Source organism: Rana temporaria, chromosome 3, assembly GCF_905171775.1.
Source record: "Rana temporaria chromosome 3, aRanTem1.1, whole genome shotgun sequence".
Lineage (NCBI taxonomy): Eukaryota > Metazoa > Chordata > Amphibia > Anura > Ranidae > Rana > Rana temporaria.
In genome coordinates this window covers 459,646,608-459,790,786 of record NC_053491.1, presented here as the reverse complement: position 1 = coordinate 459,790,786, position 144,179 = coordinate 459,646,608, and the positions used below count along the sequence as shown (strand labels likewise).

Genomic DNA, 144,179 nt, shown 5'->3' with positions numbered 1-144,179 from the left:
AGTGAATGTGTGGGGAAAGTCACATTCACTATTTCATAAGAATATCCTCGGTCTGGCTTTTTTTGTCTTTTTTATATATTTTTTCCAGTTAAGCAGGAACGGCTGGCTGTTGTTGCAAAACACTTTACCAACATCTGCCATTTTTCTAGTTGCTGACGTATTTTGGATGTGAAATATTTAATCCGCCTCTAAATTCAGGATTGCATTACTCTAATTGCAAGGGATGTATTAATACCAATGGCATCAGTTTGTGTCAGATGCTAGTTTCTGTTAATTGACAGCAGAACAGCTGCATGAGGGATCTAAACCCAGGAACAACAATGTAATGTATATTGCAGCTCACAGTGGGTGCGTTTCAGCAACAGAGGCAGTGGGCCAGATTCAGAAAGAATGGCGTAACTTTCGGCGGGCGTAGCGCATCTCATATACGCTACGCCGCCGTAACTTAGAGAGGCAAGTACCGTATTCAGAAAGAACTTGCGCCCTAAGTTACGGCGGCGTAGCGTAAATGGGCCGGCGTAAGCCCGCCTAATTCAAATTATCAAGGCAGTGGGCGTGTTGTAATACAATGAGCCTTGACCCCATGTAAATGAGGGGCCGAACGAACGGCGCATGCGCCGTCCGTGGACGTATCCCAGTGCACATGCTCAAAATCACGTCGGCTAGAATGCCTAAGATACGTCGAACACTGCCTACGACGTAAACGTAACTTACGCACAGCCCTATTCACGTACGACTTACGTAAACGTAAATTTTGACGGTCGTTCCGACGTCCATACCTTAACATGACTTACCCCTGCTTTATGAGGGGTAAAGTTACGCCGGTCGTACGCCTTATGTAAACAGCGTATCTTAATACGCCGGGCGCAAGTACGTTCGTGAATCGGCGTATCTAGGTCATTTGCATATTTATAATGGCGAACGCCAAATGCGTCCAGCGTAACTATGCACCTACGATACGCCGGCGTAGGCAAGTTACGTCGGACGGCTGAAGCCATGTTTTTGGACGTATGTCACTTTGTAAATCGGCGTAAAGATGCAACGGCGCACATTTGAAATTACGGCGGCGTATCTGGAGATACGCCAACGTAAATGCTTTCTGAATCTGGCCCAGTCCTGTCAGTCAAGAAAACAGAGGGTAGGGCCAGGTGCTGATTGACTTAAACCCCTTTCACACTGGGGCATTTTTCAGGCACTTTAGCGTTAAAAAAAGAGCCTGTAAAGCGCCTGAAAGAAGCTGCATTTGCTATCCCAATGTGAAAGCCCCGAGTGCTTTCACACTGTGGCGCTGCGCTGGCAGGGCATCAAAAAAAGTCCTTCAAGCAGCTTCTTTGCACGCTTTAGAAGCGTTGAATACACTGCTCCTAAAGCCCCCTTCCCACTGAGGGAGCTTTTTTCAATGCCAAAGCGCCTGAAAACCGCCCCAGTGTGAAAGGGGTCTTAGCGGGGCTTTACCAGCGTTTTTCAGGCGCTGGCAGTGTGAAAGGGCTCTGATGGCACTCAGGGTTTCACATTGGGATTGCAGATGAGGCTTCTTTCAGGCACTTTACAGGCTTTTTTTTACCGCCAAAGCGCTTGAAAAACGCCCCAGTGTAAAATGGGTCTTAGCGGCGCTTTTACCAGCGTTTTTCGGGTGCTGGCAGTGTGAAAGGGCTCTGAAAGCACTCAGGGTTTCACATTGGGATTGCAGATGAGGCTTCTTTCAGGCGCTTTTAAAGACTTTTTTTTAACGCCAAAGCGCTTGAAAAACACCCCAGTGTGAAAGGGGTCTTAAAGCGGAGGTCCCACAGAAAAAAAAACGATTAAAAGCCAGCACCTACAAATACTGCAGCTTAATAAATGGATACTTACCTGTCCAGCGCGCCCGCGATGTCGGCGGTTGGAGACAAGCAATCGCTTGTCTCTCTGCTACCCACACCACCATCCTCTGTGAGTGAATCAGTAAGTGAAGCCTTGCGGCTTCACTGCCCGGTTCCCTACTGCGCATGCGCGAGTAGCGCAGCGATTTCCCAGTGGTCCCCGCTATCTCCTGGGACCAGTGTGTTTCCCAGAAGGCAGCGGAGGGGACGGGAAGTGGAGTGACTCCCATGGGAGTCTCTCCCTGGAAGTGGGTACAAATACCTGGATTATACAGGTATCTGCACCCCCCCCCCTCCCACCTGAAAGGTGCCAAATGTGACACCGGAAGGGGGAGGGTTTCCGAAAAGCGGAAGTTCCATTTTTGGGTGGAACTCCACTTTTAAGCATAAATGAGGTCGGCAACACTGCTCTGAATTCAGGAAGAGTGCATCATTGTTGTCACCCCACCACTGGAAGCTGCACTAGGTGGACTGGCAGGCAGTGTTGCCAACTACCCATAAATTTACAGACAGTCCGTAAATTTAACCCCATTTTTGGGCTGCCTGTAAATATTCGTTATGGGCAACAGTGCCTGTAAAAAACATGGCCGCAAGCTGACCATACAACTGCGCATGCGCTGTTTCAAAGCCGGGCTTGGGAAAACTCATACACGCTCGGCCGGGCGGCGCAGTGGCGCCGCCTGGTGCCATTTTTGAATAGAAGCCAGTGAGTCCACTCGTTCTTGGTGGTGCCACTGTGTGTGGGGAGAAGCCTTGGCGTGCAGGGGACAGAGAAGGACACTGATGTGTTGCCCTGTGCTGTGGAGAGGTGAAAGGGGCACAGGACAAGAACACACTGATGTGGAGAGGTAATATGATGGTGGACAGAGGAGGAAGGATACTACCATGTCCACAGCCTCTGTCCACCTCCTGTATCATGTCCGCATCCTTTGTCCACCTCCTGTAGTATGTCCGCAGCCTCTGTCTACCTCCTGTATCATGTCCGCAGCCTCTGTCTACCTCCTGTATCATGTCCACAGCCTCTGTCTACCTCCTGTATCATGTCCACAGCCTCTGTCTACCTCCTGTAGTATGTCCACAGCCTCTGTCTACCTCCTGTATCATGTCTGCAGCCTCTGTCCACCTCCTGTATCATGTCCACAGCCTCTGTCTACCTCCTGTATCATGTCTGCAGCCTCTGTCTACCTCCTGTATCATGTCCGCAGCCTTTGTCCACCTCCTGTATCATGTCTGCAGCCTCTGTCCACCTCCTGTATCATGTCCGTAGCCTCTGTCTACCTCCTGTATCATGTCCACAGCCTCTGTCTACCTCCTGTATCATGTCCGCAGCCCCTGTCCACTTCCTGTAGTATGTTCGCAGCCTTTGTCCACTTCCTGTAGTATGTCCACAGCCCGTGTCCACCTCCGGTAGTATGTCCGCAGCCTCTGTCTACCTCCTGTTTCATGTCTGCAGCCTCTGTCCACCTCCTGTAGTCTGTCCGCAGCCTCTGTTCACCTCCTGTAGTATGTCCGCAGCCCCTGTCCACCTCCTGTAGTATGTCCGCAGACTCTGTTCACCTCCTGTAGTATGTCCACAGACTCTGTTCACCTGCTGTAGTATGTCCGCAGCCCCTGTCCACCTCCTGTAGTATGTCCGCAGCCCCTGTCCACCTCCTGTAGTATGTCCGCAGTCTCTGTCTACCTCATGTATAATGTCTGCAGCCTTTGTCCACCTCCTGTAGTCTGTCCGCAGCCTCTGTCCACCTCCTGTAGTATGTCCACAGACTCTGTTCACCTGCTGTAGTATGTCTGCAGCCCCTGTCCACCTCCTGTAGTATGTCCGCAGCCCCTGTCCACCTCCTGTAGTATGTCCGCAGCCTCTGTCTACCTCCTGTATCATGTCTGCAGCCTCTGTCTACCTCCTGTATCATGTCCACAGCCTCTGTCCACCTCCTGTAGTATGTCCACAGACTCTGTTCACCTCCTGTAGTATGTCCACAGACTCTGTCCACCTCCTGTAGTATGTCCACAGACTCTGTTCACCTCCTGTAGTATGTCCACAGACTCTGTCCACCTCCTGTAGTATGTCCGCAGCCTCTGTCCACCTCCTGTAGTATGTCCACAGACTCTGTTCACCTCCTGTAGTATGTCCACAGACTCTGTTCACCTCCTGTAGTATGTCCGCAGCCCCTGTCCACCTCCTGTAGTATGTCCGCAGCCCCTGTCCACCTCCTGTAGTATGTCCGCAGCCTCTGTCTACCTCCTGTATCATGTCTGCAGCCTCTGTCCACCTCCTGTAGTATGTCCGCAGCCTCTGTCCACCTCCTGTAGTATGTCCACAGACTCTGTTCACCTCCTGTAGTATGTCCGCAGCCTCTGTCCACCTCCTGTAGTATGTCCGCAGCCTCTGTCCACCTCCTGTAGTATGTCCGCAGCCTCTGTCCACCTCCTGTAGTATGTCCGCAGCCTCTGTCCACCTCCTGTAGTATGTCCGCAGCCTCTGTCCACCTCCTGTAGTATGTCCACAGACTCTGATTACCTGCTGTAGTATGTCCACAGTCACTGACTTTCTCTTGTCTTTCATCATGTCTGCAGTCTCTGAGGGGATCCTAGAAAGGAGTGGGAGATCCGCTGGGATGGGGGTCATGGGAGGAGACAGACATTTGTAGACTGTGGAGAGGAGACTATAGAACCAAACCAGAACCACCGAGCTGGAGTCGTCTGACTGTGCCCTGCACGATGCACCTGAGAGGAGGTCAGTGACAGTGCCACCAGGCCAGTCTGAAGGGTGGGGGGGGTTGCTGATGCAAGGGGGAAGTGAATACAATAATGTAAGGGGGCACTGATATAAAGTTTCCCCCCTATATTAGTAACCCCCCCCCCACCTTATGTATTCACTAAGTCACCACATCAGAGTTCCCCCTTAGATCACGATCTGCAGCTTTACCCTTTTATATGAGAAGTTCCCTTTCACTGTAAGGGGGAATCATGCAGACCCTGATGCAAGGAAGAACTCTGTGCTGAAAACTGTAATTTTAGGTACTTTTTTTGCAGTGTCAGTAAGAAATGTGGCTCTGTCAGTAAATGTCATGATTTCTGCCAGTACAAAATTGGCGCTGTTTGTAAATTTTCGCATCCTGACAGTAAATTTCAGTTTTTGGAGGGGGGGGGGGGGGGGTCGGCAACACTGCTGACAAGATCAACAGATATTTAGAACTTTGCAAAAAAACAAAAACTGGTAGTTCAGGGGCATTTACTGATGCAGCACATATTGGGGAGGCCATTGTTCTACTTGAATTAATGAACAATGCAGCAGATAGGAGTTGGAGGGAGTGGTATCAAGTAGAACAGGGATCTTGCCTCTTAGGGCTTTTTCACAGGGGCGGTCCGCCCGATGGACTCTGCTTTGCTTAGCGGGGGATCGATTCACTGATCCCCGCTGAGCAGGCAGATGACAGGTCCAACTCCGCTCATTGTGCTGAGACGAACCTGTCAGAGCCACGATCCGATCCTCCAGACAGATGGAAAATGGGGTCACCATCTGTCTGGATTTCACAGACAGGATCGGATACCAGCGGGTGTCAGGGGACATGTCACCACTGACATCTGCTGCCCCGTAGAGGTGAATGGAGTGTCCAATCAGGTCCGCCTGAAAAACTGACAGTCGCACCTGATCGGGCCTTAACCACTTGACGACTACCTAACGTAAATATATGTCAGCAGAATGGCACGGGCAGGCAAAGCAACGTACAGGTAACATACAGGTATGTTGCTTTGAATCTTTACAGGTACGTTACAGGGTTTACAGGTAGGTTACATGGTTTATAGGTACGTTGCTTTGAATCTGCCGCCTAGCAGGTGCGTGTGCGCCCCCCACCACAAGCTCCGTGACTGTGCCCACGGGACCCACAGACTCGAAGTCCGCCGGTGTCCAGCGATCGTGTCACGGAGTAGCAAAATGGGGGGGATTCCTTTGTAAACAAGGCATTTCCCTGTTCTGCCTAGTGACAGGACACTGATCTACTACTCCCTGTCGTTGGGAGCAGTGATCACTGTGGTGTCACTTGTAGCCCATCCCCCCACAGTTAGAATCACTCCCTAGGACACACTTAATCCCTTGATCGCCCCCTAGTGTTTAACTCCTTCCCTGCCAGTGTCATTTACATTTACAGTAATCAGTGCATTTTTATAGCACTGTTCGCTGTATAAATGACAATGGTTCCAAAATAACGTCAAAAGTGTCCGATCTGTCCGCCATATTATCGCACTCACCGCCATTACTAGTAAAAAAAATTATAATAAAAATGCCATAAAACTATCCCCTATTTTGTCTAAAACTTTTTCTCAAACCAATCAATATATGCGTATTGTGTTTTATTTTTATTTTTTACCAATAATATGTAGAAGACTACATATCGGCCTAAACTGAGGAAAATTATTTTTTTTACATGTTGTTTGGGGATATTTATTATAGCAAAAAGTAAAAAACATTGCTTTTTTTTTTTCAAAATTGTTGCTCTATTTTTGTTTATAGCACCAAAAATAAAAACCGTAGAGGTGATCAAATACCACCAAAAGGAAGCTCTATTTGTGGGGGAAAAAAGGACACCAATTTCGTTTGCAAGCCATGTCGCACGACCGCACAATTGTCAGTTAAAGCAAAGCAGTGCCAAATTGCAAAAAATATCTCGGTCATTGGGCAGCCAATTCTTCTGGGGCTGAAGTGGGTAAAGTAAAAAGGCATTGAGGGATTCGGCCAGTAGAATGGCCATTGCCATCCTTGTATGTGTCGCTGTGGCTTGAGCACACGATAAGACAAAAAAGACTTAATAGACTGAAAATTACACAATTGGCACAAACTGGCACTTTGTACGGCACCTTATACAAACTCCCAGTATGGCTGATCATGGCTCTCGATAGTCAGACTCCGTGCATTATGTAACCTCCTAGAGAGGCTGTGCATTATGTAACCTCCTAGAGAGGCTGTGCATTGACTTTGCTCAGATTTCTAACCGCTTAGTCTATTTCAATAAATGCTGTTCCCTAAATCCCAGATACTTTAAATGATAATAATTAAAAATGAATAAGTAAATTGCAACAGTTAATGGCTTTTGTGGTCAGTTGGTTACTTACATTCCAGACTGTGAGGTTCCACAATGAGACACAGCCAGTGTAGATTGTCAATTAAACGGCTAATGTTTTGCAAAGGCAATGAGACTGCTGGGTGACACTGAGACCTCTGACACTGAGATCACTGTGTGACACTGAGACCTCTGACATCAATATTACTGTGTGACACTGAGATGTCTGACACTGAGATCACTGTGTGACACTGAGACTTCTGACTCTGAGACTGCTGACACTGATACTTCTGACACCAAGATCACTGTGACACCAAGATCACTGTGTGACACTTAGTCGTCTGACACCAAGATCACTGTGTGACACTGAGACGTCTGACACTGAGATCACTGTGTGACACTGAGAGGTCTGACACTGAGACTTCTGACACTGAGACTTCTGACACTGAGATCACTGTGTGACACTGAGACTTCTGACTCTGAGACTGCTGTGTGACACTGAGACTGCTGACACTGAGACTGCTGACACTGAGACTGCTGAGACTTCTGACACTGAAATAACTGTGTGACACTGAGATCACTGTGTGACACTGAGACTTCTGACTCTGAGACTGCTGACACTGAGACTGCTGACACTGAGACTTCTGACACTGAGATCACTGTGTGACACTGAGACTGCTGTGAGACACTGAGACTTCAGACACTGAGACTGCTGTGAGACACTGAGATTTCAGACACTGAGACTGCTGTGGGAAAAGGAGACTTCTGACACTGAGACTTCTGACACTGAGACTGCTGTGGGAAAAGGAGACTTCTGACACTGAGACCACTGACACTGAGACCTCTGACACTGAGACCACTGACACTGAGACCACTGACACTGACACTTCTGACACTGAGACCACTGACACTTCTGACACTGAGACCACTGACACTTCTGACACTGAGACCACTGACACTTCTGACACTGAGACCACTGACACTGAGACCACTGAGACTTCTGACACTGAGGCCACTGACACTTCTGACACTGAGACCACTGACACTGAGACCACTGACACTTCTGACACTGAGACCACTGACACTTCTGACACTGAGACCACTGACACTTCTGACACTGAGACCACTGACACTTCTGACACTGAGACCACTGACACTGAGACCACTGAGACTTCTGACACTGAGGCCACTGACACTTCTGACACTGAGACCACTGAGACCACTGACACTGAGACCACTGACACTTCTGACACTGAGACCACTGACACTGAGACCACTGACACTTCTGACACTGAGACCACTGACACTGAGACCACTGACACTGAGACCACTGAGACTTCTGACACTGAGGCCACTGACACTGAGACTTCTGACACTGAGGCCACTGACACTGAGACCACTGAGACTTCTGACATTGAGACTGCTGTGGGACACTGAGACTGCTGACACAGACTTCTGACTCTGAGACCCCAGACACTGAGACCGCTGACATTGAGACTTCTCCCATTCAGAGTTGTCAGGCTGCAAGTGCACAAGAGCCCCAGAAGGTCAGAGGTAATTAATCAGCTGGGACTGGCGGGGAGTGTGTGCCTGGCACCTGCTGTCATCCCTAATGTCACTTAAACTGCAATTCACACATAACCCCCCCCCCCCCAGGGGAGAGTGACAGATGGGACCACCGAGAGAGAGGAGGAGGTGTACATCTATCCATCCATCCATCTATCTATTGCATGGCACTCTTTCTTCTATACCTCTCAGGCCTCGTACACAGGACCGAGAAACTCATCGTAAAAGAAACTGTCAAGACAAAATCTCATTGTCCTCAAACGCGGTGACGTACAACACGTACGACGGCACTATAAAGGGAAGTTCCATTCCACTGGCACAACCCTTGGGGCTGCTTTTACTAATCTCATGTTACTGCGTGTTAGTAAAAGTTTGGTGAGAGATGATTTGCGCTTTTCAGTCTGTTACAGCGTGACAAATGTTCTATCTCCATTACGAACCCTCGTTTTACCGAAGGTGCGCTCCGTCTCATACTTTATTCTGAGAATGCGCAGGTTTCTAAACATACACACGAGCGTGTTTCTCGTCGTAAACCAGCCCGACGAGGAACACGACAAGGAAATTGAGACTCCCGACGAGAAAAAAGAGAACTTGTTTTCTTTTTTTCTCGTCGAGTTCCACAACAGTTTTCCACAACATCTATCCAAAATCTCTCTCTCTCTCTCTCTCTCGTATCATCTATCCAAAATCTCTCTCTCTATCTCTCTCTCTCTTTCTCTCTCTCGTATCATCTATCCAAAATCTCTCTCTCTCTCTCTCTCTCTCTCTCTCTCTCGTATCATCTATCCAAAATCTCTCTCTCTCTCTCTCTCTCTCTCTCTCTCTCTCTCTCTCTCGTATCATCTATCCAAAATCTCTCTCTCTCTTTCTCTCTCTCGTATCATCTATCCAAAATCTCTATCTCTCTCTCTCTCTCTCTCTCTCGTATCATCTATCCAAAATCTCTCTCTCTCTCTCTCTCTCTCTCTCTCTCTCTCTCTCTCTCTCTCTCGCTCGCTCTCTCGCTCGCTCTCTCTCCATCTATCCAAAATCTATCTCTCTTCCCTTTCATATCTATCTAACCTTACTGAATTTCTCTGTCTCTATCTATATAACATTCTTTCTTGCATACCTATCTATTGTTCTCTCTAGCTCTCTCTGATTGATATGTTTCTCCCTCTCTCGAGCCTGTCTTCTCTCACATTCTATCATGTTATGGATCCCTTCTATTTCATATCTATATCCCTACCAATTTTCTCTTTTCTTTTTCTTTCTTTCTCTCTTTCTTTTTTCTCTCCATTCTATTCTTTTTTCCTTTCTCTCTCTCTCTCTCTCTCTCTCTCTCTCTCTGTCTGTCTGTCTGTTTGTGTGTGTGTCTCTCTCTCTCGTTCTTTCTTTCATTTCTCTCTCTCTCTCTCTCATTCTTTCTTTCCTTTCTCTCTCTGTCTGTGTGTCTCTCTCTCTTGTTCTTTCTTTCCTTTCTCTCTCTCTATCTCTCATTCTTTCTTTCCTTTCTCTCTCTCGTTCTCTTTCTTTCCTTCCTTCCTTTCTCTCTCTCTCTTTCTTTCCTTCCTTTCTCTCTCTCTCTCTCTCTCTCTCTCTCTCTCTGTGTGTGTCTCTCTCTCTCTCGTTCTTTCTTTCCTTTCTCTATCTCTCATTCTTTCTTTCTTTCCTTTCTCTCTCTCGTTCTCTTTCTTAACTTCCTTTCTCTCTCTCTCTCTCTCTCTCTCTCTCTCTCTCTCTCTCTCTCTCTCATTCTTTCTTTCCTTTCTCTCTCTCTCTCATTATTTCTTTCCTTTCTCTCTCTCTCTCTCTCTCTCTCTCTCTCTCTCTCTCTCTCATTATTTCTTTCCTTTCTCTCTCTCTCTCATTATTTCTTTCCTTTCTCTCTCTCTCTCTCTCTCTCTCTCTCTCTCTCTCTCTCTCTCTCATTCTTTCTTTCCTTTCTCTCTCTCTCTCTCATTATTTCTTTCCTTTCTCTCTCTCTCTCTCTCTCTCTCTCTCTCTCTCTCATTATTTCTTTCCTTTCTCTCTCTCTCATTATTTCTTTCCTTTCTCTCTCTCTCTCTCTCTCTCTCTCTCTCTCTCTCTCTCATTCTTTCTTTCCTTTCTCTCTCTCTCATTCTTTCTTTCCTTTCTCTCTCTCTCATTATTTCTTTCCTTTATCTCTCTCTCTCATTATTTCTTTCCTTTCTCTCTTTCATTCTTTCTTTCTTTTCTCTCTCTCTCTCTAATTTTTTCTTTCTCTTTCTTTCTTTCTTTTCTTTCTCTGTCTCATTGTTTCTTTCTTTCTTTCGCTCTCTCTTTTCTACTCTTTCTCTCCCTCAATTTTTTTCCTCTCTCACCTACCCTATCTCCTCTATAGTAATTTGCCATGTATCATTTTGCATTGTATGTGACCTATGTTTATTCTTTCACTCTATTTCCCTGTCTTTGTCTTAGGAAGATATGTGGAGAGTGAATAATCTCTCTTTCTGACATGTGGGTGGGATATCTTCTCTCCCTCTCTCCCCTGCACACGCCCTGCCAGCAATGAAGGGAGCATTACCAGCTTAGAGCCGGCGGCACTAGGACCGGGGGGCTGCTCAGCCAATCTTCTTTGTCCTCCAGCTGATCCAGCGCCGGCTCTGCTCCAGCTGCTGCTCCTCTGTATGTATCCCTGCGTCCACCAATATCCATGTATGTCTGTATGTATCCCTGCGTCCACCAATATCCATGTATGTCTGTATGTATCCCTGCGTTCACTAATATCCATGTATGTCTGTATGTATCCCTGCGTCCACTAATATCCATGTATGTCTGTATGTATCCCTGCGTTCACTAATATCCATGTATGTCTGTATGTATCCCTGCGTTCACTAATATCCATGTATGTCTGTATGTATCCCTGCGTTCACTAATATCCATGTATGTCTGTATGTATCCCTGCGTTCACTAATATCCATGTATGTCTGTATGTATCCCTGCGTCCACCAATATGCATGTATGTCTGTATGTATCCCTGGTCCACCAATATCCATGTATGTCTGTATGTATCCCTGCGTTCACTAATATCCATGTATGTCTGTATGTATGCCTGCGTCCACTAATATCCATGTATGTATCCCTGCGTCCACTAATATCCATGTATGTCTGTATGTATCCCTGCGTCCACTAATATCCATGTATGTCTGTATGTATCCCTGCGTTCACTAATATCCATGTATGTCTGTATGTATTCCTGCATTCACTAATATCCATGTATGTCTGTATGTAATGTATCCCTGCGTTCACTAATATCCATGTATGTCTGTATGTATCCCTGCGTTCACTAATATCCATGTATGTATGTATGTATCCCTGCGTTCACTAATATCCATGTATGTCTATATGTATCCCTGCGTCCACTAATATCCATGTATGTCTATATGTATCCCTGCGTCCACTAATATCCATGTATGTCTGTATGTATCCCTGCGTTCACTAATATCCATGTATGTCTGTATGTATCCCTGCGTCCACTAATATCCATGTATGTATGTATCCCTGCGTCCACTAATATCCATGTATGTATGTATCCCTGCGTCCACTAATATCCATGTATGTCTGTATGTATCCCTGCGTTCACTAATATCCATGTATGTCTGTATGTATCCCTGCGTACATAAATATCCATGAATGTCTGTATGTATCCCTGCGTCCACTAATATCCATGTATGTCTGTATGTATCCCTGCGTCCACCAATATCCATGTATGTCTGTATGTATTCCTGCATTCACTAATATCCATGTATGTCTGTATGTAATGTATCCCTGCGTTCACTAATATCCATGTATGTCTGTATGTATCCCTGCGTTCACTAATATCCATGTATGTATGTATGTATCCCTGCGTTCACTAATATCCATGTATGTCTATATGTATCCCTGCGTCCACTAATATCCATGTATGTCTATATGTATCCCTGCGTCCACTAATATCCATGTATGTCTGTATGTATCCCTGCGTCCACTAATATCCATGTATGTCTGTATGTATCCCTGCGTTCACTAATATCCATGTATGTCTGTATGTATCCCTGCGTCCACTAATATCCATGTATGTATGTATCCCTGCGTCCACTAATATCCATGTATGTATGTATCCCTGCGTCCACTAATATCCATGTATGTCTGTATGTATCCCTGCGTTCACTAATATCCATGTATGTCTGTATGTATCCCTGCGTACATAAATATCCATGAATGTCTGTATGTATCCCTGCGTCCACTAATATCCATGTATGTCTGTATGTATCCCTGCGTCCACCAATATCCATGTATGTCTGTATGTATTCCTGCATTCACTAATATCCATGTATGTCTGTATGTAATGTATCCCTGCGTTCACTAATATCCATGTATGTCTGTATGTATCCCTGCGTTCACTAATATCCATGTATGTATGTATGTATCCCTGCGTTCACTAATATCCATGTATGTCTATATGTATCCCTGCGTCCACTAATATCCATGTATGTCTATATGTATCCCTGCGTCCACTAATATCCATGTATGTCTGTATGTATCCCTGCGTCCACTAATATCCATGTATGTCTGTATGTATCCCTGCGTTCACTAATATCCATGTATGTCTGTATGTATCCCTGCGTCCACTAATATCCATGTATGTATGTATCCCTGCGTCCACTAATATCCATGTATGTATGTATCCCTGCGTCCACTAATATCCATGTATGTCTGTATGTATCCCTGCGTTCACTAATATCCATGTATGTCTGTATGTATCCCTGCGTACATAAATATCCATGAATGTCTGTATGTATCCCTGCGTCCACTAATATCCATGTATGTCTGTATGTATCCCTGCGTCCACCAATATCCATGTATGTCTGTATGTATTCCTGCATTCACTAATATCCATGTATGTCTGTATGTATTCCTGCATTCACTAATATCCATGTATGTCTGTATGTATCCCTGCGTCCACCAATATCCATGTATGTCTGTATGTATCCCTGCGTCCACTAATATCCATGTATGTCTGTATGTATCCCTGCGTCCACCAATATCCATGTATGTCTGTATGTATTCCTGCATTCACTAATATCCATGTATGTCTATATGTATCCCTGCGTCCACTAATATCCATGTATGTCTGTATGTATCCCTGCGTCCACCAATATCCATGTATGTCTGTATGTATCCCTGCATTCACTAATATCCATGTATGTCTGTATGTATCCCTGCGTCCACTAATATCCATGTATGTCTGTATGTATCCCTGCGTTCACTAATATCCATGTATGTCTGTATGTATGTATAACTGCGTCCACCAATATCCATGTATGTCTGTATGTATCCCTGCGTTCATTATTATCCATGTATGTCTATATGTATCCCTGCGTCCACTAATATCCATGTATGTCTGTATGTATCCCTGCGTTCACTAATATCCATGTATGTCTGTATGTATCCCTGCATTCACTAATATCCATGTATGTCTGTATGTATTCCTGCATTCACTAATATCCATGTATGTCTGTATGTATCCCTGCGTCCACTAATATCCATGTATGTATGTATCCCTGCGTCCACCAATATCCATGTATGTCTGTATGTATCCCTGCGTCCACCAATATCCATGTATGTCTGTATGTATGACTGCGTTCACTAATATCCATGTATGTCTGTATCCCTGTGTTCACTAATATCCATGTATGTCTGTATGTATCCCTGTGTTCACTAATATCCATGTATGTCTGTATGTATCCCTGTGTTCACTAATATCCATGTATGTCTGTATGTATGCCTGCGTCCACCAATATCCATGTATGTATGTATCCCTGCGTTCACTAATATCCATGTATGTCTGTATGTATGACTGCGTTCACTAATATCCATGTATGTCTGTATGTATCCCTGCGTCCACCAATATCCATGTATGTCTGTATGTATTCCTGCGTTCACCGTTATCCATATGTGTCTGTATGTATTCCTGCATTCACTAATATCCATGTATGTCTGTATGTATCCCTGCGTTCACTAATATCCATGTATCGCTGCGTTCACTAATATCTATGTATGTCTGTATCCCTGTGTCCATTAATATGTATGTATGATTGCATTCACTATTATCTATGTATGTCTGTATGTATCATTGAGTTCACTAGTATCTGTATCACTGTATAAATGCTCTGTATGTATTATGTGTTATGTTTGTGTATGTATCATTACATACATTATCTATCTACATTTGTACTTTTGAATGTATTGCTTTCTGTGTCGGTTCAGTTTTGGCCATTTTGTACTTTTCTATTACAACTGCCTGTCTGCGCTTTTCCTATTTATAGAATTGTCCGGTGTACAAAGTGTTTTTATTTCTTCTATTCAGAGATATCTAAGGATGTCTGGTCACAGCTGTTTATTATCTATCTATCTATCTATCTTATACTGTATTATTATATATACACTGTACAATATGTATTTGTATTAACCACTTGACCACCAGGCACGTAAACCCACTTAATAACCAGACCAATTTTCAGCTTTCGGTGCTCTCACAATTTGAATGACAATTACTCAGTCATACAACATTGTACCCAAATGAAATTTTCGTCCTTTTTTTCACTCAAATAGAGCTTTCTTTTGGTGGTATTTAATCACCGTTGGGTTTTTTATTTTTTGCGCTATAAGGCCTCGTACACACTCCGCCGGACCGTTTTCAGCGGACATGTCCGCTGCGTCTGCTGCCGGATTTCTGTCTGATGGTTGTACACACCATCAGACAGAAATCCGCGCGGACACGATACGCTGTGACGTGGCCGTCGCCGCGACGTGCGCGGCCCTGGAAGGTCAATGCTTCCAGGCATGCTTCGAATCACTTCGACGCATGCGAGGGCTTTCGGCCGATCGGACATTTCCGGTGAGTCTGTACAGACCACCGAACATGTCCGACGGACAGGCTTCCAGCGGAAATGTTTCTTAGCATGCTAAGAAACATTTGTCCGCTGGAAACTGTCCGATCCGCCGGACAATTGTCCGGTCGGCTGTACACACGACCGAACATGTCTGCTGAAACTGGTCCGTCGGACCAGTTTCAGCGGACATGTTCGGTCGTGTGTACGGGGCCTAAGGGAAAAAAGAATGAAAATTTTGTAAAAAAAAATGAAATTTTCTTTGTTTCTGTTATAAAATTTAGCAAATTTGTATTTTTTCTTCATTCTTTTGCATAATGTGAAAGATGAAGTTACGCTGAGTAAATAGATACCCAACATGTCACCTTAAAAAATTGTACACACTCGTGGAATGGCGCCAAACTTCGCTACTTAAAAATCCCCATAGGCGACGTTTTAAATATTTTTACTGGTTATATGTTTTTAGTTACAGAGGAAGTCTAGGGCCAAAATGATTGCTCTCGCTCCAACGTTTGCAGCGATACCTCACATGTGTGGCTTGAACACCGTTTTCATATGTGGGCGGGACTTACGTGTGCATTCGCTTCTGCATGCGAGGACAGGGGCGCTTTAAAAAATATATATATTTTATTGTTCACTTTACTTTATTTTAGTTTGACACATTTTCCTGCAAAAAATAAAATTAAAATTTGTTATCACTTTTATTCCTATTACAGGGAATGTAAATATCCCTTGTATTAGGAATATGGCATGACAGGTCCTCTTTACAGTGAGATATGGGGGTCAATAAGACCCCATGGGGGTTATTTATGAAAGGAAAATCCACTTTGCACTACAAGTGCAAATTACAAGTGCAAAGTGCACTTGAAATTGCACTGAACGTGCACTTGGAAGTGCAGTTGCTAAAGATCCAAGGGGGACATGCAAGGAAAATAAAAAACAGCATTTTAGCTTGCACATGATTGGATAATGAAATCAGCAGAGCTTCCCCTTGTTTCAGATCTAACCCTCAGATTTACAGCAACTGCACTTCCAAGTGCACTTTCAGTGCAATTTTAAGTGCACTTTGCCCTTGAGGTTTGCATTTGTAGTGCAAAGTGGGTTTGCCTTTTGTAAATAACCCCCATATCTCACTTCTAGGCTGGCAAGCAGAGTATTGCGGGGTATTGCAGAGTATTGCGGGCATTGCAGGGTATTGCAGAGTATTGCGGGGTATTGCAGAGTATTGCGGGGCATTGCAGGGTATTGCAGGGTATTGCAGAGTATTGCGGGGTATTGCAGAGTATTGCGGGGCATTGCAGGGTATTGCAGGGTATTGCAGAGTATTGCGGGGCATTGCAGAGTATTGCGGGGTATTGCAGAGTATTGCGGGGTATTGCAGAGTATTGCAGGGTATTGCGGGGCATTGCAGGGTATTGCGGGTATTGTGGGGTATTTCAGAGCATTGTGGGGTATTGCAGAGGATTGTGGGGTATTTCAGAGTAGTGTGGGGTATTGCAGAGTAGTGTGGGGTATTGCAGAGTATTGCGGGGTATTGCAGAGTATTGCGGGGCATTGCAGGGTATTGCAGAGTATTGCGGGGTATTGCAGAGTATTGCGGAGTATTGCGGGGCATTGCAGGGTATTGCAGAGTATTGCGGGACATTGCAGAGTATTGCGGGGTATTGCAGAGTATTGCGGGGTATTGCAGAGTATTGCAGGGTATTGCGGGGTATTGCGGGTATTGTGGGGTATTTCAGAGCATTGTGGGGTATTGCAGAGGATTGTGGGGTATTGCAGAGTAGTGTGGGGTATTGCAGAGTAGTGTGGGGTATTGCAGAGTAGTGTGGGGTATTGCAGAGTATTGTGGGGTATTGCAGAGTAGTGTGGGATATTGCAGAGTAGTGTGGGGTATTGCAGAGTAGTGTGGGGTATTGCAGAGTAGTGTGGGGTATTGCAGAGTAGTGTGGGGTATTGCAGAGTATTGCACAGTATGGGTATGGAGCAGAGTATTGTTAGTATGGGGCAGGGATGGATGGCTGGATCTGTGACTGCATTTGTCACAGATCCAGCCCACAGCACTCGTGCCGCATCCGCTCTCTCCCCTCTCCTCTCACACTGTACCGTCCAGGACAGAGAGGGGAGGGAGGAACCGGCGTCATCACATGACGCCGGTTTGTTTACAAGTGATCGCTCCGTCATTGGACGGAGCGATTACGTGGTAAACCGCCGCTATCAGCGGCGATTTACCATGATGCGCCAGGCCCGGAGGACCCGGCGGTCACGGACATTCCCGAGTGGGCACCCTAGGGGGCGCGTGGGAGCGTGATTCTGGGAGGACGTCCTCCCAGAGTTAAGGAACCGCCTTGTTAGACGTCTTTCGTCTATAAGGCGGTGATTAAGTGGTTAATACAGGATTTATGTAGTTTCAACAGAGTTTTACAATATAAAGAGAGACAACAGATTTACAATACAATTCAATACGAGTTAGGAGGGCCCTGCTTGTAAAAACGTATAATCTAATACAAGGGTCTCTAAACTGCGGCCCGAGGGTCAGATGTGGCTCTTGGCTAGCCTTTATCTGGCCCTTGGGGCTCTATTCCTCCCACTGATATGGGGCTCTATTCCTCCCACTGACACCAACAAGGGGGCACTAATTCTTCCACTGACACCAACAAGGGGGCACTAATTCTTCCACTGACACCAACAAGGGGGCACTAATTCTTCCACTGACACCAACAAGGGGGCACTAATTCTTCCACTGACACCAACAAGGGGGCACTAATTCTTCCACTGACACCAACAAGGGGGCACTAATTCTTCCACTGATACCAATGATGGGATACTATTACTCTTACTAATAGGGGCACTACTATTCCCCCTCTTACCGAGTACAAACTTTTAAGCCATATTTCTTCTCACTGATGTCTGGCCCGGGACATTTTCTGCCCTCGCTGGGCACAATCCGGCCCTCCTAAAGCCTGAAGGACAATAAACTGGCCCTTTGTTTAAAATGTTTGTAGACCCGTGTTCTAATATGATGGAATTGTCACTTGCCTGTATATTCAGTTGTGGTCATAAGTTTACATACCCTGGCAGAATTTATGATTTCTTGGACATTTTTCAGAGAATATGAATGATAACACAAAATCTTTTCTTTCACTCATGGTTAGTGTTTGGCTGAATCCATTTATTATCAATCAACTGTGTTTACTCTTTTTATATCATAATGGCAACATAAACTATCCAAGTGACCCTGATCAAAAATGTACATACCCCAGTTCTTAATATTTTTTATTTCCCCCTTTAACATCAATGACAGCTTGAAGTCTTTTGTGGTATTTGTGGATGAGGCTCTTTATCTTCTCAGATGGTAAAGCTGCCCATTCCTCTTGGCAAAAAGCCTCCAGTTCCTGTAAATTATTGGGCTGTCTTCCATGAACGGCACGTTTGAGATCTCCCCAGAGGGGCTCAATGATATTGAGGTCAGGAGACTGAGATGGACGCTCCAGAACCTTCACTTTATTCTGCTGTAGCCAATGACAGGTGGACTCTGCCTTGTGTTTTGGATCATTGTCATGTTGGAATGTCCAAGTACGTCCCATGCACAGCTTCCTGGCTGATGAATACAAATGTTCCTCCAGTATTTTTTAATAACATACTGCATTCATCTTGCCATCAATTTTGACCAAATGTGCCTTTGTAGCTCACACATCCCCAAAATATCAGCGATCCACCTCCGTGTTTCACAGTAGGAATGGTGTACCTTTCATCATAGGCCTTGTTATCTCCTCTCCAAATGTAGGGGCAGATCCACAAAGATCTGCCCCGGCGCAGCGTAACGCCGCCGTAACTTACTTGTGTCATCTTCGAATCCTTAAAGATTTTGCGCCGTAAGTTACGGCGGCGTAGTCTATCTCTGGCGGCGGAATTCAAATCGGCGATTAGGGGGCGTGTTTCATTTAAATGAAGCGCGTCCCCGCGCCGAATGAACTGCGCATGCGCCGTCCCTAAATTTCCCGCCGTGCATTGCGCTAAATGACGTCGATAGGACGTAATTTTTTTTAACATAGACGTGAATTACGTCCATCCCGATTCACGGACGACTTACGCAAAAAAACAAAAAAAATTCAAATTAAACGCGGGAACGACGGCCATACTTAACATGGCAAGTCTAACTATACGTCGCAAAACACCAGCTTTAACTATACGCCGCAAAACACCAGCTTTAACTATACGCCGGAAAAAGCCGACTAGAGACGACGAAAAGGAATGCGCAGGCCGCTCGTACGTTCGTGGATCGTCGGAAATAGCTAATTTGCATACCCGATGCGAAAAACGACGCAAATTGCCGTCGTATCTTGTTTTGAGGATTCAAACTAAAGATACGACGCAGGAAATTTGAAAGTACGCCGGCGTATCAGTAGATACAACGGCGTACTCGCTCTGTGGATCTGCCCCTTAGTGTTTATGGTTGTGGCCAAAAAGCTACATTTTGGTCTCATCACTCCAAGTGGCTTTGTGCCAGAAGGTTTGAGGCTTGTCTCTGTGCTGTTTGGCATATTGTAAGCGGGATACTTTGTGGCATTTGCTTGGTAATGGATTTCTTCTGGCGACTCGGCCATGCAGCCCATCTTTCTTCAAGTGCCTCCTTATTGTGCATCTTGAAACATCCACACCACATGTTTTCAGAGAGTCCTGTATGTCACCTGAAGTTATTTGTGGGTTTTTCTTTGCATCCCGAACAATTTTCCTGGCAGTTGTGGCTGAAATTTTAGTTGGTCTACCTGACCGTGGTTTGGTTTCAACAGAACCCCTCATTTTCCACTTCTTGATTAGAGTTTGAACACTTGAGCATTCTCAATTCCTTGGATATCTTTTTATATCCCTTTCCTGTTTTATACAGTTCAACTACCTTTTCCCATAGACCCTTTGACAATGTTTTTGCTTTCCCCTTGACTCAGAATCCAGAAACGTCAGTGCAGCACTGGATGAAAGATGCAAGGGTCTGTTAGGAGTCCAGAAACTCATTGACCTTTTATACACACACACTAATTACAAGCAAACAGATCACAGGTAAGGATGGTTCCCTTTAAGGCCCCTTTCACACTGAGGAGTTTTTCAGGAGTTTTAGCGCTAAAAATAGCACCTAAATACTGCCTGAAAAACTCCTGCACTGCATTCTCAATGTGAAAGCTCGAGGGCTTTCACACTGAGGCGATGCGCTGGCGGGAGAAAAAAAAAATCTCCTGCAAGCAGAATCTTTAGAGCGGTGAGAGGAGCGGTGTGTTTACCGCTCCTTCACCGCTCCTTCCAATTGAAAACAGTGGGAAACCGCGGTAATATCGCCATCAATGCGCCTCTGCAGAGGCGCATTGCAGGCGGTGTTAACCCTTTTTCGGCCGCTAGCGGGGGTCAATACCGGACCGATACCGGCTGATCACCGCCGCAATTCAGATGGTATAGTGCCTCTTTTTTTAGCAGCGCTATACCGCCACTGCACGTCCTGCCCCAGTGTGAAAGGGGCCTAATGGCCATTCAAACCTCTTTGTGTCAACTTGTGTGCATCAGGCCAAAATCACCAGGGTATGTAAACTTTTGATCAGGGTCATTTGGGTATTTTCTGTAGCCATTATGATTTAAAAAGATTAAACACAGCCAAACACTAACCATGAGTGAAATAAATGTTTTTGTGTTATCATTCATATTCTCTAAAAAATGTCCAAGAAATCATAAATTCTGCCAGGGTATGTAAACTTATGAGCACAACTGTATATTCTGTACATATTTTTTACTAACCTTTGTCTCTACTACAGTATACTTAACCACTTAAGGACCAAGCCTGTTTTTCAGATTTGGCGTTTACAAGATTAAAAAATTTTTTTTTGCTAGAAAATTACTTAAAACCCCCAAACATTATATATATATTTTTTCTAACACCCTAGGGAATAAAATGGCGGTCATTGCAATACTTTTTGTCACACCGTATTTGCGCAGCGGTCTTACAAGCGCACTTTTTTTGGAAAAAAATCACTTTTTTGTATTAAAAAATAAGACAACAGTAAAGTTAGCCCAATTTTTTTATATATTGTGAAATATAATGTTACGGCGAGTAAAATGATACCCAACATGTCACGCTTCAAAATTGTGCCAGCTCGTGGAATGGCGTCAAAACCTTTACCCTTAAAAATCTCCATAGACGACGTTTAAAAAATTCTATAAGTTGCATCTTTTGAGCTACAGAGGAGGTCTGGGGCTAGAATTATTGCTCTCGCTCTAATGATCGCGGTGATACCTCACTTGTGTGGTTTGAACACCGTTTTCATATGCGGCGCTACTCACGTATGCGTTCTCTTCTGCTCGCGAGCTCGTCGGGACGGGGTGCTTAAAAACATATTTTTTTTGTTTTTTCTTATTTATTTTTATTTTTTTTATTAATTTTTACACACAAAAAAAAAATTATCACTTTTATTCCTATTACAAGGAATGTAAACATCCCTTGTAATAGAAACAAGCATGACAGGTCCTCTTAAATATGAGATCTGGGGTCAAAAAGACCTCAGATCTCATATTTAGACTAAAATGCAAAATAAATAAAAAATAAAAATATATTTGTCATTTGAAAAAATGACAACCAGAAAATATTGCTTTTAAGAAGCATGGGCGGAAGTGACGTTTTGACATGCTAGGGCCAGGAAAACAATCACATTAATATAGATGAGGATCCCACTTGGAGGTGACTTCCATTAAAGTTTATGGGCACAAGTCGGATAGAAGTTGCGTTGAAGTAGTACAGAAACTTTTTCTAAAGTCGAAGCTAATTTTGTAGTGCTAATTTTTTAGACAGCTCTCATTGACTAACATGGGATTTCACATGTCACGTGACTTGGGGTCTCACACCCAACGTGATTGGATGATGGCAGTCCGCAGAGCTTCTGTTCATTTACTACAGTTTCCCCCCGAAAATAAGACCTACCTCGAAAATAAGACCTAGTGTTATTTTCCAGGAGGGCGGCAATATAAGCCCTTTCCCGAAAATAAGCCCTAGATTAAAATGCTTGCAAAATCCTATAATACACTCTATTTCAGTAGTATATAATGTACAATGTGTGTGTTTCTGTAATATAATTGCGGGGAAGAGAGCTCCGGCGAGTCACAGAAGTGCAGAGTGGCTCTATAACGAAGGTATTTGGCACATTATATTACAGGAACACACACATTTTACATTCTATACTACTGTAATAGAGTGGATTATAGAATTTTACAAGAATTTTAACTCAGTTCACACTGGGGATTCCTGACAGGCAGGGAGAGAATGGGGGAGAGAAGACAGCACATTACATGGTAAGACCTACCCCGAAAATAAGCCCTACTGTGTCTTTTGTTGCCAAAATTAATATAAGACCCGGCTTATTTTTGGGGAAACGCGGTAAGCTCTGGAGCAACTGCACTTGTAGAGTCTATTTGTCTTTACTAAATCAGCCCCATAGGCCCAGATTCTCAATCTATGCGACTGATTCTTGGAATCAGTTATGCATAGATATTCATTAGATCCGACAGGCGTAAGTCTCTTACGCCGTCGGATCTAAACTGCAAATTTTTTTTGCCCGCTAGGTGGCGCTTCCGTCGATTTCCACGTTGAGTATGCAAATTAGCTAGATACGCGAATTCACGAACGTACGTGCGGCCGACGCAGTAAAGTTACGACGTTTACGTTAGGCTTTTCCCGGCGTAAAGTTGCCCCTGGATCTATGAGGCGCAGCCAATGTTAAGTATGGCCGTCGTTCCCGCGTCGGAAATTTAAAAATGTACGTAGTTTGCGTAAGTCGTCCGTGAATGGGGCTGGACATCATTTACGTTCACGTCGAAACCAATGACGTCCTTGCGACGTCATTTGGAGCAATGCACACTGGGATATTTAGGGACGGCGCATGCGCAGTTTGTTAGGCGCGGGGATGCGCTTCATTTAAATGAAACACGCCCCCTACCCGCCGAATTTGAATTCCGCTGGGTGATTTACGCTACGCCGCCGCAACTTTACAGGCAAGTGCTTTGTGAATAAATCACTTGCCTAAAAAACTTGCGGCGGCGTAACGTAAATGAGATACGTTACGCTCGCACAATTTTGCGCCCATCTACGTGAATCTGGGCCATAGTGTCTACATGCTCCAGCAAAGGAAAGCTGGCCCTGACTATGGTCAAGCAAGTATTCACACATCAGCACAAATCTTTGGGGAAGCTAAAATTCTTAGTAGTGTGTCATTATATTTTTTTTGAGGGTTGAAGCCCACACTTGCAGAGACAGTCCTTGGTGAGCAATAATTTGTTATCCTAGCCACGGTGCTAACCACTGAGCTACCATGCCGGTAATAGGCTTTTTGTGCACTGCTGCTCCCTATCTTCCTGCATTGATCCTTCTGTGTGTTCTTCTCTTGTATCTCCAGATCTCCGTGTCCTGGCCATGATGTGTGGCCCCTGGTTTGTTCTCCTCCTAATGGCCGTACCAGGAAGCAGTTCTGCTGTCAGTGAAATCCGTAACTGTGGGGATGCTGCTCGGGAGCTGAAGGAGAGAGGTCTGGGAGGCATCCCTGGTGTCAAAACACCAATATCTGGTACGTCTCCATGGTGTATGTTATCCTTTGCAGGCCTGTTTGGTGCATCTGCATGGCGGACACTTGACCAGTGTAGATAATTATTATTATTATTATCATTATCATTATGATTATAAACGCAGTCTTACCCATGGGCCTCGATGCGTATGACTATAATGAGCAGGGAGATTCTGATCTTCTTAATCTAGCTCCCTTACTGGCCAGGATGCAGTGACCTATAAGCCCCCATAACACTTCTGGAAGAGCAAGGTCTTCAAACTATTCCTGAAGCTTAGCAAATTGGTGGTGTTTTTTAGGACCTTTTACCATACCAGGCCTCCAGCCTTGACACACCAGCTTGGAGACAACCCACACCCGCAGTGCAACCATTACCGTATTCCAGCTAACCTTAGTAACTGCAATACACCAGAGGGGCAGATACCACCGATGAGCCCCCCACACTTCCATCTCAACCGTATTTTCTTCCACTGTTAAAAGACTAACCTCCGCCACACGATCAGCTGCCATGACGTACTTTTCTTATATTGCACCTGCAAAGACATAAAGCAAACCAACCAAACAGAACAAAGGGTGGGGAAACTACCTGCTTGTCACCTGTCCCTTCTCTGCTGTCCAGGAGACCCCACCTAACCCTTAACTAACTACCACAAACCCCTCCTCATCCTGTTGCCCCAACCAATCCACCTCTCCTCCATTCTCCACCTACAATCCTTAACCCCATAGTTGCTTCCCCTTCTCACACTGTCATGCCAGTATTCTGATGAGAAATTCCCCCTGTCGAATAATGCCTGCCCGGTACTGCGCATGCGCAGTGCTTGCGCAGTACGGAGCTGCTGAAAGCCTCCAAACATCGGAATATACGATCAGCTGTAGACGGCGCCTGCGCACAATAGCCGACATTGTCTGCAAGGGGTGGATTTCTTCATGATGGATGCGTGTGAGGGGCGGATGCCTACAGAAGGGGCCTATTTTGTAATGATGGCCAGTGCTGTTAAGATGGTTTAGCGAGCTAACACAAGCAATAGCACTTGCCATCATTACAAAATATGCCCCCTTCTGTAGGCATCCGCCCCTCACACGCACCCATTATGAAGAAATCTGCCACTTGCAGACTTGCATGATCATCGGGAGCGTGTCGCACAATGTCGGCTATTGTTCACAGGCGCCCTCTACAGCTGATCGTAAATTCCGATTTTCGGCAGCTCCATGCTGCGCAAGCCCTGTGCATGCTCAGTACCGAGCGGGCATTTCTCGACAGGACACCGACCCTGCACTATCTTTCATTTTATTCTCTCTCTCTCCGGGCCCAACTTTAGGGTGAGACTCTCCAGCCTAAACCTTTTCCTCTAGTTTTGGGTAAATTGGGGAAGATTTAATACCCCTGTTGGATTTTAATGCTACATGTGTGAATGAGGTGCTGGATTAAACTTCTCAAAGAGTTGAATAAAGTGAATCAAATTCTCTGGTTTGGCTGCTCTCTGCACACACAGGGTACCCCTAGGTGGGGGATCCATAAGCCTCGTACGCACGGCCGGTTTTCCCGATGGAAAAACTGCGAGGAGAGCTTTTAGTCGGGAATCCCGGCCGTGTGTATACTCCTCACAGTTTTTCTGATGGGAACCAGCTCTCTTTTTTGCCCGGCGTTTTTTGGCAGTTTTCCTATGGGAAAAACTGCGATGGAGCAAACACACGGCCAGGATTGCCGACCAAAGCTCCATCGCAGTTTTCCTGTCGGAAAACCTTTCGTGTGTAGGGGGAAAAACTGACCGAGCAGGTTCTCGGCTTTTTTAAATCTGTGTACAAAAAGTTCAATGGGAGTGCCAACACAAAGAGTTGAAGTCCAATGTTTTTTTTTTCCAATAATGGTGTGTATTCACGACAAGACAATATAAAACAGCCAACACATTTCAGGGGTACAAAAATGTTTGCTTTCTCAAGATCTCCACCTTGTTGTGGCGTTCTTCTCTTACTATTGATTCATAAGTCCACCAACCACCACCATTCTGGTGCCCTTTTAGGTTTTCCAATCGGTTAAGCTCAAGACTAGGGTTGTCCCGATACCACTTTTTTGAGACCGAGTACAAATACCGATACTTTTTTTCAAGTACTCGCCGATACTGAATACCGATACTTTTTTTTTAATGTCATGTGACAGTGGTGGTATTTTTTTTATATTTTTTTTACAATTTTTTTTTTACTATTTTTTTTTTTTTTTAACAGTGATTTTTTTGTTGTTGTTTTTTTGGGGGGGGGGGAGTGAATTGTCAGTGTGTTTGTTTTTTATTATTTTATTTACATTTTTTTTTTTTTTTATATTTATTGCAATTTTTTTTTTTTATCAGCCCTGTTGGGGGTCTTTGGAGAGATATCAGGGGTCTTAAAAGACCTCTGACATCTCCCCTTTAAGACAGAGAAAGGGACTAAGGACACAGATTCCCCCGTCCCTTTCTCTGCAGCCTCTGCTGAAATGAATGAAGGGAAGCTCCTCTCCATTCATTAACTGAAGCATCGTAAACACAGGTTACGATGCTCAGTTATGTGAATGGACAGAGTCAGTGATCACTGTCTCTGTCCATTCGGAAAAGGTAGGAGCCGGATTTAGCGGCTCCTACCTCCGCTCTCCATCCTTCCATCCATTGAGGGGGGAGAGAAGAGCGGCACGGACGGGGGGGAGAGAAGAGCGGCACGGACGGGGGGGGGGAGAGAAGAGCGGCACGGACGGGGGGGGGGAGAGAAGAGCGGCACGGACGGGGGGGGGAGAGAAGAGCGGCACGGACGGGGGGAGAGAAGAGCGGCACGGACGGGGGGGGGAGAGAAGAGCGGCACGGGGGGGGGGGGAGAGAAGAGCGGCACGGACTGGGGGGGAGAGAAGAGCGGCACGGACGGGGGGGGAGAGAAGAGCGGCACGGACGGGGGGGGAGAGAAGAGCGGCACGGATGGGGGGAGAGAAGAGCGGCACGGACGGGGGGAGAGAAGAGCGGCACGGACGGGGGGAGAGAAGAGCGGCACGGACAGGGGGGGGGGAGAGAAGAGCGGCGCGGACGGGGGGGGGGGGGGGGGGGGATTGCGGCACTGACAGGGGGAGAGAAGAGCGGCACGGAGCACTGGGAGGGGGGGATTGCATAGAGCACGGGGGAGAAGACTTGCAACTCCCCTGCCTGCCCAGGTATCGGCTGAGGCATCGGAACAAGTACTGGGGGAAATGCTCGGTGTCGGTACCGATACCGATACTAGTATCGGTATCGGGACATCCCTACTCAAGACTGATGCTTATTTGCTCCTGAGCACTTTCCATGTTTCATTATCAGATAGTAATTGCATTTCATTCCTGGGGGTGGGCTTTTATTTGTAAAGCTGGCCATACACTGTTTGAAAATCAGCTAGTTCAGCAGGAACCAGACAAATTTTGATCAGTGTGTGTCAATTTCTGCTCAACAGAAGTCAATGAAATGATCATAGGTGTGCGCAGCCTATTGCATTAGGGTGTGCACCCCAAAGCTCAAACACACACTTCTTATCACTCAGAATGTCCATTCAGAAAGGCAAGAGGCTGATAAATACATATTTATCAGCCTCTTCCCTCACTCAACCTAAAACATCCCCACAGCAACATCCGGCAGGAGAGGAGGGAAGCCGGTAGTGTGGCAGAGGGAAGGAGGGGGGAGCCGGGGCAGTAGGGGAAATCTGTGCTGCACAGGGTGATTAGGGTGTGCCTGGGCACACCCGGCACACCCTGTGCGCTCGCCTATGGAAATGATGATGGAGGGACAGTGAGGTCAGAGGGAAGTGCTGTAAAACATTTCTCCATCAATGGCTGCATCTGTTGGTCAGTGCATTCTGATGGCAGTGGGTCCCGCTGTCAAAGTACAATGTCCCAGCATTGAGGGGGGGAGGTGGTTTCTCTATCTACCTTGTTTTAGTGTATGGAGCCCACTGCCTGAACAAAAGAAAACCAACCATCTATGGACAGCTTTAGTTTCATTAAGCGTCATTTGGATTTGTTTCATCATTTAATTTTTTACATTTAGATTTGAATTACTGTCTGTATTCCCAGTGGAGAAATTCCCACTTCTTCCTGTCCCACTGACTCAACAGGAAGTAAGGAAATTTCCCTAACAGGGATATAAACGGCAACAAAAACCTGGTGAAGGTAATTTATTGTTTGGTAGAGCTAAAGTCCTACGCTTAAGCTGACCATTAATGATGAATTTAATGAAAAAAATTGACCCAATTCCCCCATTCACACACTCAATGTGGATGCAGGAATCCTCCCTGCTTTGTCATTGTATTCTGACAGTGGGGAGACGCCCCCGCTGTCAGAATACACAGATCAGTGATGCAGCCTGCAGTGCTGATCAAGCAAGAACCTAATGATAAGCGTATATTGATTGGTTTGCACAAAAGTTATCTACAAAATAGGAGATATATTTATGGCATTCTTTTTATTATTATTATTATTATTATAATTTTTTTCACAAGTAATGTCAGCGATCAGTGATTTTTAGAGGGACTGCGACATTGCAGCGGACAGACCGGACACTTTTGACACTTTTTTTGTGACCAGCGACATTTATACAGTGATCAGAGCTAAAAATAGCCACTGATAACTGTATAAATGACACTGGCAGTGAAGTGGTTAACACTAGGGGGGCAATCAAGGGGTTAACTGTGTTACCTAGGGAGTGTTTCTAACTGGGGGGATAGGGCTGCCTGGAGGAGACCGATCCCTGTTCCTAATCAGTAGGAACAGCAAATCAGCTCATTTGGCCATACTTCCCCTGTGGGTCACAGCAGAGCACTTAGTTCTGCACTCCTGTGACCCAGATTCAGCAGACAGCGGGCTAAAGTCTGCTGTTGGCTGACTTCACAGAGCCAGTCCAGGCCCTCCAGGGATTCTGACAAAAATGTCGGGATCTGCCCAGATGCCACAGCCTGGTGTTCCAGCGAGTGCTGCAGGGGCAGAGCACTGTTCTGTACTCATAGCGGAGAACTGAGTGATGAGCGGTCTTTGATCGCTCAGTTCTCGGTGTAAAGTCAGTGTGGGGACAGCTGCAGCATGGGATTAATGCTACAGCCAATTAAGTGAGAATGCAGGTTTGTTTTTTTAATTTCCACCCTTTGCTTTTAACAGTCCACCTCTCTCCCCATGTGTCTTATACTTTCCTTTAACTTGCTCCCCCTCCAAACTTTAAGGCCCAGATTCTCGCATCTGGGCGTAAAACTGCGGCGGCGTAACGTATGTCATTTACGTTACGCCGCCGCAAGTTTTACAGACAAGTGCTTTATTCACAAAGAACTTGCCTGTAAAGTTGCGGTGGCGTAGCGTAAATCCCCCGGCGCAAGCCCGCCTAATTCAAATGATCCAGGTAGGGGGCGTGGATCATTTAAATTAGGCGCGTTCCCGCACCGAACGTACTGCGCATGCGCCGTCCCTAAAATTTCCCGACGTGCATTGCGCTAAATGACGTCGCAAGGACGTCATTGGTTTCGACGTTAACGTAAATGGCGTCCAGCGCCATTCACGGACGACTTACGCAAACGACGTAAATTTTTTAATTTCGACGCGGGAACGACGGCCATACTTAACATTGACTGCGCCTCATCTACCCAGGGGCAACTTTACGCGTCGCAAATCTAACGTAAACGGCGTAACTTCACTGCGTCGACCGCGCGTACGTTCGGGAATTTGCGTATTTTGCTAATTTGCATACTCGATCGGGAAAACTACACCTAGCGGCGAAAAAAAAAATTGCATTTAAGATCCGACAGCGTAAGAGCCTTACGCCTGTCGGATCTAATGGTTATCTATGCGTAACTGATTCTAAGAATATGGCGCACAGATACGACGGCCCAGATTAGGACTTACGACAACGCACATGGCGTTGCGCCGTCGTAAGCCCTTTCAGAATCTGGGCCTAAATTCATTAAATTACAAGCTGGTCAGAGCTTGCACTGGACCTGCCCACAGGTGGCAGCCCTGGCTCTGCATTGTGGTAGGAAGGTGAGAAAGTCACATGTTCCTCATACTCAGAAGTACCAAACAGAATACAAATAAAAGCAGCAAGAGGCGAGGTGGTTGGACTAATAAATGAACGTATTACTTTGCCCAGTCAGAGCTTTGCGTCATTTTCTTGTTCCTATCTACACTGGGCCATATTCTCAAAGAATTTACGCCGGCGTATCAGCAGATACGCCGACGTAAGTCCGATTCTAAGGCCGTCCTATGTTTAAGTGTATTCTCAAACTGAGATACACTTAAACATGCCTAAGATACGACGGCCTGCGTCGTTGTATCTTAGGCTGCAATATCTACGCTGACCGCTTGGTGGCGTTTCCTTTGCGGTCAGCGTAGAATATGCAAATGACTAGTCACGCCGATTCTCTAACGTACGCTTGCCCGTCGTAGTGATTTTACGTCGTTTCCGTAAGCGATACGCGGCGTAAAGATAAACATGCCCCCTAGGTGGCGTACTCAATGTTAAGTATGGCCGTCGTTCCCGCGTCGAAATTTGAAAATTTAACGTCGTTTGCGTAAGTCGTCCGTGAATGGCGATGGACGCCATTTACGTTACCGTCAAAACAAATGACGTCCGTGAGACGTCATTTAGCGCAATGCACGTCGGGTAATTTACCCGACGGAGCATGCGCATTACGATCGGCGCGGGAGCGCGCCTAATTTAAATGATCCAAGCCCCCTACCAGGATTATTTGAATTAGGAGTGCTTGCGCGGGTGGACTTTACGCTACGCCGCCGCAAGTTTACAGGTAAGTGGTTTGGGAATCAGGCACTTGCCAGTTAAACTTGCGGCGGAGTAACGTAAAGGACATACCGTACGTTACGCTGCCGGAGATCTCTAAGAATATGGCCCACTGTCATTTTTTTTTTTTTCTCCATTTTCAACCACGACAGCTGGTGAGTGATTCACCCTTGCAGTGCCCACCCATATTTATTTGTGTGGAGTTGACTTTTAACTGGTATTGATCTACACTAAGACAGATGGGCCTGATTTACATAGACAGCTGCAAGGAGGGCCAAACTAAGGATGGAACAGTTACCCATTGTAACCAACCCCTTTTCCAATTGAATGAATCCAATTGGATGCTATGGCTTACATCTCTCATTTTGTGATTGTTTATTCATCCAAATATGGTCAATGTGGTTGGGAATTTTATTGTGTTGCCATGTTAGTTAATATATTGGGATTTTTTGTTGTTGTAGGAGAGCACCTGAGAATATGCCCCCAGGAGTACACATGTTGCCCAAGTGAGACGGAGCTAAGACTGAGCGAGGAGAGCGTGAGGGATCTGGCCCGTATCGTGAATGAAAGCGTCAGTTACCCAATGGGGGTATTAACTGGGGCGAGAAGAAGATTCCAGGGTGAGTTTGTACCTTAATATTGGTTGTTTTGTTCAGAAGCATTACCTAAAAAAAATAAAAAACTTGTGAAACTGCTAGTACATTAACCACTTCAGCCCCGGACCATTTTGCTGGTCAATGACCGGGCCACTTTTTGCGATTCGGCACTGCGTCGCTTTAACTGACAATTGCGCGGTCGTGTGCGACGTGGCTCCCAAACAAAATTGGCGTCCTTTTTTTCTCACAAATAGAGCTTTCTTTTGGTGGTATTTGATCACCTCTGCGGTTTTTATTTTTTGCTCTATAAACAAAAAAAGAGCGACAATTTTGAAAAAAAAATAATATTTTTTACCTTTTGCTATAATAAATATCCACCAAAAATATATAAAAAAACTTTTTTTTTCCTCAGTTTAGGCCAATACGTATTCTTCTACATATTTTTCGTAAAAAAAAAAATCGCAATAAGCGTTTATTGATTGGTTTGCGCAAAAATTATAGCGTCTACAAAATAGGGGATAGTTTTATGGCATTTTTATAAATATTTTTTACTAGTAATTGCAGCGATCTGCAATTTTTATCGGTACTGCGACCTTATGGCGGACACTTCGGACACTTTTGACACATTTTTGGGACCATTGGCATTTTTATAGTGATCAGTGCTATAAAAATGCATTGATTACTGTAAAAATGTCACTGGCAGGGAAGGGGTTAAAACTAGGGGGCGAGGAAGGGGTTAATGATGTTCCCTGTGTGTGTGTGTGTGTTCTAACTGAAGGGGGGGTGGGACTGACTTGGGGAAATGACAGATCGCTGTTCATACATTGTATGAACATGCGATCAGTCATTTCTCCCCCTGACAGGACTGGGAGCTGTGTGTTTACACACACAGCTCCCGGTTCTCGCTCTGTAACGAGCGATCGCGGGTGCCCGACGGTGATTTCGCATTTCAGCCACTAGGGGCGCGCGCTATATTATTACGTTATATTACGTGATTTTTCCCAGCCGACCTGCCGCCGTAAAACTAGTGGTTAAAGGATCAGTAAAGACATTTTTTTTTTTAAATAACAAACATGTTATACTTACCTTCACTGTGCAGCTCGTTTTGCACAGTGTCCCCGAACTGCTTCTTCTGGGGTCCCTCGGCGGCTGTCTCGGCTTCTCCAGGCAAGCACTCCACACCTTAATGCAAGCTCGTCTGGTGTGGAGTCCTTGCGGGCGCTCTCCCGCGATACAGCCAGCGGCTATTGCCGCTCACTGTATCATTCGGCCCCAGCGCGCTACGTCATTGGATGTGATTGACAGCAGCGCGAGCCTATGGCAATCAACGGCCAGGGTGAGCGACGAGGAAAATGACGTGGATGAGTGCGGGACTTTCGAGGGCTCAGGGAAGTAAAACGGGGGGCTCGGGAAGGGGGGGGGCGGTATTGTCAGAAGTTTTTTCACCTTTTACCTTTACAACCCCTTTAAGGTTTTAATTAAAAAAAATATATAATGTTTGTGGGTTCTTATTAGAGGGAAGGAGATGGCAGTAAAAACATAGGGGAAGCTCCATTGGCATTGCTGGTTGTCTTATCATGCCAACGGCCACCACAAGATGGCACCAGATCACAGAAGGAAGCACAGGCCTGCAGAAGGCAGGATGGACATCAATTGCCGGGGCGGTCCGACGTGATCGCGCGACGGGGGAAGTGGGGGCGCACGGAGACACAGGATGGGGTATCCTGTGTCTCCGTGCGCCCCCACCTATCCCCGCCGTGCGGGCCGGTAATTGAGGCCGCAGCTTTGCGGCCTTCTGCAGGCCTATGCTTCCTTCCCCAGGCGCCAGGTCGCTAATTCTAGTCGCAATTGCGACCTCGCGCCCGGATTTCGTCGAACCCTGCCATAAAATGTCCATCCACAAATAGCAGCCTCCACAAGGGGATTAGAAGAAAAATCCAGCAGGAGCTACAGAGTATAAAAGAGAAGAGAGGAGTATAGCAAGTGTAGCAATATGTTGCTAAATGTTGTATCTTCATTATATGTAACCATATTGCTACACTTAGAGGCGTCTGTTTTCTCTTTTATACTCAGTTGTGACATAATGCTACTCGTATATCAAGACATCGCTTTGTATATCAAGTCAAAATTTATTAAAAGATTTTGTTTGTCCTGCAAAACACTCTCAAACCAAGGTTTTCCATGAATTCCATGTGATCCATGCCTGCACAAGAAACATGACATATGTTCTTCTTATGTGTTGCAGAGTTCTTCCCCGCACTCCTTGACTCTTCCGAGCATTCCCTCTCCACCATGTTCGTACTTTCCTATGGACACCTGTACTCCAAGAACGCCGTTCTCTTCAGTACTCTCTTCTCGGAGCTGCGTGCTTTCTACATGGGGGGAGGAGCCCCCAGATTGGCCGAGGCTCTCTCCGAATTCTGGGCTGGACTGCTGGAGCGCATGCTCCGTCTCCTGCTTCCTCATTACCAGCTGAATGCCGACTACATGGAGTGTGCTATGCGCCATGCTGAGGAGCTGAGCCCTTTTGGGGAAACTCCAAGAAGACTTCGAATACAGGTCTGATCGCTTCCTAACTGCACAGAAATTCCATTTCTAAATGACATAATACTGACACAGGCTTATTAGTTGGATGCATTCGTTGTGTTTGAGTCAGAATGCCCCTTGCAGCTAGAGTTAGAGCTGTGGCACAATTAAGCAGATAAATGGTTAATGCGTCTCATCTCAAACAGGTTTCTAGAGGTTCCTTGAGCAATGAGCAACCTAATCCTTTGCCTATCAGATACAGCAAGTTACCACTGACATGAATGATGTTTATAGTTGTAAGCAAAGGGGGCAGTCTTCCCACAGTCCGCCAATGTAAGGGACATTCTTCCCACTGTCCACAAATGTAAGGAACATTCCTCTCACTGATCACCAATGTAAGGGACATTCTTCTCATTGATCACCAATGTAAGGAGCATTCTTCCCACTGACCACCAATGTAAGGGACATTCTTCCCACTGATCACCAATGTAAGGAACATTCTTCTCACCGATCACCAATGTAAGGGACATTCTTCCCACTGATCACCAATGTAAGGAACATTCTTCTCACTGATCACCAATGTAAGGAGCATTCTTCTCACCGATCACCAATGTAAGGAACATTCTTCCCACTGATCACCAATGTAAGGGACATTCTTCCCACTGATCACCAATGTAAGGAACATTCTTCTCACCGATCACCAATGTAAGGGACATTCTTCCCACTGATCACCAATGTAAGGAACATTCTTCCCACTGATCACCAATGTAAGGAGCATTCTTCTCACTGATCACCAATGTAAGGAACATTCTTCTCACTGATCACCAATGTAAGGAGCATTCTTCCCACTGATCACCAATGTAAGGAACATTCTTCTCACTGATCACCAATGTAAGGGGCATTCTTCCCACTGATCACCAATGTAAGGAACATTCTTCACACTGATCCCCAATGTAAGGAACATTCTTCCCACTGATCACCAATGTAAGGGACATTCTTCTCACTGATCCCCAATGTAAGGAACATTCTTCTCACTGATCACCAATGTAAGGAACATTCTTCCCACTGATCACCAATGTAAGGAACATTCTTCCCACTGATCACCAATGTAAGGAACATTCTTCCCACTGATCACCAATGTAAGGAACATTCTTCCCACTGATCACCAATGTAAGGGACATTCTTCCCACTGATAACCAATGTAAGGAGCATTCTTCCCACTGATCACCAATGTAAGGAACATTCTTCCCACTGATCACCGAAGTAAGGAGCATTCTTCCCACTGAAGTTTGCTGTAGATATGGGTTTTTATGTGCCAACCATAACAATGGAATATAAAGACACCCTACAATAGGATGAAAAACTATATACTTTCTTTTTTGTTTTATTAGTATAAAGCAGGCGTCTCCAAACTTTCCAAACAAAGGGCCAAGTTTGTTGTGCTTCAGATATTGGGGGTGGGGGGGGGCAGAGTGTGGGCAGTGGGAGTAGAAAATGTTCTGGCATCAGTGGAAGTAAACAACAGTGCCTCATCTTTGTGAGTGTGAGTGTGAGAAATAGTGACTAATTGTTGGTGTCAGTAGCAGGAATAGTGTCCCATCATCAGCGTCAGTGGACGTAATAGTGCTAGTGCCTCATTGTTGGTGTCAATGGGAGGAATAGTGCCCCCTGTGTATCGTCGTCTTATACAAAAACTATGTTTTGCTGGAGATTTTGTGTGTCAGGGTTTATGACTCTGTGTTTTTTTTTTTTTTCTTCAGATAACACGGGCATTGGGAGCTGCCAGAACACTGGTGCAAGGCTTTGCAACGGGAAGTGACATTGTCAACAGAGCTGCTAAGGTACAGCAGTACAATCCGTAACGTAATGTAATGACACTGACAGCAGGGGTGACAAAGATGAAGGGGTACAGTAGTCTATGCCCCCCACCTCCCCACCCATAGATAGGAACATATACAAGAAATCTATTAGATGATATTTAACAAAAATTGGAGAGTGCAAAATCTGGTGCAGCTCTGCATAGAAACCAATCAGCTTCCAGAGTTTTATTGTCAAAGCTTCATTGAACAAGATGAAGTTAGAAGCTGATTAGCTACCATGCACTGCTTCACCAGATTCTGAGAGCTCCAGTTATATTAAATCTCCCCCCATGAGTCTATCCATGCACAGACAGAAGGGGCTATGAGTCTGTCCTCCTCCTGCAGGGTGATACAGACAGAAGGGGGCTATGAGTCTGTCCTCCTCCTGCAGGGTGATACAGACAGAAGGGAGCTATGAGTCTGTCCTCCTCCTGCAGGGTGATACAGACAGAAGGGAGCTATGAGTCTGTCCTCCTCCTGCAGGGTGATACAGACAGAAGGGAGCTATGAGTCTGTCCTCCTCCTGCAGGGTGATAAAGACAGAAGGGGGCTATGAGTATGTTCTCCTCCTGCAGGGTGATACAGACAGAAGGGAGCTATGAGTCTGTCCTCCTCCTGCAGGGTGATACAGACAGAAGGGAGCTATGAGTCTGTCCTCCTCCTGCAGGGTGATACAGACAGAAGGGAGCTATGAGTCTGTCCTCCTCCTGCAGGGTGATAAAGACAGAAGGGGGCTATGAGTATGTTCTCCTCCTGCAGGGTGATACAGACAGAAGGGAGCTATGAGTCTGTCCTCCTCCTGCAGGGTGATACAGACAGAAGGGAGTTATGAGTCTGTCCTCTCCTCCTGCAGGGGGATACAGACAGAAGGGAGCTATGAGTCTGTCCTCCTCCTGCAGGGTGATACAGACAGAAGGGAGTTATGAGTCTGTCCTCCTCCTGCAGGGGGATACAGACAGAAGGGAGCTATGAGTCTGTCCTCCTGCAGGGTGATACAGACAGAAGGGGCTATGAGTCTGTCCTCCTCCTGCAGGGTGATACAGGCAGAAGGGGGCTATGAGTCTGTCCTCCTCCTGCAGGGTGATACAGACAGAAGGGAGTTATGAGTCTGTCCTCCTCCTGCAGGGGGATACAGACAGAAGGGGCTATGAGTCTGTCCTCCTCCTGCAGGGTGATAGAGACAGAAGGGAGCTATGAGTCTGTCCTCCTGCAGGGTGATACAGACAGAAGGGGCTATGAGTCTGTCCTCCTCCTGCAGGGTGATACAGGCAGAAGGGGGCTATGAGTCTGTCCTCCTCCTGCAGGGTGATACAGACAGAAGGGAGTTATGAGTCTGTCCTCCTCCTGCAGGGGGATACAGACAGAAGGGGCTATGAGTCTGTCCTCCTCCTGCAGGGTGATACAGACAGAAGGGAGCTATGAGTCTGTCCTCCTGCGGGGTGATACAGACAGAAGGGAGCTATGAGTCTGTCCTCCTGCAGGGTGATACAGACAGAAGGGGCTATGAGTCTGTCCTCCTGCAGGGTGATACAGGCAGAAGGGGGCTATGAGTCTGTCCTCCTCCTGCAGGGGGATACAGACAGAAGGGGCTATGAGTCTGTCCTCCTCCTGCAGGGTGATACAGACAGAAGGGAGTTATGAGTCTGTCCTCCTCCTGCAGGGGGATACAGACAGAAGGGGCTATGAGTCTGTCCTCCTCCTGCAGGGTGATACAGACAGAAGGGAGTTATGAGTCTGTCCTCCTCCTGCAGGGGGATACAGACAGAAGGGGCTATGAGTCTGTCCTCCTCCTGCAGGGTGATACAGACAGAAGGAGCTATGAGTCTGTAATTGCTAGCTGCACTGTGATGTAAAGGGGCCAGTGCAGTCCCCTTTACATCACAGTGCCCCTTTACAATATAGTGCGGAGGACCAACTGAATATCCCGCCACCAGTCACCCCCCGCGAGCGCCTGCCCCACCGGTCCCTGGAAAAATTAGTTAGCCAAGATCAATGCTTTACGGTCAACACTGAGGACAAGGGGGCACTCTTTACGTCTAGAGGAAAAGAAATTTCACCTCCAAATACGGAAAGGTTTCTTCACAGACTCCCTCTAGAGGTGGTTCTGGCCAGCTCAGTAAAGTGCTTTAAGAAAGTCCTTGATTCTTTCCTAAATGTACATAATATAACTGAGTATTGGCATTTATAGGTAAAGTTGATCCAGGGAATATCCGATTGCCTCATGGGGGATCAGGAAGGATTTTTTTCCCCTGCTGGAGCAAATTGGATCATGCTTTGCTGGGTTTTTTTTTTGCCTTCCTCTGGATCAACTGTGGGTATAGAATTGGGTATATGTGATTGTACGATATTATTATTATTATTTTATTTCTTATGGTTGAACTTGATGGACTTATGTCTTTTTTCAACCTGACTAACTATGTAACTATATAATGCTATTACCCTAATCAATCTTCCCACTGCAGATTGCAGAGGGCTGCACATTATATACAAAAAGGCCACACCCTCTGGTGACAGGTTGGGCGCCAAGATTTTACAGGGGCGTTAGAATAGGATTTAGAAGGGGGTGGGAGCAGGTTTAAGCATAGTTCGCCAATAGCCTGGAATTCCACTTTAAGGAAAAGACTGAAGCAAAAAATTTAGCAATTGTAAAAATGTCTCTTACCCTTTTCCCATAGGCTGATGACACATAGATGATTCTGACACTAGTGGCAAATTGCCAACGGCAAGATCATTAAAAAAGCTGTGCTTGCTCTGTAGCCACAGGCAGTAAGATGTCTCTCTGTCACTGGCTTGAATACTGCTGAATCTCTATCACTAACAATGGGAGCGACATCTCACTGATTCAGCTAAATTCCATGGGGCCAAACGGGCATCCTCTTGGCAATCCTGGCGCTGTTGATTTTGGCAAATTCTCATTGGCAGAATCACTAGCGGCAATTGGCCGCGTGTCATCAGTCTTCATCGGAAAGGGACATCTGCCATCTAGTTGCTACCACACAGATTTTTTATTACTGACACTCCATATATGGTACACTTTTGTAATAAATCGTTGGTCTTCTTGCTGCAATTACAACTGTTACTTCTCTGTGCTTAGGCTGTGCCACCTCCTGACTGTCTGCGGGCTGCCATGCGCATGTGGTATTGCCCACTCTGCCGAGGTTATACATCCCTCCTGCCCTGCCACGGACTCTGCCTCAACGTCATGAAAGGCTGCCTTGCACACCAGGCAGACATGGATGCAGACTGGAATAGTTTGATAGGTTTGTGCCCTTGATAACTTTCTATTCCAATGGCAAAAGTTTTCTTTTATTTTAGTTGCTTTAACATGCATCTTTAGGTAGGAAGTAGACTCAGTCCTCCATCACTGTGAAGTGAGCCACTGATCTGGATAAAGCATGCAAGATGAGGCTTTTCAGGCTTCACTGACTGTGTGATTGCTCCAGGTTGGTGATATACTAAGTAGGGTTGCCACCTGTCCAGGATTCACCCAGACAGTCCGGGTTTTGAATCATGTGTCTGGGTTTCAGTCGGCCTGAAACCCGGACACATTATGCAGACCGGGTTGTGGCTCCCCAAGTAACTGAGATAGCATTTGTGAGCTGTGGACGGCATCACGGGGGGGGGGGGGGGGGGGGGGGGGGGGGGCAATGATGTCAGCAAGAGCAATTTTCACACACCCACTATTTGCAGCAGTGTGCCTAGCACGTCACATTCCTACTCTCCTTGGGGCACCCAAAGGTGTCCCAGGTCTTTTATTATCCTATTGTGTATACTACAGAAAAAAAGTGCCCTCTGCTGCTAAGGTGTTCGGGTTTGGCTTGCAGAAAAGGTGGCAACCCTAATACTAAGTAGTGAATTCAGAACAACAACATCAGCCCTAGAAAACATATCTGGAAAAACCGGAGAACTAGTTGAAAAACAGGAGAACTAGTCAAAAAACTAGTCACCCAGTATTGTCTGTAGCCTCCTGCAGCAGATCTATTCCCCAGTAATGACTTACCGTGCCTTGTTCTGCATTGTGTCTGTGTGTGGGAGGCAACCATCTTGGTAGAGACAGAGGGCCAGATTCACAAAAGAGATACGACGGCGTATCTCCTGATACACCGTTGTATCTCTAAAATATGATTGTCGTATCTATGCGACATAGAATCAGGTTACGCATAGATAGCCCTAAGATCCGACAGGTGTAAGTGACTTACACCGTCGGATCTTAGGCTGCAATTCTAGGCCGGCCGCTAGCTGGCGATTCCATTGCGGTCGGCGTAGAATATGCAAATGACTAGTTACGGCGATTCACAAACGTCCGCTTTGCCCGTCGCTCAAAATTTACGTTGTTTCCGTAGAGATACGCCGCGTAAAACTAAAGCTGCCCTCTAGGTGGTCTAGCCAATGTTAAGTATGGCCGTCGTTCCCGCGTCGAAATTTGAAATTTCACGTCGTTTGCGGAAGTCGTCCGTGAATGTAGTCATTTACATACTGCAGTAAATACCTGTATACCTGTTGTGGCAAAAAAAAGAGTATTATTCTCCTATTTCCATTACTTTGTATAATGGAAGGAGCTGACTGTCCTAACAAACTGCAGCGCTAACTAAAATTTTACTTTTGTATAGCCTAAGCTTTAAAAAATGTATATTAAATATATGTTTAACAAATAAGGAAGGTTAAAAGGAAAAGTGTCAATGTGTCTTTCAATTCTTCTCCTTCAGATGGACTGCAGGAGGTGGCTGAGCAATTGGTAGGACCCTTTAATGTGGAACTTGCTACGGAGTCAATTGCAGTGAAAATATCTGAAGCCATAATGACACTGCAGGAGGAGAGTGTACAGCTAACTGCTCAGGTATATGCTCAGGAACATCAAACGTGTCTTCTATCCAGGGGCGTAACTAGAAATCACAGGGCCCCATAGCAAAATGTTGTATGGGGCCCCCCAGAGCCGCCCTAGTGTTAATGCAGCGTGACCGGTTCCCCATGCAGCGTGACCTGTGCCCCATACAGCGTTGCCCGTGCCCAATACAGCCTGGCCTGCCTGTGCCCAATACAGACTGCCCCCCCCCCCCATCAGACCCCACTCCACCACAGATCCATCCCCATTACAGACCCCACTCCATCACAGATCCATCCCCATTACAGACCCCACTCCACCACAGATCCATCCCCATTACAGACCCCACTCCACCACAGATCCATCCCCATTACAGACCCCCACTCCACCACAGATCCATCCCCATTACAGACCCCCACTCCACCACAGATCCATCCCCATTACAGACCCCCACTCCACCACAGATCCATCCCCATTACAGACCCCACTCCACCACAGATCCATCCCCATTACAGACCCCACTCCACCACAGATCCATCCCCATTACAGACCCCACTCCACCACAGATCCATCCCCATTACAGACCCCACTCCACCACAGATCCATCCCCATTACAGACCCCCACTCCACCACAGATCCATCCCCATTACAGACCCCCACTCCACCACAGATCCATCCCCATTACAGACCCCCACTCCACCACAGATCCATCCCCATTACAGACCCCCACTCCACCACAGATCCATCCCCATTACAGACCCCCACTCCACCACAGATCCATCCCCATTACAGACCCCACTCCACCACAGATCCATCCCCATTACAGACCCCACTCCACCACAGATCCATCCCCATTACAGACCCCACTCCACCACAGATCCATCCCCATTACAGACCCCACTCCACCACAGATCCATCCCCATTACAGACCCCCACTCCACCACAGATCCATCCCCATTACAGACCCCCACTCCACCACAGATCCATCCCCATTACAGACCCCCACTCCACCACAGATCCATCCCCATTACAGACCCCCACTCCACCACAGATCCATCCCCATTACAGACCCCCACTCCACCACAGATCCATCCCCATTACAGACCCCACTCCATCACAGATCCATCCCCATTACAGACCCCACTCCATCACAGATCCATCCCCATTACAGACCCCACTCCACCACAGATCCATCCCCATTACAGACCCCACTCCACCACAGATCCATCCCCATTACAGACCCCACTCCACCACAGATCCATCCCCATTACAGACCCCACTCCACCACAGATCCATCCCCATTACAGACCCCACTCCATCACAGATCCATCCCCATTACAGACCCCACTCCACCACAGATCCATCCCCATTACAGACCCCACTCCATCACAGATTCCCCCCCCCCTCATCACAGATCCGCCCCCATTACAGACCCCACTTCACCACAGATCCCCCCTATCAGACCCCACTCCATCACAGATCCATCCCCATTACAGACCCCCACTCCACCACAGATCCATCCCCATTAAGACCCCACTCCACCACAGACCCCCACTCCACCACAGATCCATCCCCATTACAGACCCCACTCCACCACAGATCCATCCCCATTACAGACCCCACTCCACCACAGATCCATCCCCATTACAGACCCCCACTCCACCACAGATCCATCCCCATTACAGACCCCCACTCCACCACAGATCCATCCCCATTACAGACCCCACTCCACCACAGATCCATCCCCATTACAGACCCCACTCCACCACAGATCCATCCCCATTACAGACCCCACTCCACCACAGATCCATCCCCATTACAGACCCCACTCCATCACAGATCCATCCCCATTACAGACCCCACTCCATCACAGATCCATCCCCATTACAGACCCCACTCCACCACAGATCCATCCCCATTACAGACCCCACTCCATCACAGATCCATCCCCATTACAGACCCCACTCCACCACAGATCCATCCCCATTACAGACCCCACTCCACCACAGATCCATCCCCATTACAGACCCCACTCCACCACAGATCCATCCCCATTACAGACCCCACTCCACCACAGATCCAGTGGCGGCCCGTCCATAGGGGGTGCCCGGGCGCCGCCCCCCCCCCACCCCAAAGTCAGTAAAAAAAATAAAAAAAAATAAAAAATATTTAAACATGTCTCTTTAATAAAAAAAAAAAAATCGAAAAAAGGTCCTTGTGTGCACTGTATCCCGGCGCCGGGCAGAGTGCGGGACGGGTAGCGCTACGTCTGCGGGGTTTGCAGACGAGGCGCTACATTGGCAGCGGAAAAATGCCTTTGTGGCTATACCCAGCGCGCCACAGCTTCTGGCGCGATGGACAGTATTGCGGGTGCACATAGTAAAGAGCTTATGTCAGTTCCCCACTAGGAGTACAGGAACAGGAAGTGACGTCTGCTTAGTTGAACTAAAGAACAGAAGCCTGCACATTGCTAAGTAAGTAATTATGTTGTAGAGACAGCAGCGTCCACGTCCAAACAACCCCTGTCATCCCCACAGCTGATCAACATTTCTCATCCCCGATAATTGCGGCCGCGAGCAAACAACCCCCCCCCCCCCCCCCGCATATTAACTTTTTTTTTAAATGTTCCCCGATAACTGCGGCCGCGAGAACCCCCACCCCGACCCGCATATAAACTTTTTTTTTCTTTGCAATGTTCCCCGATAATTGCGGCATCTCAACCACCCCCCCCCCCCCCCCTTCCCGCATATTAACTTGTGGGAACTGCTTACAGAGAAGGGTGGTTATTTTTAATACCATTGCAATACCATTTTTACATTGATATTTTATATTGTGTCAATGTAATTTCTTAACTTTATAATTTTATATAATTTATTAGTTATAATGAATATTTGTTCGTTGTTGCAGCATTGTTCTCCTCATTATTTTCAGAGATTATATGAATAAATTGTAGGAGAATGTATTCATTTTGTACAGATATTTTTTTTGGCTTCTGCTCTGTTTAACCTTACGCTGCCTGTTAAAGCAACTAAATACTCTGCTGCCTTTTCTGAAACAGCAAATCACCCCAGAAGGTGCTGAGCGTTTATTTTATCCAACCTTGCTGGTGCATTCCATCTATCTGCTGATGTGTTGAGGCTGGCCTGCTTCAACCCAAACTTATAAAAAAAAATTCTTTACAGCGTTCCCCAAAAAATGCGGGCGTGAGCACCCCCCCCCCCCCACACACACACACTTATTAACTTGTTTTTTCTTTTCAGTGTTTCCCGAAAATTGTGTATTTGTGGAAAAATGGCAGCCGCAGCCTCCATCCCCCCCACCCCCGGCATGTTAACAATTTATCTTTTATATTTAAACTACCTGGTTATCTAAATTTTCTGGTAGTCTCATGCAGTATGTCTGCAGTCTCTGGTAATCTCATGCAGTATGTCTGCAGTCTCTGGTAATCTCATGCAGTATGTCCGCACTCCGCAGTCTCTGGTAATCTTGTGCAGTATGTCCGCAGTCTCTAATAATTTTGTGCAGTATGTCCGCAGTCTCTAATAATCTTGTGCAGTATGTCCGCAGTCTCTGGTAATCTCGTGCAGTAAGTCAGTCTCTGGTAATCTCATGCAGTATGTCCGCAGTCTCTAATAATCTTGTGCAGTATGTCCGCAGTCTCTGGTAATCTCGTGCAGTAAGTCAGTCTCTGGTAATCTCATGCAGTATGTCCGCAGTCTCTAATAATTTTGTGCAGTATGTCCGCAGTCTCTAATAATCTTGTGCAGTATGTCCGCAGTCTCTGGTAATCTCGTGCAGTAAGTCAGTCTCTGGTAATCTCATGCAGTATGTCCGCAGTCTCTAATAATCTTGTGCAGTATGTCCGCAGTCTCTGGTAATCTCGTGCAGTAAATCAGTCTCTGGTAATCTCATGCAGTATGTCCGCACTCCGCAGTCTCTGGTAATCTTGCGCAGTATGTCCGCAGTCTCTGGTAGTCTTGTGCAGTAAGTAAGTCTCTGGTAATCTCATGCAGTATGTCTGCACTCCGCAGTCTCTGGTAATCTTGTGCAGTATGTCCGCAGTCTCTGGTAGTCTCGTGCAGTAAGTCAGTCTCTGGTAATCTCATGCAGTATGTCCGCAGTCTCTAATAATCTTGTGCAGTATGTCCGCAGCCTCTGGTAATCTTGTGCAGTATGTCCGCAGTCTCTGGTAATTGTGTAGTATGTCCGCAGTCTCTGGTAATCTCGTGCAGTATGTCCGCAGTCTCTGGTAATCTCATGCCCATTTAGAGTCCTTCATTACTAACAGTGTAATTTTTTTAGTTTGCGCCAATCTGTAAGGCTGCGCTATATACCATGATTTGTGATGCTGGGGCTATATACTCTGTCCTGTGATGCTGAGCTGTATACTCCTGACACTATGAGTGGAAGCAATTGGAATACAGGGGACGGAGTGGGTGGATTCTATAAGGGTGTGGCTTATGAGAAGTGGGAGGGGCCAAACGTGGAGGGGCGGGGTCTTGCGCCCCCCCATCCTAAAACTTCACCAGCCGCCACTGCACAGATCCATCCCCATTACAGACCCCACTCCACCACAGATCCATCCCCATTACAGACCCCACTCCATCACAGATCCATCCCCATTACAGACCCCACTCCACCACAGATTCCCCCCATAAGACCCCACTCCATCAAATATCCACCCCATTACAGACCCCGCTTTACCACATCTCCCTCCCATCAGACCCCCCTTCACCACAGATCTTCCCCATCAGACCCCCCTTCACCACAGATCTTCCCCATTAGACCCCACTCCATTACAGATCCCCCTATCAGACCCCACTCCACCACAGATCCCACTCCATCTCAGACATCCCCCCCCCCCCATTACAGACTCCATCCATCACAGTCCTTTGCGGAGTCAGCCTGTCCCTTTCATTAACGCAGCATTCCCCCCTTCCTCCCCCTCTCCACACTGTCCTACCTTATTCACAGCCAGGAAGCACCGCATGGCAGGTCCAGACAAAGGGCGTGACTTTGCTGGGACTGCCCCATTGTCTCTAGCAACCAATCACCTGCTTTGTAACTTGACAAGTCACAAACTTTGCCCGGACCTGCAGCGCTGACAGGCAGGCTTGTGTGAAGCTATGAATAAGGTGTGGGGAGGGGGAGGAAGGGGGGAGTGATGCGATTATGTAAACAGGAGACCGGCCGCCGGCGTGACGTCACACGCAGGGGAATGAACCACCTCTCCTCCATGATGGGGGGGGCGCGAGGAAAAGCACAGGACAGAGGAAAGGGAGCCAGGAGCGCACTCGGCAGCCAGTGAGTCGGCGCCGGCGGCCTGCATGCCGGCGATGCTCTTATCCTTACCGGGCCCCCCTGATCCTCACTCAGCTGCGGGCCCCATAGCGCCCGCGTGGGTCGCTATGGCGGTAGTTCCGCCACTGCTTCTATCCTAATTTGTTGCATACACATATGGGTTCTATAACTTGCAATGACATGGGGCATGGCTGTTCAAAATACTAATTAAGTGACAGCTCCCAGGGTCCATTCAAAGATGTAATTCAGCCTAGTGACGCTGCTTTTTATCCCTCCACCTTAATTGTTCCCCTAGGGTCCAAATACAGGAGATTTTATTAAGTGGCTAAATAATGCAATGTTGTGTATCACCTGCAGTTGCAGACGTCACACCATGGATGGGTCAGTGGCAAGGACATAACTAAAAATCAAAAGGGCCCATAAAAAATGGGATGACCCTCACAGCTTGGTAACCTCCTCTCCCTTTTCCAGTAGCATCTTTGCAACACTTGGTATTTTTACACCCTTAGGCTCCATTCACACCTAGGCGTTTTAACGCCTGAAGCACGACGCTACAATACGCCGGAGGGTCGAAATTACATTATGCCCTATGGAGATGGTTCACATCTCAACGCCGAACGCTGAAACGACGATCGCCTGAAGCTCAAACAAGTCCCGGACCCTTTTTTGTCTCGCGAATCGGGCGGTTTGGGCGTATTTGAGCGTTTCCATCTCCCATAGAAAGTAATGGAAACGCTCGATTCAAGCGACTTGCGTGACAACGGGCGTTTCGTCGCTTTAATCAATAGAACTTGTCGCCCATGCAGAAGATTAAAAAAATCTACCAACATAGCAACAAGTGATGAAAAGATGATAATTTTTCCTATTGGCTAAAATAAAAAGCGTTGAAGTACAAAAACGTCGGACAACGCTGTATGCAAACGTGCAAATAAGCATGAATACGCGTGACAAACCGCCGGAAAAAAAACGCCGAAAAAAACGACCGACGCTCAGGTGTGAATGCAGCCTTAGTTACATCCTCTTTACCACTGGCGGCCAGTAATGTCTATTGCTCACTTTATTTACAGTGAGGGGGAAAAAAGTATTTGATCCCCCTGCTGATGTTGTACGTTTGCCCACTGACAACGAAAATGATCAGTCTATAATTTTATTGGTAGGTTTATTTTAACAGTGAGAGACAGAATAACAACGTAACCACTTCCCGCCCAAGGACGTCATATGACGTCCTGGACTTTCAGTGGGGATATCTGAATGATGCCTGCAGCTACAGGCATCATTCAGATATCCATCTCTTCAGCCGGCGAATCCCTGCACCATAAGAACGATCATAGCCGCTTGATCGTTCTTATAGGCGGCGAGAGGGGACGCTCACGCCTCCATCCGGTGCTTCTGCGGGCTCTCCTTTGCCATCGGAGACCCAGAGAAACGATCCGCCGGTGTCCAATGGAAACCATAGAGTAGACTGGTGACCAGATGGTCACCAGTCATCTCTATGATCGTCAGAGGGGCGGGGGCGCGATGTTATGACGTCACGCCCAGGTCCTGGAATGTAAACACAGCCGCAATCGCGGCTGAAAGCATTAGATCTGTGAATTTTTTTTCACAATCTAATGCTTTCCAGCCTGGAGGAGAGATGTGAGGTCTTATTGACCCGCATATCTCCATAAAGAGGACCTGTCACGAACCATTCCTATTACAAGGGATGTTTACATTCCTTGTAATAGGAATAAAAGTGATCAAAAAAAAATAAATTACAAAAAAAGTTTAAAGATAAAATAAATTGAGTAAAATAAAGAATATAATAATAAAAAAAAAAATTTAAACGCCCCTATCCCCGGTAGCTCGCGTTAAGAAGCGAACACACACGTAAGTCCCACCCACACATGTAAACGCTGTTCAAACCACACATGTGAGGTATCGCCGCGTGCGTTAGAGCGCTAGCAACAATTCTAGCACTAGACCTCCTCTGTAACTCTAAATTTGTAACTAAAAAAAAAATAAGCGACGCCTATGGAGATTTTTAAGTACTGACGTTTGGCGCCATTCCATGAGTGTGCGCAATTTTAAAGCGTGACATGTTAGGTATCTATTTACTCGGCGTAACTTCATCTTTCACATTATGCCAAAAAAATTGGGCTAACTTTACTGTTTTGTTATTTTTTAATCCTTAAAAAAAGGCGTTTGAAAAATGATTGCGCAAATACCGTGCGAGATAAAAAGTGGCAATGACCGGTATTTTATTTCCTAGGGTGTCTTCTAAAAAAACATATATAATGTTTGGGGGTTCTGAGTAATTTTCTAACAAAAAAATTATGGTTTTTGCATGTAGGAGAGAAGTGCCAAAATAGGCCCGGTATGGAAGTGGTTAAATATCGAGAAAATCGCATTTCAAAAAAGTTATAAATTGATTTGCATTTTAATGAGTGAAATAAATATTTGATCCCCTATCAATCAGCAAGATTTCTGGCTTCCAAGTGTCTTCTGTAAAGATAACAAGCTGAGATTAGGAGCACTCTCTTAAAGGGAGTGCTCCTAATCTCAGCTTGTTACCTGTATAAAAGACACCTGTCCACAGAAGCAATCCATCAATCAGACTCCAATCTCTCCACCATGGCCAAGACCAAAGAGCTGTCCAAGGATGTCAGGGACAAGATTGTAGACCTACACAAGGCTGGAATGGGCTACAAGACCATCGCCAAGCAGCTTGGTGAGAGGGTGACAACAGTTGGTGAGATTATTCGCAAATGAAAGAAACACAAAATAACTGTCAATCTCGGGCTCCATGCAAGGTCTCACCTCGTGGAGATTCAATGATCATTAGAATGGTGAGGAATCAGCCCAGAACTACACGGGAGAATCTTTTCAATGATCTGGGACTATAGTCGCCAAGAAAACAATTGATAACATACTACGCAGTGAAGGACTGGAATCCTGCTTGGTATTATAAGTAATTTTGTTATACACAATAATTTTGCTTATCACAGTTGGCGCGGAAATACACCCCACTTTTATTGGAATCCTGCAGCGCCCGCAAGGTCCCCATGCTCAAGAAAGCACATGTACAGGCCCATCTGAAGTTTGCTTATGAACATCTGAATGATTCAGAGGAGAACTGGGTGAAAGTGTTGTGGTCAGATGAGACCAAAATCAAGCTTTTTGAAATCAACTCAGCTCATGTTTGGAGGAGGAGCAATGCTGCCTATAACCCAGACAACACCATCCCCACCATCAAACATGGAGGTGGAAACATTATGCTTTGGGGGTGTTTTTCTGCTAAGGGGACAGGACAACCTCACTGCATCAAAGGGACGATGGACGGGGCCATGTACCATCAAATCTTGGGTGAGAACCTCCTTCCCTCAGCCAGGGCATTAATAATGGGTCGTGGATGGGTATTCCAGCATGACAATGACCCAACACACACGGCTAAGGCAACAAAGGAGTGGCTCAAAAAGAAGCACATTAAGTTCCTGGAGTGGCCTAGCCAGTCTCCAGACCTTAATCCCATAGAAAATATGTGGAGGGAGCTGAAGGTTCGAGTCATCTAACGTCAGCCTCGAAACGTTAATGACTTGGAGAGGATCTGCAAAGAGGAGTGGAACAAAATCCCTCCTGAGATTTGTGCAAACCTGGTGGCCAACTACAAGAAACGTCTGACCTCTGTGATTGCCAACAAGGGTTTTGCCACCAAGCCATGTTTTGCGTTGGGGTCAAATACTTTTCTCTTTCGTTCATAGACGGACAAGGCATCGTTAGACCTTAGGGTTATGCTTCTTCCTACCAGGAGATTTAGGCAGAATTCTTACAGCACTTAAGGTGTTAAAACTTTCCTTCATGCCGCTCCTCCCAGGGGGCGTGGCTCCCCCAGGCATAACCCCCACTCTGCTCTAGCAGCTTCAGTTTGTTTCTGCCTAACCGTCAGGAGAGTCAGGCTCTCTCTGGAGTCCTGGACTCTGGAGTTTTTTCTTGCGAATTTTTTTGCATCTTGCAAGTTTTTTCCTCGCTTTTTTATTTTATTTTTGAATCCTGCGATTCTTCTATCAACAGGGGCCTGGGTGACAGGCTGGGTCCTCGACCCTTGTAGTCCCCCCAGGTTCGGCCTTCGAGCGTGTGCCGGCCCTCAGCTCCGCTTTGGGACGTCCACGACAGGCCCCATTGCTCCAGGGGCGGCCGGGGAACTTCGGTTCTAGGGCACACATATGACCGGTCTCTATGGCCTTGTCACAGTGTGTCTGGCTGACAACCATGCCGTTCGCGGACGTTGGTCTGTCTGGGATACCTCCAGCCGGGTAGTCGCAGGACAGGTAAGTAGTGGCCCCTTACTCAGGTAAGTGGTCTGGCTGGAATGTTTTCCCTTGGGAGGTCGACTGAGGGTTTTTCCCTGCTTTCCTCTCTCCCTTATTCCTCTCCCTCCTTCCCCCTTTGGGTGACGGCTGTGCAGGGGTTTTTTTTCCCTGGGGCTCATATTTTTCACTCGGGTATGGCTGGGGCTGTTCTGTGTCGCTGCAGGGGACTGTGGTGGTCATTCTGGGAATTTTTGTGTGTGCTGTGTGCTGTTTTGGTGTACTGTCTTTTTTGGGTACACTGTCTTTTTAAAACTGCGCAATGGCGGCCATTTTGCCGGAGCCGCGCTTGTATTATTCGGCGGCCATTTTCTTGTGGCCGGCGCCGTTTTCAGCACTAGTTCGGCCTCTAGTGGCCGTTTCGGCGGGGAAAAAAGACCGCGAATCCTCTGAGGGGACAGACGCAGCGCTGCAGCTGTTGCAGTTCTTACATTATTGGCCAGTGAAGAATTGTCCTCTTACATCAGTGGTCAGTGGTAACGTTCCCCCCTTATATTGTTAGTGTGTGTAGAAGGCCCCCCCTCTATGGCCAGTGGAGAAATGCCCCTTATATTGTTGGTCAGTGATGAAGAGGCACCTTACATTGGGGACAGTGAAGTGTCCTTTTGTATTAGTGGTTGTTGCAGTTCTTACATTAGTGGCCAGTGGAGAAGTGGGTCTTTACATTGGTGACTAGTGAAGAATTGTCCTCTTACATCATTGGTCAGTGATAACGTGCCCCTTATATTGTTAGTCTGTGTAGAGGGCCCCCTATGGCCAGTGGAGAAATGCCTCTTACATTTTTGATCAGTGGAGAAATGCCCCTTACATTGTTGGTGAGTAATAAAGAGGCCCCTTACATAGTGGAGATGTGCCCTCTTACATTGGTGGCCAGTGGAGAGGTGTCCTCTAATATTTTTGACCGGTGGAGAAGTGACCCCTTATATTGATAGCTAGTGGAGACATGCCCTTTTTTCATGGTGGCCAGTGCAGCGTCCCCATATTTTGGTAGTCAGTGTAGTACCTCCTAACATTGTTGGCCAGTGGAGATGTGTCCTCTTACATTGTTGGCCAGTGGAGATGTGTCCTCTTACATTGGTGGCCAGTGGAGAAGTGTCCCCTTAAATTGGTAGCTAGTGGAGACGTTCCCGGTTGCATGGTGGCCAGTGCAGTGTGTCCTTATTTTGGTAGTCAGTGTAGTGCCTCCTAACATTGTTGGCCAGTGGAGATGTGTCCTCTTACATTGTTGGCCAGTGGAGATGTGTCCTCTTACATTGGTGGCCAGTGGAGAAGTGTCCCCTTAAATTGGTAGCTAGTGGAGACGTTCCCGGTTGCATGGTGGCCAGTGCAGTGTGTCCTTATTTTGGTAGTCAGTGTAGTGCCTCCTAACATTGGATGCCAGTGGAGAAGTATTTTTTTATATTGATGGTCGGGGGTGAAGCGCCCCCTTAGGCCTAGTACACACGAGAGGATTATCCGCTGGAAACGGTCCTCCGGACCGTTCCCGCGGATAAATCCTCTGGCGGATTTTGATCTGATGGTTGTACTAACCATCAGATCGAAATCCGCGCGGAATCCATCCGCGGTGACGTGTCGCGCCGTCGCCGCGATGATGACGCGGCGACGTGCGCGACGCTGGAAGGTAAAGACTTCCCACGCATGCGTCGAATCATTACGACGCATGCGAGGGAGGGGATCGGACGGATTGATCCGGTGAGTCTGTACAGACCACCGGATCAATCCGCTGGACAGGATTCCAGCGGATAGATTTCTTAGCATGCTAAGAATTTTTTATCCGCTGGAAATCCATCGGCCCGAAAAATATCCGCGGAAAAATATCCGCTGGGCCGTACACACCACAGGATCTATCCGCTGGAACTGATCAGCGGATAAATACCAGCGGATAGATCCTCTCGTGTGTACGGGGCCTTACATTTCTGCTCAGTAAAGAAGTACCCCCCTACAGTGATGGCCATTGTAGTGTTCCCTCACATTGGTGCAACAGTGGAAACGTTTTTTTATTCATTGATGGTCATTCTAGTGACCCTTTTCATTGGTGATCATTTTAGTGCCCCTTTCAATGGTGGTCATTGCAGTGCCCCTTTACATTGGTGGTCATTGCAGTGCCCCTTTACATTGGTGGTTATTATAGTGTCCCTTTACATTGGTGGTCATTGTGGTGCCCCTCGTCATTGGTGGTCATTGCAGTGCCTATTTACATTGGTGGTCATTGCAGTTCCCCTTTACATTGGTGGTTATTGTAGTGCCCCTTTACATTGATGGTCAATGGAGTGCCCTCTTAAATTGGTGGTCATTGCAGTGCCCCTTTTCATTGGTGGTCATTGTAGTGCCCCTTTACATTGGTGGCCAATGAAGTGCCCTCTTAAATTGGTGGTCAGCGGTGATGTGCCCATTTACATTGGTGGTGCCAATTTGCATTCATAACAGTAAATATTTCTCACTTTTTTGCGTTGGTGGCCAAGTATCTGGTCCACGATGTTCACTGGTGTTAGCAGTTTTGGTGGCAATGAAATGAGGAGATTAAAGTCTTTGCCGCTGAGACTTTATTGTAGAAGAACCACTGACTCTATTCAGAAATACTGTATATTCATAAAAACCCTAGGCTGAAGATTTTGGTGGTCCTGACATACAGATAACAGAAGTAAAAATGTATAAATCTGTATATGAAGTTAAAAGTGAAAAATTCTTTCAGATAAACATTACAGTAGTACCACATTGAGAATACATTAGAACTTCCTTTTTAATAGTGTGTAATGTTTGTAATAATAAGGTGTACTAATACAGTTGCAAGGAAAGGGAGTTGAGATATTTTGAATGCAGTTTTGTTTGTATAGATTTGTTCTGCTAAATACCATGTTTCCCTGAAATTAAGACCTACCCCGAAAATGAGACCTATCGCTATTTTTCAGGAAGGCTGCAATATAAGCCCTACCCTGAAAATAAGCCCTAGTTTAAAATGCTTGTAAAATTCTATAATCCACTCTATTACAGTATTTATATAATGTACAATGTGTGTGTTTCTGTAATATAATTGAAGGGAAGAGAGCTCCGGCGGGTCACAGAAGCGCAGAGCAGTGCTATAACGAAGGTATTTGGCACAATTATATAACAGAAACACACACTTTTAGGTGGATTCAGGTACGGCGGCGTATTAGTGAGTCGGCGTAGCGTATCGTATTTACGCTACGCCGCCGTAATAACTGGTGACCCAACGTTATTGACGTTTTTAAGGAACGGCGCATGCGCCATCTGTGGACATATCCCAGTGTGCATTGCTCCAAAGTACGCCGTTTCGTCGTGAACGTAAATTACGTCCAGCCCGATTCGCATAGGACTTACGCAAACAACGTAAAAAGATAGGCCTGTTCCGACGTCCATACCTTGCATGGGCTGCGCCACCTAGGGAGCAGCTTTATCTTTACGCCGGCGTATCTCTAACGTAAACGGCATAACTAATTGCGACGGGCGCACGTTTCTGAATCGGCGTATCTAGTCATTTGCATATTCTACGCCAAACTCAACAGAAGCGCCACCTAGCGGCCAGCGTAAATATGCACCCTAAGATACGACGGCGTAGGAGACTTACGCCGCTCGTATCTTAGCCTAATTTAAGCGTATCTGGTTTTCAGAATACGCTTAAATTTGCGACGGCGTAGATTCAGAGTTACGACGGCGTATCTACTGATACGCCGGCGTAACTCTCTGTGAATCTAGCTATTTGTACATTATATAATACTGTAATAGAGTGGATTATAGGATTTTACAAGCATTTTATCTCTGTTTACACTGGGAATTCCTGTTAGGCAGGGAGAGAGAGGGGGAGAGAAGACCGCACATTACATGGTAAGACCTACCCTTAAAATAAGCCCTACTGTGTCTTTTGTTGCCAAAATTAGTATAAGACCCGGCTTATTTTCGGGGAAACACATGTGTATTATAGATCTTCCAGTCCTGTGGAACCCCGCCTCCATCGCGGTCGCGACGCTCCCCGCCAGAAGATCCTAAGAGAAGGTTTCGAGTTTACAGCAATGATGAGAAGCCCACGTCGGCAGCCGGTACCAACATCGACAGACTGGTGAGCAAGGATTACATTATAGAATATACGATAATACTGAGTGTTCTATATCTATTTTCTTATCTTGTAAATCCTTTTCTTTGTTATAGGTGTCAGAGGTGGTGTCCAAGCTCCGCCCACTGCGTGGTCTCTGGAAGCTCCTCCCTCTGTCCCTTTGTTCTGATAACAGAGTCTCTGCTGGTCTTAGTAACCAAGATAAATGCTGGAATGGACAGTCAAAGGGGCGGTGAGTATTGAGATTAAAGACTCAAAAAGGGGAAATCTGATTGGTGAAGAGAAGAGATGCCCTAACTGCGGCTGCTTCCTGTGACTCTACAGGTACCTCCCACAGGTGACAGGTGACGGTGTGGTGAATCAGATTAATAACCCTGAGGTGGAGCTGTCGATGTCAGCGCCGGACCTTAGAACACGCCAGCTGGGCATACAACTGCGTGTAGTCAGGAGCAAACTGCGGGCCGCATACAGCGGGAGGGACAGCGACAGCCAGGATGCCTGTAAGTGATCATCTGCCACTCTAGCATATTAAACTCAGGGGTTTTTGTTCAAATAAACTGCAAAACTTTTTTTTAAGGGGCATTCTAGTTCAAAAAGTTATTGTCCAACTTATACTCCCCATCCTTTTAGAATAAAGTATGTCAATTTTTCTTTCTTTGCAAGATAATCTACTATATACTGTAGGAATCCAAAGTGTATCCGTGTGTATTTGCAGAAAAACGCAAAAAAAACCTTGAAAAATGCTAAAAAAACTTTATTGCAAAAACGTTGAAAAACTCACTGCAAAGCTACTGCCATTTTGATAACATTGGCCCAGATTCAAGAAGCACTTGCGCCCGCGCAACCATAGGTTACGCAGCGCAAGTGCTTACTTGCTCCGGTGTAACGAGTGCTCCTGATTCAGGAACCTCGTTACACCGACTGCAGGCTAAAATCTGCGTGGCATAAGGCTCTTATGCCTCGCAGATTTTAGGCTGCATTCTTGCGGGGGCCGCTAGGGGGCGCTCCCATTGTGTATCAGCGTGTAGTATGCAAATTGCATACTACCACTGATTCACAAGCTTGCACGGGCCCCGCGCAAGCCAGGTACGGAGTTTCCGTACGGCTACTTTTAGCGCAAGGCTGCCCCTTCTAATAGTAGGGGCAGCCAATGCTAAAGTATAGCCGGCCTTCCCGCGCCGTGAAATTTGAATTTCACTGCGCTTGCGTAAGTGAAACGTGAATGGCGCTGGACGCCATTCAAGTTCACTTATAACGTCATTGACGTCATTTGCCGCAATACACGTCGGGAAAGTTTCCCGACGGAGCATGCGCTGTACGCTCGGCGCGGGAGCGCGCCTAATTTAAATGATTCCCGCCCCCGGCGGGATCATTTAACTTGCGTGCGCTTACGCCGGGCAAATATGCCGGCGCGCCCTCGCAATTCACGGAGCTACTGCTCCGTGAATCGAGGGCAGCGCAAAATATTTGCGGGGGCGCAGGGCAAAATCGTTGCCCTGCTCCCCCGCAAATATCGCGCAATTCTACTTGAATCTGGGCCATTATTATAACATCCAGAGCGCATGAGGCCTAAACCAGGAGTAGGCAACCAGTGGTGAAACTTTAACTCCCTTCATGCCTTTCGCTCTGGCAGTCATGTCTGTGAATATCTGAGTTTTGCAGTGTCTCATGGGGTTTGTAGTTTCTCCACAGCTGCGGTGCGGAGGTTGTCTAACCCTGCTCTAGACAGACGCACAGTTAGGAAGTGTTAACCCACAAACCGCAGTGCAAACAGTACCAAAATAAAGTGCAACTATTGTGCATCCACCATAAACTTTGAATCTCAAAGACATACAGATAAAACAATCAAACTTGGTTCTTTCACAACCTCATGTGCATTCCACTGTTTGCCAGACGTGACGTCACTGAGGAACCGGAATCTATGTCTACGCGTTTCGTCCCTCTCACAGGGTGCTATCAAAGACAGTTAGGAAGTGGTCAGGGTCAGGTTTTATTCAGTTGCAGTGCTGCTTTAGAGCAGCAGAGGGAGGAATCTATGACACATGCTGTAACCTTGTAGAAAATCTGTCACTCGGTCTGCCTTATTGCTCCTGTTTGGCATTGCTTTGCTTTGCGACGGATTTGGTAAATGTCCCGCAGTGAGGTTTTATGATTAACCACTTCTCTACCGCAGGACGTCATATGACGTCCTGGACTTTAGGGGGGATATCTGAATGATGCCTGCAGCTACTGGCATCATTCAGATATCCTTCTTTTCTCCCGGCCATTTTGCGCACCATAAGAACGATCATAGCGGCAGTTCCGCTGCTGACCACTCTTATAGGCGACGGGAGGGGACGTCCCCCCTCCTGCTGCCATCCGGTGCTTCTCTGGGCTCTCCCGTGCCATCGGGGGCCCGGAGAACGAATCGGCCGGATGAGGACCATAGAGATTTTCGTTGACCAGATAACCGTCGGATGCCTGGGCGCGATATTATGACGTCACGCCCGGGTACCCGAAAGTAAACAGCATGAGATCAGTGAATTTATTTTCCTGATCTCATGCTTTCCAGCCTGGAGGAGAGATGTGGTTTTATTGACCCCGCATCTCTCCATAAAGAGGACCTGTCACTAACAATTCGTATCACAAGGGATGTTTACATTCCTTGTAATAGGAATAAAAGTGATACATTTTTTTTTTTAAAGTGTAAAAATAAAAATAATTAAGTAAAAATAAAATAAAAAATATATTTTTTTTAAAAACGCCCCTGTCCCCGGTAACTCGCGCTCAGAAGCGAACACACTCGCAAGTCCCGCCCACATATGTAAACACCGTTCAACCCACAAATGTGAGGTATCGCCACGTGCATTAGCAACAATTCTAGCACTAGACCTCCTCTGTAACTCTAAACTGGTAACCTGTAAAAAACTTAAGCATCGTCTATGGAGATTTTTAAGTACCGAAGTTTGGCGCCATTCCATGAGTGTGCGCAATTTTAAAGTGTGACATGTTAGGTATTTATTTACTCGGCGTAACATCATCTTTCACAGTATACAAAAAATTGGGTTAACTTTACTGTTTTGTTATTTTTTAATTTGTGAAACTTTTTTTTCCAAAAAAAGTCGCTTGAAAAATAATTGCGCAAATACCGTGTGAGATAAAAAGACCACCATTTTATTCCCTAGGGTGTCTGCTAAAAAAAACATATATAGTGTTTGGGGGTCCTGAGTAATTTTCTAGCAAAAAAAAATTATGATTTTTACATGAAGGAGAGAAGTGCCAGAATAGGCCCGTATGGAAGTGGTTAAATAAATGCATTTGGACCGTCAGCCATTGGTTTTGGTATATTCTTTCCTATAGTATAGTCCACTGCTAGGACACGAGGGCATGCCGTCTTCCGGGGGAGCGGAGGATTGGGTAAGTTAAAGAGCTTTTCCCGCCCTCTAGACAGAAACAAATATTTTCCCCTTTCAGAGATCGCAACCCCATTGCGTGGGAGGGTTTTTGGCTTTTCCCCGCTGTTGGGCTTTAAATGCACTTTTATTGCCACTGTAAATTAAGTTAAGGCTGCCATACAGTGAAGGAAAAAAGTATTTGATCCCCTGCTGATGTTGTACATTTGCCCACTGACAAAGAAATTATCAGTCTATGATTTTAATGATAGGTTTATTTTAACAGTGAGAGACAGATGAACAACAAAAATATCCAGAAAATCGCATTTCAAAAAAGTTATAAATTGATTTGCATTTTAATGAGTGAAATAAATATTTGATCTCCTATCAATCAGACAGATTTATGGCTTCCAAGTGTCTTCTATAAAGATAACGAGCTGAGATTAGGAGCACTCTCTTAAAGGGAGTGCTCCTAATCTCAGCTTGTTACCTGTATAAAAGACACCTGTCCACAGAAGCAATCAGATTTTTATTTTTTTTAAAAGCCTATGGCGTGTGAACACACCCAAAAACTCCACCCGGTGCAGAAAAAATGTGCACACACATAAAGAGTGTTCACAAAAACATGCAGACGGGTGCAACGTCAAGTGGACCTCCTGTGATGAAGGGACCCAAACCCTGATCCCCCAGGGCGTTAGGCTCCAGACGGGGACTGAGGTACTGTGGTCCGAGCAACCTAAGCCGACAGACCCAACTTCCTCGGAGGCACTGCCGAAACAGAACCCTCCCAGTACTAGGTGGGGCTCCCCCGAAGGGAGACCCCATGAGAGCAGGCGAACTAAGCCAGAAGGCCATGTCCACCTACTCCCAAGACGTTCAGGGCTGGCCCGAGGACCGGCACCCTAATAATCTCACAGTGAACAAAACGTGCACAACAAAAAAAGACAAAAAAGTGACAAACACAGGCTTAAAATAAAAGAAAGTGGGGGAAGGGATAGTAGAGAGGAGAGTGAAGAAGTGGTCATTGTGGTGAAACAATGACCAGGCCCTCCGGCCAGGAATAAAAAAATTCCTCCGGTCCTAGCCAAAAGGCCCGGCCCAGGAGGCAGGTGCTAAAAAAAAGCGTGTATCTGGTGCAGTGACCGTGGTATCTTAAATCAATGTGTCCCTCACACACAGTGATCTTCAGATACCCCTGGACTGCCACTCCAGGGGCACATGCACCATAAGCTTTTCGTTCCAAATCTAACCCCCCGACCAGCCAGTGCAGCCCTCCACCCCTGCCAGCTAGAGAGCCCTTCAAGGTTTTTTTGGGGAGGACTGCCGCTCAGGTAGCAGCCTCCACCAATACTAGCCCCTCCAGACCCTCCGTCAACCCGGCGGATTTGCATGGTCCTGCCCCATCCTACCACAGGGCATTACCAGCTCCTCCTACCGGATTGCTGACAGAGATAGCACTTACACCAGCCAGCCAGAAGGCCAGACTAGAACTCGGCAAAAAGACCAAGACCACGCACAGCACCCATCCTCTCCAGGAGCACCCTTCCAGATGGCTCAGACTCAACCATGGGCCAGCCCCCAGTATCTGTCGGGCAGTATGGCATAGTCCCTGCTGAAACCATCCTTCCAGGTGCTATGATGTCATTGGATTGCATCCACCCTCCCAATGGAGGTGCTTCAGCGCTCCGCTGACAACTGATAAGGACAGATACCACACCTAGTCCTAGCCAAAAGGCAGAGAAGCGGCAGGGAAGGCACCACGATCAGCACGGCCAGAGTGTGCAATAGCCGTGCCTCGCCCTGGGAGAACCACCTTCATGATCATGGTGTCTCCCCTGCCAGGTAAATATCAATCAGATTCCAATCTCTCCACCATGGCCAAGACCAAAGAGCTTTCCAAGGATATCGGGGACAAGATTGTAGACGTACACAAGGCTGGAATGCGCTACAAGACCATCGCCAAGCAGCTTGGTGAGAGGGCGACAACAGTTGGTGCGATTATTCGCAAATGAAAGAAACACAAAATAACTGTCAATCTTCCTCGGTCTGGGGCTCCATGCAAGGTCTCACCCCCTGGAGTTTCAATGATCATGAGAACGGTGAGGAATAAACTCAGAACTATACGGGAGAATCTTGTCAATGCCCTCAAGGCAGCTGGGACCATAGTCACCAAGAAAGCAATTGGTAACACACACCGCCATGAAGAAAGCACTTGTACAGCCCATTTGAAGTTTGCTAATGAAAATCTGAATGATTCAGAGGAGAACTGGGTGAGAGTGTTGTGGTCAGATGATGCCTAAATAAGGCTCTTTGGCATCATCTCAACTCGCCGTGTTTGGAGGGGGAGGAATGCTGCCTATGACCCCAAGAACACAATCCCCATCATCAAACATGGAGGTGGAAACATTATGCTTTGGGGGTGTTTTTCTGCTAAGAGGACAGAACAACCTCACCACATCAAAGGGACGATGGACAGGGCCATGTACTGTCAAATCTTGGGAGGGAACCTCCTTCCCTCAGCTAGAGCATTAAAAATGGGTCATGGATGGGTATTCCAGCATGACAATGGCCCAACACACACGGCCATGGCAACAAAGGAGTGGCTCAAGAAGAAGCACATTACGTTCCTGGAGTGGCCTAGCCAGTCTCCAGATCTTAATCCCATAGAAAATATGTGGAGGGAGCTGAACCTTGATGACTTGGAAAGGATCTGCAAAGAGTAGTGTGACAAAATCCCTCCTGAGATGTGTGCAAACCTGGTGGCCAACTACAAGAAACGTCTGACCTCTGTGATTGCCAATAAAGGGTTTTGCCACCAAGTACTAAGTTATGTTTTGCTGAAGGATCAAATACTTATTTCACTCATTAACCACTTAAGAACCAGCCGCCGCAGCTATACTGTGGCAGGTTGGCTCCCCTGGGCAAATCGCGTATGTCGGGTGCTTTAAGACCACTATGTCCACCGGGCACCCGCGATCGCTCCTGAGAGAGACCGAACGGAGATCTGTCAATGTAAACAGACAGAGAGGAGACAGATCTGCTGTTCATACTGGTTATGAACAGCAATATGTTTCCTCCTCCAGGCAGTCCCATCCCCCCACAGTTAGAAACATTCCCTAGGACACACATTTAACCCCTTGATCGCCCCTAGTGTTAACCCCTTCCCTGCCAATGACATTTATATATAGTAATCAATAGCTATTTTTAGCTCTGATCGCGGTATAAATATCAATGGTCCCAAAAAGTGTCAAAAGTGTCCGATCTGTCGCCGCAATGTTGCAGTCCCGCTAAAAAAATGCTGATCACCACCAATACTAGTAAAAAAATAATAATACTAAAAATGGCATAAATATATCCCATAGTTTGTATAAATGTTGCGCAAACCGATCAATTTACACTAATTGCATGTCTTTTTTTTTTTACCAACAATGGGCCAGATCCACGTAGCGGATCGTAATTTTAGTCCGGCGTAGCGTATCGTATTAACGCTACGCCGCCGCAACTTTGAGAGGCAAGTGCTGTATTCACAAAGCACTTGCCTCTAAAGTTACGGCGGAGTAGCGTAAATCTGCCGATGTAAGGGCGCCAAATTCAAATGTTAAAGATGTGGGCGTGTTTTATGTTAATTTTACTTGACCCAACGTAAATGACGTTTTTTCTGAACGGCGCATGCGCCGTCCGTGGGGGTATCCCAGTGCTCATGCTCGAAATTAACCTGCAACAAGCCAATGCTTACGACGTGAACGTCATTCTACGCAAAGCCCTATTTACGAACGACGTAAAATTTTCAAAATTCTACGCGGGAACAACGTCCATACTTAACATAGGATACGCCTCATATAGCAGGGGTAACTATACGCCGAAAAAAGCCTTACAAAAACGACGTAAAAAAATGCGCCGGACGTACGTTCGTGGATCGCCTTATCTAGCTAATTTGCATACTCAATGCGGAAATCGACGGAAACGCCACCTAGCGGCCAGCGTAAATATGCACCTTAGATCCGACGGCGTACTAAGACGTACGCCAGTCGGATCTAGCCCAGCTTCAGGCGTATCTTGTTTTGTGGATACAAAACAAAGAGACGCCGGAGCAACCTAGAAGTTACGCGGCGTATCAATAGATACGTCAGCGTAACTCGTTTGTGGATCTGGCCCAATATGTAGAAGAATACATATCGGCCTAAACTGAGGAAGAAATTTTGTTTTGTTTTTTGGGATATTTATTATAGCAAAAAGTAAAAAATATTGTTTTGCTTTTTCATTTTTTTTTTTCTTGTTCTGCCCTCAAGCCGAACGAGAGAAAATCAATCGCCTTCCCCATCAGTGCTAACAGCATGGATGGAGAATCTCTTCTGCTGGCTCTTATATTCAGGCAGTCATGGCACTATGTCTGGATGCAGTCACTGCTCTGCAGATTATTTTCCACCTGACTCAGTCAATTTTTAAATTTGTTTTTTGTTGAGTCGAGTGTAATACTTGCAGGGCCACCTACGGCTCACTTTTCAGCTGATTCAGCAGGAATGGTCTAAAATGCGAGCCATCTATCTGGGAATTTAACGTTTTTTTTTTTTAAATCACATACACAGCACAATTCCACCCACTGACCTTCTGATTCACATATAATTGATCTGCACAGGTATAATGTATGGTGGCTTGCCTAATGCTACAAGGACTGTAATCTGTAGGAAACTAACGTTTTATGTCATTTTTGGTCATATTGGCAGGGCCGCCATCAGGGGGGTACAGGCAGTACACCTGTAAGGGGTCCGGAGGTCCCCAGGGGCACGGAGGCCCACAGGGCCCCAGATGGCAACCCCCCTTTTTTTATAAAAAAAAAAAAAAAAATTATATTATTTTATTTCTTTTTTTTTTTTCTTTTTTTTATATATATATATATTTTTTATTAAAGGGCTCAGAGGGCCCCATGTGGCAAACCCCCCCTTTTTTTGTTTATATATATATATATATATATATATATTTATTTTTTTTTTTTTATTATTAAAGGGCCCAAAGGTCCCCAGGGCCCTGGATGGCAACCCCCCCTTTTTTTTTTTTTTTTTTTTTTATAAATGTCTATTTTTATTTTTTTTGTATATATATTTTTTCTTTTTTTTTATTAAAGGGCCCAGAGGTTTCTTTTTTTTCTATTATTATTAAAGGGCCCAGAGGTCCCGGATGACAACCCCCCCTTTTTTGTAATTTCTTTTTTATAAAAAAAATAATAATAATTTGTATATATCTATACATATATATATATATATATATATATATTTATTTTTTATTAAATATATATTTTTCTTTATTCCTTCTTTTTTTTGTAAAGGGCCCCCCCGCTTCTCAATTCGCAGCAGCCCCAACCCCCCCCCCCCCCCGCCCGTTTCTAACTTTCAGGCGGCAGCACCCACCCCCGGTTCTCTGCTCCAGGGGGCCCATGCCTGAAGCTGTGTAAGGGACAACATAATTCCTGATGGCTGCCCTGCATACTGGTAATAATTTTTACTTCTTCCATCAGTTGACGAAGGCAGTGGAAGCTCGGGCGGAGGGGACCCAGTAACGGAGAAACCTGTAATCAAAGTCCGAGACCGAGACACCAAAAACAAGAAGAATCCGGGGAAGGACAAGAAGAAGGATGAGAAGAAGGAAACTGGTGGGAAAAAAGGGGATGGGCGGAAAAGAAGAAGGTTTGATACTGATGCAGGGTGGTCTATATCCCCCACTTATAGTATCACATTTGGGGTCTTGCTTGTGGGACTTGTACTATCTGCATGACCTGCCAGCTGCAATGCCTCTGAATGAATGTGTGTTTTCCAATACATTCCAACATGTGCACATGTATGGGACTCCTCTGTACATACATGTGTGCCTCTATCCTATTATTTGTTATACACATACAGCGTACATATTGATTTACCACTGGATACAGCAAATGAGTTCAAATGGACCTGTAGGCAACTGCATTACTGAGATGGTTAAACAGGAGTAACAAAAGATGCTTCCTTTTCCAGGTGAATATGCTGCTCCAGATTCCCTTTGAAGGGGCTGATAAATGAAAAATGAACTCTGATTTTCCCGTTTGGACTTTAGGTTTGGTGAGCAGTAATGGCAGGAGCCTAAAGCAGGATTTGAGTTATTTTGCTTAACTTTATATATCCATCTCAGCGAGTAGTACTAAAGACATATTTTACTTTAATGAAGTCACCTCATTAAGGTAAAAAACACCCTAGTATATGCGTTAAATCCCCCCGTCCCTGTCCCGAAAAAAAACCTGCTGTTCTTTTGCTGTTGCCAACTCCAGGATTGATTAGCTAACTTTCTTGTTCCACAGGAGACACAGAGGGCAGCAGAACGATGGGCTCCTGCTGCAGTCAGTCTAATTGTGGGGAGGAAGATCGAGCAGGGGTGTGGCTTGCCGGGCGCTTTGTGTGTCTATGGATGCATATAGGGAAAAGAAATAAGTTGCGCTAGTGAAGTGAAAATAAATATGTTGATCAAAATCTATAAAACCAATAATGACGTCGTCTGGGGAAGCGTTCCCCAGACAACGTCATTATTTGACGAAACGTACGTCGGGCAAGGAGATGTTCTGACGCGTGGCGTTACGGTCCATGAGGACGGGCGTTCGTGGAGGTCGGCCGGCTCTTTTCTTTGTGACTTTTAGAAAGTTATTTCTGTAAGTGTTTACATTTTTTATATTAAACTGCCATTTTTTTACGGTACTTCACTATTGTGAGTCTATCATTTTTCCCGGTGGTTCACTGTCACTCTGGAAACCGGGAGAACCCTCTGGTGTTGGAGACAGCTCCAGTTTAAAGGCCCTGGCTGGGGTTCAGCCACAAGCTTCAATTGTTTGGTATCTGGTAAGCGCGCATTTTATATGGTGCTTCCTGTCGGTGGTGGTTCTCTTCTCCCTGGTGTGTTACTATACAATCAATATTCTATTTACGGTACATCACTATTGTGAGTCTTTTTTCTCTTGGGGGTATTCCATCATCCAAGATATCGGGAGGACTCTCATCCTTTAATGTCGGTGACTACTCCAGTTTAAAGACCCTGGCTGGGGTTCAGCCGCAAGCCTAAATTGCTTGCCTTCTGGTAAGCGCGCATCTCATATGGTGTTTTTTCTTATCGGTGGTGGTTTCATATAAATTTTGAGTTCACTGCAACATTTTGTTTCACTACTATTTATTCAAGTTAATTGAGGACTTTTGGAATTGCTGGACTCTGATTGCTTGGTTTTATAGATTTTGATCAACATATTTATTTTCACTTCACTAGCGCAACTTATTTCTTTTTCCTATGTACTTTTGTGTGTATATCACAATTTTTGTTGCAGCTCACATATATTGTTGTATATTTTTAGCGCGGTAATATTTCCTTGTTTATATGGATGCATATAGCTCGGCTCGGGTTCCAGACAGGAGCACACCTGCAAGGGTGTCTCCATTAGCACCTGGCTAGCTAAAGGAGACACCTAAAAAACAGGGAAGGGGGGAACCTTTTCTCCTAAAATTAAGAAAAATGGGGGTTTAATATCACTTTAAGGTTTGAATATAGGTCTGCGTTGCTTTTTTCTACTGATTAAATAGCAACTCAACCCAGAATGCCTGTAACAAATCCAGGCAGCGGTTTGCTAAGATTTCTTGAAAGAGACTTATTCGTGGCAAAAAATTACAGGTCCTCTTGTAAGAAAGCCACCGTATCCACTGCCACTTACTTTCTCAGCTTCCCTTCACCTCTCTATTTCTCTGTCTCTTTTCCCTGTGTAAGCTCTTTGTCACAGCTTACAAAGGGCTAACTTCTCTTCCTCCTTGTCAGGTGACACTGTTTGGGCTTGCTGATTGGACACTGAGGTCTGAGTACTGCCTGCTGGGAGGAGTTTTCATGCTCGCCATACCAGAGCAGGTGTTTACTGAGGGCTCTGATTGGCGGGGCATTGCAGCTAAGGTGACTATCAGTGGGGGGGGGGGGTTTTCTCACAATATAACCAAGGTTCTCTTTTAAGTGTTATTCCATTTCAACGCAAATATCCTCCAACGTACTCTACCGCCTTTAAAGTATTGTGGGGCTACATCATTTTAACTACAGATTTTCTGTGATTGGAAGAATCATGGGAAGAAATGGATATTTAACAATTTATAGAATGAGTGTCAAAGTGTCTAGTGAAAACATAAGGCCAGATTCTCAGAGACTTACGTCGGCGTATCAGTAGATACGCCGTCGTAAGTCCGAATCTGCGCCGTCGTAAATTTAAGCGTATTCTGGAAACCAGATACACTTAAATTAGGCTAAGATACGAGCGGCGTAAGTCTCCCATGCCGTCGTATCTTAGGGTGCATATTTACGCTGGCCGCTAGGTGGCGCTTCCGTTGAGTTCCGCGTAGAATATGCAAATGACTAGATACGCCGATTCACGAACGTACGTGCGCCCGTCGCAATTAGTTACGCAGTTTACGTTAGAGATACGCCGGCGTAAAGATAAAGCTGGTCTCTAGGTGGCGCATCCCATGCAAAGTATGGACGTCGGAACAAGCGTATCTTTTTACGTCGTTTGCGTAAGTCGTACGCGAATAGGGCTGTGCGTAAATTACGTTCACGTCACATGCATTGAGCCGGCGTATCTTTGGGCGTAAATACGACCTGATACTGAGCATGCGCGCGCATGCGCCGTTCGTTCGGCCATGCATCTACATGGGGTCAAGCCTCATTTAAATACAACACGGCCCCCTACAGCCTACTTTGAATTACGCGAGCTTACGCCGGCCCATTTACGCTACGCCGCCGTAACTTAGGAGGCAAGTTCTTTGTGAATACAGCACTTGCCTCTCTAAGTTGCGGCGGCGTAGCGTAAATACGGTACGCTACGCCCGCGCAACGTAGATCGGCCATAAGTGAATCTAGGCCATAGTTTTTAGGATAGAGAAAACTCAGTATTTTCGTTTCAAAATAAGACAGTGTTGAAATAATTAAATACAACATACCAGTCCTCTTGACCCATTTCCTTTAAAATTAGTAAAACAGCTAATATGTAAATTAACAGGTGTCTAGTACCTAAAATCCGCAGAACATACACAATATTATTATTATTATTATGATACAGGATTTATATAGCACCAGTACAATTCAATACAGGCGGATTAGGAGGGTCCTACTTGTGAGAGCTTAAAATCTAAGGCCTTGTACTCACGGCAGGACATGTCCGATGAAAACGGTCTGCAGACCGTTTCCATCGGACATGTCTGGCCGGGGACTGCCCGGGGACTTCTGTTCGATGGCTATACACACCATCGAACAGAAGCCCGCGCGTAAACATTACGCGGGGCGTGTCCGCGGTGTCGCCGCGTCGATGACGCGGCGACGTGGGCGGGCCGCCTTAAAAATGCTTCCACGCATGCGTCGAAGTCATTCGACGCATGCGAGGGATGCGGGCGGCAGGACATGTACGGTAGGTCTGTACAGACGACCGTACATGTCCGGGCGGACAGGTTTCCAGCGGACTGTTTTAAAACAAGTCCGGGAAACAGTTGTCCGCTGGAAACCTGTCCGATCCGTCCCAAAATGGTCCGCTCGGGCCAACACACGGCCAAACATGTCTGCTGAAACTGGTCTGCGGACCAGTTTCAGCAGACATGTTTGGTCGTGAGTACGGGGCCTAAAATTAACCAAACACCAGACCATCACACCTCCTATGAGGTTGATAGACATCCTATTTCACAACCATGGCCATTGACATGAGTTGGTCCCTCATAAGAGCTGAGATTCATATTCATCTTGCTTTCTCAGACCGATTTAGCTGTGATATATCAAAGAGCAGATGTGGGCAAACCGAGAAATAAAAAAAAAAATTATACTGGAAATTTGTAGGATGCCAATATTATGGAGAATGTAACAAGAAGCGTGAGACACCCAAGGTGGCCGAGAATACCCAAAGCCCTAGGGTGGGAGACAGTGGCAGTGCATCCATCCGCCCCCTCTCTCCTGGCACCGCCCTATCTATGGTCGCCGCTGATACCCCCTATTCAGGTGTCTGCCCCCTTTTCGGGCACCGGGCACCTGACTTACAGCGGCGGGGGTGTTTTTTGGAAGCGCCTGATTAGAGCTATAGGCCCAGATTCTCAAAGGCGTTACGCCGGGGCACCTTGATATGCGCGGCGTAACTGTACAGATGCGCCGTCATATCGGTGCGCCGTACCCACAGAACCAGGTCCGCCAGAAATTAGTCTTGTTCCGATCGGCGCAACGTTTGTACGCCGGCGTAGCGTAGGCGCACATTTACGCCGAGAACGCCCAGCGCTCCCATTGATTTCATAATCAAATATGCAAATGAGGGATATACGGAGATTCCCGAACGTACGACCGCCCGACGCAGGCTACGAGCGGTGCGCGTAAGGCCCCATACTCACGAGCAAACATGTCTGCTGAAACTGGCCCGCAGGCCAGTTTCAGCAGACATGTTTGCTCGTGTGTGGGCGCGAGCGGGCCGAATTCCAGCAAACATTTGCCCGCCGGGCCTTTTCCCAGCAGACAAATATTCCTGGACTTGTTTTAAAACAGTCCGCTGGAATTCTGCCCGCTCGGACATGTACGGTCGTCAGTACAGACCTACCGTACATGTCCAGGCGCCCGCCGTCCCTCGCATGCGTCGAATGACTTCGACGCATGCGTGGAAGCATTTTAAAGGCGGGCCGCCCACGTCGCCGCGTCATTGTCGCGGCGACACCGCGTCATCGACGCGGCGACACCGCGGACACGCCCCGCGTATTGTTTACGCGCGGACTTCTGTACGATGGTGTGTACAACCATCGTACAGAAGCCCTCTGGCAGACATGTATGGTGGAAACGGTCCGACGGACCGCTTTCACCATACATGTTTGGTCGTGAGTACCCGGCCTAAGCTGTTAGTCCGGTGTAAACTTGCCCCTCATAAAAGCAGGGGCAACTTTGCACCAGACGTGTGCAGGTCAGCTGGAGAGCAGCTTTAGCAGCACCCTTACGGACGAGCTGAGCAACCACACTTGCAGGACAAGACTTCTGTATGCCAACATGCCAGGGGCAGGCATGGTCATAGCACAACTAGTGTGCGCACAGGCGCTTAGAAGGAGAAGGAGGAGGGCACGGCAGCGTTTTTACCGAACGCCATTAGACGTCTTGGCCATCGGGGAAGCAGAGGTGTATCGCCTCTTCAGATTTAACACTCAAGCCATCCAGGAAATAACCACAATCCTGCAGGATGACCTCACCAGCCCAACACACCGCTCACATGCAGTGCAGCCACTGATCAAGGTCCTGGCAACACTCCATTTCCTGGCCACTGGAACATTTCAGCGCACAAGTGGAGGTGTGGCTGGGATGTCACAAACCAGCATGAGCAGATGTGTGCACCAGGTTGTCCCCGCAATCCTGAGACACATGTCCAACCAAATCGTCAGACCCACCCAGGAGGTCCAGCGGAATAAGGCAAGGGCAGATTTTGTCAGAATTGCAGGATTCCCACGCACCATCGGGGCCATTGATTGCACCCATGTGGCACTACAGCCCCCCCATGACACAGAGCACCTATTCCGCAATAGGAAGCTCTGGCATTCTATCAATGTCCAGGTGATCGTGGATGCCCATGGCCTCATATGGCACGTCCGTGCCAAACACCCCGGATCCTGTCATGACAGCTTCATCTACCGCCAAAGCGACATCCCAATGGAGTTTGACCAGAACGTGTATGGGGACAGCTGGCTGGTTGGTGAGTGACATGGGTGTCAGGTATGACTGTCCCCCCCATGACGCAGACATTACGAGGGACACATGCATGACTAACATCCTCCTGTCTTTTCCCTTCCAGGTGACTCGGCATATGCACTTGGACCTCATCTAATGACCCCATTCCGGAACCCCCAAACCCCAGGAGAGGAAAACTACAATGCTGCACACATAAGTACCCGTGCAGTGGTGGAACGAACCTTTGGCCAACTGAAGTCCCGTTTCCGATGCCTGGATAAGTCTGGGGGGACCCTGTTGTATTCCCCAGACTTTGTGTGCCAGATCATCGGGGCATGTTGCATTCTGCACAACTTCGCAGTGAGAAAGGGCCTGCAGATTGAGCTACGTGATGACCTGAGCCCCCAACCCGACAATCCCCCCCTAACCGAGGGTATCCCGTCTGCTGAGGGATCAGCAATCAGGAGATGCCTCGTTGAACGTCTCTTTGAACGTTAAACACACACATTAAAAATGGCACAATGAGAATGCACGTGTGCACACCACTGTGGTCCCTAGCACACACCCCCCACATGCACATCGAATTGGATTAGACCCAATCAAACCACATGGTTTTAGGGAGCAGCAACGCCGCGCCAAGGCTCCAATTATGTTACTGTACATTCATACACCTTTCACACGGCAGAGGATGACACCCCTTTGCTGGCAGGAGTGTCAACCCCCCCCCCCCCATTCTCACACCAGTCACACTATTATGCACGCCTCACCGTGTGCATTTGTCAACAATAAATTAAAATACTCTTTACCAGAGCAATACTTAGAAAAATAAATAAAATAACTCTTTACCCGAGCAATAATCATAAAGAAAAAATAACGAATTGGCCTGCCTTCGGCCACGGCCCCGGCTCCTCAACTGCCTGGTTGAGGGGGGGGGGGTTGCATCAGGCAGAGGAGCATCCACCGGGGCAGGAGGCCTGCCCTCTAATGCCACCGCTATCCTCCTCAGGAGGTTATTGGTCTCGGTTTGAACACCAACAATGGCAGCTGTGTGCCCCTGGACGGACTCATTTAGGGTCTGCACCTCTTTCACCAGGCTTGCTGTGGTGGTTTCGAGATCCCGCAAACAGGTGATAATTGCAGTGGTGTTGCCTGCAATGTCCTGAATCACATCGGTGACATGTCCCCTCTCCCCAAGGCTGTCAGCCACTCGAGTGAAGTCCTGGCCCATCGCACCCATAAGGCGGGTCTGGTTTTCCTGCGCAGTGGTCAGGGTCACAGACAGTAACTCGGGTACCCCCCTGGTTCTCGGCGTTGACCTCCTTGCTCCACGAGAGGCTTCAGGCCTGGCATAGGGGGAGGGATTAGATGGAGGGGGTGGGTTGGGGATGGAGACAGAGGGAGTGGCTGGGTTGGAGATGGAGTCTGAGGATATGGAGGATCGTGGGCTTGAGGTCCGGGATGGACCAGCCAAGCTTCCCAAATCCTTCATGAAAAGGGACAGTGACACCTCCTCCCCCAAATGCTCCGCATCCTGCAGAACCTCCTCAATGGAGGCGTGGCCACCACTCTCCTCCACCAATGCCGCTTGCCTTCCCTGGGGGTCAGGGGCATCTTCATCAGATGAAGATGGTGTGGGACGGGCAGGGACATCAGCATCAGGGGATGGTGTGGGACGGGCAGGGACATCAGCATCAGGGGATGGTGTGGGACGGGCAGGGGCACGAGACGGGCCAGCTTCATCCTGGACACCTGTGGATGACACAAAACATTCACATGTTGGTGGACCCACACACATATTCCCTTCCCCCCCCCCCCACACATGCTACACACCAGATAGTTGAAATAAACACTTACCTGTCCTCAAGGGCGGATGAACAGAATCATAGCCCGGCATTCCCTCAACTTGCACCCTGGTAAGGCACCGGGCAACTACCTCCTCATCTGGTGTCAGACGGATCCTTGAGGCAGGTCCCCCACCAGTGCCCCTGGCATGCATCGCCATGAGGGCCATCTTGTCCTTGACCCTCCTTCTAAGATCATTTATTTTTTTGCCTATATGATGGGGCCTCCTCGCCTCATTGCCCACAGCATTCACTTGATCCGTTATCCTCTGCAGGATCTCATCCCTTCGCCCCTTGCTTGTAGTTTTACTCCTGGACCCATGGAGGCGGTCATAGTGCCTCTCCATGCCTGCGAGAATTATGGCCCTCTCATCAGGAGAGAAATTCTTTTTCCTGCTCCTTGTACGCTCAGCAGACATGGCAAAGCACTGCAAAAGTAAGCTCACCACCAACAGTAAACTAACAGGTGTACTTTTGCACACGATGGGCGCATGTCTGGGCGTATTTATGCACTTGGTCGGAGCAACTCGCCAATCGCGTTGTGCGCATGCGCATAGGGGCGGGGGACACCCGGTCACGTGACGGCGCATGCGCCGTCCGTTCAGACCATCATTTGCATAAGGTCACGGTTCATTTAAATGTATCACGCCCACTTCCTTCCTACTTTCACTTACGCCCACATACGACCACGAATTTGCACTACGCCGGCGCAAATTTGAACGCCGGTGCTTCGGGAATACGGAGCTTACCTCTCTAAGTTAGGACGGCGTAGCGCATCTTGGATGCGCTATGCCCGCATAAGGATGCGCCGATATACGAGAATCTGGGCCATAGGCTCTAATTGGCGCCCAAAAAGGTAAACAGCGGGCGCTAGCTGTTCACTCAGCGTTGTGTTAACAAAGTGAAGGAATCCCTCCCTTCTGCCCACCCCTTGTACCGGCCCTGCAGATGTGAAAGTGACCCATAGAAAAACATTTTAAATGGAGTGTGTTTCTGCAAAACTGAAAATGCACTACAAAAAAAAATAAAAAATGCATAGGTGTGAACCAGGTCTAAACATTAGACCAGTTCCTAGGTATATTTGACCCACTGATTCCAAAAATTGCACCAATTTACACCCCATCAGCTCTGGTTTTTGTGATACAACATAAATGCCACATAACACTCTTTCAATCAGGATGTAAGTACAGCAAAATATGTCTGGATGATTCAGACTTCACCATCTTAAAGTAGCCATCACCTCTTACCTTCGGACCGTTCTCACCGGATGGACCGATCGTGTGTACGCGGCCTAAGTTAATCAGCATGATCTTTTCTAAAACTGAGTAAAAAAAATATATAAATTCGAACATATCTAAGAAACTAGAGCTGCACCCCAAATACAGGCATACCCCACTTTTAAGTACACAATGGGGTTTATTTACTAAAGCTGGAAAACACAAAATCAGGCTCACTTCTGCATAGAAACCAATGAGCTTCTAACCCCAGTTTATTCAATTAAGCTTTGGTAATAAAACCTAGACACTCATTGGTTTCTATGCAGAAGTGAGCCTGGTTTTACGCCTTCCAGCTTTAGTAAATAAACCCCATTGTGTACTTAAAAGTGGGGTATGCCTGTAACCCAAAGAACAGGTCTAAAAAGCAAGGCACAAATTATATTTTGTTGGGTTGTGTAAAGACTGCATGCATTACCACCTAACAGCCACTGTGGGGTGCTGCGTACCTAGAGAGAATAAGTGAAAGTGAATGTGTCTGAAATAAAAAAAGATGCATCTCTGCGCTGTGGTGGGGCGGCAGCTGACGAGCAGATAAGTAATAACTAGATTCAGAAAGATTTACGCCGGCGTATCAGTAGATACGCCGATGTAACTCTGAATCTGCGCCGTCGTAAGTTTAAGTGTATTCTCAAACTGAGATACACTTAAACCTAGCTAAGATACTACGTCCTGCGCCGTCGTATCTTAAGGTGCAATATTTAGGCTGGCCGCTAGGTGGCGCTTCCGTTGAGTTTGGCGTAGAATATGTAAATGCCTAGATACGCCGATTCACGAACGTACGTGCGCCCGTTGCAGTAAAGATACGCCGTTTACGTAAGGCGTTTTCCGGCGTAAAGTTATTCCATGAAATAGCTGGCCTAGTCAATGTTAAGTATGGCCGTCGTTCCCGCGTCGAAATTTGAAAATTTTACGTCGTTTGGGTAAGTCGTCCGTGAATATGGCTGAACGTAATTTACGTTCACGTCGAAACCAATACGTCCTTGCGGCGTACTTTGGCGCAATGCACACTGGGATATGTACACGGACGGCGCATGCGCCGTTCATAAAAAACGTCAATCACGTCGGGTCACCAAACATTAACATAAAACACGCCCCCGGCCCCATTTACGCTACGCCGCCGTAAGTTAGGAGGCAAGTGCTTTGTGAATACAGTACTTGCCTCTCTGACTTAAGGCGGCGTAGCATAAATACGATACGCTACGCCGCCTTAAAGTTGCGGCGACCTACTTGAATCTGGCTATAAGACACCAAACGTATAAAAATTCATAAGAAAAAGTGTGTAGCACCAAAAATAAATGAACAGCGATGAGATGTGAATACTGTGTTATAAATGGGCAACACATTGAAATAAAGTCCAAAAAAGCATTAGTGAGGAAATGCTAAAGTGAAGAAAAAAAATGTATGTATGTATGTGTGTGTCTATATATATATATAGACACACACGTCTAATCGTGTGGATGGAAATCAACAATAGAAAACCAATATAGTGAAAAATATAGATTTAAATGCACAGTCCCATGATAGGATGATAGGATCAGCAATATAAACTTATTGATGAAAGCACAATAGTTCAGTGCAAAGATGTGCACAAATAATTGATGGTGACTTGAAAAGTGAAGAGGTGATCCAGTACAGTGCTCCAGAATCATCCACCGCACCCCTATGAAATGGACACTCACCAGGGGGGGCGGCTTTTTGACTGGGGAGGCCGCGGCTGCCCCCCCCCCCCCCCCCGATAAAAGTGACCACCAGCCACCACTGTTCCCCACACTTTCTTTCTGGGGGACAGTAGTCACCATTAGAGCTGGGCTAATTTCTTTTTTGATGGACACCGCCCTGGTGCCGAGGAGCTGCCGGCAGGAGTTTTTAGGGCGAAGCCGCGGCTTCGGCCTAGTCTGCGGCATCCGACCTCGCGGACTAGGCCGAAGCCGCGGCCTCGCCTAAAAACTGCCCGCAGCTCCTTTAGGACCGGCGCGGTGTCAGCGCCGGTCCTGGTGAAAAAAAAAATCGGTTTGCTGAAAATCTGAATCGATTTGACCTCTCAACTCGATTCAGGATTCAAATCTATTTTTTCCCCAGCCCTAGTCACCAGTACAAATAGAGGAGGGGATCTCCCCAATGGGGACACAGACAATAAAAATGTTACAGAGGATCTAAAAGTTTTTGCCTACACTTCAAAAACCAGATAAAAATGGAATCTTACTTTAAAGTGACATTAATCCTGTAATAGGTGTGATTGTAATGAGTGTTCTCTTTAATGTACATCATTTAGTTTTCATCCCACCCCGTGTGTATGATCAGATAGATACTGTAGTTGCCGAGAGGCAGAAGAAAGTATTCGTAGCCTTTTATGACTGTATCCTTAAAAAACTTTTTTAGTGCCAATGTTACATTCCATTTTGTAAATACATTTTTTTGAAGGCAAATTATTTGGAAAGGACTGGGGGGGTGGGGGGGGGGGGGGCAGAATAACATGACTGAGGGTGGGGCTGAGAAGGAATAGAATTAACTGACCCACAAGTATAATCCCCAAATGACTTTTAGTTCTACTGAGGCAGATTCAGATATAGATACGCCGTCGTATCTCTGAGATCCGACGGTCGGATCTATGCGCCTGATTCATAGAATCAGTTCCGCATAGATCTCCCTAAGATCCGACAGGTGTAAGTGACTTACACCGTCGGATCTTAGGCTGCAATCTGCCGCCGGCCGCTAGGTGGCGCTTCCGTTTGTATACGCGACGAATATGCAAATGAGGAGATCCGCCGATTCAGAAACGAACGCCCGCCCGTCGCTTTTTTTTTACGTTGTTTGCGTTCGGCTTTTTCCGGCGGATAGTTACCCCTGCTATATGCAGGGTATCCTATGTTAAGTATGGCCGTCCTTCCCGTGCCGAGTTTTGAATTGTTTACGTCGTTTGCGTAAGTCGGTCGCGAATAGGGATGGACGTAATTTACGTTCCCGTCGAAACCAATGACGCCCTAGCGACGTCATTGGGAGCAATGCACGCCAGGAAAATTCGCGGACGGCGCATGCACAGTTAAATCGGTGCGGGTACGTGCCTGATTTAAATACTACACTCCCCCTAGCCGCGGAATTTGAATTCCGCCGGGGGATTTATGATACGACGCCGCAAGTTTTGAGGTAAGTGCTTTCTGAATACAGCACTAGCCTCTCAAACTTGCGCCGGCGGATCGTAAATCAGATAGATTACGCGGATCTAAAGATCCGCTAATCTATCTGAATCTACCCCACTGAATATAGTGTAATATAATGGCAGGGAGGGAAGGAGGAGTCCAACATTAGCCTATATTTAATAAGGCAAAAAGCAATAGGTAAAGTGCTGTAACCTGTAACAACTAATCCGGGCTCAACGTTTAGTACACCAAAATGCTGAGATCTGACTTCTGATCAGAAACAATCTGATTGATCGGATTTTAATACAGCATAATGACCCTCTTTGCGAATTAAATAAAGGCTTCCTGTTTTATGTACGCAATTAGTTGCCTGTTTTATTTATTTAATGCGTTTTCATGTAAATAGCGTGGTCTTGTTTTAAAATTGTTTGTATGGTTTTTAAGAATTGAGTTTAAATTTATATATTTTTTCAAATACTTGTATGTTCAAGAATTTTGTTTGATACCTTGACATTTTTTTAAAATAAAGATTTCATTTAGACACGCGTCTCCGTTTCTTTTTTGTTGTGAAGATTCCTCTACTATACTTTAAGGCAATTGTAACGGCTACCCACGTAGTGAGAGGGTATCAGCCGTTGGAGACGTCCTTTTCCCTGGCAAGTTGCTGTATGCAAGTAAAACCGGTATCATCCCATCCACAAGATCCAGAGAGAGAGAGTCAGGCTCAGCTGTGAAAGGAGCAGAATAATAGTCCCATAGCATCCCCTTTCAAGAACGAGACGGGACTGCGTTTTGAAGGGTCAAAAAAGACTGTTTTAATGGAACATTCACCTGGTTTATATCTGGTTACAAGCTGTTACAGGAACAATGAAAATCTCCGCCCCCCCCCTCCTCACACAGTGGAGGGGCTTTCATACAGATACTTTAAAATAATGCCATCCCCTTGAGCTAATCACTTAATCGGTATCTAGACATTTCGGCCCCGAACCCCATTTAACATGACCTGACCAGACACATTCCTTTATCAATAGAATTCAATTATCCTTTAGAACAATACACACTCACAGATCATCCCATCAGCATACACCTGACAGGGGACTGCTTAACTTGTAGTACAATACACAAAAGAGAGTCAATTAGCTGGAGGAGAGGACATTAGAATTTAGCAGTGAAAGAGTCACTCTGCAATTAACCCTTTGTATGCCTCACTGCATGATGATTATAGATGTCCAGGCAGAATACATAGTTCCGTTACAGCAATTTAAAGTTAATTAATTATCAACCTTTTAACCCTAGAGCAGCGGTTCTCAACCTGGGGGTCGGGACCCCCTCAGGGGTCGAATGACAATTTGTCGTCGGGGGGCACCGAATTCTGGGCAGTTCCTGAAGCCCCCACTGCTTTCCCAGCCTTTTTGCGGCCGCCCTGCAGGGCTGTCCCTGGAGCCTGTGGCCGCCCAGCTGGGTTGTTCCTGGAGCACGCGGCTGCTCACTCAGCTTCTCCGCTGCCACCCATTCAGTTCACGGCATGGCTGGGGGGCAAAGACTAGAAGGTAGGTGAGTGGTGAGGAATGTGAAGTGGGAGGGGCTGGAAGAGACCCTATCTCCTGATTTCGGCATAGGTGTCTGCTGCGAGTCACCACAAAGTCAGAGACACAGTGAAGCCGGAGACACAGTGAGTAACACTACCTGTGATTATAGTTGCCATTAAAAGTCCCCACTACAGTTCTCAGATCAGCAGATGACCTTGATCAAGAGCACCTAAATTGGCTGAACAGAACTCCCCCCAACCCTTGCCCTCATCCCAACTACCCCCCACCAGCACTGCCACTCATGCCATTCCCTCCCCACCAGCACTGCCACTCATCCCATTCCCCTCCACCAAGGAGTAAGAGAAGGAATAAAAATAGAGAATACTAGGGATGTACCGATATACAGCCGAAAACAGCTGTTTTGGGGACATGCCGAAACAGCTTTAAAATTGCTGATAGGACTAGTGGCTGCAGAGCGGTAAAACACACACTGAAACTGTCTCCGCTCTGCTCGCACACAGCCCAGCCTGCTCCTAACCACGCTGTGATAAACAGAATGCCGTTCTAATGCTGAGATGTGCTCTGTCTATCACAGCGTGGGGTTAGGAGGAGGCGGAGCTGTGTGCTAGCAGCGTGGAGACAGCATACGGGCGGCGGTGAGTTGCTTTTCTTTCTAGCAGCCTTCCATCCTCCCCCACATACCTCCCTCCGGCTGGCTATATCTTCGGGACTCTGTCCCCCCCCTCCTCCTCCATCCGGCTTGTTATATCTTTGGGACTCTGTCCCCCCCCCCCCTCCTCCCTCCGGCTGACTATATCTTTGGGACTCTGTCCCCATTCCTCCTCCCCCCAGCTGCCTAGTCTGGCTTCTGTCCCTGACGCCAATCCACTCCTGAGATGACAGGGATAATAAAGAGAACCTGTCACCTTCAATTGTGTAAAAAAAATAAGAAATAATAATTAAATGAATAAAATAAGTAATTAAAAAGTAAAGAATAAGAAAAATAATATTAAAAATAAGAAAATTATACAAAAAAAAAAGTAAAACGACAAGCTTACAAAAAAAGTAATAAAAAAAGAAACAAGAGGCGGCAATTGGTCATTTTCGGTTTCGGCCTGACATTTTATTTTGGTTTCGTTTTGGTTCTGAAATTTCCATTTCGGTGCACCTCTAGAGAATACGTGGAAGGGAGAGAAAAAGAGAGAGGGGACAAAGAAAAGGGGAGAGAAAGAACAAGAAACATGGCTAGAGAGAGGGATGGGGAAAAAAAGACATTAGGATAGACAGAAATAAGAGGAGAACAAAGAGAAAAAGTGGTACATCCTAAAATGTACCATAAAGGGTTTTAATACTGTACAAGTGGAAGGGACTCAGGAAGCTCTAAATGTCCATGGGTTAGGGGTGCAAATTACTTGTCTTGGCTTGGGTGCTAACAACCCACGCTACGAAAATAATTTTACTGTTTGGGGTCCCCACAACTTGGGAAATTTTATCAAGGGGTCACGGCACTAGACGGTTGAGAACCACTGCACTAGAGAAACCCCAAAAATTATTTTTAGGTCTCGAGGCACCCTTAATAAAACCCATTCATCAGGGGTCAATAGGAACAATGCCCCTTATACTGGTGGTCAATAGGAAGAATGTTCCCCTTAAAGTGGTGCTCAGAATGTAAACCTTAACCGCTTGCCGACCAGCCGCCGCAGTTTTACGGCGGCAGGTCGGCTCTGCTGGGAGAGATCACGTAATATTACGGCATCTGGCCGAGCAGCCAATAGGGGCGCTGGCGCGCACTTGCGCCCCCCGCTCGCCCGGTGGGCGCGATCACCGCCGGGCACCCGCGATCGCTCGTTACAGAGCGAGAACCGGGAGCTGTGTGTGTAAACACACAGCTCCCGGTCCTGTCAGGGGGAGAAATGCCTGGCGTACATTTGTATTCAGCCCCCTTTACTCTGATACCCCTAACTAAAATCTAGTGGAACCAATTGCCTTCGGAAGTCACCTAATTAGTGAATAGTGTGTAATTTAATCTCAGTATAAATACAGCTGTTCTGTGAAGCCCTCAGAGGTTTGTCAGAGAACCTTAGTGAACAAACAGCATCATTAAGGCCAAGGAACACACCAGACAGGTCAGAGATAAAGTTGTGGAGAAGTTTAAAGCAGCGTTAAGTTATAAAAAAAATATCCCAAGCTTTGAACATCTCACGGAGCTCTGTTCAATCCATCATCCGAAAATGGAAAGAGTATGGCACAACTGCAAACCTACCAAGACATGGCCGTCCACCTAAACTGACAGGCCAGGCAATGAGAGCATTAATAGCATTCTGGATCAGATCGATAGAATGCATTAAAGGGGTGGTTCCACCTAAAACTCATTTCTAGCAATATATTCGTAAGACCCGTTAAGCCAGCCTACCCGCAGTGTCTTTTTTTTTTTCCCCGTACATACCGAGATCTCGGGGGTCTCGTCCCTAGGCGGTGGGCGTTCCTATTTGATTGACGTTCCTCGGACGGGCGCATACGTGACGTCACGACTTTCCGAAAGAAGCCGAACGTCGCCGCGCAGGCGCCGTATAGAGTCGGCTCTATACGGCACCTGCGCGGCGACGTTCGGCTTCTTTCGGAAAGTCGTGACGTCACGTATGCGCCCGTCCGAGGAACGTCAATCAAATAGGAACGCCCACCGCCTAGGGACGAGACCCCCGAGATCTCGGTATGTACGGGGAAAAAAAAAAAAGAAGCCAGCCTACCCGCAGTGTAACGGGTCTTACGAATATATTGCTAGAAATGAGTTTTAGGTGGAACCACCCCTTTAAGGTGAGAAAACGTAAGGCTTCATTACCACTTTAAAGGATGTTTAGGAAATATGCTTTGGTATAGTGGGTGAAAGTTGCTCAGTAAATATTCAGCATTATATGTAATATTTGCATTATCAGTTGTATAATGTGATTGTGTTTTGATTTTGACAATGCATTTTTTTTTTTTTTCAAACCATATCATTTATGAAAAAACGAGTTAAAAAAAAAAGTTTGGGAACTGTAGAAGGACCTTCTCTGGAGACCACAGCCTTGTATTCTTGAGGTCACCATACATTTACAGGGGCCACATCTGGCTGTCTAGTGGATTCAATAGAAACAAAGGACTTTGGTAGAAGCACTTTCTGACCTCCTGTGCACAAGGCTAATGTGAATTATAGTTTTTAACTTGGACTGTTGTAAACAAATAAGACAGATTAGACTGCATGCATTAGGCTGGGTTCACACTACGGTTTTCCCGTCCGTCAGCCGCATACGATTTCAGTATTGAAAACGTACGGGCCCGGACGGGAAAACGTATAGATAGAGAATGCATTGCAAATCGTATGCACTCAGATGCATCCGGGTGCGTACGATTTGCTGGCAAAACGTTTTTTAAACGTACGCAAAACCGTGTTCAACCACGGTTTTGCGGTCGTTTTTAAAACAGTATGGCAACCGCATACGTTTTCCTTTAACATTAATGTTAATGGAAAACGCACATATGTGCGGTGCCATACGTTCCCGTCCGTTTCAGCCGCATACGTTTTTTCATATAAATCGTATGCGGCTGACGGACGGGAAAACCGTAGTGTGAACCCAGCCTTACCTAGCACACTGTGTCATTTCATAAACTGGATAGACGTAATGAATGATTCACTTAAGACTCTCCCTGCTTAGACATATCGTAAGTGAATTAAAATCTTGTCTGATTAAATTTGATGGCAGGGATGGGAAATCATTACATTTACATTTGCAGTTTAAGATTAGGAATTAAAACAACGATAGTTGTTCTCAGCGCCACACAACTTAAAGCGGGGTTCCAACCACAATTAGCATTTTTTAAATGTATGTCCTTTCATCATGCATTTTTATAATATAAATCCGGTCACTTAGGCCTCGTACACACAACGGGACATGTCCGATGACGGTCCGCGGACCGTTTTCATCGGACATGTCCGCTGGCGGATTTTGGTCTGATGGCTGTACACACCATCAGACCAAATTTCCCGCGGACAGCGAACGCGGTGACGTGGCGTCGCCGCGACGACGTAGCGACGTGCGCGACCCTGGAAGGTCAATGCTTCCACGCATGCGTTGAATCACTTCGACGCATGCGAGGGCTTTCGGCCGAGCGGGCATGTCGGGCGACCGAACATGTCCGACGGACAGGCTTCCAGCGGACATGTTTCTTAGCATGCTAAGAAACATTTATCCGCTGGAAACCTGTCCGATCCGCCGGAAAATTGTCCGGTCGGCCGTACAGACGACCGAACATGTCCGCGGAAACTGGTCCGCGGACCAGTTTCAGCAGACATGTTCGGTCGTGTGTACGAGGCCTTACTATTTTACAATCCGCCGCCGCTCCGCATAGTTATTCAAAAAAGATAGTTTATAAAACTATGTCCACACCGTTGTCATTTTGCTTGTGGCCATTGTGAAGCCTACAGGCACTTACTTCCTGGAAGTCTTGGATGGGGAGTGATAATTGGGTAGCGCACTGCATCCTGGGAAATGATGACACACATTTCCCAGGAGTATTAGAGGGAAATGATGTCAGAATCCTAGGTGATTCCAAAGGCAGATTTCGTGGGGCCGCATAGCAACAGGCATTTCCAGATGAGTAAAAAAATAGGGCCAGATTCACAGCAGAAATTTGCCGCGTTGTATCTTGATTTGGAATCCTCAAACCAAGATACGACGGCTTTTGACATAGATCCGACAGGCGTACGGCTTCGTACGCCTTCGGATCGTAGGTGTAATTCTCCGGCGGCCGCTGGGTGGAGTTCGCGTCGTTTTCCAGCGTTGGGTATGCAAATTAGCTGTTTACGGCGATCCATGAAGGTACGCGCGTTCGTCGCATTCTCTTACGTCGGTTTTTCTCGTCGTAAAGTTAAGTGTGCTATTTAGATGGTGTAAAATGACACCATCCATGTTAAAGTATGGCCGTCGTTCCCGCGTCGAATTTTAAATTTTTTATTTTTTGCGTAAGACGTCCGGGAATACGAAAGTACGTTACGCACGTCGCCGTTCAAAAAACACTTCGGGGCGCCGTAATTTCGTGCAAAGCACGGCGGGAAATTTCCAAACGGAGCATGCGCAGAACGTTCGGCGCGGGAACGCGCCTAATTTAAATGGTACACGCCCCATTTGAATTAGGCGGGCTTGCGCCGGACGGCTTTACGCTACGCCGCCGAAAGTTTACACGCAAGTGCTTTTTTGAATCAAGCACTTACGCTGGAAACTTGCGGCGGCATAACGTAAACAGGATACGATACGCCGCCGCAAATCTATATGAATCTGGCCCATAGTTTTTTTTTTTTTTTTTTAGGTCTAATGAGCACAATAATGAAAAGAAAAATTGGGATGGAAACTCCACTTTAACCCACATAAAACAAAGCAAAAGGAAGCGAGGGTTAATGCAACTATAAAAACACTGGAGCCTGGTATGGATAGATAGGTATAGTCATGGGCAAAAATATTGGCACCATTGCATTTCCATCAGATAATGCACCACTTTACCCAGGAAATTGTTGCAATTACAAATGTTTAGGCATTTTCATATTTATTTATTTTGTTTGTATTGGTATGACACAAAAAGGGGCAGAAACAAACAGCCAAATCTGATACATTCCACTCAAAACTCTAAAAAATGGAATGGACAAAATTATTAGTCGGCCTGTACCTTTAGCAGAGAAACAGCTCCAAAGCATAATTTTTCCACCTCTGTGCTTGACTGTAGGGATGGTGGGCCAGATTCACATACAATTGCGTTACGCTGCGGCGGCGTAACGTATCCCATTTACGTTACACCGCCGCAAGTTTACAGCGTAAGTGCTTGATTCACAAAGCACTTACCTGTAAACTTGTGGCGGCGTAGCGTAAATCTGCCCGGCGCAAGCCCGCCTAATTCAAATGGGGCGGGGACCGAACGTACTGCGCATGCTCCGTCCCTAAAATTTCCTGACGTGCATTGTGCTAAATGACGTCGCAAGGACGTCATTGGTTTCGGCGTTAACGTCAATGGCGTCCAGGGCCATTCACGGACGACTTACGCAAACGACGTGAAATTTAAAAATTTGACGCAGGAACGACGGCCATACTTAACATTGGTTAGACCACCTAGAGGGCATGCTTAGTTTTACGCGACACATCTCTACGGAAACAATGTAAATTTAGATCGACGGGCAAAGCGGACATTCGTGAATCGGCGTAACTAGTCATTTGCATATTCTACCCTGACCGCAATGGAATCGCCACCTAGCGGCCGGCCTAGAATTGCAGCCTAAGATCCGACGGTGTAAAACAGTTACACCTGTCAGATCTTAGGGCTATCTATGCGTAACTGATTCTATGAATCAGGCGCATAGATACGACAATCGTATCTCAGAGATACGACGGCGTATCAGGAGATACGCTGTCGTATCTCTTTTGTGAATCTAGCCCGGTGTTCTTATGCCCCGTACACACGGTCAGAATTTCCGCCAGCAAAAGTCCCATGTCAGCTTTTCATCGGAAATTCCGACCGTGTGTAGGCTTCATCAGACTATTGCTGTCGGAATTTCCGCCAGCAAAAGATTGAGAGCAGGTTCTCTATTTTTCTGACGGAAAAAATTCCAATCCGAAATTTCGATTGTCTGTGTCAATTCCGACGCGCAAAATTCCAAAGCATGCTCGGAAACAATTTGACGCGTGCTCGGAAGCATTGAACTTCATTTTCTCGTAGTGTTTTGCGTCACCGCGTTCTTGACGGCTGAAAGTTCAGAGAACTTTTGTGTGACTATGTGTATGCAAGCCAAGCTTGAGCGGAATTCCGTCGGAGAAACCATCCAAGGTTTTTCCGATGGAAAATCCGATTGTGTGTACGGGGCATTAGGGTCATAGTCTGCATTCTTCTTCCTCCAAACACGGTGAGTCAAGTTGATGCCAAAGAGCTCAATTTTGGTCTCATCCGACCACAGCACTTTCTCACAATCCTTCTATTAATCATTTAGATGTTCATTGGCATGGCTGTACATGTGCCTTTTATGAGAAAGGGGACTTGCCGTGTTTAGAGGAAGAAAAATGCTGACTATGACCCTAAGGACACCATCCCTACAGTCAAGCATAGAGTTGGAAACATGATGCTTTGGGGCTGTTTCTCTGGTAAAGGTACAGACCAACTTTACCACATTGATGGACCAATGGACGGGGGCCATGTATTGTAAAATCTTGGATGAGAACCTTCTTCCCTCAGCCAGAACACTGAAGATGGGTCATAGATGGGTCTTCCAGCATGACAATGACCCAAAATATACAGGAGTGGCTCAAGAAGAAGTACATTGAGGTCATAGAGTGGCCTAGTCAGTCTCCAGACCTTAATCCTATAGAACATTTATGGAGGGAGCTGAAACGTCAAGGATTTAGAGAAGATCTGAAAAAAAGCAAGGGTTTCTCCACCAAGTACTAAGGGCCTGATCCTCAAAAGGTATACGCCGGCGTATCTACTGATACGCCGTCGTATCCCTGTTTCTATCTTTGGAACTGATCCACAGAATCAGTTTCACATAGATAGGCAGAAGATCCGACATCTTACACTGTCGGGACTTACACTGTCGGATCTTAGGATGCAGTACCGCAGCCGCCGCTGGGGGCATTTCTCGTCGAAATGCCGCTTCGGGTATGCAAACTTACGGAGATCCACAAAGCTTTTACGCTTCGTTTTTTCTCCGTAAGTATTAGTTTACCGTCACAATATTAGGGCTGCTTTTACAGGGCCTAAACTGTTTAGACCTTGTAAAAGTAGACCCTTCTATCCCGCGTCGCTGTCTTTTTTTTTTTTTTTTTTTTTTTTCGCCGCAACTCGTTTTTTTTACACCCGTCACGATTCTCAAAACCCGGCGCAACATAAAACCGTGCAAAGCACGTCGGGAAAATTACTTCGGGAGCATGCGCAGTACGTCCGGCGCACGAGCGCGCCTAATTTAAATGGGACTCGCCCCATTAAATTAGGAACGCCTTGCGCCGGCCGAATTTAAGTTACACCGCAGAAAATTTCTAGGTAAGTGCTTTGTGGATCAGGCACTTAGGTAGAAATTTTCCGGCGGTGTAACTTAAATCCGAATATTTAAGTTACACCCGCTGGCTGTGGATCAGGCCCTAAGGCCCCATACACACGAAAGCTCTTACCTGTAAACTTGCGGCGGTGTAACGTAAATCCACTCGCCGCAAGGCCGCCTAATTCAAATGGGGCGGGCACCATTTAAATTAGGCGTGTTCCCGCGCCGAACGTACTGCGCATGCTCCGTCGGGAAAATTACCCGACGTGCATTGCGCTAAATGACGTTGCACGGACGTCATTTGTTTAGATGTTAACTTAAATGGCGTCCAGCGCCATTCACGGACGACTTACGCAAACGACGTGATTTTTTTAAATTTCGACACGGGAACGATTGCCATACTTAACATGGCTTAGAACAACTAGGGCTCAGCCTTAATTTTACGCGGCGTATCTCGACGGAAACGACGTAAAGTTAGAGCGACGGGTAACGCGGACGTTCATGGATCGCCGTAACTAGTAATTTGCATATTCTACGCCGACCGCAATGGCCTCGCCACCTAGCGGCCGGCATAGAATTGTATCCTTAAGATCCGACAGCGTAAGTCAATTACACCTGTCGGATCTTAGGGCTAGCTATGCGTAACTGATTCTATGAATCAGCCGCATAGTTAGGACGGGCGGATCACAGAGATACGACGGCGTATCAGGAGAAACGCCGTCGTATATCTCATGTGAATCTGGCCCTAGGTTCTTTTTGGTTTGCCATGGCAGCCAATGGATTCTTCCTCTACATAAGTCTTCACATAAATGGGGCAAATCTTTTGCCACCATGACACCAATGGAATATTTTATCTCCATGGGAATCAGAGGGAATCCTCAGTTGTCATGGAAACATGCCTGTGGAGAGGATCTCTAGATTGACGTTGCAACCATTAGTCAACGCGGCAACAGGGTGTATCTTAACTGATAGACTGCCATGGCAACAGGGATAGAGTGGATACCTATGTCATGGCAAACAGCACAACAGCATGTATCTTAACCGGGAGATCATCATGACAACTGATGAATCCCATGATCAACACACCAATAGAAAGGATCTCAAGGATGAAGTAGCAATCCTCAGTCACCATGGCAAAGGGGTGTAGCGCAACCAGTGGATCACTAGGGATGGATATCTTGGTCACCATAGAAATAGTAGCAAGTACATCTGTCATTGCAAACAGAATCTTTTTTGAGAATGGGACATACATTTGTAAAATGGTGCCCAATATACACGAGATAAGCTCAAGCAAGGCACAGGAGTGAGTAACTTGCTACCTTATAATACCACAAGCAGCAGATTGGTATTGCATTTTAGGATTACAAGGTCTATGACGTCCTAGAACATCAAAACTATTTTTTGGATAGAGCGTTGATGGGTGTCATGGTCTTACCTCTTTGCAGGCTTCTTACATCTGACATGTGCTGGCGGCCATGTTTGCTTCCTGGGGTTCTTATAACTTACCACACCCTGCGGCTCCTCCTTCCCACTGGGAGGAGCTGGATGGCTTGCATATATAGGAGGGCTGTTGCTGCAGTTCCTTGCTTGGTCCTCTTGTATACACATGCTCCTGAGATTGTGCTGCTGCTCTTGGTTACCGAACCCGGCTTCCACGGACGATCCTCCTGGCTCCTGATCCCTGGCTTGTCTCACCACCTCTCTCTTGTTACGGACTCCGGCTTGGCTGACTCTCATTCCCGGCTATTGAACCCTGGCTCCGGTGGAAGACTCTGCTGACTGTTTGATCATCCGTTTGGACTTTAACCTTGCTGTTTGGTTTTTAATAAAGCCTTCCTATTTCATTTATCTGTTGTTGTACGTCTGATTCATGCTTCCGTGACAATGGGTTAGGCCTCATTCACACAATGGGCCAGATTCAGGTACAATAGCGTAACTTTCGGCGGGCGTAGCATATCTCACATACACTACGCCGCCGTAACTTACAGCGGCAGGTCCCGTATTCAGAAAGAACTTGCGCTGTAAGTTACGGTAGCGTAGTGTAACTGTGCCGGCGTAAGCCCGCCTAATTCAAATGTGGAAGAGGTGGGCGAGTTTTATGCTAATTACTCGTGACCCCACGTAAATGACGCTTTTTACAAACGGCGCATGCGCCGTCCGTGAACGTATCCCAGTGTGCATGCTCTAAATTACGCCGCAAATAGTCAATGCTTTCGACGTGAACGTAACTTACGCACAGCCCTATTCGCGAACGACTTACGCAAACGACTTAATAAAGAAAAAAAATCGACGCTGGCCCGACGTCCATACTTAACATTGGCTACGCCTCATAGCGCAGGGGTAACTATACGCCGGAAAAAGCCTTACGTAAACAACGTAAAAAAAGGCACACGTACGTTTCTGAATCGGCGTATCTACCTAATTTTCTTTTTTTTGCATATTCGACGCAGAAATATACGTAAGCGCCACCTAGCATCCAACGTAAATATGCAACTAAGATACGACGACGTAAGAGACTTACGCCGGTCGGATCTTAGGGAAATCTATGCGTAACTGATTCTAAGAATCAGGCGCATAGATACGACACCGAACACTCAGAGTTACAACGGCGTATCTGGAGATACGCCGTCGTAACTCGTACCTGAATCTGGCCCAATGTATACAATACCATATGCCTATGCAGGGCCGTGTTTACGCGAACGGAGATGCACAGGTGTTTCATGCATCCCTATGCAGGCAGTGCCTCTGATGTCTATTGGGACACAGAGGCTGCATGGACAATGTCGCTGTGTCCCAAGTTGCCATCCATATGGGTTGCGCAAACACTTGTACCCACACAAATGTCATAGTGGGACACTGCGACTGTGTCCATGCATCTGATGTGTCCCAACAAGCATCAGTGGGCTGCCTTCACAAGGATGCATTAAAAAAGGGATGCATCCTCGTGCGGGTGAACACGGCCCTGCGCAGGTGCGTCTTTTTAAGTATGTTGTTCTGGAGTCCATATTTTTGATCATACAGGTAGCTGTAATGGTTAGTGTAACGGATTATGGACTATTCTGCCTGGACATTGATAATAATTGCAGGATCTTGAGAGACTACAAGATGTTGGTTAATTGTGACCCCAACCAGTCAATATTCTATGACTCAGTCTAGTGACATGCTAATTGCGTCAGGGCCTGGGAGGCAGTCCATTGTCCTTGTATAAAGGTGTTGTAATGGACAGGTGTTAATCCCAGGTCTGCTCTCAGAACTATAGCTGACCTGCTGGAGCTGGACGAAATGGATGGATCTATGGAAGGAACGGAGCCCCTTGCACCTGTCAGCAAAGAAGACGTAATTACTGGGATTGTACAGCGGAGATTATCCTTGTATCCAGAAACGTCCGTGGAACTAATCAACCAGCTGTTCCGGGAAGCAAGGGAGGAGATACAAACGAAGAGGGGACAAGAACTGGAACTGGTAAGAGCGAGACAGCCCATTACACCTGCAGTTCCTACCCCCCCACCTGCTGCTACAGGAAAGAAAATACCGTTCACTGCATTTAAAGCTTTTGTAGAAAGTGAGGAGGAAATCGATGGATATTTGGCGGACTTTGAGAGGCAGTGCTCACTACACCAGGTACCACCAGACCAATGGGTCACTATTTTGTCGGGGAAATTGTCGGGCAAAGCCAATGAAGCCTTTCGGGCTCTTGCTCCAGAGGATATTTTACAATACCAGCAAGTTAAAAAGGCGCTGCTAACCCGATACGCCGTAACTCCAGAAGCCTACCGCCGGCGCTTCCGGGAGTCCAAGAAGATGGCTGTGGACTCCCACATGGAATGGGCCAACCAGTTACAAAGGGTGGCATCCCTTTGGGTCCAAGGGTGCAAGGCCAACACCGGGGAGGAAGTATTGCAGCTGTTCCTAATGGAACATTTCTTCCAAGACCTGGCCGCAGACATACAAGACTGGGTACGAGATCGCCGTCCCGCTAACTTAAACGAGGCGGCTCGGCTAGCAGATGAGTACGCGGAGACAAGGAAAGTAAGCCAGGGTACTATGCGGCTGGCTCAGAAGGTAGAACCGCGTACTCCAACCGTCACCCCACGCCCAGAGTTTCGGGCTCCAGTCCCATCACGTCCTCAGGGGCCTAGCAACTACCCCCGGGATTCGCCTAGGGTGACGTGCCATCACTGCAGCGACACTGGACATATTGCTCGTTATTGCCCTTTGAGAGCTACAAATAACAATTGGAGACGCACAACACCCAACACAGAGGTCACTCCATCACGTCCCTCTGCGGCCCACTGCCTGGAGACCGAGGGGGGCCCTGAGGAATGTCTGGGAATTTGGTATGAGGCAGACCCAATACAAGCGGCCTCTCCGGATAACCGTCAGCATCACCGTCAGGAGGTACGGGTGAATGGACAAGTAGCACAAGGCCTAAGAGACACTGGGACTACAATCACGTTGATTCAAAAACATCTGGTAAAGCCAGAGAACATGTCCACTCGCACAGTTGCCGTCCGGGTCGCAGGGGGTGCTGTATTTCGCGTACCCACCACCCGGGTGCACTTAGACTGGGGAGCCGGGTCAGGAAAGACCACAGTTGGTATCATGGACAACCTACCTGCCGAGGTGGTGCTGGGCAACGACATTGGCCCTCTGACTTCGGCTTATTTACCTACACCTGCTGCTGCTTGTGCCGTGACCACCCGCGTTGCTGGAATCAACCCACTTGCTGCTGAGAACCGGGTAAGACTACCTTCCCCGACATGTAGTGTAGATCCGGCACAATATCACAGTCTAAAATGGGAATGTGACAAGTTGGCCAGTGAGAAATCAGAGATGCAACGACACTATGTCACGTATTATGAGATGTCCCGTGGCTTGAACATTGAAATGCACAAACAGGCGGAAATTGTCAAAAGATTAAATGGGATTTGCATCCAGGTGGTGCCGTATCTGTCCCAAGAGCATCAGCAACAGGTTTTGGGAGCCATTGAGAGAGCAAAGCAAGTGACTGTTCCAGAATTGAATTCTATTATTCACCGTCACCATCAGCTACCGACCTGGTAAGCCAATGGGAAGGCCGACGGACTGTCCAGGCAAACGGAACTTTTACCCTAACAGCAGACCGGACATCCCCAAGTTGATCCGAAAAGGATCAATCCGGGTCTGCCGAAGTGTTCCACAAAAGGGGGGCAGTGTAACGGATTATGGACTATTCTGCCTGGACATTGATAATAATTGCAGGATCTTGAGAGACTACAAGATGTTGGTTAATTGTGACCCCAACCAGTCAATATTCTATGACTCAGTCTAGTGACATGCTAATTGCGTCAGGGCCTGGGAGGCAGTCCATTGTCCTTGTATAAAGGTGTTGTAATGGACAGGTGTTAATCCCAGGTCTGCTCTCAGAACTATAATTATGCATACTAAAAACTGTTATGTGTGATAACACTGTCTCTGTATGCGGAGACGAAACGTCTGCCTAGGAGACGGAGTGGGTGAAGGTTTTGTTGTTATTAATTAAAGAATGTTTAGTAATTAGTAGACATGTGCACTGCCAAAAAATTCGTTTTTTTCGTTTATGTTATTTTCGTTTTTTTTTATTTTTTCGGAAATTCGGGAAATTAAAAAAAAAAAATCGTTTTTTTCGTTTATGTTATTTTCGTTTTTTTTTATTTTTTCGGAAATTCGGGAAATTAAAAAAAAAAAATCGTTTTTTTCGTTTATGTTATTTTCGTTTTTTAATTTTTTTTCGGAAATTCGGGGAAAAAAAATCGTTTTTAATTATTCGTTTTTTTTATTTTTTCGGAAATTCGGGAAAATCGAAAACATTTATTTTTCCGTTTTATTCGTTTTTTCCGAAAAAGCAAAAAACGAATAAAACAGAAAAAACGAAATTTCCGAAAAAAAACGATTTTTTTTTTTTCGGAAATTAAAAAAAATTCGGAAAATTCGAAATTTCGAATTTTCAAAATTTTTAATTTCGAAATTTTCAATTTTTTAAAAAATCGAAAATTCAAAAATTCTAAATTTGAAAATGAAAAATTCGAAAATTCGAAATTTCGAAAATTGAAAAATTCGAAATTTTAAAATGAAAAATTCGAAAATTCGACATTTTGAAAAATTCGACATTCGACATTCGACATTTTGAAAATCGAAATTGAAAATTCGAAAAAATCGAAATTGAAAATTCGAAAAAATCGAAATTGAAAATTCGAAAAAATCGAAATTGAAAATTCGAAAAAATCGAAATTGAAAATTCGAAAAAATCGAAATTGAAAATTCGAAAAAATCGAAATTGAAAATTCGAAAAAATCGAAAATTCAAAAATTCTAAATTTGAAAATGAAAAATTCGAAAATTCGAAATTTCGAAAATTGAAAAATTCGAAATTTTAAAATGAAAAATTCGAAAATTCGACATTTTGAAAATCGAAAATGAAAAATGCGAAAATTCGAAATTGAAAAATTCAAAAATTCGAAATTCAAAAATTCAAAAATTCGAAATTGAAAATTCGAAAAAATCGAAATTGAAAATTCGAAAAAATCGAAATTGAAAATTCGAAAAAATCGAAATTGAAAATTCGAAAAAATCGAAATTGAAAATTCGAAAAAATCGAAATTGAAAATTCGAAAAAATCGAAATTGAAAATTCGAAAAAATCGAAATTGAAAATTCGAAATTGAAAATTCGAAAAAATCGAAATTGAAAAATTCGAAAAATGGAAAATTCGAAATTTCGAAAAATGATAAATTCGAAATTCGGAAATACGAAAATTCTGAATTTTTTTTTCGGAAATACGAAAATTCAGAATTTTTTTTTTCGGAAATACGAAAATTTGGAAATTCGGAAATTAAAATTTTTCGGAAATCCGAAAATTCGGGAATTCGGAAATTCGAAATTTTCGGAAGTCCGAAAATTCGGAAATAAAAAATTTGTGAAAACGAAAATTCGAAATTAACGAATTTCCGAATTTTCGTTAAAAAACTAATTAGAAACTAAACGAATTGCACATGTCTAGTAATTAGCCTTAGTGTGTGATGAGGGGGGGAGTGTCATTTGTTTCTGTACAGTTGTAACCAGATATAAGGAGGAAAAATGTGGAAAATAAAGTCAGTCTACTTGACCCTTCAAACGTAGCACGTCTCGTTTCTTGGAAGGGCGTTCGATGGGATATACCGGCGGTACCTGCATATCGCAGCTTGCCAGGGAAAAGGACGTCTCAAACGGCTGAGACCCTCACACCAGTGGGTAGCCGTTACAGTTAGGTATCCACAAACGTTTGGTCATATAGTGCATCAGCAAAATGTTATGATGGATCTTTAGGAAAAAGAAGCATTGACTCTTGAGAAATGGCCCCATTTATACATAATGGGGCAGATCCACAAAGAGAGTACGCCGGCGTATCTACTGATACGCCGGCGTACTTTCAAATTTCCTGCGTCGTATCTTTGGTTTGAATCCTCAAACCAAGATATGACGGCATCTGGGTTAGATCCGACAGGCGTATGGCTTCGTACGTCTTTGGATCTTAGATGCAATACTTCGGCATCCGCTGGGTGGAGTTCTCGTAGTTTTCCCGCGTCGAGTATGCAAATGAGCTATTTCCGACGATCCACAAACGTACGCGCGGCCGTCGCATTCTCTTACGTCGTCTCTAGTCGGCTTTTTCTGGCGTATAGTTAAAGCTGCTGTTATGCAGCGTATAGTTAGACTTGCCATGTTAAGTATGGCCGTCGTTCCCGCGTTTATTTTGAATTTTTTTTTTTTTTTGCGTAAGTCGTCCGTGAATCGGGATGGACGTAATTCACGTCTATGTTTAAAAATATGACGTCCTTGCGACGTCATTTAGCGCAATGCACGGCGGGAAATTTAGGGACGGCGCATGCGCAGTTCATTCGGCGTGGGGACGCGCTTCATTTAAATGAAACACGCCTCCTACTCGCCGATTTGAATAAGGCGCCCTTACGCCGCGAGAGATAGACTACGCCGCCGAAACTTACGACGCAAATTCTTTGTGGATTCGAAGTTTAAACAAGTAAGTTACAGCGGCGTAGCGTATCTCCCATACGCTGCGCCGGTGCAGATCTCTGTGGATCTGCCCCTTTCTCGTTAAAATGGTAAAAAACAATGAAACAGTTGGGTACACTATGTATATAGATTTTTAATGGCACGCTACTGCACCTGCAGATCAAAGCATAATCAAGTATTCAAATTAACTTTTTAACTCCAAATATCACATTTTAACACTTTCCAATTTGCAGATAGAGCGCTCCCTTTGAATGCATCTTCGTATAGATATAGAACTCATCAGGCATGGAATGGAAGCCAGGTTTGGGGTGTATGTTATCATAATAGTGGTGTGAAATAACATTCCCTTCTGGGTCCCTAGGAAAGGGCCAAAACCCATAGAGGGCCACCTTGTTGCAAAGTTCACTAGCAGCACTTACTAACATAGATCCTGAAGATAGGCGCCTGGCCTTAACGCCCATATTTTTCCAGTGGCTGGAAAGGTTCTTGAGATACTCCGGATGGAAGAACACAACTTTGTTTTCCAAATTGAAGTCTTCTACAGAGTACAAAACTCGGAAAGAAATATCTGTGCTGTGGACGTAGGAGAAAGCTGGCAATATGATCATTGCAGAACCGTAACCTTTGACAAGGTCGATGAAATGCTTCCGTCTTCCATAGAGCTTTCCAAACCTTCAACGATGAAGAAGCCAGTTAATAAGAGGACAGAAGTTTATTAACTTTACTAATGAAAAATGTTAATGAAAATCCCGCACCCCATCCACCACCACCCCCAAAAAATGGACTGGCTTGATAGCTTAGTCAACAAGAGCTACGGTACTAGTCCCTCCATTGCCATGAAAAGTAAGGCCTTGTACACACGACTGAACATGTCCGTTGAAACTGGTCCGTCGGACCAGTTTCCGCGGACATGTTCGGTCGTGTGTAGGGCCGACCGGACAATTTTGCGGCCTAGCGGACAGGTTTCCAGCGGACAAAAGTTTCTTAGCATGCTAAGAAACTTGTCCGCTGGAAGCCTGTCCATCCGATATGTCCGCTGGTTAGTACACCTAACCAGCGACCGAAATCTCCCGCATGCACTGAATGGATTCGACGCATGCGTGGAAGCATTTTACTTCCTGGTTTGCGGATGTGGCAGCGTCTCAACGTCACCGCCATGTCACCGCGCTGCCTGTCCGCGAGGATTTCGGTTTGATGGTGTGTACAGCCATCAGACCGAAATCTCCGAGCGGACATGTCTGATGAAAACGGTCCGCGGACCGTTTTCATCGGACATGTCCGGTGGTGTGTACGAGGCCTAAGTATTCTTACATTTGTCATGGCAATGGACCAGTTTGTCACCATAGTAATAAGGCCAATCCTCTGCTGCCATACTAATGGAGTCAAGGTCTACATTGCCATTAAAATAGGCCCTATCTTTCAGTCACTATGGCATTGTGCCTGATTGCTCAGTTATCATGGCAACAGGCCTAATTGCGCAGTTGATAAGGCACTTGGTTTGCACCAATTGGTTCAGTACATTTGGTGCTATGGCAAGAGGCTAGATTTTACCATCACTATGACATTGAGGCGGATCCTTTGGTCATGCTGGAAATGGGGCCAAATTCTCTATCACCATGGCAATATGTGGATCCATACATCACTATGGCAGTTGGATGGATCCTGTGCTTGTCATGGCAAGAGAGTGTATTCCTAAATTGCCCTTGGTCACCAAAGGAGCATAAATTGTTTTATTTCAATAGTGGAACTCTTGGTCTCTAATGCAAGGAGAGCCAAACCAGCTCTTGCCATGGCAATGCGATTAAACCCTTCAACATACTTACCATGCTCCAATACTAATAATGAGCCATGTCAACTTTGAACAAACCTTTCCTACTTTTTACTGTGACAAACACTGTGTGCCCCCTATCATTAGTGTCAATGGCAGAATGGCCCGCTATCATTGATATCAATGAACATAGGACTTCTATCACTGGTGCCAGTGAAGGACGGGCCCCTTATCATTGACGTCAATGAAGGACCCCCTATCATTGGTGTCTTTGGGAGAAGTATACCTAATAATGGTGCCAGTTGAAGACGAGTCCTACATTTATTGCCAGTGGGAGAAGAGCCTCATATAATCTATGTCATTGGGAGAAAGAATCCCTATCATTGGTATCAGTAAGATTACAGTTTGTGGGAGAAGGGCCCTTGTCATTGGTTTCAGTGGGAAAATGGCCCCCCTATGATTAGCGTCAGTGGGGGAAGGGTCCTCTATTACTGATGTGAGAGGGAGAAGGACGCTCTACGATTGGTGTCAGTGGAAAAAGGGTCCCTGTAAATGGTGCCAGTGGGAGATGTTTTCCCCCATAATTGGTGTCAGTAGGGTAAGGGTCCCTTATGATTTATGTTAGTGGAAAAAAGGCTCCACTGATATGGAGGGCCCTGTCATTAATACCAGTGGGAGAAGGGTCCTCTGTCATTAGTACCAGTGGGAGAAGGGTCCTCTGTCATTAATACCAGTGGGAGAAGGGTCCCCTCTCATTAGTACCAGTGGGAGAAGGGTCCCCTGTCATTAGTACCAGTGGGAGAAGGGTCCTTATCCACTGATGCTCAGTGGTTACTGACCAAAGCAGACAGAGCAAAATGCTGATGCTGGTATTGACTCTTCTTGGTGACATCAGCGCCAGGTCTATGCGGTCACCCTTGGGGCTTAGATGCCAGAACTGAATGGAAGTACTCCAGGTGGTGTCCAGATACTGAGGTCCTGGAACCGATAATTGGCATAGGCAACCTGTACTAGGCCCCAGGACTTTAAAGGCCTCATTTCACAGGAATAGGTGATAATTCCACCTGTGGTTCTCTCCCAGTGGTCCATAATCAGCTCCCACCCTACCTCCCCTTACCCTTCTAGCCCCCCTTCCTAACTAAATAATTGGACAGTATTACATACCAGTAAATTATGATGCATGCCAAAGACCAAAATGATTTGAATGCACACATTTACAGATGTATACGTATGAATAATAATATAAAAAATATATAAATAATATATTTTTACTTACAAGAGATACTTAGGTCTAGCAGTCAATCACTAGACCTAAGTGGTGGGAGAACAATTTTACAGTATCTCTTAAAATGGGGCATTTTCTTTCAAAACTTCTATGTTAAAGAAAATAATCTCACCTTTCTACCAGAATACTTGGGTTGGCACTGATGAGATGGGACTTTGTGCCAATGTCTTTAGCCAGTTTGAGAGGCGGCAGATTAAGCCTGTAACAGATTAGAGAGAAAAAGTAAAAATTATGTAAATTACTTAACAACATTTTACTGTCTTCTCCAGCTATTTTTTTTTCTGGAACTGATAACAAATAGTCAGGCAATGAGCAACGTTCAACAATGTATAGCAAACCTATGTGATCAGGCTATAGCCTTTTCAAACACTGAGGCTGGGTTCACACTACTACACTTCTTTCATCCTACTTTGCTCTGTGTTCAATGTTTCCCTATGAGAGCGTCTTGTAGCGTCCTACACAAGTCGGTCCGACTTTGAAAATGCTTTGTGTACTACTTTTGGTCCTACATTGATCCTACTTCAGGCCCATTGAATATCATTCAAGTCGGACCAAAGTAGTATCCTGTTCATGAAAGTAGGATGGATGTAGCACCAATGTAGGATAAATGTAGGACCAATGTAGCAGAGCAAAGTAGGATGAAAGTAGTGTAGTAGTGTGAACCCAGCCTTATGCCGCATACACACGGTCGGAATTTCCAACAACAAAAGTTATTATGACCATGTGTATGCTCCATTGAACATTTGCTGTCGAAATTTCCGAAAACAAATGTTTGAGAGCTGGTTCTCAATTTTTCCGACACCAAAAGTTCTTGTCGGAAATTTCCGATCGTCTGTATGCAAAAATTAATTTGACGCATGCTTGGATTCATTGAACTTCATTTTTCTTGGCTCGTCGTAGTGCTGTACGTCACCGCGTTCTTGACGTTCGGAATTTTCGACAACATTTGTGTGACCGTGTGTGTGCAAGACAAGTTTGAGCTAACAATCCGTTGGAAAAAAATCCACGGTTTTGTTGTCGGAATGTCCGATTGTGTAAATAAATAGGCAGTATAGATAGTTATACAGTATGTCTTATTTTTACTTGTTTTCCTTATGATACAAGACTGTGGCCTGTGTAGACGAATGCCCTGTACACACGATCGGTTCATCCGTTGAAAACGGTCTGATGGATTTATTCATCAGATATCCGATGAAGCTGACTTTCATCAGTCGTGCCTACACACCATCAGTTAAAAAAACCGATCGTGTCAGAACGCGGTGACGTAAAACACAATGCAGTGTAATGTTGTGGTTATTTAGCATCTGAGTAGAGCATACCAGTGAGCAGAGTCCACGCCAGTTGTGCCTTTAAGGGTTTGTTGACCCACTTTTAAAATTAAAAGGAAGAAAAACGTCCATCCAGAATTTCCCACGCAGGGGGTTTCAAGTTGCTACAGCAATAAAGAAATAGTCAACCGAAAATGCCGAGCCACCTGGCTCTCTTCAGAAATACAGCCCCTTAGGCTTACACTTCAGCCCTCTTGGCCACGTACCAAAGTACCTATACAAATCACTGTACCTTTCTCTGTGCTCTCAGCTTCTGTGCTGCTCAGCCCACAGGTTGGGTCCTCTGTCTATACCATGCAGACATGTATGCTTCTCCATTGCTTGCCTGGACTCCTCGGGAGGGTGGAGTCCAGAACACTGGTCCTGACTTTACTATAAGCCCAGGAACCACCTGTTCAATCAACCAGCCAGAGTCCTGGCTGTTTCCAAAACCCGGTCCCAGGATTGGAGATTCCATCCCACCCATATCACTATGGAATCTCCGGGCTCCAGGTCCCCAAGTGGATTTTATAAACTTTGGAGGAAACTGACCAAACAGATTCCTCCACATTAAATAACCCTGGAGCCCCTCAACCTGCCTATTTGAGAATCCTGGGCGACCCTTACCAGGACAGGGAACTGTACTATCACAGCGGTTACAGCCCTTTCCAGCTACAGGGATCATTTCGAAGAAGCCAAAGAAACTGCAGTGACACTTGCAGAAAAGTGGGGAATTAAAGTAAAGTTTTTTAAATAAAAGATTAAAAAAAGTAAAGTGCCACTTTGATGAGCTGTGTATGGATAAAAGATTTTCTGATCCAGAGGAATGCTTTAACCACTTGAGACCCGCGCTATTGACAAAAGACGTCAACAGCGCGGCTTTCAGGTGCCAACTGGACGACTTTGGACGTCATTTAAAGTGCATTACCCGCGCGCGCCTCTGGGGTAAACACTGTCCCGGCTCGTCGCTGGGAAGCCGATGTGTGTACCTGGCGGCCGCGATGTCCGCCGGGTACACGCAATCGTCAGGAACACAGCAGGGACGTGGAGCTCTGTGTGTAAACACAGAGCTCCACGTGCTGTCAGAGGAGAGGAGACTGATCTGTGTCCCTTGTACATAGAGACACAGCATCGGTCACCTCCCCCAGTCACCCCCCTCCCCCCACACAGTTAGAACACACCCAGGATACACATTTAACCCCTTCCTCACCCTCTAGTGTTAACCCCTTCACTGCCAGTCACATTTATACAGTAATTAGTGCATTTTTATAGCACTGGTCGCTGTATAAATGTGAATGGTCCCAAATTTGTGTCAAAAGTGTCCGATACGTCCGTCGCAATATCGCAGTCCCAATAAAAATCGCAGATCGCCGCCATTACTAGTAAAAAAAAATATAATAAAAAAAAAAATCATAATTCTGTCCCCTATTTTGTAGGCGCTATAACTTTTGCGCAAACCAGTCGCTTATTGCGATTTTTTTTTTTACCAAAAATACGTCGAAAAATACGTATCTGCCTTAACTGAGAAAAAAAATATTTTTTTTAAAAAAAAAAACTGGGATATTTATTATAGCAACAAGTAAAAAATATATATATTTTTTTTAAATTGTCGCTCTTTTTTTGTTTATAGCGCAAAAAATAAAAAACGCATAGGTGATCAAATACCACCAAAATAAAGCTCTATTTGTGGGGAAAAAAGGACGTCAATTTTGTTTGGGAGCCACGTCGCACGACCGCGCAAATGTCAGTTAAAGCAACGCAGTGCCGGAAGCTGAAATTTCGCCTGGGCACGAAGGGGGTTTATGTGCCCAGTAAGCAAGTGGTTAAAACAACTGTATTTTATAGATGTTTGGATATGATTATAAATCAGCTGTCAGACCGATTTACTGGAATGAATGCAGTCCATCATAGATTTGAGATAGTTCAGCCTGCCATTCTTGCTTCTCAATCTGATGACAATGTGATTGCAGCAGCATCAAAACTGCATGAATTTTACAAGGAGGATCTATCACCAGATTTTCCTGGGCAGCTTCTTTCATTCCGTTCAGCACTTCAAGAAGAGGTTGGCAGTTGTTCCACTGTAAAGTAAGGTGACCAGATTTTAAAAATGAAATCCGGGGACATATTTTTTCTTTACTAGTAATGGCAACAATCAGCTACTCTCTGTCCGTCGCACAGCCTCTCAAGTCTTACTCTTCAGGCCCCGGCTACTACTGGATGGGGAGCGGAGGAAGATCACTCCGCCAGGGAAGGCAAGGAGATAGGCAGGTGGCTGGCCAGGATTTGAGCCAAGGCAGAAGAACATGCGAGCGAAGCTGAATGGGCATGCGCCCGAAACTGAAGAGGCACAGAAATCAGAAAGGGGCACAGATAATGGGAAAAATACAACCCCCCTATGCTAGTAGGCACGGCGGAGCGGAGGGGTGTAATTCAAATTTTTTAATTTTAATTCTGCACTTATTGGGGCAGATCCACAAAGCGAGTACGCCGGCGTATCTACTGATACGCCGGTGTACTTTCAAATTTCCCGCGCCGTATCTTTGTTTTGAATCCTCAAAACAAGATACGACGGCATCTGGGTTAGATCCGACAGATACGACGGATCTAAGATGCAATTCTTCGGCGTCCGCTGGGTGGCAACGGTGTTCCCGTCGAGTATGCAAATTAGCTATTTCCGACGATCCACGAACGTACCAGCGGCCGTCGCATTCTTTTACGTTGTCTCTAGTCGGCTTTTTACGGCGTATAGTTAAAGCTGCTGTTTGGTGGCGTATAGTTAAACCTGCTATGTTAAGTATGGCCGTCGTTCCCGCGGTTAATTTGAATTTTTTTTTTCGTTTGCGTAAGTCGTCCGTGAATCGTGATGGACGTAATTTACGTCCATGTCAAAACAATGACGTCCTTGCGACATCATTTAGTGCAATGCACGGCGGGAAATTTAGGGAGGGCGCATGCGCAGTTCGTTCGGCGCGGGGACACGCTTCATTTAAATGAAACACGCCCCCTACCCACCCAATTTGAATTCCGCACCCTTACGCCGCGAGAAATACACTACGCCACCGTAACTTACGGCGCAAATTCTTTCAGGATTCAAACCAAAAAAAGTAAGTTACGGCGGCGTAGCGTATCTCAGATACGCTGCGTCGGGGCAGATCTTTGTGGATCTGCCCCCTTGTCTTTGAAATTGCCCCTGCCCCCTATTAAATCCAATCTAGGGACAAAACCAGGGACAGACTTGGTCCGGGGGGAGTGTCATCAATCAGGGGACTGTCCCCTGAAACTGGGGATGTCTGGTCACCCTACTGTAAAGGATCTTGCTCACCTACTACTTGTTGAAAACAGTGCGCTGTCTTCTACTGTCCCAGATGTCTGCATAGCATTACTGCTGTTCCTCACACTCCCAGTAACCGTAGCGACCGCAGAAAGGTCTTTTTCAAAATTAAAACTAATTAAAAGTTATTTGAGAAACACCTTGTCTCAACAAAGACTCACTGGACTTGCTTTGTTAACCTCCCTGGCGGTATGATTCTGTCTGGAATTACGTAACCAAAAGCGGTACAATTATTTTGCATGGAAATTTGGCGTTTTATACTGTAGGCCTGCAATTCTTAGGAATAACTCACTTAAATCTGACCAAACAAGAGTATTGTAGGCATCCCGGGTATGATTTAAAAACAAAAATGATAAATTATAATATGATAAATAATTATAAATAATTATAACAAATAATAATATAATTATAATAAAAATTATTCAATAATGTAATCAACTCAAAATCACTGAAATTTTCTCAGTTGCAGAATTGTCGCTGTCATTACTTTTATTTTTTTATGACGAATTTCCCCACAAATCGCTATCGCACAATTCTGCAAGTGATTATAATTTATTATCGCTGTTTTGTAGCTGCTCTAAAACCATTTTTGACATAAAGGGACACTTTTGGTTGCTATGGACAATCTACAGTTTTCAGGCAGAAAGAACAGTTTTTATTATATAAAAGAACATGTAGGACACTGGGCAGACCACTAGGGACAAGGGGGTGTGTATTTTTTACATACAGTACTGTAATCTATAAGATTACAGTATACTGTATGTAATGTGTTTGTTTACTTTTTTGAATTTGGCGCAGTTCTCCGCTCCCGTGCGTCGTAACGTCGCAGGGAACGGAGATCGGCGGCACACGGGGACACTGTGAATCGAGCGAGGACCCGCTCGCTCACACAGCGGGGATGCATCGCTGGATCCAGGGACAAGGTGAGTAACTTGTCTGTGGATTCAGCGAGCAGGTAAGCCGCGCCGCTGCACGCTCTGCACAGCTACCCCGAGCGTGACTCGGGGATACCGATCCTAGCATCGAAAATCCACCCCAAGTCACGCTCGGGGATACCGCCATGGAGGTTAAGCATAGAAAATGAGAGAGCTAGAAGACTCAACATCGAAAGCATTGTAGATGACTTTGCTGAAGCAAAAGCACGGCGGCGTCATTTTTAATGACCGTAGTAAGTTTTCAGTTATATCTGTTCTGTCACAAGTTACACTATACCAGCCTTTCTCAACCTTTTTACCCCAGAGGAATCCTTTAATACATTTTCAGGTCTTGGGGAACTTTTACTAAAACCTATCCATAAGGCCCCGTACACACGGTCGGACCAAACCAATGAGACTGGCCCGTCGGACCGTTTTCATCGGTTCACCTCTGAAGTGGCCATACGGCCTCATATGTGTACACACCATCAGTCCAAAACCGGGTCAGAACGCGGTGACGTCAAACACACGACGTGCTGAATAAAACGACGTTCAATGCTTCCAAGCATGCGTCGACTTGATTCTGAGCATGCGCGGGTTTTGAACCGATGCTTTTCTGTACTAACCATCGGTTTGGTCCGATGGGGCAGCGGTCCATCGGTTCGGTTTTGAAGCATGTTTAGAACTTCGGTTCATTCTCATCGGACCAAACCGACCGTGTGTACGGGGCCTTAGGGGTCATTGGGAGGAATGAAGTCTATATTGGTGGTGAGTGGGAAGAATGTCTTTCTTACAGTGGTGGTCAGAATGCCACCCTTCAGATGGCTAAATAGATCAAATTGCCCTGGATCAAAGCAAATGCCATCATATAGGAGGCCAATCAGCCACAGCTCATGGAACCCCTAACAACCTCTGTAGAAACTCTAGGGCCCCGTACACACGAGAGGATCGATCCGCTGGAATTTATCCGCGGACCGGTTTCAGCGGATAGATCCCCTGGTGTGTACGATCCAGCGGATATTTTTCGGGCCGATGGATTTCCAGCGGATCAGAATTTCTTGACATGCTAAGAAATCGATCCGCTGGAATCCAGTCCAGCGGATTGATCCGATGGTCTGTACAGACTCACCGGATCAATCCGTCCGAATCCATCCCTCGCATGCATCGTAATGATTCGACGCATGCGTGGAAGTCCTTATATTACAGCGTCGCGCACGTCGCCGCGTCATCATCGCGGCGACGGCGCGACACGTCACCGCGGAGGGAATTCCGCGGGGATTTTGATCTCATGGTTAGTACAACCATGAGATCAAAATCCGCCAGAGGATTTATCCGCGGAAACGGTCCTCCGGATCCTCTCGTGTGTACTAGGCCTAAGGTTTCTCTGAAGCTTTGTTGAGAAAGGCCGGCCTAAACACTTTTTCAGTTTTGTTACCAGTTACACTAACCCATTTTTATGGTTGAACCTTGCATGCTTGGTTCCAAGTTAAACTAACCAGTTGAGTTGAATGCTTGCTATTATCAATAAACCATGCTAATATACAGTACAGACCAAACGTTTGGACACACCTTCTCATTCAAAGAGTTTTCTTTATTTTCATGACTATGAAAATTGTAGATTCACACTGAAGGCATCAAAACTATGAATGAACACATGTGGAATTATACATAACAAAAAAGTGTGAAACAACTGAAAATATATTTCATATTCTAGGTTCTTCAAAGTAGCCACCTTTTGCTTTGATTACTGCTTGGCACACTCTTGGCATTCTCTTGATGAGCTTCAAGAGGTAGTCACCTGGCGCAGCACCCCATCACTCTCCTTCTTGGTCAAATAGCCCTTACACAGCCTGGAGGTGTGTTTGGGGTCATTGTCCTGTTGAAAAATAAATGATGGTCCAACTAAACGCAAACCGGATGGAATAGCATGCCGCTGCAAGATGCTGTGGTAGCCATGCTGGTTCAGTATGCCTTCAATTTTGAATAAATCCCCAACAGTGTCACCAGCAAAGCACCCCCCACACCATCACACCTCCTCCTCCATGCTTCACGGTGGGAACCAGGCATGTAGAGTCCATCCATTCACCTTTTCTGCGTCGCACAAAGACACGGGGGTTGGAACCAAAGATCTCAAGTTTGGACTCATCAGACCAAAGCACAGATTTCCACTGGTCTAATGTCCATTCCTTGTGTTCTTTAGCCCAAACAAGTCTCTTCTGCTTGTTGCCTTTCTTTAGCAGTGGTTTCCTAGCAGATATTCTACCATGAAGGCCTGATTCACACAGTCTCCTCTTACCAGTCCTAGAGATGTGTCTGCTGCAAAAGGTGGAAGAACCGAATATGAAATATATTTTCAGTTGTTTCACACTTTTTTGTTATGTATAATTCCACATGTGTTACTTCATAGTTTTGATGCCTTCAGTGTGAATCTACAATTTTCATAGTCATGAAAATAAAGAAAACTCTTTGAATGAGAAGGTGTGTCCAAACTTTTGGTCTGTACTGTATTAGGTAGATTCAGTAAGAGTTAGGCCGGCTTATCAGTAGATAAGCCGACCTAACTCAGAATCTACGCCGACTTATGTTTAAGCGTATGCTTAAACATATCTAAGATACGACGGCTTGCGCCGTCCTATCTTAGATTGCAATATTTCATATGGCCGCTAGGTGGCGCTTCCATTGCGGTCGGCGTAGAATATGTAAATGAGTAGATACGCCGATTCACGAACGTACGCCCGGCCAACGCAGTACTTTTACGCCGTTTACGTAAGAAATAGGCCGCGTAAAGTTAGAGCTAGGCCCTAGTTGGAATAGTAATGTCAAGTATGGCCGCCGTTCCCACGTCGAAATTTGATTTTTTACGTCGTTTGCGTAAGTCGTCCGTGAATCGGGATTTACGTAGTTTACGTCCACGTCGAAATCAATAGGCCCGTGCGGCGTACTTAGCCGCAATGCACACTGGGAAGTGTAGGCGCCCGGCGCATGCGCAGTTCGCTAAAAACGTAAAAAACTTAAGGTCAAGCCCCATTAACATACAACACGCCCCCCTCAAACACATTTGAATTTGGCGCCCTTACGCCCGCCGATTTAGGCTACGCCGCCGTAACTTAGCAGGTAAGTACATTGTGAATCATGTACTTGCCTCGCTAACTTACGGCGGTGTAGCTTAAATTCCTTAAGCTACGCCGCTGCAAAGTTGAGCAAATGTACCTGAATCTAGCTACAAATATACCCATTTCTATATTACAGGTCTTTCTTCACAGAAACAAAGTTAAATGTGTGAAATAGTTTTAAGTTCTAAAAAAAGTTGGAAGCTATTGTTGGCCCTGTTGTGGACCCTTTTTTGAAGATTTTCTTCTACCTTTGTGAAGATTTTTTTACTTGATGTGATTGTAGCCTCGGACAGTACTCAATTTTCTCTGAAGATTTTTTTGTAAGTTTGTGTGTCTATACATGTACAGTGTTTTATATTTTCCAAATTAATCTCATTCAAAATGTTATTTTTTATACATTATAAATAAATAAATGTGGATCTTTGACTATAACTTTGTCCAATGGATGAATATATCTTTGATTTACGGTTGTTCTTCATGATATTTTGCAGGTTCCTTCTGTGACCTGTTGTGACAATTGTCCTATCCTGAAGCTTCCTCTCGACAGTTATGGAAAGTTGAAATCAGAAACAAATGTTTTACTTAGTTATACCGGGGCCCCGAAGTTTCTAGTTATGCCTCTGCTGTAACTGCATAAAAAGCTGAGAGTGTACCATTAACCACTTAACCACTTGACAACTGGGCACTTAAACACCCTTAATAACCAGACCAATTTTCAGCTTTTGGTGCTCTCACATTTTGAATGACAATTACTCAGTCATACAACACTGTAACCAAATGAAATTTTTGTCCTTTTTTTCCCACAAATAGAGCTTTCTTTTGGTGGTATTTGATCACCTCTGCGGTTTTTATTTTTTCCGCTATAAATGAAAAAAGAAAGAAAATGTTGTAAAAAAATGAATTTTTCTTCATTTCTATTATAACATTTTGCAAAAAAGTATTTTTTTTTCATAAATTTGGCCTAAAATGTATACTGCTACATATCTTTGGTAAAAAAAAAAAAAATTGGGTTATTATTTAGTCTGGGTGAAAGTTATAGGGTCTACAAGCTATGGTACCAATTACTGAAAATTGATCAATTTGATCACATCTGAAGTACTGACAGCCTCTCTCATTTCTTGAGACCCTAACAAGCCAGAAAAGTACAAATACCCCCCAAATGACCCCTTTTTGGAAAGAAGATATTCCAAGGTATTTAGAAAGAGGCATGGTGAGTTTTTAGAAGTTGTAATTTTTTCCCACAATTCTTTGCAAAATCAAGATTTTTTTTTTTTTTTAACAAAATGTTCATATTCGCCGGTTATTTCTCACACACAGCATATGCATAACACTAATTACACCCCAAAACACATTCTGCTATTCCTCCCGAGTATGCCGATACCAAATGTGTGAGACTTTTACACAGCGTGGCCACATACAGAGGCCCAACATGCAGGGAGCACCATCAGGCGTTCTGGAACACCCAGACCAATTCTGACATTCCTCTCCTACATGGAAAAATCATCATTTATTTGCTAGAAAATTACATAGAACCCCAAAACATTATATATGCTTTTTTAGCAAAAACCCTAGAGAATACAATGGCGGTCGTTGCAACTTTTTATCGCGCACGTTATTTTCGCAGCAATTGTTCGAATGTGTTTTTTTGGAAATAAAACGGTTTTGTGCTTTTAAAAAAAAAATAAAAATTAAAGTTAGCCCAATGTTTTTGCATAATATGAAAGATGAAGTTACGCCAAGTCAATAGATACCCAACATGTCACCCTTCAAAATTGCACACGCTTGTGGAATGGCGGCAAACTTCGCTACTTAAAAATCCCCATAGGCGACGCTTTAAATATTTTTACTGGTTACATCTTTTTAGTTGGAGAAGAGCTCTAGGGCCAAAAGTATTGCTCTTGCTCCAACGTTCGCAGCGATACCTCACATGTGTGGTTTGAACACCGTTTTCATATGTGGGCGGGACTTGCGTGTGCGGTCGCTTCTGTATACGAGCACGTAGGAACAGGGGCGCTTTAAAAAAAAAAAAATATTTTTATTGTTCATTTCACTTTATTTATTTTAGTTTGATACGTTTTTCCCCAAAAATAAATGTTTTGATCACTTTTATTCCTATTACAAGGAATGTAAACATCCCTTGTAATAGGAATATAGCATGACAGGTCCTCTTTACAGTGAGATGTGGGTCAATAAGACCCCACATCTCACCTCTAGGCTGGGAAGCCTGAAAAAAAAATAAAAAAAAATAAAACGATCCTGGTTTCGATCGTAGCGGTGAGTCAGAAGAGGCACCGGAGGGAGAAGGGAGGGGAGACGTCCCCTTTCGCCTCCCGTAAGAACAATCAAGAGGTGGAACAGCGGCCATGATTGTTCTTATGGTGTAGGGAATCGGCGGCTGAAAAAAATTATATCTGAATGATGCCTGTAGCTGCAGGCATCATTTAGATATCCCTGCACAAAGTCAAGGACGTCATGACGGCCGGCGGGCGGGAAGTGGTTAAAACGCATTTTTTCCCCAGAGTATTTTCTGGGTACTGCAGAGTATTAGCCGGGGTATTGCAGAGTATTAGCCGGGGTATTGCAGAGTATTGGTGTTGGGGTATTGCAGAGTATTGGTGTTGGGGAATTGCAGAGTATTGGTGCGGGGGTATTGCAGAGTATTGGTGCGGGGGTATTGCAGAGTATTGGTGCGGGGGTATTGCAGAGTATTGGTGCGGGGGTATTGCAGAGTATTGGTGCGGGGGGTATTGCAGAGTAATTGTGCAGGGGTAATGCAGAGTATTGCCGGAGAGTAATGCAGAGTATTGCCGGGGAGTAATGCAGAGTATTGCGCAGGGGGGTATGCAGAATATTGAGCAGGGGGGTATGCAGAGTATTGCGCAGGGGGTGGTATGCAGAGTATTGCGCAGGGGGGTATGCAGAGTATTGCGCAGGGGGGTATGCAGAGTATTTTGCAGGGGGGTATGCAGAGTATTGCGCAGGGGGGTATGCAGAGTATTGCGCAGGGGGGTATGCAGAGTATTGCGCAGGGGGGGTATGCAGAGTATTGAGCAGGGGGGGGTATGCAGAGTATTTCGCAGGGGGGGGGTGTGCAGAGTATTTTAACAGACAATTGCGCGGTCATGCGACGTGGCTCCCAAACAAAATTGGCGTTCTTTTTTCCCCACAAATAGAGCTTTCTTTTGGTGCTATTTGATCACCTCTGCGGTTTTTATTTTTTGCGCTATAAACAAAAATAGAGCGTCAATTTTGAAAAAAATGCAATATTTTTTACTTTTTGCTATAATAAATATCCCCCAAAAACATATATAATTTTTTTTTCTCAGTTTATGCCGATACGTATTATTCTACCTATTTTTGGTAAAAAAAAACGCAATAAGCGTTTATCGATTGGTTTGCGAAAAATGTATAGCGTTTACAAAATAGGGGATAGTTTTATTTATTTTTTTACTACTAATGGCGGCGATCAGTGATTTTTTTTGTGACTGCGACATTATGGCGGACACTTCGGACAATTTTGACACATTTTTGGGACCATTGTCATTTTCACAGCAAAAAATGCATTTAAATTGCATTGTTTATTGTGAAAATGACAGTTGCAGTTTGGGAGTTAACCACAGGGGGCGCTGTAGGAGTTAGGGTTCACCTAGTGTGTGTTTACAACTGTAGGGGGGGTGTGGCTGTAGGACTGACGTCATCGATCGAGTCTCCCTATAAAAGGGATCACTCGATCGATGCAGCCGCCACAGTGAAGCACGGGGAAAGCCGTGTTTACATACGGCTCTCCCCGTTCTTCAGCTCCAGGGAGCGATCGTGAGGGGGCGGCTAGAAATGAATAGCCGCGCCGTCGTCCCGGATCGCTCCCCGCGGGAATCCGACTGCCGCATGTAGCTGGGGGGGTCCCAATCGGACCCCCGACCCACGTCTAGGCAGGGACGTACAGGTACGCCAATGTGCCTGTACGTGCCATTCTGCCGACGTATATGTACATGCGGCGGTCTGGAAGTGGTTAAAGATTCATTCATACATTTTGAAACCAGTAACAGAGCTTGTCGGTCTCGTTATTCTGGGAAATGGAATGGATCGGGTCCTTAGGCTGGATTGTAGGATAAGCTGTCGTGGGGCGATGGAATCAATATCGTAAACGGTGGTGACCGTTACACTGACCTTCCAGCATGATCCGTTGTGCGCCCAGGTGGTAGCAATTTCTCCCCTGATTACTTTACTGTAATTTGCTGTAATTATCACTGACCTGTTTCCACTGAACCTAGCTGATTTATGTAAGGATGTTACGATTGTACCGCTGTTCTCTTTTTCTGTTCTGTCTAAATACTTGAATAAACTTTTTTGTTAAAAAAAAAAAAAGTTCTTGTCGGAAATTCCTATCGTTTGTAGCCAATTTGTAGCTCGGAATTTTCTCGGCTCATCGTAGTGTTGAACTTGACCACGTTCTTGACGTTTGGAATGTGTGTGACCGTGTGTATGCAAGACAAGTTTGAGCAAACAATTTGTCTGAAAAAAATCCACAATTTTGATGTCAGAATGTCCGATCGTGTGTACGTGGCATAAGACTTAACTTTAATGGCATTTTTCACACACCAAAAAGAAGTATGGCTGTTGCCATCATGGAGTTGGCTTTACAAGGTCAGACTCCCCATGTTCCAGTGATCAAGGCCCCTGAGGTATTCCTTGGTTGGAGGTAGACCACATAGCCCAGGCTGAGAATTTGCTATGGTCCACTGTACAATCTAATGCTGTACATTGTAAAGTCTACCAACCTAGCTACCTAGCACTGTCCATTGCTCACCTGAACACAAAATCCATTCTGTCAATTTCTTCTCCACAGAGACTGTTCTGTAAAATGCCACCATTACCAACCACAGCACAGGTCTTGAAGGGCTTCCCGAGGAATGGAGAAATCTAAAAACACAAAGAAATAATTAATAGGATTCTGTAATGACGTGCATTGCGCTAAATGACGTCGCAAGGACGTCATTGGTTTCGACGTGAACGTAAATGGCGTCCAGCCCCATTCACGGACGACTTACGCAAACAACGTAAATTTTTAAATTTCGACGCGGGAACGACGGCCATACTTAACATTGGTTGCCCCTCATATAGCAGGGACAACTTTACACGTCGCAAATCTAACGTAAACGTCGTAACTTGACCGCGCGCCCCCCAGTGGCCGGAGGAGCGGAGGATGTCTAGACGTCCTCCCGGCAATTAAGAGCCACCTTGTGGCCGTCTTTTGTCAATTGCCGGGATGTCAAGTGCATATTTATAGCACTGGTTCGCTGTGTAAATGTGAATGGTCCCAAAAATGTGTCAAAAGTGTCCGATGTGTCCGCCATAATGTCGCAGTCCCAATAAAAATTGCAGATCGCCGCCATTACTAGTAAAAAAAAAATCATAATTCTGTCCCCTATTTTGTAGGCGCTATAACTTTTGCGCAAACCAGTCGCTTATTGTGATTTTTTTTTTTTTTTTAACAAAAATACGTTGAAGAATACGTATCGGCCTAAACTGAGAAAAAAGCTAGATTCAGCATTGATTTAAGTCGGCGTATCTATAGATATGCCGCGTAAGTAGTAAGACGCGCCGTCGTATCTATGCGTGCCATTCTGGGAGCTAGATACGCCTGAATTACAGCTTCCTCCGACCAACGTAAGTGTTAGTACGCCGTCGTATCTAGGGTGCATATTTACGCTGGCCGCTAGGGGGCGCTTCCGTAGATTTACGCTACGCTGTTTACGTAAGGCTTACGTCCGGCGTAAAGTTATCCCTGCTATATGAGGCGCAGCCAATGTTAAGGTATGGACGTCGGAACAGCCGTCGAATTTTACGTTGTTTACGTAAGTGGTACGTGAATGGGGCTGTGCGTAGGTTACGTTCACGTCGAAAGCATTGAGCCGACGTATCTTAGGGAGTATATGCGACGTGACTCTGAGCATGCGCGCGCATGCGCCGTTCGTTCGTGAAAACATTTACATGGGGTCACGGCTAATTTGTATACAACACGGCCACTACCATCCACATTTAAAATAGGCGGGCTTACGCCTGCCTATTTACACTACGCCGGCGCAACGTACGGCCCCAGATCTTTGTGAATACTGGTCTGGGTGCCCTATTTTACGTCGGCGTAGCGCATATGAGATGCGCTACGCCGGCCAAAATATACGCCGAGCTACGTGAATCTAGCTCATAGTTTGTATTACCATTTGTATGGAAATTCGCAGTACGATCGATGACTTGACAAATGTTGCTCAAAAGTATATCAAAATTCCATTTGTTATTAACATTCAATTTTGGGAATGAATAGACAAAAACCACATACAATGTAATGCCCTGTACACACGATCGGTCCGATGAAGCTGACTGATGGTCTGTCGCGCCTACACACCATCGGTTAAAAAACCGATCGTGTCAGAACATGGTCACGTAAACCACGTACAACGGCACTATAAAGGGGAAGTTCAAATCCAATGACGCCACCCTTGGGGCTGCTTTAGCTGATTTTGTGTTAGTAAAAGACGTTTTGCGCTTTTCTGTCTGTTACAGCGTGATGAATGTGCTATCTCCATAACGAACGCTAGTTTTACCAGAACGAGCGCTCCCGTCCCCTAATTTAGTCTGAGCATGCGTGGATTTTTAACCGATGGACGTGCCTACAATCGATCGTTTTTTTTTCTATCGGTTAGGTATCCATCGGTTAAATTTAAAACAAGATTGCTTTTTTTTAACCTATGGATAAATAACCGATGGGGCCCACACACGATCGGTTTGGTCCGATGAAAACGGTCCATCAGACCGTTCTCATCGGTTTGACCGATCGTGTGTACGCGGCATTAGAAATTCATTTGTTCGAGAAAAGTTTTACATCCTGCTCCTTTTCTTGCCAATGTGGTTGAAAACTAATGTCAATTTGACCCTACTAATGACTAGAAAATCAAACAAATGTTCCTAAGACAAAACAATTTCGACAAAAATTCTATAAGTGTATGACCAGCATGTATTAAAGCGGGGGTTCACCCTATAAACAAAAAAAAATAAAAAATAAATTCTTCTAGCATAAAATTAGGCATAGTAGCGCAAGCTACAGTATGCCTGTCTTGATTTTTTTAGCCCGGTACTCACTGTGCAATCGTACCTTGAAGATACCGACTCCCCGCGGGGAATGGGCGTTCCTATCCAGACGGAGGATGATTGACGGCCGGCTCTGGCACGTCACGCTTCTCCGGAAATAGCCGAAATAGGCTTGGCTCTTCACGGCGCCTGCGCATAATCTGTGCGCAGGCGCCGTATAGCGCCGTGAAGAGCCAAAACCTACTCCGGCTGTCTTCGGGGAGCGTGACGTGCCAGAGCCGGCCGTCAATCATCCTCCGTCTGGATAGGAACGCCCATTCCCCGCGGGGAGTCGGAATCTTCAAGGTACGATTGCACTGTGAGTACCAGGCTAAAAAAATCAAGACAGGCATACTGTAGCTCGCGCTACTATGCCTAATTTTATGCTAAAATGTTGCTATGGAGGGTGAACCACCGCTTTAAGGTGAGTGTATTTTGGCTATCAAAGCTGGGTTAATCTTCAAGAGGTGTTCTTTGAGATACCATCTTGCAGTGCTCTGGGAAAGGTTTGAAACTTCTTAGGCTGCGTACACACGATCAGTCCATCCGATGAGACCGTTGTCATCGGTTAACCGATGAAGCTGACTGATGGTCTGATGTGCCTACACACCATAGGTTAAAAACCAATCGTGTCAGAACGCGGTGACGTAAAACACAACGACGTGCTGAAAAAAAGTTTAATGCTTCCAAGCATGCGTCGACTTGATTCTGAGCATGCGTGGATTTTTAAGCGATGCTTTTGCATACTAACTATCGGTTTTGACCTATCGGTTAGGCGTCCATCGGTTCAATTTTAAAGCAAGTTCTAAATTTTTGGACCGAAGGTTAACTGACAGATGGGGCCCACACACGATCGGTTTGGACCCATGAAAAGGTCATTCAGTCCGTTTTCATCGGTTTTGACCGACCGTGTGTACGCGGCCTTAGACCCCAACCTTCAGCATGAGCCTACAGCTACAACTGGTCATATGGATCTCCTTTAGAATGTTCTATTGTGTAGACAACTTTAACAAATTTGTTAAAATAAACAATTAATATAAATTTAATAAATATAAAAAAAATGCAACAAATAAGTATTAAATGATGAACGACTTACCTTTGGCAGCATTCGAAAGATTTCCTTTGTTATTGCAATTTTTTTGCCAGGATTTGTCTCGTATTTCAGTTTATGTCCGAGAGGAGCATTGTCCTGGGTGACCACTAACATGTGTCGTGCATTGCAGCAATTTCCTAACGCCAATCTGTCAAAGAATCACAGTTTATTACAGCCAAGGTAGCTGTGTAACTTACAGTTTATTATCCATGTCATAATCAATCATATATCTCCCCCATATAATGTTCTTAAAAACAAGGGGGCTTCTAGAGGAATGTCCTAAAAAGATGTCACCCCTCTGAAACCTGGGTGCCTAAATCTATTCTTTTAGGTGTTAATAGAGTGGAGAATAAGGATGAGTGAAGTTGTGAGTTTGTCGTTTTGGCCAAATGTACTGAAGCCAATTGAGAAGGCAAAATTATGTTTTTTTAGTTATTTTTAACCACTTGCTTACTGGGCATATAAACCCCCTTCGTGCCCAGGCGAAATTTCAGCTTCCGGCACTGCGTCGCTTCAACTGACATTTGCGCGGTCATGCGACGTGGCTCCCAAACAAAATTGACGTCATTTCCCCCCACAAATAGAGCTTTATTTTATTTTTGCGCTATAAACAAAAAAAGAGCGACAATTTAAAAAATATATAGATATTTTTTACTTGTTGCTATAATAAATATCCCAATTTTTTTTTAAAAAAAATATTTTTTTTCTCAGTTAAGGCCGATACGTATTTTTCGACGTATTTTTGTAAAAAAAAAAAAATCGCAATAAGCGACTGGTTTGCGCAAAAGTTATAGCGCCTACAAAATAGGGGACAGAATTATGATTTTTTAAATTTTTTTTTTTTTTACAAGTAATGGCGGCGATCTGTGATTTTTATTGGGACTGCGATATTGCGACGGACACTTTTGACACAAATTTGGGACCATTCACATTTATACAGCAATCAGTGCTATAAAAATGCACTAATTACTGTATAAATGTGACTGGCAGTGAAGGGGTTAACACTAGGGGGTGAGGAAGGGGTTAAATGTGTATCCTAGGTGTGTTCTAACTGTGTGGGGGGAGAGGGGTGACTGGGGGAGGTGACCGATGCTGTGTCTCTATGTACAAGGGACACAGATCGGTCTCCTCTCCTCTGACAGCACGTGGAGCTCTGTGTTTACACACAGAGCTCCACGTCCCTGCTGTGTTCCCGACGATCGCGTGTACCCGGCGGACATCGCGGCCGCCAGGTACACGCATCGGCCTCCCAGCGATGCACCGGGACAGAGGCGCGCGCGGGTAATGCACTTTAAATGACGTCCAAAGACGTCCAGTTGGCACCTGAGAGCCGCGCTGTTGACGTCTTTTGTGGTTAAAGAATTTAGGATTTAGCTGGCAAAAAATAATGTTACAAACATTGGCCCGGATTCACGTAGCACTTACGCCGACGTATCTCGAGACACGCCGCGTAAGTGTAACTATGCGCCGTCGTATCTGTGCGCCGTGCCCACAGAACTAGATACGCCTGAAAATAGGCTTCTTCCGACCGACGTAACTTTCCTACGTCGGCGTATCGTGGGCGCATATTTACGCTGGCCGCCTCATTGCACATATGCAAATGAGGGAGATACGCAGATCATCATATACGCGGTTTGCGTAAGTCGTACGTCCGGCGTAAAGTTATTCCCCATATAGGAGGCGCAACTCATGCAAAGGTATGGACCAGGGAACAGCCGTCGTATTTAACGTTGTTTACGTAGTAGTACGTGAATAGGGCTGGGCGTAGGTTACGTTCACGTCATAGGCAGTGATTCGACGTATCCTAGGGAGTAGTTTCGACGTGATTCTGCGCATGCACACTTGGTTGCGTCCACGGGACGGCGCATGCGCCGTACTTTATTCATATCTTTATGTCGCTCAGTACATCATTTACATGGGGTCACGCCTCATTAGCATGGCTCACGCCCACTGCCACTTACGACGAGTTACGCCGAGGGAACCCAGCGTAGATTAGGGAGCAAGTGCTTTGTGAATACTGTGCTCGCCGCTCTGCGCTACGTTGGCGTAGCGTATATATTCGATACGCCGGCATAACTATGCGCCAATGTATGTGAATCCGGCCCATTATATTTAAATTATCCTGGAAATATTACTGTGCCAGAAATGGCCACCCATTAACTGAGAACATGGTGCCAGGAACCCTTGTGGGTTTTTTTTAGCATCAAAAGGGGTTAGAAGAAAGGTGACAATGATTTTCTTAAAAATGTTTTTACTTTATTTATATCATAGTATCAATAGAATGGACATGGATACATAGGAGTCAAGAAAAGTATTTCTGGCCTTAACATAAAACATTTCTCGTCAACAACAGGAAAACTAGACATATACTCAGGCCGAATATCACCCGTGCATGGAGTGTTTTTAAATGAGCGGCAATTTTTCTGGCCATGGAATGTAACTTTCTCGTCGGGAAGTGGTAAATATACACAGCTAATTCCATTATAACATAATATATTGAATATATAAAACAATGATACATTGATAGATAATATAAGAAGACGCTTCCTGATGACGTAATCCATACGAAACGTACGTCGAGGCGTACACCACTCACGCTACCACGCGCTTCCGGGTCTTGCTGGTTATCGAGACTTACACGCTGACATGCACGCCATACTGCCGGCTGGATTGTCACGGTACGAACACAGCGGAGATCCTCTCATACCACTGATCCATGCCCACAGCCTCAGTGCCGGGATTGTGGCACCATTTCTAGTAAGAGGCCATCTGGCTAGTTTTTTATATTTATGGAATATGAAGTTTTAATCAATTAAAAAGGTATCACACTATTGTGGTCTCTCTCCTGGTTTATGCATCTCCTAACAAATTTGACTGCGAGACCGACATCTGACCTCATGGGACAGGGTTCCCCAAAAGCTCATTTGACTTCTTTTTAGCTAAAGAGTCAACGGGAGTTGGTAAGGAGCCACCTTTATTTAATCACGTTGGGTGTCATACATAGCGTTATGGTGAAGGCTATGTTAACACGGATCACTCTTCTCAGCAATCAAACAATTTTTGCACATATCTAAGTGTGTCAATTGGAAAGCATTGAATGCACCTTTGTTGGGACTTTATAATTGTTTTCTACACTTTTTTGCTCATTGCATGGACTGCACGTTATGCATGGTTTAATATTTAATTTTGTCAAGTGTATTATACATTGATTTATTTATTTATTTTATGCAATTGTTATTAAGGGTTAACACATATCTTTGTACTTAGCGCCCCCTACCCTACTTACTCATATTTAACTGTTCAGATACTGTTTCAGGGAGGCTGCTTTTTTGGTTTGTGTTTTTATTTGCACTAATCACATTATTCAGTTGTTTAATTACAACTTTTTTCATTGTTTGTGGCGCGACTTTACTATTTCGATAGATAATATAACCTATAAACTTTTTCCTTTTCTTTTCGCTCAGAATAAGTCTCCCTGAAGAAGACCTTTACCCTAATAGGTCGAAACGCTTAGGGACATTTTGCGAAATTCCTTACAAACATCCATTCAATCTGAGTATATGTGTCGTTTTCCTGTTGTTTTTGACGAGAAATGTTTTATGTTAAAGGGGTTGTAAAGGAAATTATTTTTTTTCATAATAAGCATCCTTTACCTGCAGACATTCCTCTTTTCACTTCCTCATTGTTCGTTTTTGCTCAGAAGTTGCTCTTTTTCTTCTCTGTTCTGTTCACTTCCTGCTTGTCTGATTGTTACTCACCACCGTGACGGGAGGGTTTACTGCGGTGGTCAGTGACGTGCTCACCCCCTCCTGGGAACTACATCTGTGCGGCAGGACACTCTCTACGTGTTAGAGACTTCAAGGAGGTGTAAATTACTGGGCGTGCCGCAATTCATACTGGGAAATGTAGTTGTTACATGAACGAGCACCGCAAACCAGGAAGTGAATGAGAGAACAGAAACTAGAATGCCAGAGATGATATAGATGAAGGAATTTAATAGGTATTTACTAGTTTTTTAACAGAATCATTACACTATTCTGTCTGTCTACCTTGCAGACATTAATTTTAGCCAAAACATTTTTTTCCTTTAGGCTCCATTCACACCTCAGCGTAGGTGATCTGCCGCGTATTGTGGCGACATCAAATAGGCGTTTTGTCCCGCGATTTGCGGCGACAAAACGCAACGTTTTAAACATTGTTTTTTGCTGGAGGGGTGATTTTTTACATGGTCGGCTATGCCCGAACGCCGAAGCCGCCCGAAGAAAAGGGTCCGGGACTTCTTTTGAGCTTCAGGCGTCTCGGCGTTCGGCGTGGAGATGTGAACCATCTCCATAGCCGACCATGTAAAATCACCCCTCCAGCGTATTTGGGGCGGCTGCGGCGTCGCGCTTCAGGCGTATATACGCCTAGGTGTGAATGCAGCCTAACAACTCCTTTAAGGCCAGAAATACTTTTTATGACTCCTATGTATCCATGTCCATTCTTTTGATACTATGAAATAGAGTAAAAACATTTTTAAGAAAATCATTGTCACCCTTCTTCTAACCCCTTTTGCTGCTAAAAAAACCCACAAGGGATCTTCTTTTAATGCATCGGGGTGCGCAGCACTAACAACTCTCATAGATGTGTTATCCATTCTGGAACCCTAACTCTAATGCCCTGTACACACGATCGGTTCATCCGATTAAAAACGGACCGATGGATTTTTTCATCAGATATCCGATGAAGCTGACTTTCATCAGTCTTGCCTACACACCATCAGTTAAAAAAACGTTTGTGTCAGAACGCGGTGACGTAAAACACTACGACGTGCTGAGAAAAATGAAGTTCAATGCTTCCGAGCATGCGTCGACTTGATTCTGAGCATGCGTGGATTTTTAACCGATGGACTTGCCCACAGATGATCGTTTTTTTCAATCGGTTTTTTAACCATCAGATAATTTTAAAACAGGTTCTAAGTTTTTTCACAGATGGGAAAAAAAATGATGGGGCCCACACACGATCGGTTTGTCCGATGAAAACGGTCCATCGGACCGTTTTCATCAGACGAACCGATCGTGTGTATGCGGCATAACCCTAAAGCTTTCCCCAATCCTAACTTTAATAACAACATTAATACTAACCCTTTCTACGTCATATAGTTTGAGATGTTTTTTTTTTTTTTATGATTGTGCAATTGTATTACATGGTACAATGGTACATAGCTTAAAGACAGTTTTATCCCAATTATGGTTAATCAGAGACATCATAATTATTGTTTTTAAGTTAGAATAATGAGAGTTATTCCTATTTGGGTATAACAGTTTTTCATTCATTTATAACTAATAGAATATTTAAAGATACATTACTATAACTTATTCACATACTTTATTTTCATTTATACAGTAATAAGTTTAGCCATATTTGATTTTTTCGAATGGACCTTTTGTTCTTTTGCTTGTGTGTTGTAACCCTAATGAAGAAGGGATCATCAGAGTTTTATCCTACCCTATTAGGCTTCATTTCCATGGACGTTTTTACAGCCACTTTTTTTAGCCTTTTTATACAGCTTAAAAACGCATGTCCATGTTTATTTATTTTTTATTTATTTTTTGAGCTGGAGCTCAAAAACGCTGCGGTAGCGTTTTTGCGCTTTTTTGAGCGTTTTTTAACCTCTTTCCCACCGGGCTTGTTTTTCAGATTCGGTGTTTACAAGACTAAAACATTTTTGTTTGCTAGAAAATTACTTAGAACCCCCAAACATTATATATATATTTTTTCTAACACCCTAGGGAATAAAATGGCAGTCATTGCAATACTTTTTGTCACACCGTATTTGTGCAGCGGTCTTACAAGCGCACTTTTTTTGGAAAAAAATCACTTTTTTTAATTAAAAAATAAGACAACAATAAATGTTGCCCAATTTTTTTATATATTATGAAAGATAATGTTACGCCGAGTAAAATTATACACTTAAAAATTGCGCCCGCTCGTGGCATGACGTCAAACTTTTACCCTTAAAAATCTCGATAGGCGACGTTTAAAAAATTCTACAGGTTGCATTTTTTGAGTTACAGAGGAGGTCTAGGGCTAGAATTATTGCTCTTGCTCTAACGATCGCGGCGATACCTCACTTGTGTGGTTTGAACACCGTTTTCATATGCGGGCGCTACTCTCGTATGCGTTCGCTTCTGTGCGCGAGCTCGTCGGGACGGGGCGCTTTAAAAAACATTTTTTTTGTTTTCTTATTTATTTTTATTTAGTTGATAATTTTTTACACTTTGATCACTTTGATCACTTTGATCACTTTTATTCCTATTACAAGGAATGTAAACATCCCTTGTAATAGAAAAAAGCATGACAGGTCTTCTTAAAAATGAGATCTGGGGTCAAAAAGACATCAGACCTCATATTTAGACTTAAATGCAAAAAAAAGAAAAAAAAAATTGAAACTGTCATTTTTTCAAATGACAAAAAAAAAAAATGTTTATTTTAAGACGCTGGGCGGGACTGACGTTTTGACGTCACTTCCGCCCAGCAGAGCTATGGGGACGGTTGAAGGACATTTTTCCCTCACTCGCACCCCCAGTCAGCTGCCGAATGGACCCGATCGCCTCCGCCGCTACCGACGGCTCCGGTAAGCGGCGGAGGGCGCGGGAGAGCGGCGGGAGGGGGGCCCCTCTCCCGCCACCGATAACGGCGATCTCACGGCGAATCCGCCGTTATCGTGTACACCACCGCCCACTGAAGAGATGGATATCTCGATTGTGGCAGCAGCTGCTGCCGTTACCGAGATATCCATCTTTAAAAAGAGGACGTCTTTTGGGCATGGGGCGGTGGTCAAGAAGTTAACGTCATGCGTTTTTACAGCTCTAAGGCTGGAGCTTCAGAACGCACTGGTCCTGGTTTTTTTTTTGCAGCTTAAAAACGGCTCAGCCATCTACAGCTCAAAAACGTCATGGTGGGCATGAGGCCATAGACTAACATGGAGAGCTGTTTTTAAGCTGCAAAAAACGCTCAGAAAAGTGGCTGTAAAAACGTCCATGGAAATGAAGCCTAATAAATAATTTCTATTCTACTTGGACTCCATTTCTGAAACTAATGCTAACCCTAACAGTAACTCTAAAGTCAAATATAACACTAACATAATGATAACCATAATGGTAACTAGGGATGTCCCGATACCGATACTAGTATCGGTATCGGGACCGATACCAAGCATTTCCCCGAGTACTTGTACTCGGGGAAATGCTCCCGATGCTTCACCCGATACTTGGGCGGGCAGGCAGGGGAGTTGCAAATCTTCTCTCCCCCATAGTCAGTGTTGTCTTCCCCTGTCCGTGCCGTTCTCTCTCCTCCTCCTTCTTTCCTCCCCCCCCCCATCCAGATCTCTCTCCGTCCATCCGTGCAGTTCTTTCCTCCCCCCCCGTCCAGATCTCTCTCCGTCCATCCGTGCAGTTCTTTCCTCCCCCCCCCCGTCCAGATCTCTCTCCGTACGTCCATGCAGTTCTTTCCTCCCCCCCCCGGCCAGATCTCTCTCCGTCCGTCCGTGCAGTTCTTTCCTCCCCCCCCGTCCAGATCTCTCTCCGTCCATCCGTGCAGTTCTTTCCTCCCCCCCGTCCAGATCTCTCTCCGTCCGTCCGTGCAGTTCTTTCCTCCCCCCCGTCCAGATTTCTCTCCGTCCGTGCAGTTCCCTCTGCATTCCCCCCCCCCCCCCGTCCAGATCTCTCTCCGTCCGTGCACTTCTCTCTGCATTCCCCCCCCCCCCCCGTCCGTGCCGCTCTCCCCCCTCAATCTGTCAGGGGGGAGAGCAGAGGTAGGAGCCGCCAAGCCCGGCTCCTACTTTTTCCGAATGAACAGAGTCGGTGATTACAGACTCTGTCCATTCATATAACTGAGCATCGTAACCTCCTGTGTTTACGATGCTTCAGTTTATGAATGGAGGAGCTTCCCTCCATTCATTTCAGCTGAGGCTGCTGAGAAAGGGACTGGGGAATCTGTTTTCCTAGTCCTTTTCTCTCTCTTAAAGGGGAGATGCCAGAGGTCTGTTAACCACTTGCTTACTGGGCACATAAACCCCCTTCGTTCCCAGACGAAATCTCAGCGTCCGGCACTGCGTCGCTTTAACTGACAATTGCGCGGTCGTGCGACGTGGCTCCCAAACAAAATTGGCGTCCTTTTTTCCCCACAAATAGAGCTTTCTTTTGGTGGTATTTGATCACCTCTGCGGTTTTTATTTTTTGCGCTATAAACAAAAAAAGAGCGACAATTTAAAAAAAATATATTTTTTTTTTACTTGTTGCTATAATAAATATCCCAATTTTTTTTTAAAAAAAACTCTTTTTTTTTCTCAGTTAAGGCCGATACGTATTTTTCGACGTATTTTTGTAAAAAAAAAAAAAAATCGCAATAAGCGACTGGTTTGCGCAAAAGTTACAGCGCCTACAAAATGGGGAACAGAATTATGATTTTTTTTATTATTTTTTTTTTACTAGTAATGGCGGCGATCTGCGATTTTTATTGGGACTGGGATATTGCGGCGGACACATCGGACACTTTTGACACAAATTTGGCGCCATTCACATTTATACAGCGATCAGTGCTATAAAAATGCACGAATTACTGTATAAATGTGACTGGCAGTGAAGGGGTTAACACTAGGGGGTGAGGAAGGGGTTAACTGTGTAGCCTGGGTGTGTTATAACTGTGTGGGGGGAGGGGGGTGACTGGGGGGAGGTGACCGATGCTGTGTCTCTATGTACAAGAGACACAGATCGGTCTCCTCTCTCGCTGACAGGACGTGGAGCTCTGTGTTTACACACAGAGCTCCACATCCCTGCTGTCACCGACGATCGCGTGCATCCGGCGGACATCGCGGCCGCCAGGTACACGCATCGGGTCTTCGGCGATACGCCGGGACAGTTTTTACCCGCCGCGCGCCACCCAGTGGCGCGCGCGGGTAATGCACATAAAAGGCCGTGTTTAAACGGCCACTTGGCACTTGAGAGCCGTGCTGCGGACGTATTTTATCTATAGCGCGGATCTCAAGTGGTTAAGACCCCTGAAATCTCACCAAAGACCCCCTACAGGGCTGATTAAAAATAAAATAAAAAATTGCAATAAATATTAAAAAATAAATAAAAATAAAATGTAAAAAAATAAATAAAAAAAAACACACACTGACAATTCACCCCCCCTAAAAAAAAAAAAAAAAAAAAATCACTGTAAAAAAAAAGTAAAAAAAATAAATAAATACTGCCACTGTCACATGGCATTAAAAAAAGTATCGGTATTCGGTATCGGCGAGTACTTGAAAAAAAGTATCGGTACTTGTACTCGGTCTCAAAAAAGTGGTATCGGGACAACCCTAATGGTAACCCTAATGCCAATCTTAATGCTTTGGCTTATTCCATGGCCGCCCTGCTAAAACAATAGTATACAGAGAGTGCTTCTCCCTGTTGCCGTTCTTTCACGTTCCGCCAAAAAAAAAGCCCTGGCTGTTACATTACAGTAAGGTAATAACTGGTTGGTTTGGGGGCCCGTACCAACGAGTTGAAACAGATGCAACAATTTGTCTTTTTTTAATTAAAAATCTTTTTCGCAAGTCAGCAGGCCAGTCGTGTGATGCACTGGGTTTTCTTCTTCTTTGCCTCATATCTGGCTTGTGGCTGTCCTCTATTGATGCAGAGAGTGGCACTGACATGATGGCATCAGCACTGCTCTCTGCATGAATGTATTATGACAGGGGTGGCCAACCAGTGGCCCGGGGGGCCACATGTGGCCCGCGGAGCCCTCTGATGTGGCCCGCGACCTCCTGCTCTGGAATGGTGGGTTGGCAAGCCCAGATCGCGGGTTGCGACCCGCCATACCACAGCATCAGTGTTGTAAATAAAGCTGGTGGTAGAGGAAGAAAGCGGCTGCGGAGCGTCGACTTTTGCCACAGGCGGAGTCTATGGCAAAGTTCAGCTAACCCGCAGGATAGACACAGGTGCACTACGTTGCACCCGCGGTGTGGGTAAACCGCAGCACATCAGTGTGAAAGAAGCCTTAGGCCCTTTTTCACACGACCAGCCCAACCAAATGGGACCCTCAATTCACCTCTACAGAGCGACAGATGTCCGTTTACCCCGCCTACCTCCAATCTGATAAACAGAAGGGAATTCGTCCCCTTCCATCTGGGCGGATCGCAGGGCCTATAGAGTATCCGTGATCTGTCATCCGCCCGCTCCGCTCATTGTGGCCCTCGACTTGTTACCAAGTTGCTTAAGTGGCCCTCGCTCTTCAAAAGGTTGGGCAACCCTGTACTATGAAGTGATAATGCCATTTTAGTGTTCATAGTATGTTCTTGGTGTCCCGGAAAAAAATTTAAGTAGGAAAGAAAAACATTATAGGGAATACTCACTTAAGCTTATTATGTTCCGACTCGTTGTATTGCCATGGACAATTCCTCAGTTCATTACCAAACCTCTTGAAGTCATTGGTATTAACTCTATGTGAAAAGAAGAAAATATAAGGAGCACAATGGACCCCTTGATTGCCCCCCTAGATCACTCCCCTCCCACCAGAATGACAATGCTGTCCAAGGGTGTCTTCATTGCTCCCCTATCCGGAATGGAGACACCCTAAGGCTGTATTCACACTTATGGCATTTTTAGTGCTTTTTGCATTTTGCAGATCTGCACTACAGAACGTGTTCCATAGGAAACCATGTTAAATTCACTGTAGTGCAAATCTGCAAAATGCAAAAAGCACAAAAAAATGCATAGGTGAGTGGCCTAAGACAGAAAGGCCCAGATTCACAGAGAGCAGCGTATCTCTGTGCGGGCGTAGGGCATCTCATATGCGCTACGCCGACGTAACATAGAGAGGCAAGAGCAGTATTCACAAAGCACTTGCTCCCTAAGTTACCGCGGCGTAGCGTAAATGGCCCGGCGTAACCCCGCCTAATTCAAATTAGGAAGGTAGTGGGCGTGTTGTATTAAAATTAGCCGTGGACCCATGTAAATGAATTCCCAAACGAACGGCGCATGCTCAGAATCACGTCGAATTTACGCCCTAAGTTACGACGGCTCAATGGCAACGACGTGAACGTAACCTACGCCCAGCCCCATTCACGTACGACTTACGTAAACGACATAAAATCCGACTGCAGTTCCGACGTCCATACCCTAACATGACTTAGACCAGCTATTTGGTGGTTTATCTTTACGCCGGACGTACGCCTTACGTAAACGCCGTAGCTTACTGCGACTGGCCCAAATAGGTTTGTGAATCGGCGTATCTAGGTCATTTACATATTCAACGTGTGAATCAATGGAAGCGCCCCTAGCGGCCAGCGTCAATATGCGCCCAAGATACGACGGCGTAGGAGACTTACGTCGGTCGGATGGAGCCAGAATTCAGGCGTATCTTATTACAAGAATAAGGCGCATAAATACGACGGCGCATCCATGGACTTACGCGGCGTATATAAAGATACGTCGGCGTAAGTCTTTGTGAATCCGGCTAAAAATGTGTTACTGGTCAGATCTCCAGGTGAAAATAAAGGAAAAAAAAAGAGTAATGCAGCCATCACATTTAAAAAAAACTCGTAAGCTGCAATATATTACATTTGTTTTTGGGTTTAATACTGATTTAACTACCGGTATACATTTTATCCTGCCATATGTCCCTTTTTATAAATGCATTGGAATTATGTTTTTGGCACAAAGATTTTTTTTTTTTCCTTTCTTTTTATTTTTTTTATTTAGCGCTATAAATACGAACAAACTCAAATTTTAATGTTTACATAAAGATGATAAAAAAAAAAGGGAAGAGAATGAGTTAATAATGTTGTTTAACCGCTTGCTGACCGCTCTATAGCAGATTTACTGCCACAAAAAAGTATGTATAAAAACCTAGAAATTGTAGAAACAGAAGGTATGAAAAAAATTGTTATAATTATAATAAATACATATATTAATACCGTATATACTCGAGTATAAGCCGAGGCACCTAATTTTACCCCAAAAAAATGGGAAAACGTATTGCCTCAAGTATAAGCCTAAGGTGAGAATGCATCAGTTACTGTAAGCTGAAAAGAGGGTCAACAATGCCCATTTGCGAACCTGTGCTCATTTGCACGTCTCACTGTGCCCATTTTCATGCCTCACTGTGCCCATTTTCCTGCCCTACTGTGCCCAACCTTACTGTGCCCATTGCAACCTCACTGTGCTCAACCTCACTGTGCCCATTGCAACCTCACTGTGCCTAACCTCACTGTGCCTTTTGCAACCTCACTGTGCTCAACCTCACTGTGCCCATTGCAACCTCACTGTGCTCAACCTCACTGTGCCCATTGCAACCTCACTGGGCTCAACCTCACTGTTTCCATTGCAACCTCACTGTGCCCATTGCAACCTCACTGTGCTCAACCTCACTATGCCCATTGCAACCTCACTGTGCTCAACCTCACTGTGCCCATTGCAACATCACTGTGCCCAACCTCACTGTGCCCATTGCAACCCCACTGTGCCTATTGCCACCTCCCTGTGCCCGAGTCAGTGTACCTGAAATTCTTGACAGGCTGCGGGCGTCCATTCATTGTTAAAAAGTCACGGCCTCCTCCTGGCCCCATTCCGTGATAGGCGTTTCCCAGCAGCCTATAACGGACGTCTTCTCATCCTCGGACTCAGTTTCCCAGCAGACAGTGGGGCAGATCCACAAAAGCATTACGCCGGTGTATCTCTTAAAACGCCGGCGTAATTTTAAATTTCCCACGTCGTATCTTTGTTTTGTATCCACAAAACAAGATACAACGGCATCTGGGATCGATCCGACAGGCGTACGTCTTAGTACGCCTTCGGATCTTAGATGCAATCTTTCCGCGACCGATAGGTGACGTTTCCGTGGAAATCCGTGTCGAGTATGCAAATTAGATATTTACGGCGATCCACGAACGTACGTCCGGCCGGCGCATTTTTTTACGTCGTTTGCGTTCGGCTTTTTCCGGCGTATAGTTAAAGCTGCTATATGGTGGCGCACTCAATGTTAGGTATGGCCGTCATTCCCGCGTACAATTTAGAATTTTTTACGTTGTTTGCGTAAGTCGTTCGCGAATAGGAATTTGCGTAGAATGCGTAGAATGACGTCACCGTCATAAGCATTGGCTTCTTCCTGTCAAATTTCGAGCATGCGCACTGGGATACCCCCAGGGACGGCGCATGCGCAGTTAAAAAAAACGTTGTTTACGTCGGGTCACGACGTATTTACATAAAACACGCCCCCATTACATCCATTTAAATTCCGCGCCCTTACGCCGCCAGAGATACACTACGCCGCCGTAACTTACGGCACAAATTCTTTGTGGATTCAAAATAAAATAAATAAGTTACGGCGGCGTAGTGTATCTTAGATACGCTGCGCCCGGCGTACAGATGCGCCGCTGTACGAGGATCTGCCCCAGTGTGTTCAGTGTTCCGCCTATCAAGGATGTATTTTTATCCTCGGACAAGAGAACGTCTGTGATATCCGTGATGGGTGGAACACTGAACACAGTGTCTGCTGAGAAACGCCTATCACGGAAGGGACCAGGGGGAAGCCATGACTTTTAAACAATGGACGCTCTCAGCCCTTCAGGTACACTGACTCGAGTATAAGCAGAGGGGTGTATTTTCAGCCCTAAAAAAAGGGCTGAAAAAACTCAGCTTATACTCGAGTATATACAGTAATCATAGAACAAATGATTAAATCAAACGTTAATGGCTTAAAAAAATAAATAAAAATAATGTAACCTTATTATATCAAATTAGATTCTCAATTGGAATAGGACCAGTAAACGTAAAAATAAATGTTATCTATATCCGGACTACAAGGGTTGTTTTGGCTCATATAATAGTATACAATATAATAGGGCCATATTCTCGTAGATTTCCGGCGGGCGGCGCGTAAGCCATTTACACTCCGCCGCCCCAACCTACAGGAGCAAGTGCTGTATTCCCCAAACACTTGCTCTGTAGTTTAGGGCGGCGGAGTGTATTTGGCCCGGCGTATCCCGGCGTATCTCCAAGGGGGCGGTTTCTATTTAAATTAAGCGCGCCCCCGATTCTAACGAACTGCGCATGCGCCGGGCTTAAAATAGCCCAGTGCGCATGCTCCAGTTCTCGGCGTAAAACGTCAATGACGCCGACGTGTGCGTCATTGACGTAAAGTCGTATTCAAGAACGACTTAGTAAAACGACGTACCCGACGGGAAAACACGACGCAGACCCGACGCCATACTTAACATGGCCTACGTGGGACTGGCGTAAGGTTACCCCTCATATAGCAGGGGTAACCTTACGCCTACGCAAACGACGTAAGCGACGGTTACGCGACGCGAATTCGTTCGGGAATCGGCGTATCAGGCTCATTTGCATAAACAAATTAGACCTGAACGTAAACGCCACCTAGCGGCCGGCAGAGTAATTACATTTAAGATCCGACAGTGTAAGTGACTTACACATGTCGGATCTTCAGTGTATCTATGCGAAAATGATTCTAAGAATCACTCGCATAGATACACTGGCCAAAAAAGAGAGATACGATGGAGTATCCTGAGATACTCCATCGTAACTTTACTCAGAATATGGCCCATAGTATACAAATAAATTTAACAAAACAATTTTGACTTTACATATTAAAATTGCACTCACATTACTTGTGAAAAAAAAATTGCACTCACAGAAGCAAAGTGCTTTGAGAAATGACATCATTACTTACGATTCCAATGGAATTTTTGAAATATTGTTTCTCACATTCTCACAGTTAGAAATCGAGGTGTTTAGAAGAGGCATTCTCCTCCTGAAATTGATTTTTTTTTTAAAAAGGAGAAACTGCAAGTTGTGTTAAAATGTATTTTCAAGCCAAACTTTTTTTCTTGGATTTGGATAGAGAAGGGATATGGTTAAACCCCTGTCAGGCTACAGTGCGGCCGGCTAGTTCTGGGAGGCTGTCATATAAGGGTCAGGGGTCCTGCACCCTCATAGAACAATCAGAGTAGAATAAAAACTCTTCCTACAAGCTTTACCCAGACACTAGAAGTCACAAGACTGTTATACCCTGTATACTGCTGATGAGAAAGGTATTTAGCAGTTTATACAGTGGTACCTTGGATTATGAGCATAATTTGTTCCAGAAGAATTATTGTAATCCAAATCACTCGGATATCAAAGCGAGTTTTCCCGTAGGAGTCAATGGAAACTCTGATAATTCGTTCCACATTGACTGCTATTATATGCAGTACCGCATGTGGCCATAGGTGGGTGGCGGTGCCGGAGACACCGTGAAACACTCAGGCCGCGTACACACGATGACTGATGGTCTGGGTCTGATGCGCCTACACACCATAGGTTAATTAACCAATCGCGTCAGAACGCGGTGACGTAAAACACAACGACGTGCTGAAAAAAAACGAAGTTCAATGCTTCCAAGCATGCGTCGACTTGATTCTGAGCCTGCGTGGGTTTTTAACCGATGCTTTTGCATACTAACGATCGGTTTTGACCGATCGGTTAGGCGTCCATCGGTTACATTTTAAAGCAAGTTCTACATTTTTTGACCGAAGGATAACTGACCGATGGGGCCCACACACGATCGGTTTGGACCGATGAAAACGGACCTTCAGACCGTTTTCATCGGTTTTGACCGATCGTGTGTACGCGGCCTCAGAGAATGCTCAGAGCCGCTCGGAGACACTCAGAGAGGCATGGAGACACTCGGGAACGGAGTGTTTCCGATTGTCTCTGAGCGTCTCAGAGATTTATCGGCGCCCCTGTGCTTCTGGCTCAATGCGGTACTGCACACCCCAGAGGCTTAAGGCTGGGTTCACACTAGTGCGGTGCGAATTCCAGCTCTCTTATCTCTGCAAAGAGATATGAGAGCTGTTCAGCAGATCATCTCCGTTTTAGCTGCGAATTTGGAGACCTGGGAGAGGGGAGGGGGAGGGGGGGGAAGTATATTGAGGAGAAGGAGAGAAATCCTGATGAGAACTGAGCACATCTTTGAATCAGATGCATGCCCATAGAAGATAATGGGCCTGAATTCGCACCTGAGCCGCACTGCAATGCCTAGAAAACGCACACGTTTTTTGGGCAATGCTTAGTGCGAATGCATCGCACATATGTGAACCAGCCTCATTAAAATCAATGGGCTAGATTCAGATAGCCCGCCGTAAGTTTGTGCGGGCGTAGCGTATCTCAGATACGCTACGCCGCCTTAACTTAGTGAGGCTGTGGCTGGATTTACAAAGAACCTGCGCCCTAAGTTACGGCAGCGTAGCGTAAATCTGCCGGCGTAAGTGCGCCAAATTTAAATTCTGAAGAGGTGGGCGTGTTTTATGTAAATAAAACATGACCCCACGTAAATGACGTCTCTAACGAACGGCGCATGCGCCGTCCGTGAACGTATCCCAGTGCGCATGCTCCTAATCACGTCGCAAATAGTCAATGCTTTCGACGTGAACGCAATTTACGCAAAGCCCTATTCGCAAACGACTTACGCAAACGACGCACAATTCGACGCTGTCCCGACGTCCATACTTAACATTGGTTACTCCTCATATAGCAGGAGTAACCTTACGCCGGAAAAAGCCTTACGTAAACTACGTAAAAAAATCCGCCGGGCGCACGTACGTTTCAGAATCGGCGTATCCAGCTCATTTGCATATTATACGCCGAAATCAACGGAAGCGCCACCTAGCGGCCAGCGTAAATATGCACCCTAAGATACGACGGTGTAGGAGACTTACGCCGCTCGTATCTTAGCCTAATTTAAGCGTATCTGGTTTCCAGAATACGCTTAAATTTACGACGGCGTAGATTCAGAGTTACGACGGCGTATCTACTGATACGCCGGCCTAACTCTCTCTGAATCTAGCCCAATGTATTTTATAATGTTATGCGAATTGGATGCGGTTTAAGCCACAACCAATTCGCATAGGTGTGAACGGGGCCTCAATCCTTCTCGTCTTGCGAGACAACGCTCTCAAACCGAGTCAGAATTTAAAAAAAAAACATAGCCCGTATTGCGAAAAAATTGGAAACTGCATTGCCCGCAATCCGAGGTATTACTGTATTTACTAAAATGATTGCATTTCTATGCTCTGTGTACTGTGGGAGACCAGATATAATGAATGCCGGGTCCTGGGTTTAGTAACAGTTTAGGCCCCTTTCACACTTGTGCGACTTGTCCTGCGACTTGGGACTGCAAAGTTGCATAACAAGCCGTACCCCATGATTTCCAATGAGTACCTGTGCCACTTCAAGTCGCAGTGACTTCAAAGTAGTCCCTGCACTACTTTGGTCCAAATTTGATGCGACTTGAGGTCCATAGACCTCAAGAATACACAAGCATTGCTTCAAGTCACATCAAAGTCGCGACAAAGTCATGCCAAAGTCGTGTCAGAGTCGCGTCACTTTCAGGTCGCACAAGTGTGAATGCTGGTTCACGCGGCAATGCACGAATCTGCACACATCGTGCTTTTAACAGGCTGATTTTTTTTTAGTGGGCTGCCAATAGTGTGGGAACATGCTTAAAGTATGGCAGGCGTCACTTTTAAAATCAGACCGCTTCATAGCGCATGATACCGCAGTAGCATGCAGTCTGGTGGTCACAACATGTTTGTGTTTCCTATAAGCATAGGCATGCGCACAGGGTGTGCCAGGTGTGCCCAGGCACACCCTTATCACCCTGTGCAGAACAGATTCCCCCTACTGACCTGTCTCCCCCTCCTTCCCCCCTCTCCCACCGGTTGTTGCTGTGGATGTTTTAGGATGAGTGGGGGAAGGGGCCAGTAAAAATGCCATTTACCGGCCCCTTCCCTTTCTGAATGAACATCATGAGTGATCGGTAGAGTGCGTTTGAGCTTTGGGGTGCACACCCTAATGCCAAAGGCTGCGCACACCTATGCCTATAAGTATTTGGGGCGCCATTAACAAATAATGACACCGGCACACATCTAACAAGAGCAGTGCATTCCCGCTCATGTTTTCTGCACTGCCATTGGTGTGAATGGGCCCTAAATGGCTCCTGAGGGTTATAGATCTATTCAACTATCCTGGACCCATTCTTGTGCCCCTCATTAATCTATATCACTTTACCTTTTTGTGTTTCAGAAAAAAAAAAAAAACAGATAAAAGATTAACCACTTTAGCCCCAGAAGGATTTACCCCCTTCCTGACCAGGCCATTTTTTGCAATACGGCACTGCGTTATTTTAACTGACAACTTTCTTTTGGTGTTATTTGATCACCCCTGCGGTTTTCATTCTTTGCGCTACTGTATAAACAAAAAAAGAGCGAAAATTTAGAAAAAAAACTAAAATATTTTTTACTTTCTGCTATATTATTATATAGCAAAAAGTAAAAAAAAATTTAAAAAAATTAAATTTCTTCATCAATTTAGGCCAATATGTATTCTGCTACATATTTTTGGTAATAAATATCCCAATAAGTGTATATTGATTGGTTTGCACAAAAGTTATAGGGCCAGATTCTCAGAGACTTACGTCGGCGTATCAGTAGATACGCCGTCGTAAGTCCGAATCTGCGCCGTCGTATATTTAAGCGTATTCTGGAAACCAGATACTCTTAAATTTGGCTAAGATATGAGCGGCGTAAGTCTCCTACGCCGTCGTATTCAGGGATGGACTGGCCATTGGGACTACAGGGAGTTTCCCGGTGGGCCGATGGCTCAGTGGGCCGGCTTCAGTGACAGCGGACTGCTGCCCCCCTCCGCTCCTCTGTCTCTCCCTCTCCACAGCGCTCACCCGGGGGGAACAAAGAAGCAGGGGGAGGACCAGAGAAGCAGGGGGAGGACCAGAGGAGCAGGGGGACGAGAGAGGAGCATGGGGGAGGGGACAGACAGCAGACTCAACAGCTATGGCCTGGGAGTTTCTCACTTCTTCCTAATCTTGTCCCATTTCCCCCGGGTGAAATAATGTCTAGCTTCCCCACTGGTACTGCCTATAAGAGGGCCAGTACCAGCCGTTCTACTCTAATAAAGTAGTGGCTAGTGAAGGGTGATAAGGGGCTTGGGTGGCCGGGGGTTGTGGGAGTTGTCCAGCCGCCATGGGAGAGACCTGTCAAAGTGGGCCAGTCTTGATGAAGTCCAGGGCCAAATTTTTGTCCCAGTCCAGCCCTGGTCGTATCTTAGGGTGCCGCTAGGTGGCGCTTCTGTTTTTTTCTGCGTCGAATATGCAAATGAGCAAGATACGCCGATTCACGAACGTACGTACGTACGCCCGTCGCAATTAGTTACGCCGTTTACGTAAGACATACGCCGGCGTAAAGATAAAGCAGGTCTCTAGGTGGCGTAGCCCATGCAAAGTATGGACGTCGGAACAAGCGTATCTTTTTACGTCGTTTGCGTAAGTCGTACGCGAATAGGGCTGTGCGTAAGTTACGTTCACACCGTAGGCAGTGTTCGACGCATCTTAGGCATGCTATCCGACGCATGGGCACTGGGATACGTCCACGGACAGCGCATGCGCCGTACGTTCAAAACGTCATTTACGTGGGGTATGCTTTATTTGCATAAAACACACCCACCTCTTCCCAATTTGAATTAGGCGCGCTTACGCCGGCACATTTACGCTACGCCGCCGTAACTTAGGACGCAAGTGCTTTGTGAATACAGCACTTGCCTCTCTAAGTTGCGGCGGCGTAACGTAAATACGATACGCTACGCCCGCCCACACTTACGCCGGGGTACGTGAATCTAGGCCATAGCGTCTACAAACTATGGGATATTTTATGGAACTTTGTATTTATGTAGTAATGGCGGCTATTTTTCGTAGGATTGCGACATTGCGGCAGAAATACAATGAAACCTCGGTTTAAGAGTAACGCGGTTAACAAGCGTTTTATTGTGACTCGTTTTGCGAGTGTTGTCTCGCAAGACGACCAGAATTCAACCTAAAAGAGCCTGCAGTACCGCATTTGGCCTGAGGTGCGGGGGCGCCAGAGCCGAGCAGAGCCGAACAGCGAAGATCGCAGCCAATTCGACAATGCTCGGAAGGACATTGCCGTTTGCCGAGGTCAGCTGACCTGTGCTTGGGCCTCTCCGGTTGTTTGCGAGGCTCTCTGGCGCCCCCTCACCTCTGGCCGCATGCAGTATTGCATCCCATTGAAGCCAATGCGGAACAAATTATTTTAGTTTCCATTGACTTCAATGGGGAAACTGGCTTTAATATGCAAGTTCTTTGAATTATGAGCATTCTTCTTGAACGGATTATGCTCATAATCCGATGTTCAAATATATACCGAAAACACCACACCCTCTAAATAAAGTTTTTACAATTTTGCCAAATTTTGCCTAAGCAGTTCACGAGTGATATCAAATTTCAATAGGTATGCCCTTAACCCAGTGTTTCTCAATTCCAGTCCTCAGGCCCCCCCAACAGGTCAGGTTTTCAGGATTTCCCTCAGATGAAAAGGCTGTGGTGATTACTAAGGCAGTGAAACTGATCAAATCACCTGTGCAACATAATGGAAATCCTGAAAACCTGACCTGTTGGGGGGGCCTGAGGACTGGAATTGAGAAACACTGCCTTAACCAGATAAAAAAAAAATCAGGATTGCCTGCCATCTCCATAGGGGGTTAAATACACAAAAGCAGTGACATCATTACCAAAAGTCGATGGTCTTCCTCCGTTGCAGGTTGATGTAGAAGCCGTGGATAACCAGCCCTGAGAGGAGGTAGAGGCGCCATCTACGCAGCATACTGTACAAAGGAACGTGCAAAGTACTGGGTCGTCTTCTACAGGACCTTCAAGGAAATATTCCCTCCAAGACACGACTTGCTCCCGAGCTGTGGGAATCTTACATATAGACTCGTGGGCAGGTTTCGTCTGTCCGGTTACTCAGCGCAAAAATATTTCATTCACAATTGTCGGGGCAAGAAATGATATAAGTTCACTGGACCGGCAGAAGGTGTGCCGAGGGTTGGGATGCCAAAGAACTTGTTCTTCATTTATTAGTAGAGCCTACCATAATAAGAGAAGCAGGCCATACTGTTCTGCACAGATATTCTATATTGTCAAAAGTATTGGGACACCTGCCTTTACACACACATTGGGCCAGATTCTCATACATTTACGTTGCTCCTGGGCAGCGTAACGTATGTGATTTACGTTACACCGCCGCAGGTTTACAGCCTGATTCTCAGAACACTTACCTGTAAACTTGCGGCGGTGTATCGTTAAATCGCTCGGCGCAAGCCCGCCCAATTCAAATGGGGCGGGCACCATTTAAATTAGGCGCGCTCCCGCGCCGAGCGTACTACGCATGCTCTGTCGGGTAAATTACCCGACGTGCATTGCGCTAAATGACGTCGCCCCGACGTCATTTGCTTAGACGTTTACGTAAATGGCGTCCAGCGCCATTCACGGACGTCTTACGCAAACAACGTAATTTTTTTAAAATTCGACACAGGAACGACGGCCATACTTAACATTGGTTGCCCCTCCTAATAGCAGGGGCACCTTTCACGTCGCGTACGCTACGGAAACGACGCAAATTCTCAGCGTCGACCGCGCGTATGTTCGGGAATCTCGCGTAATTACCTCATTTGCATAGACGACGGGGAAAACGACGATGCGACAACTAGCGGCGGGAAAAAAAATTGCTTTTAAGATCTGACAGCGTAAGAGCCTTACGCCTGTCAGATCTAATGGGTATCTATGCGTAACTGATTCTAAGAATCAGTCGCATAGATACCCGGGGGCAGATGAGGAGTTACAACGGCGCAAATGGTGTTGCGCCGTCGTAACGCCTTTGAGAATCTGGGCCACATTACTTTTAATGGCATCCCAGTCTTATAGCTAGATTCACAGAGAGTTACGGCGGTGTATACACTGTCGTAACTCTAGGGCCACGTACACACGAGAGGATCGATCCGCTGGAATTGATCCGCGGACCGGTTTCAGCGGATAGATCCCCTGGTGTGTACGATCCAGCGGATATTTTTCCGCAGATTTTTTTCCCCGGGGATGGATTTCCAGCGGATCAAAATTTCTTAGCATGCTAAGAAATCTATCCGCTGGAATCCAGTCCAGCGGATTGATCCGCTGGTCTGTACAGACTCATGGGATCAATCCGTCCGATTCCATCCCTCGCATGCGTCGTAATGATTCGACGCATGCGTGGAAGTCCTTATATGACAGCGTCTCGCACGTCGCCGCTTCATCCTCGCGGCGACGGCGCGACACGTCACCGCGGAGGGAATTCCGCTGGGATTTTGATCTCATGGTTAGTACGCCAGAGGATCCTCTCGTGTGTACTAGGCCCAAATCTACGCCGTCGTTAATTTAAGCGTATTCTGGAAACCAGATACGCTTAAATTAGGCTAAGATACGAGCGGCGTAAGTCTCCTACGCCGTCGTATCTTATAGCCAGATTCAGATACACTGGCCTAATTTTGAGGCGGCGTAGTGTATCACATATACGCTACGCCGCCGTAAGTCAGAGAGGCAAGTGCTGTATTCACAAAGCACTTGCCTCCTAAGTTACGGCAGTGTAGAGTAAATGGGCCGGCGTAAGCACGCCTAATTCAAATGATGAACAGGATGGCGTGTTTTATGTTAATGACTAGTGACCCGACGTGATTGACGTTTTTAACGAACGGCGCATGCGCCGTTCGTGGACATATCCCAGTGCGCATGCGTCGGATAGAATGCCTAAGATACGTCGAACACTGCCTACGACGTGAACGTAACTTACGCACAGCCCTATTCGCATACGACTTACGCAAACGACGTAAAAAGATAGGCCTGTTCCGACGTCCATACCTTGCATGGGCTTGCTCATTTGCATATTCGACGCTGCAAACAACGGAAGCGCCACCTAGCGGCCAGCGTAAATATACACCCTAAGATACGACGGCGTAGGAGACTTACGCCGCTCGTATCTTAGCCTAATTTAAGCGTATCTGGTTTCCAGAATACGCTTAAATTTACGACGGCGTAGATTCAGAGTTACGACGGCGTATCTACTGATACGCCGCCGTAACTCTCTGTGAATCTAGCTATAAGGGTGTATATTTACGCTGGCCGCTAGGTGGCGCTTCCGTTGTTTGCAGCGTCGAATATGCAAATTAGTAAGATACGCCGATTTACGAACGTACGTGCGCCCGTCGCAATTATTTACGCCGTTTACGTTAGAGATACGCCGGCGTAAAGATAAAGCTGCTCCCTAGGTGGCGCAGCCCATGCAAGGTAAGGACGTCGGAACAGGCCTATCTTTTTACGTCGTTTGCGTAAGTCGTACCCGACTTTTTGTTAAGAGAAATAAAATTCTTCTGCATTCAAGAAGTGTCTGGCACCCAATCAATCTAACTGCTTTGCACCCACCATGCCTCACAACCCATTACCTACAGAAGGATGTCAGCTGTCTCTGGCCCTGGAGATTCTCATTAGACCAAAGGAGGCCTGGGACCTTGCTACATTCATGTCACACAATATTTTCACAGATGTTTATCAAATATACATTTTCAGGAAAAAAATACCCTAAAATGAATTTTAGTACACACAAACACAATATAATATCCAATTTTTTGGTACAATATAAAATATGACGTGTTGAGGGAATAGATACCAAACATGTCTAGTTTCAAGATGATGTGCACCCCAAAAATTTCGACAAACTAAGATATCTAAAATTGTTTATAGGTGACGCTTTAAAAGCCTTTACAGCAGTGCTTCTTAACCTGGGGTTTAGGACCCCCTCGGGGGTCAAATGATGATTTGCCAGGGGTCACCAAATCCTGGGCTGTTCCTGAAGCCCGTACCACTCTCCCAGACTTATTGCGGCTACCCAGCAGGGCTGTCTCTGATGCCCGTGGCCACCCAGCTGGGGTGTTCCTAAAGCCCACTGCCGCCCACTCAGCGTCTTAGCAGCTGCCCATTCAGTTCACGGCATGCCTGGGGGGCAGAGACTAAAGGTCAGCTGACAGCTGAGGATTGTGAGGTGGGAGAGGCTGGAGGAGACCCTATCTCCTGATTTCAGCATAGGTGTCACCCAGTGGCGGCTGGTGCTCAACATTTTTGGGGGGGGCGCAAACAAACTGAAAAATACTGTAAAAAAAAAAACACATCAATTGCAGCCTCACTGTGCCATCAATTGCAGCAACTGTGACCATAAAATGCAGCCACTGTGTCCATACAATGCAGCCACTGTGTCCATACAATGCAGCCACTGTACCCATCATATGCAGCCACTGTACCCATAAAATGCAGCCACTGTGCCCATAAAATGCAGCCACTGTGCCCATAAAATGCAGCCACTGTGCCCATCATATACAGCCTCTGTGCCATTAAAATGCAGCCCCTGTACCCATCATATGCAGCCACTGTGCCTATAAAATGCAGCCACTATGCATATAAAATCCAGCCACTGTGCCCATAAAATGCAGCCACTGTGCCCATAAAATGCAGCCACCTTTCTCATAAAATAAATCCACTGTATCCATAAAATGCAGCCACTGTGCCCATAAAATTCAGCCACTATGCCCATCATATGCAGCATCTGTGCCATTAAAATGCAGCCTCTGTGCCCATCATATGCAGCCACTGTGCCCATAAAATGCAGCTACTGTACCTGTCAAATGAAGCCACTGTGCCCATCATATGCAGCCTCTGTGCCCTTAAAATGCAGCCACTGTACCCTTCAAATGCAGCCACTGTGCTCATAAAATTAAGCCTCTGTGCCCATAAAATGCAGCCACTGTACCCATAAAAGGCAGCCACTGTACCCATCATATGCAGCCATTGTGCCCATAAAATGCAGCCACTGTACCCATCAAATGCAGCCACTGTGCTCATAAAATGAAGCCTATGTGCCCATAAAATGCAGCCACTGTGCCCATAAAATGCAGCCACTGTGCCCATAAAATGCAACCTCAATGCCCATAAAAGGGAGCCACTGTGCCCATAAAATGCTGCCACTGTGCCCATAAAATGCAGCCACTGTGCCCATAAAATGCAGCCACTGTACCCATTAAATGTGCAAAAATTTACAGACTCCATTTATCCAGGAAAATGAAAAGAAAGGCACTGCAAAAACAGTCAATGACGGCTTTAGTTGCACACATTTGCAAATACATGCGTAAGCCACAGAGCCCCGGCAAGGCACTCGATTTTTTGAGGACCTGTTGTTATCCCTGCCTGCTGGACTACAGTGTACCACACATCTCAGTTCTTCTACACATGCATGCATTGATAGTTTTCCCAGGAAAAAAAAATCTACTGCATTTACTCCAAAGAACTTGCCCAAACATTGTGGGCCAGATTCACAAAAGAGATACGCCGTCGTATCTCCTGTTTCTATCTATGCGACTGATTCATAGAATCAGTTACGCATAGATAGCCCTTAGATCCGACAGGTGTAATTGTTTTACACTGTCGGATCTTAGGATGCAGTACCGCGGCCGCCGCTGGGGGGAGTTCGCGTCGTAAACCAGCGTCGGGTATGCAAATTAGGAGTTACGGCGATGCACAACGGTTTTTCGCGTTCGCTACGTCGCCGCCGCCGTCTAGTTTCCCGTCACAAAGTTAGTCGTTTTTTTTTGGTGCCTTAACTTTACGCAGTAATCGTATTGCTGTATAAAGTATGGCCGTCGTTCCCGCGTCGAAATTTAAAAAATAACGTCGTTTGCGTAAGCCGTCCGGGAATACGGAATTACGCTACGCGCGTCGCCGTTCGAAAAAATGACGTCACTTCGCGCAAAGCACGGCGGGAGTAAGGAAATGGAGCATGCGCGGTAGGTCCGGCGCGGGAGCGCGCCAAATTTAAATGGCACACGCCCATTTGAATTGGCCCGCCTTGCGCCAATTCAGGTTTTCATCGCAAGTGCTTGGTGAATCAGGCACTTGCGATGAAAACTTGCGGCGGTGTAACGTATCTATGATACGTTACACCGCCGCTCACCTACATGAATCTGGCCTTGTATTAGCAAAGGATTCTTTGGGATGTCGTTTCGGCAGTTAAAACTGAGTTTTACAGAGTGAAAAACATGGCTATGGTGTCTGGCAGGAATGTCTGAACCGCACGTCTAATTGAACACAAACCTTTTGCCAGTTTCTATATTTGCATTTGCAGTGCATATTTAACTGCTAAGCTGGAGCATACAAAGTGTTTTGTATGGTGAGGGTTATAAAGATGCCACTAAATTAGCTGGAGCCCGGAAGGGAAACTTTTAATTAAATATTTATGTATTTGATTAAGCCTAAATGAAAATGAGTTAGTTGCACTTGGCTTTTCTCTATGCAGCATACTGTAGACTCAGGCCCAGATTCACGTCCAGCGGCGTATCTCTGCGGTGGCGTAACGTATCCGATTTACGTTACGCCGCCGCAACTTAGACGGGCAAGTGCTGTATTCTCAAAGCACTTGCTCCGTAAGTTGCGGCGGCGTAGCGTAAATCGGCCGGCGTAAGCCCGCCTAATTAAAATTTGGATCAGGGGGGCGTGTTTGATGTTAAACTACTGTGACCCGACGTGAGTGACGTTTTTGCGGAACGGCGCATGCGCCGTCCATGGAATTTCCCAGTGTGCATTGCTCCAAAGTACGCCGCAAGGACGTCATTGGTTACGTGAATGTAAATGACGTCCAGCCCCATTCAGGAACGACTTACACAAACGACGTAACGTTTTCAAATTTCGACGTTTAAGGAACGCAAGTGGGCTGCGTTCCTTAGATAGACTTCCGAGAACCGGAGGGCTGTACTTTGAAAGCCTATCAGAGCCGGTGGCTCTGATAGGCACTTCCGCTCAGCCAACCAGCTGCCGTTATTCATGTAATCGGCGCCCTAAGGCCGGTTATATGAATAGAGTCCAGAGGCAGCTGGCAACAATAATAACATACATTCATGCAATACATGAATATTTGCGAGAGGGGGTGGCGCTGCAGCGCCCTCTATAGACCGCCGCCACAACTGCAGTTAAAGTTAAAGTAAAATGACAGAACAAGTAAAATAAAAATTCTTAAAGGGCCCGTTTTTTTTTTTTTGTGACTACAGGAGGGGGGGGGGGGGCGGCTCCCGGGCGCCCCCTATGGATGGGCCGCCACTGGTGTCACTGCTACGAGACACCACAAAGTCTGAGACACAGTGAGTAACGCTACCTGTGATTATAGTTGCCAATAAAAAGTCCCCACTACAGTTCTCAGATCAGCAGATGACCTTGATCAAGAGCACCTAAGTTGGCTGATCAGAACTCCCCCAAGCACTCATCCCCCCACCCCGCCCCCACCAAGGAGTAAGAGAAGGAATAAAAATAGAGAATACATGGAAGGGAGAGGAAAAGAGAGGGAGAAAGAAAGAAAAAGGGAGAGAAAGAATAAGAGAAAAAACAAGAAAGATGGCTAGAGAGAGGGATGGGGGGAAAAAAGAAGAAATTAGGATAGCGAGAGATAAAAGGGAAAGGAGAACAAAGATAGAGTGATGCATCCTAAAATGTACCATATGAGGTTTTCATACTGTACGAGTGGAGGGGACTCAGGGAGCGGTAAATGTCCGTGGGTAGAAAATCGATCATAGACAGTGAAACTAGGAGGCTTCACGTCAGAAACACGGACCATTACATGCGAAGTCCCTCAAGGATCACCCATTTCGCCTGTACTCTTCAACATCTACATCCGCCCACTACTCAAAATCATCAGCAAACAGGACCTACGCTACCACTCTTATGCTGATGACACGCAACTTTACTTTTGAATCACCAACAAAAAAGACCAATATCACGAACCAGGAAAATGCCTCACTCTGATCGATAATTGGATGACGGAAAGCTCCCTCAAACTAAATGGATCCAAAACAGAACTTCTTATCCTTCACGCAAATCGAAAATCTAACTCTAGGACCACATGGACACCACCCACCATCCTTGGAGAAACCATCACCCCAAGCAACAAAGTCAAAAGCCTCAGAGTCATCTTAGACTCAGACATGACAATGGACGCACAAGTAGGAGCAGTAGTCAGCGGTTCTCACCATCTTCTCCACTTGCTGCGTAGACTCATCCCCTTCATCCCGGAAGAGGATACAGCAGTAGTGGTTGGAACAATCATCAATTTCTGACTCAACTACGCAACCTCCCTCTACATAGGACTACCCAAATACCAGATTTTGCATCTACAAGTCGTCCAGAACACGACAGCCAGACTGGTAACAGGTAAAAAAATTGTGGGAACCAATCTCCCCGGTCTTGAGGTCCTTCCACTGGCTAGCCGTAAAGGATCGGGTCACATTCAAGACCCGCTGCCTCACTCACAAATGCTCACAAGGAAACGATCCTCAATACTTAAGCGAGAAAATAAAACCCTACGTCACCAATCGCGTCCTCCGGTCAACCAACCAAAACCGCCTCCAAATCCCCCTACAAATCGAAGGGAGAACGAAGATTTGCAGTCCAAGGACCTCGGCCCTGGAACGCTCTACCCACGATTAGGGATGAGCCGAACACCCCCCCATTCGGTTTGCACCAGAACCTTCGAACGGACCAAACGTTTGCGCGAACATTTAGAACCCCATTGACGTCTATGGGACTCGGACGTTCGAATTCAAAAGTGCTCATTTTAAAGCCTAATATGCAAGTTATTGTTGTAAAATGTCTTTGAGAACCCGGGTCTTGCCCCAGGTAACATGTACCAATGGTAAAAAAGTTTTAAAAACTGTTGTTTTTTCAGGACTCCTGAAAAAACGACCGTTTTTAAAACTTTTTTTCCATTGATACATGTTCCCTCGGGCAAGACCCGGGTTCTCAAAGATGTTTTCACAGGCATACTATAGACACCCAGCAGGTACAATATTTAAAGGAATTTTTCATTTTTTTATTTAAGCATCATTAAAATCACTGCTCCTGAATTTATAGGTGCAAACTATAGAGCACACGGCCAGTACACACCAAGTAGCTTTAGGTGCAAACTACAGAGCACATGGCCAGTACACACCAAGTAGCTTTAGGTGCAAACTACAGAGGACACAGGCAATAAACCAAGTAAGAATACTGCAGCTAGCACAATCACCTGCCTGCCAGTAAATTAGGAAGAACTGATCTAGCTAAACTATACAGTGTATAAATATGTGTACAACACCTGGGATGTATATATATCCTCTACACACTGTAACATTAACTGACTAGCCTGCCTGCCTGCTCTATCTACCTGCAAAAAATGACACTCTCTCTGTCCTCTCTTAACCACCGCAACACACTACACAAGGCCGACCTGGAGGCGGCCTTTAAAAAGTGTGGGGCGTGTACTAAACCCCCTGAGCCATAATTGGCCAAAGCCACCGTGGCTTTGGTCAATTATGGCTCTCCGTTTTTTGCAAGCTGTGATTGGCCAAGCATGCGGGTCATAGTGCATGCTTGGCCAATCATCAGCCAGCGATGCCGAAGTGAATTATGGTCTCTGAAACGTAACTTGAATTTGGCGCGAACGACCCGTTTTGTTAGTATTTTCAACGAACGATCGAACATCCGATGTTCGAGTCGAACATGAGTTCGACTTGAATACGAAGCTCATCCCTACCCACGATAATCCGCATGGAAGAAAACCATTGGACTTTTTGGAAAAAACTAAAAGACCCACCTCTTCTGAAGGATCAGGACGACAATGGATGCAAAGCGTTTTTTTGGAGTGCGGCTGTCCATTCAAAAGTCTCTACCATTTGCCTCGTGCATTGCCGGCACCCTTGATCTCCTGAGAAGACATTGATTGCTTAGCATACCCACCTGGAGCGATAACTCCCTTCTCCCATCCCGTCTATGAGTGATGCTTTGTGGAGAAGCCCATCTATGAGTGGTACTTAGTGGAGAAGCCCATCTATGAGTGGTGCTTAGTGGGGAACCCCGTCTATTAGTGATTCTTTGTTGGAGAAGCCCATCTTTGAGTGGTGCTTAGTGGAGAAGCTCATCTATGAGTGGTGCCTAGTGGGGCACCCCATCTATGAGTGGTGCTTAGTGGAGAAGCCCATCTATGAGTGGTGCTGAGTGGGGCACCCCGTCTATGAGTGTTGCTGAGTGGGGCACCCCGTCTATGAGTGGTGCTTAGTGGGGCACCCCGTCTATGAGTGGTGCTTAGTGGGCACCACTATCTATGAGTGGTGCTGAGTGTACTGCAGCTATGAGGGCTGTACAGGAAGAGGGGAGGGTTTACTCTCTTCAGTCTCATAGCTGGCACTGTCAGCCTGCAGTACACTGGTATCTCGTAGCACAATGAGGTGTGACAAGTTTTCCTGCCTCTTGCTGTGTTGGCTGGCTTCTCTAGGAGGGGTGAGTACAGGACTAGATTATTATATTGCTGCACTAAGAGGATTCCAAACTGGCAAAACATTTTGGAACAGTTTGTTTTTTCTGCAACTAACTTGAATGTTGCCAAATCCCTCATAGGAAACCCTCGCTGTTGCGTACATTGCTAAAACTTACCAATGATTTATAATAAAATATTCATCTGTATCTACAGTTCATCAACATTTAGCTAAATACTAAATAACCCAGAAGATAAAGAAATAGAATCTAAAAATAATTCCCAGATGTGAACATTTCAACATAAAATAGGGCAAATACAGAGACCCCTGCTGACCTCTATCTAACAATGCTAGACTATGAGAGTGCTTAATGGGGCACCCCGTCTATGAGTGGTACTGAGTAGGGGGAAACCCTGTCTATGAGTGGTGCTGAGTGGGGGGAAACCCCGTCTATGAGTGGTGCTGAGTGGGGCACCCCATCTATTAATGGTGCTTAGTGGGGCACCTGTCTATGAGTGGTGCTTAGTGGGGCACCCCATCTATGAGTGGTGCTTAGTGGAGAAGCCCATCTATGAGTGGTGCTTAGTGACACACCCTGTCTATGAGAATTGTCTTTAATGGGGCCCCCTCTCTATGAGTGGTGCTTAGTGGGGCACCCCGTCTATGAGTGGTGCAGAGTGGGGCACCCCATCTATGAGTGGTGCACCCGTCTATGAGTGATGCTTAGTGGAGAAGCCCATCTATAACTGATGCTTAGTGGAGAAGCCCATCTATGAGTGGTGCCTAGTGGAGAAGCCCATCTATGAGTGGTGCTTAGTGGAGAAGCCCATCTATGAGTG

The 144,179-nt window shown here is 45.9% G+C and overlaps 2 protein-coding genes and 1 pseudogene across 2 annotated transcripts; 1 reads left to right on the top strand and 2 right to left on the bottom strand.

The window, feature by feature from the left end:
- Positions 1-10,948: 10,948 nt before the first annotated feature.
- GPC2 (glypican 2) lies at positions 10,949-64,034 on the top strand. The gene is made up of 11 exons (XM_040346751.1): positions 10,949-11,113; positions 23,784-23,951; positions 31,171-31,329; positions 33,551-33,864; positions 35,592-35,672; positions 38,785-38,950; positions 40,397-40,527; positions 54,097-54,231; positions 54,321-54,457; positions 54,550-54,725; positions 63,109-64,034. Exons 2-11 carry the CDS (start codon positions 23,801-23,803, stop codon positions 63,363-63,365), a joined length of 1,707 nt encoding a protein of 568 aa, XP_040202685.1. The 5' UTR covers positions 10,949-11,113; positions 23,784-23,800; the 3' UTR covers positions 63,366-64,034.
- LOC120933876 lies at positions 59,296-59,446 on the bottom strand (annotated as a pseudogene).
- Positions 64,035-93,278: 29,244 nt separating the features above from the next.
- On the bottom strand, positions 93,279-133,995 carry LOC120933509 (alpha-2,8-sialyltransferase 8E-like). The gene is made up of 7 exons (XM_040346750.1): positions 133,726-133,995; positions 127,820-127,900; positions 123,483-123,569; positions 113,105-113,249; positions 109,691-109,803; positions 96,331-96,417; positions 93,279-93,837 (listed from the first exon to the last, which is right to left on the bottom strand). The coding sequence occupies exons 1-7, from the start codon at positions 133,815-133,817 to the stop codon at positions 93,378-93,380; spliced, it is 1,065 nt and encodes a 354-aa protein (XP_040202684.1). The 5' UTR covers positions 133,818-133,995; the 3' UTR covers positions 93,279-93,377.
- Between the last annotated feature and the right edge of the window lie 10,184 nt (positions 133,996-144,179).

What these genes read in the sequence shown, in the direction of transcription:
- GPC2 (XM_040346751.1), top strand. Translation starts at nt 23,801, where the DNA reads ATGATGTGTGGCCCCTGGTTTGTTCTCCTCCTAATGGCCGTACCAGGA. An exon ending in TTGTCAACAGAGCTGCTAAG is followed by an intron (nt 35,673 to 38,784) that starts GTACAGCAGTAC and finishes CTCTGTGCTTAG; the next exon opens with GCTGTGCCACCTCCTGACTG. An exon ending in AATGGACAGTCAAAGGGGCG is followed by an intron (nt 54,458 to 54,549) that starts GTGAGTATTGAG and finishes GTGACTCTACAG; the next exon opens with GTACCTCCCACAGGTGACAG.
- LOC120933509 (XM_040346750.1), bottom strand. Translation starts at nt 133,817, where the DNA reads ATGCTGCGTAGATGGCGCCTCTACCTCCTCTCAGGGCTGGTTATCCAC. An exon ending in TCTTTCGAATGCTGCCAAAG is followed by an intron (nt 109,804 to 113,104) that starts GTAAGTCGTTCA and finishes TTGTGTTTTTAG; the next exon opens with ATTTCTCCATTCCTCGGGAA. An exon ending in CCAAGTATTCTGGTAGAAAG is followed by an intron (nt 93,838 to 96,330) that starts GTGAGATTATTT and finishes TCATCGTTGAAG; the next exon opens with GTTTGGAAAGCTCTATGGAA.